The sequence below is a fragment of the Schistocerca piceifrons genome, chromosome 1 (assembly GCF_021461385.2).
Source record: "Schistocerca piceifrons isolate TAMUIC-IGC-003096 chromosome 1, iqSchPice1.1, whole genome shotgun sequence".
NCBI lineage: Eukaryota > Metazoa > Arthropoda > Insecta > Orthoptera > Acrididae > Schistocerca > Schistocerca piceifrons.
The window spans coordinates 117,415,193-117,559,371 of NC_060138.1; positions in this window are offsets into that span (position 1 = coordinate 117,415,193).

Genomic DNA, 144,179 nt, shown 5'->3' on the forward strand with positions numbered 1-144,179 from the left:
TGTGCTAGCAGACGGCGTTTCCCGATTAAAGAGAGAAATCCAGCGAAAATCACCACCAGTGATGATGTCGTACCTCAATAAAGCAAAACGCGCTGGTGAAAAAACACGCTTTCTTGTAGTTGCAACAACAGAACAAAAATACCCTCAAAAATCAAAGGAATAAGTTCCCCAGTTATTACAGTATAGCTGCTTTTACCGCTAAATTCTTCAGGTCCTCTTCTTCTTGTACCTTTGTCCCGCATCGGCGCAGGGTTTGCATGGTTATGAACGAATTTGGCATGGTCAGTTTAAGGAGTGGTCGGATGCTCATCACGTGGTCACGACTTCACCCTTCAGCACCCCCCCCCCCTATCACCACCCTACCCAGAACGCCATATGTGCAAAAAAATGGCTCTGAGCACTACGGGACTCAACTGCTGAGGTCATTAGTCCCCTAGAACTTAGAACTAGTTAAACCTAACTAACCTAAGGACATCACAAACATCCATGCCCGAGGCAGGATTCGAACCTGCGACCGTAGCGGTCTTGCGGTTCCAGACTGCAGCGCCTTTAACCATATGTGCACTCAAACCGTATACACGTGTAGTTATTCATGTGAAAGTGAGCTAAAGTTATTGAAGTGTTTACGAATCGTCTAACTTTTTGTGAGGTGGGAATTGTGTACCAGCTCAGTATTCACCTCTTGCTATAGGGAAACTGGGTAAAAACCATTTCCAGGCTGGCCGGCACACAAATCCTTGTCGTTAATCCGACGGGCGGATTCTGCCTTGTGCCGGCGCACATCCCCGCCCCGGATGTGGCCATATAACGCGCACGTAGATCAGGGCGGGTTTATGTGCAGTGGGTGCAATAAAAAAAATAAAATTTGCAAGTAATTCGATAGTTATCACATGGGCTCCAGTTGCTAATAAGCCATACACAATTGTAACTGTTGTTTATTTGCCCTAGGCAGCCCAAGGTTAGTATACACTGAAGGAAGAAAAATGGCAGTATCAAAGATTAATTAATATAGAGCAACGAAATTTTGGGAATAACCAGGGTAGCCGAGCGCGCTAACGCGCCGCTTCCTGGACTCGAGTAGGGGGGTCGGCTCCGGATCGAATCCGCCCGGTGGATTAACCACTAGGGCCGGTGTGCCAGCCAGCCTGGATGTGGTTTTTAGGCGGTTTTCCACATTCCGCTAGGTGAATACCGGGCTGGTCTCCACGTTCCGCCTCAGTTAGACGCGTCGCAGACATATAAAACACGTCCGCACTATTTCATGATTTACACTAGTCTCAGACAGTTGAGGTACGTTGATTCCGTCCTGGTGGGTATGGGGTGGCGACAGGAAGGGCATCCGTCAATCCCTAACACTAACACTGCGAAATCCGTTGTAACCACGCCGACCCTGCGATCGCTGCGGGACTATGGCGTAAGCGAAAGAAAGAAAGAAAGAATGAAATTTTGGGAATACATTTGTCTAGGTAACATATTTAAGTGAATAACAATTGCAAGATCACAGGTTAATGTAAGTGCGAGGTAAGCCATTGCAAATGTGTAATGCTGGTGTAACCACCAGAATGCTTAATACAAACACGCAAACGTGCTTGACTTGCGTTGTATAAGTGCCGGATGCCATCAGTGGGTGGATGAAGTTCGACGCTTGTAGCACTGGGTCAGTCAATACAGGGACTGTTAATGGCCGGCTGAAGTGGCCGGGTGTTTCTAGGCGCTGCAGTCTGGAACCGCGAGACCGCTACGGCCGCAGGTTCGAATCCTGCCTTGGGCATGGATGTGTGTGATGTCCTTAGGTTAGTTAGGTTCTCTAGTTCTAAGTTCTAGGGGACTAATGACTTCAGAAGTTGAGTCCCATAGCGGCCAGAGCCATTTGAACCATTTGACTGTTAATGCCTGTAATGGACGACGCTGTAGTTGTCGTCCATTGATGGCCCAAACGTGCTCGATTGGAGACAACATCTGAAGAATGATCAGGCCAAGGCAACATGTCGACACACTGTAGAGCATGTTGGGTTGCAACAGCACTATGTGGCCGAGCGTTAACCTGCTGCAAAACACCCCGGTAATGCTGTTCTCTAATGGCTGGTCGAGTTACCAGGTTGACGCACAAATTTTCAGTCAGGGGTGTGTGGTATAACCACGAGAATTCCCCTGCTGTCACACGAAATCTTACCCCGGACCATAACTCCAAGTGTAGATCCAGTGTGTCTAGCATGCAGCCAGGTTCGTCGCACGCACTCAACTGGCCTCCTTGTAACCAACCATCATTGCCGCCGAGACAGAACGGTCTTGCTTCAGAAAACACAACAGACCTCCATCAAAAATGGTTCAAAAGTCTCTGAGCACTATGGAACTTAACTTCTGACGTCATCAGTCCCCTAGAACTTAGAACTACTTAAACCTAACTAACCTAAGGACATCACACACAGCCATGCCCGAGGCAGAATTCGAACCTGCGACCGTAGCGGTCCAGACTGTAGCGCCTAGAACCGCTTGGCCACTTCGGCCGGCAGACCTCCATCCTGCCCTCCAATAAGTTCTCGCTTGATAGTCACTGAAGTCGCAGATGGCGGTGGTTTGGGGTCAGTGGAAAGCACGTGACAGGGCTTCTGGCTCGGAGCCACCCTTGGACTAACCGATTTGGAACATGTAAGCGTGGGCTTCCGCAGCGATAGAGGTCGATATGTCGGACAATTTTATATATTGACAATGCAGTCAATAGCCCAGAAGAATTTTACTGTCACGTTTTGTGACAGTTCGGTGTGCAGCTGCGGCGCCAACTGCTGCTCAAATTGCAGCTGCAGATGCATGTCGAACAGGCTGGTCATCCCCCTCAGTAGTACCAAGAGGCCGTCCGGAACCCAGTCTCCTTGCGATCATGCATTCCCGCGACCACCGCTACCAGGAATCATGTAGAGTGGCTAGATTCCTGTGGAATCTTTCTGCAACATCGCAGAAGGAATATTCATCTTCTAGTTGTCATGTTACACGACCTCGTTCAAATTCACAGAGATGTTGATCTTGGCAATCTTTGTCGCCATAAAGGCATTCTTGACTGACATCAACGTACCGAACCCAATTTCAGAGGTAACTAACACTCATGACCGTTCATCTACATCTAACATGGCTACTCTGCAAATCACATTTAAGTGCCTGGCAGAGGGTTCATCGGACCACCTTCACAATTCTCTATTATTCCAATCTCGTATACGGCGCGGAAAGAACGAACACCTCTATCTTTCCGTACGAGCTCTGATTTCCCTTATTTTATAGTGATGATCGTTTCTCCCTACATGAGTTGGTGTCAACAAAATATTTTCGCATTAGGAGGAGAAAGTTTGTGATTGGAATTTAGTGAGAAGATTCAAATGGGCTCTGAGCACTATGGGACATAACATCTGAGGTCATCAGTCCCCTAGAACTTAGAACTACTTAAACCTAACTAACCTAAGGACATCACACACATGCATGCCCGAGGCAGGATTCGAACCTGCGACCGTAGCGGTCGCGTGGTTCCAGACTGTAGCGCCTAGAACCGCTCGGCCACCCCGGCCGGCTTAAAGAAGATTCCGTCGCAACGAGAAACGCCTTTCTTTTGATGATGTCCAGCCCAAATCTGTACCATTTCTGTGATACTCTCTCCCATATTTCGCCATAATAAAAACGGTGCTGCCCTTCTTTGAACTTTTTCGATGTACTCCGTCAGTCCTATCTGGTAAGGATTCCACCCCGTGCACCAGTATTCTAAAAGAGGACGGACAAGCATAGTGTAGGCAGACTCCTTGGTACATCTGTTACATTTGCTAAGGACCCTGCCAATAAGACGCAGTCTTTGGTTAGCCTTCTCCACAACATTTTCTATGTGTTCCTTCCAATTTCAGTTGTTCGTAAGTGTAATAAGTTACATCGTGTATTTGAAAAAAAAATTGATTTGCATCCTTATAGTTACGGTACTAGCATCAGTCTCAAGCGACTGGCGCATCATTTGAATAGACATCATACTTTAAACTTAGAAACACGCTTACGAACTTTCGTTTATGGTACACAACTATTTTTTGTGTTACGATTCTTCCGTCAGTGTATATGATGCAGGATGATGGTAACCTAATTAGAGTGTAATTATACAAGATCAGTAAATTACAGCATATAGAATAAATACAGATCGATTATTCTCAATACGAAATCAGAAACGTTTTGTAGAAATGTAGTAAAAAGGAAGTGTTGACACTATGACAGAGGAGACAATATAAGAGTCATAAATTATGTGTCCATGAATATATGAATCCTGTAACAGGATCAATTTCCTCCAAATATACACACATAAAAAAATATTTTGCATCACCTCGGTCCCGAGAGTTTTGGAACCTGCACAAGAAATTGGAATCGAGAACAATATAAACACCATTTTCTCTTTTTATTGCTCATGAAAACCACACATTGCATGTTGTACCACCAGACAGCGAGATATTCAAAGGTGGTGGTGCAGATTGCTGTACACATCGGTACCTCTAATACCCAGTAGCACGTCCTCTTGCATTGATGCATGCCTGTATTCGTCGTCGCATACTATTCTCAAGTTCATCGAGACACTCTTGGTCCACATTGTCCCACACCTCAACGGCGATTCGGCGTAGATCCCTCAGAGTGGTTGGTGGGTCACGTCGTCCATAAACAGCCCTTTTCAATCTATCCCAGGCATGTTCGATAGGTTTCATGTCTGGAGAACATGCTGGCCACTCTATTCGAGCGATGTCATTATCCTGAAGGAAGTCATTCACAAGATGTGCACAATGGGGGAGCGAATTTTGTCCATGAAGACGAATGCCTCGTCAATATGCTACCGATATGGTTGTACTGTCGGTCGCAGGATGGCATTTACGTATCGTACAGCCGTTACGGCGCCTTTCATGACCACCAGCGGCACACGTCGGCCCCACATAATGCCACCCCAAAACAGCAGGGAACCTCCACCTTGCTGCACTCGCTGTACAGTGTGTCTAAGACGTTCAGCCTGACTGGGTTGCCTCCAAACACGTCTCTGGCGATTGTCTGTTGAAGGCATATGCGACACTCATCGGTGAAGTTAGAGTGATGCCAATTCTGAGCTGTCCATCACGCATCTTGTTCGACCCATCTGTACTGCGATGCATGGTGTCGTGGTTGCTGAGATAGACCTCGTCATGGACGTCGGGAGTGAAGTTGCGCATCATGCAGTTTATTGCGCACAGTTTGTGACCTTACCACGACGTCCTGAGGCTGCACGAAAAGCATCATTGAACATGGTGGCATTGCTGTCAGGGTTCCTGTGAGTCATAGCCCGTAGGCAGCGGCCATCTACTGCTGTAGTAACACTTGGGCCGCCTGAGCGGGACATGTCATAGACAGTTTCTGTCTCTCTGTATCTCCTTCATGTCCGAACGACATAGATTTGTTTCGATTCGAGGCGTCTGGACATTTCCCGTGTTGAGAGTCCTTCCTGGCACAAAGTAACAATGCGGATGCTATCGAACCGCGGTATTGACTGTCTAGGAGTGATTGACCCACAAACAACACGAGCTCTGTACCTCCATCCCGGTGTAATGACTGGAACTGATCAGGTCAGACTCCCTCCGTCTAATGCCGGCCTTGGTGGTCTAGCGGTTCTAGGCGCTCAGTCCGGAGCCGCGCGACTGCTACGGTCGCAGGTTCGAATCCTGCCTCGGGCATGGATGTGTGTGATATCCTTAGGTTAGTTAGGTTTAAGTAGTTCTAAGTTCTAGGGGACTGATGACCTTAGATGTTAAGTCCCATAGTGCTCAGAGCCATTTGAAGCAACCCTCCGTCTAATAGGCGCTGCTCATGCATGGTAGGTTACATCTTTGCGCGGGTTTAATGACATCCATGGACAGTCAAAGGGACTGTCAACGTCTTTCTTCAGGAGTTCTGGGAACTGGGGTGATGCAAAAAATTTTTTGATGTGTGAAGTTCACCTACACGGAATATATAGGTGGAAATTAAATTACTGCACGTTAACTGTGGTTAGGGAATAGAAGAAAGAGTAGAATAGGCTTAATGTGTACGACTAATGCGTGTATGGAAAATAATACAGAGCTTTAAACACACATACTTTATCTCGTCAAGAATACATTAATCGCATTACAAACGTAAGTAACCAGAAAGTGTAGTAGGGCTATTCGTATGAAAATAAAATTCTTGTGTAGGAAGTCGTGACATTCCGGTAGAAGGAAGAAATAAAGCAGGCCGAAGTGGCCGTGCGGTTCTAGGCGCCGCAGTCTGGAACCGCGAGACCGCTACGGTCGCCGGTTCGAATCCTGCCTCGGGCATGAATGTGTGTGATATCCTCAGGTTAGTTAGCTTTAACTAGTTCTAGGGGACTAATGACCCCAGAAGTTGAGTCCCATAGTGCTCAGAGCCATTTGAACCATTTTTGAAGAAATTAAATTAAAGCTCTGAAGTTTTACAGTGTGTAATTTCGCGGAATAATTACTATCTTCAGCTGTTTGTCGATTCAGTTTCTTTCTGTATTTCCTTGATGCTCACCCATGATTATATACTCGATGGTGTTACAATTCGGTACAAGTCCCACACATCAGTGCAAAAATGCTCGGATAAGACCCACAATCTTTCGTAGGCAAACTCCTTTGCCGACTGATAGCATTTGGCATTATCGTACGAATGAATTGAGATTTGTCTCATTTATTACCTATGGCTGATGCAACGAAGGGAAGAAAGCCTTTAAAAACTTTTAAGCTGAGTAAACATTTGGACGGAGCAAGGAGGACGTCAAAAGCAGACTAGCACCGGCAAAAATGAAATTACTGCCAAGATAAGTCTACCAGTATCAAACATAGGGCTTAATTTGAGGAAGATATTTCTGAGAATGTACGTTTGGAGCACAGCATTGTATGACAGTGAAACATGGGCTGTGGGAAAACCGGAGCAGAAGAGAATCGAAGCATTTGAGAGGTGGTGCTAGAGGCGAATTTTGAAAATTAGCTGGACTGATAGGTTAAGGACTGAGGAATGCGCAGAATCGGAGAGGAAAGGAATATGTGGAAAACACTGACAAGGAGAAGGGAGAGGATGATAGGACATCTGTTAAGAGATCAGGGAGTGACTTCCATGTGACTAGAGGGAGCTGTAGAGGGCGAAACCTGTAGAGAAAGACGTAGACTGGAATACATCCAGCACATAGTTGATGATGTAGGTTGCAAGTGCTACTCTGAGATGAAGAGATTGGCACAGCAGAATAATTCCTGGCGGGTCGCATCAAACCAGTCATAGGACGACTCAAAGAAGAAATAAAAAATGTGGAACAAAACCCGAAGATTGCTCTAAAAGATGAGTTAGAGCGCAGGACATCCTCACTCTTAAGCCTTATATGATGCAATCAGTGAGACACGTATACACACTCTGATCTCAGTTTTGATGGTACAGATTCATTTTCACATTCCGCAAAGCTTTAGTGCGAGGTAAGTGTTGTTTGATAAAGGTTCGGGAGAACTACCAGAATTCTGCAACTGTGTCCGCATCCAACACATTTCTAAATTTTGCTACTACACCTTTTCACCGCAACTCGAGTGCCTTGTCAGTTACATCATAGTGGGTTTTCGCCGTCTTCCAACAGACGCAGCAAAGGAAATTCGTCGAGATTCTTGGCGTGGTTTGACGAGAGCCGCATCATCGACGACCAGTATCTCGTCTAAGGAGACAGTAGACCTCCGTGACAGATGGATGTGGATGAGATACTACTCAAGTCCTCATGCCACGAGAAGACTATATTAATAAGGTCAATCTTTCATTGTATGACTCCATGTATTGCAAAGTCGACAAGAATCTTACTAACAGTGTCGCGAAAAACAACAGAGCTTCAGTGTAACAGTTCTCTTCCAAAGGCCATTAAGAGACTGAGACAAAATACTGCAGATCCATCTAGGCTGTATGGACTGCCCAAGATCCACAAAGAAAGCGTGCCTATGATTTTGCCAAATACTTGGTTTCTTTACTCAAATTTCTTGAGAGGACAGCCACAGCTCGGAGACGTTCTAATAATAAATAGCACTCATCATTCAGTAGCCATTCAGGACCATTGTAGGCTACTGTGCACATCATATAAGACATTCTAGAGATGTTATCAGCTGATTTCAGTCACTTAAGCAGGAAACAAACGATTTGATGGTTAGTTTTGACGTCGTTTCGATTTTTACAAATGTCCGTCTGATAGTCACTACATCTCACAGTCAATAAGTTTTTGGGCTGACGTTACAGATTTCTTCGAGCACATTCTCTCCCCGACATATGTAATAGTAAGTTCTTTGAACAATCTGATACCGCCCCTTATAGACGTCTTGGTGAGACGTAAGAGCGATAGCACAATTGTGCCTTCGGTGTTTCGAAAGCCCACTCGTTGAAAGGTGGCTACACTGAGCCACTGCGCCAGAGATTGCGCCAAAGAGTACTATTAAGCCGCCTCCACAGTGCTAGGAGAGAGCTCGTAGAAGTCAGTGCGTGGGCAGAGCTCGTAGAAGACAGTTCGTGTTGAAATGTGCGAGTGGGCAAGGCTTGTCGAGATGTTGTAGTAAGGAGTGCTTGTTCCATGTTTTATCCAGTTATTTGATGGGAGAGATAGCAGATGTTATTCTAATGGAAATACTGTAACGATCAGAGTGCTTTTCGTCAATATATATGAAGGTAAAATATTGCGTGTTTTTTTCATTAATTCCATGTTTTAAATAATGCGTCATGACAGGTTCAGTCAACAAAGCATCTGGCTTGTGTTCTTGTATTAGAGTGTAATTCTGGTTTTCTTGAGTAATTATGGTATTTTTATTTCCTTTAGTTACTTCAGTATAAATGGTATTTAAAATTCTTGTCTTGTTGAAGAAGAACCGTGCCAGATGTGTGTTGAGTCATACTACCACATACAGAACAGCTACACTTGTGCTTTGTTGGTTTAGTAGGTTTTATAGTTGCTGGGGACTTAATTAATTAACTGTGTTTATGAAAATTTTCATTTCATTCTTTGTTGTTTGTTTTTGCAGTCAGATAGCGTAATATTACTAGTCAGGGCCAACCGTTTACGAGACACAGCGTAAGCGGACATACAGCTACAAACAATTTAAAAGGTATTTTCAATATTATTTAATTAAGCCCCCATGCACGTGGCGACCGCTGCTTCGGATCGTCCCTTGAAATTCTTCTGATTGTGAAAATAGTAGACTGTAGTATTGTTGTAGTAATTTGAGTTTAGTGATTGTAGTCTGTATTGAGTGTGTAGATTTGTTAATTGGCATTCTTCTAATGGTATTTTTCAAAATTTATTTTTTGTTGTTGTCTTGTCTACGGGTTTGACAATTTAGTGCAATTATTTCGATTGTTCGATTGATCGTGTTTGAGGGAGACATTGCATGTAAATGGCATTGTTGGAGATAAGGAGGCATTGTGTGTAATCTTCGAACAGTGACGAATTTTTTATGTTTTGTAAATGATTACGCGGTCAATGAAAAAGGCGAAAATGATGAATAGTGAGAATGACGAAATTGTTGAGATGGCGAACTCGCCAACACAGGACAACAGTATGATGAATAAGGGAGTTGAAAACAATTTAATAAGTCGGGAAGACAGTCCGGAACCATTTCAAAATTTTTCTCAATCAGAAAATTCACAGAATCCGAGATTAACGACAGACGATTCTGGAATAGTATCGTACACAGATAGCCTTATGGCTACGCAGAAGGAAGTTAGTTTTGCGGGAAATGTTAGGGGCGAAAAGAATTCTGAACCATTTAATATGGAGCAGTTGATGAGTGCTATATTAAATTTGGGATCACAAATAGGAACAATGGAAACACGAATGGAAACTTTGGGATCTGAATTAAAAACACAAATAGGAAGAATTAACTCGAAGATGGAAACTTTGACAATACGGTTAGGCTCACAAATAGGAACAAGTAAAACCGAGATGGAAATAATGGAAACACAGTTAGGCTCACGAACAGGGACGTGTTTCAAAAACATGAAAGATGAATTAAAGAGGGAAGTTAGAGAGGAGGCGCAACCGATTTTGAATTCTCACAATAATAGTTTAATTTCATCAGAAATTAGACAAAAGGAACAGGACAGAGAACAGGAAGAAAAAGATCGCGTGATAGTACAAAAATTTTCAGAATTAAATTTACAAGTGCACACGATAAGGAAGAAATAATTGAAAGAATCGAGGAATCCGTACCAAATGACAGAATAAATAACTTAACGCAACAGTGTGAACAGTTAACTACTAAATGTGACAATACTGAAACCCGAGTCGCGACACTTACGGAAGACGTAAACAAACAGAAAGAAAAAATAGGTGACTTATCGGAAAGAGTTGAGGAGATCTCAGATAAATTGACAAGTGTTAGTTTAGCTGAAGGGTTTGAAGAAAATAATTTGTTTCATTTACGTGATGCAACAAGAGAGCGCCAGGCGCGTGAACTTGACAATAATCAACATTCGGACTGGGACAGACGCGGTAGGTCTTTGTCGCCACGCGGAGAAAATTTTGACTATAAACGCTTTTTGACTGTTCGGAAATTTAAGATCTTTCGTAATTCTAAGAATGAGATACATCCATGTTCATGGTTAGATCAATTTATGTACGCACTCCCACTAAATTGGCCACTAAGTCACAAACTGGAAATTATGTGCAGTTATTAATGTCCTCAGGGGATTCACTACTCTAAGTGAATATGTGCCGTAGCGAGCATAGGGCCCCGAGCTGTAGTGGTGCTATTTCTCTTTTAGTTTTCTGTACCGCTGCCTACTCTTTTACTATTCTTTGCATCTGTCAAAACAACTCTTCGACTATCAATCAATCTAGTGAGTAAGTAGACAATAACCGGATATGACTGTTTTACCCAAAAGTGACTTTGGAATTTACCATTTGGACTTACTATATTTTCTGCAGCATTCATTCGTAGTTTAAACGAAATGTTACCTGTTTATCTTCGTGACAATATTACTTCGTATGTTGACGACTTTCTTATTGCTAAACGTTCTTGGAGTTGAGCATAAAAAAATTTTTGGATTCATCATTACGTATTTTTGCAAGAGTTGGCATTACTGTGAACTTCGAAAAATCTGAATTTGGTCATTCTCAGGTGAAATTTCTCGGTATTCTTCCTGATCAAAAAAATTAGACGCTATTCGTAATTATGCTGTTCCTACCACAAAACGTGAGGTTCGTAGTTTCCAAAATTTTTGTGGAATGATATACTTTTGAAAAATTTTTGTAGAATGACATACTTGTGAGAAACTAACAGCTACATGTAAACATGCAGAGAATACAAGGATACCGCGCTGTGTTTTGGCGGCGGCACATACTCAAAGCAACAGTCAAGTCTGCGCGCCGCACAAGGCAGTCGTTGACCGCAAACAATTGCTTCTTACGTCACGCGCCTACAGCTGATCGAGGGCTCAGTGCGAATGCACTGACAGCCGTAAACAAATACACAGTTTAATTTCTCCGATTAAATTCAGTATAAAGCTATAGTGACTTGATGAATTCTGTTATTAACATTCAGTATTTTTCAGGATACGGTTCTATAAAATATTTAAGAACTTCAGGTAAATTCTGTGTGTCTCCGACGTTAAGACGACTTGCTATCGAGAAATTTTCAGGAAGAATGTAATTTCGAAGAAGAAACTAATAAACTAAAAAGGTAACTATTAATTGGGTTTATTTTTCAGGTAACATATTTCCACTTAGGTACGTACTTTAGACGTAGTTTGCTGCTCGCGATTACGTGATTCATACTTTGTGCTAATTTCATGTTCTATGAATTTACTTGTGAAGCGGCGTGCTTTCATACGTTAACTGATTTTGACAATGATTATTAATGAACTGGGTTGTAACTTGTGTATATTATGCATCGCTTGGCTGCACTGCTTCTTCACTGATGTCTTATTTTTTTAATTATGTGCCTGCTGTGCTTATTTATTTAAATTATAATTGTAACCTGATTAATTGTGCTGACTGTGTTTATGTATGTAGGTTATACTTTGTGATTTATCTGCTTGCGCCTTCATGTTTACTTATTAGGATGACATATGAACATTTATTTGCTTATGCTGATATGATGCTAATGACCTGTTTGCTGCTATGCGTATGGATTGCATATTTATACATTTCTGTTTTGTTGTCATAACTACTCTTTAATTTGGTATATAGAAATGCTGATATACTGTGTATGAACATAGAGTTTAGGTCACGCTATTAGATTAATTATAGATTGTTCGCTTGACAGAGCCTCGTTGTAGGATTTGAGCTGCATCCACTTGTTGACATTGTGTTCTCTACTGGTATACTTACTCGCTATTGCTTGTTTTGCTTACGCTCAATGCCTTATATTTTTAAGATAAGAAAATGAACTGCTATAATTCGACGAACGACATTGGTACAAGAACTTCGTTGAAGTCACATGAGCTGGAGGTTTTATGAAAGCTGTATAACTTTATGCTAATAGGAAGGAAGCTAACGACATGACATACCATTACTAGGTTTAGACCATTGACAGTTATTACACTGCATTTTTCGTGAGCAATTGAAATAGGAAGTGCCACTGATACAAGAAATACTCCACATGTTTGCTTCTGCCATAATTCTTGAAGTGGTGTACACACTGTGAAATATTGTGATCATTCACATTCCGTAATCGTACTTAATTACTGAGAGTTATTGAACTAAGTCTGTTAGAGGTCATGTATGCATTTCTTTTGTTTATAATTCATAATGAGTAGAAGATTTGGGTCAGACGGATTACACAGGGGTTGTGTGTTGACAATGTGTCTTCGGATTGTATGGGATGATGAGGTTTGCATTAGGATTTTATCTGTACTTGTTCGAGGAGACTGACTAGAGGAACGAGTTGTTATGGAAGTGAAATGATATTGGTAATAAGGTTCATATTTATCGACGTATTAAAGAGGTATTATTGAGGTATAGAGATTATATGAAGTTGATGATTATTGGAGTTTTTGTGGACAAGAGGTAAGGTAAATGATATTGATGATAAGAGTTATATGTATCGACGTAAGAAGTATTAGTGAAGTATTGAGATTATGTGATGCTGATGATTATTGGAGTTTTGGTGTATAAGAGGTAAAGTAAGTGAGGAGCATATTTTTTTTGTTGGTCTTAATGGAACAAGGAGGATGAAGATAGCAGACTAGAACACTAAAGTAGAAGGAAGATAGTCTATACACACACTTTGTTAAATCACTAAGCAGTATATACTTTTTTTTTGAAGAGAGGAAGTATTTGCATATCTTGGCTCACTGACAGTTGTTCAACAACAGTACATTTGATCTGGCTTCGCAAACATTGGTCTTGACATGATGACTATGATGTTGACTTAACTATTACTGACTGTGATACATTGCTGCCATTACTACTTGATACACATGATGCACATCAGATTTTGACAGAATTGCATTTACACAGTTAACACTATTCAATTACACAGTAGTACTTAATGTGGATGAAAGATGAGTGAGTGTGTTTTGTGTGTTTTCCTTTCCTAATCGTACCCACCTATCTCCTGAATATTATTGTATTTGTTTGTAGTGGCTTGCAATGACACCCATAAATATTATAGGTTTACTGATATTGGAGTATTTGTAATAGTTAATATGACAATTATCTGATATCATTTGTGTGTTTATTAGAATTTGTGTGTTTAGTGTAAGAGCATTGTAAAAGCATTTGTATGTGTATTCAAACTATTGTTCATGCCTGAACTGTCTGATTAGTGATGGTGAATATTATGGACTGTTACCTGCACTTTTCAACGTAATGTGTGACACTTAGGAATGTTTAATTTCTGCTGATGAACTGAGTGATCAGTGATAGTGAATATCATGGACTGCTCTCTGCACCTGCTCAACATTACTGGGTGCACAGATGGAGCTACTTCTATGGAAATGATGTCACTTGTTGCTGTCTGCACCTACTCAATATTGCTGGGTGCACAGATGAGGCTACTTCTATGGAAATGATGTCACTTGCCGGTGTCTGCACCTACTCAACATTGCTGGGTGCCACTGATGGACTGCTTCTACTGAACTAATGTGACTTGTTGCTGTGTGTACCTGCTCAACATTGCTGGGTGCAACTGATGGTCTACTTCTACTGAAATGATGTCACTTGTTGCTGTCTGCACCTGCTCAACATTGCTGGGTACAACTGATGAACTGTTTCTACTGAAATGATGTCACTTGTTGCTGTCTGCACCTGCTCAACATTACTGGGTGCACAGATGAAGCTACTTCTTTGGAAATGATGTCACTTGTTGGTGTCTGCACCTCTTAACATTGCTGGGTGCAACTAACGGAACTACTTCTACTGAAATGATGTCACTTGTTGGTGTCTGCACCTGCTCAACATTGCTGGGTGCAACTGATGGACTGCTTCTACTGAAATGATGTCACTTGTTGGTGTCTGCACCTCTCAACATTGCTGGGTGCAACTGATGGACTGCTTCTACTGAAATGATGTCACTTGTTGGTGTCTGTACCTGCTAAACTCTACTGGGTGCCACTGATGGACTGCTTTTACTGAAAAGATGTTACCTGTTGGTGTCCTTTTTTTGTATAAACTAATCATTGAAAGCATTTTATGTGAACATTTGTATAAACTGATTTTTTTATGTATTGTGTAAACTATTATGTAAAGCCACATGTATGAAAAGAATTTGTATTGCCTACTGCATTTTATATATTAGATTATTGAAAGGTCAGTGCAAAGCCAAAATTTTAACTAATTATGTGATATTTAGGTATTAATACTATCTTTTATTTTTGTCTGTATTTTTCTGGACGAATTTGGTGGTATTTTCACCACCAATGCTGGCAAAAATACCATCAAATTCTGGCCTGTGGAGGAGGGGCATATGAAAGGTGGCTACACTGAGCCACTGCGCCAGAGATTGCGCCAAAGAGTACTATTAAGCCGCCTCCACAGTGCTAGGAGAGAGCTCGTAGAAGTCAGTGCGTGGGCAGAGCTCGTAGAAGACAGTTCGTGTTGAAATGTGCGAGTGGGCAAGGCTTGTCGAGATGTTGTAGTAAGGAGTGCTTGTTCCATGTTTTATCCAGTTATTTGATGGGAGAGATAGCAGATGTTATTCTAATGGAAATACTGTAACGATCAGAGTGCTTTTCGTCAATATATATGAAGGTAAAATATTGCGTGTTTTTTTCATTAATTCCATGTTTTAAATAATGCGTCATGACAGGTTCAGTCAACAAAGCATCTGGCTCGTGTTCTTGTATTAGAGTGTAATTCTGGTTTTCTTGAGTAATTATGGTATTTTTATTTCCTTTAGTTACTTCAGTATAAATGGTATTTAAAATTCTTGTCTTGTTGAAGAAGAACCGTGCCAGATGTGCGTTGAGTCATACTACCACATACAGAACAGCTACACTTGTGCTTTGTTGGTTTAGTAGGTTTTATAGTTGCTGGGGACTTAATTAATTAACTGTGTTTATGAAAATTTTTCATTTCATTCTTTGTTGTTGTTCTAAGCAGTCAGATTGCCTTACAATAATAGTCAGGGCCAACCGTTTACGAGACTTGCGTAATCGGACAGACAGCTACTAAAAACAAAAAGTATTTTCAATCTTATATTTAATTAAGCCCCCATGCATCGTACAGACCGATAACCTGCAAACGAAACACGACTGTCTGCAATCTGTGTTCCTGAACAGTGAATATTCATTCCAGCAAGTACATACTGTGCCGGCGGGGTCTTAAATGAGTGAGTGCAGTGCATTTTCGTCAGTACACACATTAAGATGGCCAGAAGACTCCGCTCAGAAATATCGTGGCAGCAAAGTCTAGACATGGGCAGTTCGCTCTAAATTTTGTGGAAGAACGTTTACATTTGCACTATACCGCTTTGTGGTATGTGGAAATGAATAATTATCTCCAAAACTGAGGTCAGAATGTGTACGGTATGTCTGACTGATTACATCATGTAAGGCTTAACAATGAGAATGTGCTTTTCTCTTACATATCATTGAAGGTAACGTGCAGAGCTTATATCATATGCTTACTGACTTTCAAATGTTTATAATCGGACTTGTTCCCTTTTTTTGGATCACACATAGGTAATAAATGTGGGAGACCTCGATTCTTTGGTACGATACTGGCAAAATGCTTTCAATCGACAAAGGAAATTGCGTTCAAAAAGTATTTGCCTCCCATACTAGCATTCTGCGTAGGTATGACACTTATGCCAAATAGAAGTAACATCGAATATAAAAAACTGCAGCTGGTTTGTTTGACTCATTGGGAGCATCACGGTAATGCAGAGAAAAACGGGCAGACAGTTTGAGATAGAAGTTAATTATCCCGCGTATTTCAAGAACAAGTATAAAATGAGAAATCTAAGATTATTCAACATCCCCTTTCCCGTTTGCACCACAATATAGAGAAAAAAAAGAATGCGAGACTCATTACGGCTCTTACAGAGACATTTAAGCTGTCATTCTTCACTTGCTCCATACTCAAATGAAATGGGAAGGAATCATAGATACAGGTGCAGATACGCGAGCACTGGACACTAAAGAATTTAAATAACGATCTTGTAACATCCCAACAAATTTGTCACTTTTAAGTTAGTTTTTGACATTCAGTAAAATAACTATCCAAATCTACGAAGGGCGTTGAATAGGTAATGCAGAACATTTTTTTTCTCTACCGATTTCGGTTGAAGAAGCACGGAATTTGTTGTGGGACATCGTGGAATATTCTCACTTCCTTAAGGGAGAACGTTGATGAAATTGACCAAAAATGTCAACTTTCGATTTATTTTTTATTTGTTAGTACAACTTATGGACAATAAGTTCCCAAAGTTTCATGTTGAAATTGCATCCGTAGTGCCTGAAAATTAATTGAAAGTGTGACACGGCCGTATTAGCTGGTGTAAATATCTACAAGCTCAGAGAGATAACAACGTCCACATTAACAAGGAGAGGCTTCCAAAGTGTATCCTGGATCATGTCAAACCCACATACAGGTTTCTGGCCGATCCTGCACTTCCCAAAAAGTGTGTTCATCGCAAAACCTAAAATCCAAGTGAGTGTCTAAATTCACTCATATAGGAACGATGCCCTAAAAACTCATTTGCATGCGCTGCAGGTGTCAGAATATCAACATACGATGCAGTTATTGTATTTAATGATGGGAACGTCGGGAGGATGTGAAGGTATTAGAAAGTATGGGCTTCAAGATAGGAAATTTTACTCAAAACATCCTGAGCAAAATAGGTTTACAGCGCGTCTCTGCAGCTGAAAAGTCAGTTGAAGACCTGGTAAAGGAAAGAAGAGAGACAACAAGAAACCAGAAGAGAAGCCTTGAAGGGAAAGACGACCCAGAGTACAAATGTGGTGCCTTCTGAAGAAGTGACATAAGGGAGAAGTTAGGTTGAACTTTCAATTGTGTTTCCTGAAAAGTTTGTTTTTTAAAGTTTGTGTACCTTTTCTTCAGATTCTATGAATGCTAGAATTATGAAATTTTGTACACAAATTTCTGTAAACCTAATAAACGTTGTGTCAAAAGCAAATTTTGAAATTCTGATTGCAAGCTGAGATATGGGCAAAGTGCTTGGAATTTTGCATGAATTTAAAATTGTACTTGTGGAATTATAATTGAAACATTATGAAAATTCTCCTATTTGACCTATTCCAAAAACCTTATGAGAGAACTTTACAACATATAAAGAGATGAAACAGAGAAATTTTTGTAGAAGTCTCCTGAATACTTTCCGAGAAAAAGGAACATACATTATTTTTTGAAAATAAAACTTCAAATTTCATTCAAAAGAAGTTCAATATATATAATCAAAGGCTTTTATACATAAATGTGCTACTTTAATGTAAAGCGTGGTACAAAATTTCATTGTCATATCTCAAAAACTGTGGAATTGGTGCATTTTTGAAATAGTGTGTGTTTTTTATCAATGTCCCCCCTTAAGAAGAAATGGAATGTAACTTAGTTATGTTCCAAGCAGAGAGCTGTCTTTGAGTTTCTTGTGGCGGAAAAACAGAGCATCGTAGATGTTTTTAGGGGCTTGCAGAATGTCTACGGAGACGTGGCAGTGAACAAAATCACGAAGAGTTGTTGGGCGAGGCGTCAGTCATCATCGCAACAAGGTCACTCAACCGTGTCAGATCTCCTGCCTGTTAGCCCGCCGCACAGAGCTGTGACTCCTGCAATTTTGGAACGTGCGGACACTCTCATTCGAGGTGATCGACGAATCAAACACCTCGTTGGGCAGCTGAACGTCTCTGTTGGTATTGCTGACACACTCGTCCATCAGTTGGTGTACTCAAAGGTTTGTGCTGGCTGGGTTCTTCGCCAAGAGCAAAGAAGGACTGTCTGTATGGAACTGCTTGTGTGTTACAAGGATGATCGTCGCATGGATGAAACATGGATTCATCACTGTGAACCAGAAACAAATCTGCAATCCGTGGTCTGGCGCCACTTCATCTCTCCACCGGGGAACACGTTTAAAGCCGCACGCTCAGCGGGTAAAATCTTGGCGACGGTCTGCCTGGAATCTGAAGTGTCCTGCTTGATTTCCGCACTTACAGTGCTACGATCAACTCTTAAGTGTATTGTGCTACCCTGAGAAAACTCAAGAAACGACTTCAGCGTGTTCATCGCCACAAAAATGCAAAGGAACTTCTCCTTTTTCATGAGATCGCAAAGCCTCAACACAAGTCTGTGGACTCGGGATGAACTCACAAAACTTGATTGAACTGTTCTTCTTCATCCACCCTACAGCCCGGACCTCGCACCTTCAGATTTCCTTCTGTTTGTTCCAATGAAGAATGCACTCCACGGGAAACAGTACATGATTATTGGGGGAGGGGGGGGGGGGGGTTGTTGATGCAGCAAGACATAGGTTTTGACGTTCACAAGTAGAGTGGTACCTTGCGGCCATACGAGGTGCTATCAAAAATTTTGAGGACTGGTGCTGCCATCTGTTGAAAACCTTACCTTTGGACTAATGGTCACCATCACCCTCGAAGTAGTTCCCATCCGCACGTACACACCAGTCCCAGAGGTTCTGCCACTGCTCAAACGTTTTCTGGAAGTCCTGTTCTTTGAGGGTGTTCATCACCCCCAGCGACGCTTTTTGAATCCTTTCTAGACTGTCGAACAAACGGCCTTTCTACTTGAGTTTCAGTTTTGGGAATAGCGCGAAGTCGCAAGGTGCCAGATCTGGCGAGTATGGTGGGTGGGGTACAACCACCATTTTGTTTTTTGCCAAAAAGGTCCTGGTGAGCAAGGACGTGTGAGAGGGCGTGTTGTCGTGATGCAGCAGTCAGATCCCTTGACGCCAAAGTTCGGGCCGTCGTCGCCGCACGTTTCCACGGAGCCGTTGCAAAACATCACAGTAGTGCGCGGAATTCACTGTTTGGTTGAGTTGGACGTATTCTTTGTGCACAATTTCCTTGGTACCAAAGAAAACGATGATCATCCTCTTCATTTTGCTCTTCATCTGTCTCGCTTTATTGGGTCATGGAGAGCTCGGGTTCTTCCACTGGGATGACTGTTGCTTTGTCTCTGGGTCATAACCGTAAATCCAGCTCTCGTCACTGGTGATAACCCGTGAAAAGAAGATTGGATCGTCAGATGCGGCCTGACAAAGGTCCATGCACACTTCAACACGCTGTACCTTCTGATTGGCAGTCAAGATCCGTGACACGATGCTTGCCCAATTCATCAGTCAACATTCGTTGACATGTCCCACAGCCAACATCCACTTCAACCGCAAGGTCTTGAATGGTTCGACGTCGAACCGCGCGAATCAATTGTTGAAGTTTGTCAACAATGTCTGGCGTTGTGCGGCTAACGGGCCTTCAATTGTGAGCATCATCTTCGACGTCTGTACGGCCGGCCCTGAACCGGGCATGCCACTCAAATACATGTGTATGGCTCATGCTCTGTCCCCTAAATACTTGTTGAATCATTGCATAAGTCTCCATACCACTTTTCCTGAGATTCGCACAGAATTTGATACACACACACACACTGTTCTGTTCGCGGATCCATCGTAACATCGCCACACACCAAAAAGAGAGAATTACATAAATCACTGTGGACACGCAACACGTCCTGCCACCTGAATGACACTCCGCGCACTGACTCGTCAGAATGCAGGTCTCGCCACCTAGCGGTGCAAAGATCTACTACTCCCACTTTTCAGATAGCAGCACCAGTCCAGAAGACTTTGGATTCCACCTAGTACGGGCGCTCACCAGAAAGAAGTGTTACGCTGCTTATTGATTTCCCCTCGTGTTTCCTTACTATAAGACGGTGACACGTTTTCCAACCATGGAATGTGAGCAGTTAATTGTGCGGTTGGTGAAGAAAGCTATTCATCTCAATTATTCCGTTATTTGGTGCGTAGTGTTAATTACAAAATGCAGTTTACGGTTGAAATGTCTTTCATAATATATGCAACAAGGATATTCAAATTATTTGCAAAAGTATAAACGTTGTTGGGTTACGTATTTAAATTGTGAAAGGTCAGTCAAATATACACTGAAATACAAAAGGGAGCATTAATTGTTTACGTTATTGTTATTCTGATCGCCCGCATTTCGTGGTCGTGCGGTAGCGTTCTCACTTCCCACGCCCGGGTTCCCGGGTTCGATTCCCGGCGGGGTCAGGGATTTTCTCTGCCTCGTGATGGCTGGGTGTTGTGTGCTGTCCTTAGGTTAGTTAGGTTTAAGTAGTTCTAAGTTATAGGGGACTGATGACCATAGATGTTAAGTCCCATAGTGCTCAGAGCCATTTTTGTTATTCTGATCCATGCAATGGCTGCACAACTAAATCTTTTCAGAACCCAGCTAGGCGACTATGTATGACACAATGAGAAAATTATTCACCGTATCTCGTGCATCTATACTCAGCGAAAATGGGCACCCAGTCTTACAATCCTAGTTGCACGTTCCCTATGTAACCGGATTTTAAAACGCTTATTGCTTACTACGTTTTTTGAAGTTCATGCTATAAAACTACAGTATCGTCCATGATGTTTTAGTTTCTTCTTTGCTACCATGGCTATTTACAACATATTTCGTAGACATGATCCGCATGTAGCACTGAATGTTGTAACGTACCTAAACTAGGATACCTGGAAGACTGTATATTTCCTAATTGTTTGTCTCTCTCTTCCTCATTTTTTACAGGAAGATAAACCGTAACAATATTATATTACATGTGGTATAGAACCAATGTTATCTCATTAATTTCAATTTCTTAATGTTAATTTGTTAACAGTTTTCTCTTATCAATCACTTCTCTTGTTTCGAACACCTCCATGATAGAATGTTTTATGGAGACGCCTCGTCTTTTGTGTGAAACAAAAAAGTGTAAACTCGTATCGCAATACAGTGTTTATTACAAGTTTGGAGTGGAGTTTTATTTAATAGGAGGAAAAACCTACATCCATTAAGATTCCTCCAAAAAAAAATTTATGTCACGAAGACGATGCCTTATCAACGTGAAACAGTCAGAAGAAATTTATCTATCTAGTAAGAGGCAGGCCGCAGAAGAATATTCCGTAGCTGTTGCTATTAAGGAGAAACGAGGTAAAGCAATAACTTTCGCGGAGTGTTTCAGGTGAACGTAACAATAGCAGTTGCTCGACATGGCCGGCCGCGGTGGCCGAACTGTTCTAGGCGCTCCAGTCTGAATGTCCTCAGGTTAGTTAGGTTTAAGTAGTTCTAAGATCTAGGGCACTGATGACCTCAGCTGTCAAGCCCCATAGTGCTCAGAGCTATTTGAACCATTTGTTCGATCTGCCGTCCTCCCCAACTATCTTCAACGACCTGTCATTATTTATTAAAATCGTAAAAATAACTAAATCACGTTGCCCCATTTTCAATGTACCAGATAAATTGTATCATAGTACGAGGCCTGGTTCAGAAGATGTGGCGCCATAAACACTGTCATGCGTTAAAAACTACATTATCTTCAGGGCTGGTGGCAGTGGGAGGTCTATGGGGGCTACAGCCCCCCCCCCCCTCTCGCCAATGGAGTATCATATTACACTGGATAAAATAACTTCAGAAATCAGCGAATATATTACTTCAACAGATTCAGTCATTTTTTTTTTATAATTGTGTAGTAATATAGCTTGCAATGTATTACAAACACATTTTAACAAAAGAATAAGAGCGGCAAATAGCTTACTATCTAAACCAATAAATATCGTTTAGCTTAAAATTGGCGTCTTATTATTTATTAATATACATTGGATCTATATTAATGTACCAGTAACACGTACGATAATCAAGAAAGCTAAATATGCCGGGTATGCGTACCAACACTAAAATTGCAGACCCCAGACAAATACTTCGAAATCGCCGGACATCTGGGTCAAATCATATTATTTTCCCGGGCACACACATCTTGTAGACATGTATCTAACCTGAACACTCAAACAGTTACCAAAAACTAGTTTAAGCAAGACCAAATTTTACTAATTTGTCGGTGGAGGACCCCCAACTCTCCTTTTGTTAAGCGATATTCCATTCCCCCTCCCCCCCCCCAACCCCACCCACCATTAGCCCCTCCCCCCTCCTTGACCAACTTCTAGAATCGCCCATGATTATCTTCAACAATAAAGGTTTCATTCAACGCATTAACTCGCACGTAAAGTAGTTGGAAATTTGAAGCTGTTTTATATAATGAAGAGCCAATGAAACTGGTACATCTAGCTAATATCGTGCAGGGCTCCCGCTAACACGCAGAAGTGCCGCAACACGACGTGGCACGGACTCGACTAATGTCTGAAATAGTGCTAGAGGGAATTGACACCATGAATCCACTACGGCTGTCCATAAATTCGTAAGAGTACGAGGAGATAGAGGTCTCTTCTCGGCAGCACGTTGCAAGACATCCCAGATATTCTCAATAATGTTCGTGCCTGGGGAATTTGGAGGCTAACAGAAGTGTTTAAACTCAGAAGAGTTCGTACGTTGACACTTATTGATGGTCAAGCATTCAAGTCTGCAGCAATTCGCGAAAGGGTTGCACTTCTGTCACGTCGAACGATTCTCTTCAGTCATCGTTGGTGTCGTTCTTGCCAGGATCTTTTTCCGGCCGCAGCGATGTCGGAGATTTGATGTTTTAGCGGATTCTTGATATTCACAGTACACTCGTGAAATGATAGTACGGGAAAATCCCCACTTCATCGCTACCTCGGAATTGTTGTGTCCCATCGCCCGTGCGCCGACTATTACACCACGTTCAAATTCACTTAAATCTTCATAACCTGCCGTTGTAGCAGCAGTAACCGATCTAACAAGTGTGCCAGACACTAGTTGTCTTATAAAGGTGTTGCCACCTATAGCGTCCCCAGTGAAATAATACGAAAAGACTTTAAAAAACAGTATTTATAAAGAAGATACATTTAAAAATTGAATAATATACATTTTTCTAATGTACCCATAAAATAATAATTTCTCTGTGTAAGTTTCGAGGGCAAAGAAATATAGCAAAATGATCTAAAGAGAGGACATGATACGCTCTTTTGTTAATTTTTTAGTCGTCTTCACATCTTCTCTTGTCTTGGTTGCGTGTAGACGGACATCTTGCGAGTGCTGGCAAATGTAAGCATATTTGTACTAATTAAGCAGATAATATATTGATTTAATATTATTGTGCACTTTTAATTTGTAAGAGGTGACCCCGATTTCATGTCCGGCTTCCTTGAATTAACCTGCATTCGAGTAATTTACAGTTCAACAATCGCAGCGGCCGATGCAGCCAACGACGCCTTTACGTGACGATATTAACTTACAAAATTTAGCGGAAGTAAAAAACTCGCCCGCTATTCACATAATATATACATTTTTCTCCACAGCCACCCGACGCTGCAGAAAATACGTAGCTTTAAGATTCTTATTTTCAGTACAACAGCCGAGAGCCAGAGCCAGGACTCCGACTACAATGCAATGGTGAACGGAGGTAGGAAGAATTGTAATTAATAACTAAAGATTTTTTGCTTTAAAGTGAACTGACTAGCCGAGGAAATTAATAGAAAGGTTTACTACATTGTTCAACTTAGATGTTCATGCTTTAAGATTCAGTGAGTCTAATTCCCCTGAAGATTATTATTGTTAAAAAAGAGAACTTCACATAAGAATTTAATTGTAAATCAAAATAAAATGAAATATTTTGATTAAGGCCCACCACGTAAGTCGACAACAATCAATATTACCAATAAATAATACATTAAATTACGACGGCCAACGGACGCGAGACACCCCAGCGCCGTATTCTGCCAGTTTACATATCTCTGTGTTTGAGTACGCATTCCTACACTACTTTATTGGGCGTTTCAGTGCGTATGGGAGTTCAGTTCTTCAAAATCTCTATTCGCTATGGTCATCGACGTTTCCCCACTGCCATTTAACCAGCTAATCAGCTTTTCAGTAGTAACAAAGCAAAATGTAGTACTGTGCAAACTCGGCACTTTCGCTGTGAAGCTGTAAGGTGTCAGGCAAATCCAACACCTTCCATGAAAACCCTGACATGATAAGCAAATCCAGTAGTATGTCACATAGCTCCGAATAAATCGTGACATTAAATTAACCAAAGTAATACGAGTAACGAGTGAACAAATGGAATACCACAGACTAACACAAGAATGCCAAATGCATGTCATACCTTCCTACCGTGAGACAGACGCAGTTCCGAGGGGAGAAACGAGAACAGAAGCCGAGAGCAGAACCGTATTAAGTTAGAAGGCCCTACGATAAGGGACGGACACCCACTTCGCCAGCTGACCGTTAGGACCACCGCCCAGCCCATGTTAAAAGCTCGAGCCTTAGCATGAGACTTTTTCGCGTCTCTGTTACGACAGGACCATCCCCCAGCCAATGTTAAAAGTTAGAGCCCTCCAGAAGAACAGTATAGATCTTGCGATAACACGAAAAAGACCACACCAGCTGCAAGTTTTAGTGTGAGACTTTTTCGCGTCTCTGTTACATTGCAAACTTTAAAAACATTGCCCCACCACGAAAGGTATAACATTTCTCATTGGATAGACAGAATTTTTGTAGGCGGAGCTTAAGGTTAACATTGAGACCCTGACTGGTCAGATGAAAACACAGCTAGACAGTTTTTTTTAAAACCAACTTTGGTAAATTGTAGTAAGGAGAAGTTAGGGGAGAGTTCCTTCCGAAACGGCGAGGTGAGCGGAGCTGTGCTGCCCGCCACCCCCTGACGAACACCGTCAAGGTAATGAACGCACGCGATGCCACACAACAGCGCATAAAGCTTCACTCAGAACTGCAGAAGTCTCATCTGTTACACTCCCTTTTTGCGTAATACTAGTGTCGATCGTCAATTAAAGCATATGGTTTTCACATTTGCCAGTTGAAGTAAAAATCTGGAACGCGATGATTTTTCTGTTCTATAGTTATTGAGAATCCACATCAGCCACTGTAATTTACGACAAGTTAGATAAGTAATTAAAGATAATTGAGGGTCACTGTAGACCATTTTGATAGTTTTCTCTTTTGTGAAACTTAATTTAAACCTAGATTATATATGTGATATGGCATAGGTCATCCTTCGATCCATTGCAGAACTTGGAAACCCATTCAGGGTATATTCGTTCACATTTTTGTTGAACGCAGTTCGTTTTTACCATCCAGTATTAAAACATTTCCCTTTTATCAATAGTGCAATTTATAAACCATGTTTTGTGAGTAGAATAAAATTTCCAATGGTAAACATAACTGCTTTTTCGACGTTATTTTACCAGCTAACTAAAAATAGGAAACCCTTGAACCCCTTCCACTAAATTTAGTTAGTATTAAGATTCTTTTATAGGGAGCGCAGTGGAGCTGACGCTGAAATCATTAAGTATTTGGTTATATCATCTCTTGTGTCACTGAACTCTTCTGAATTCTACATGTCATGTGTGGTCTGGCGTCTCCTTACCAGCAACAGGTCCCAGGTTCAAACTAGTCAATTCCCTAAATAACATGCTAAGAGCATCGTTGCACGAAAGTGGTAGGGAGACACGATATAGAACAAACAGACACCTGGCGACCCTGCCAGGATGGTAAAATACCACGATTGACGGTCGACCACATGCCTGACTAGGTCAGAGAAATATCCTGTTGAAAAGTTATAAATAGTTGAAAACAGTAGCTGCAGCGATAGACAGTAAGAAAGTGTTCAATAGATAGTGAGACATTGACATTATGGCAGAGACAATAGCATAATTAAGTTATGAATTTTAATATTGTTAGAACTAAGTTTTCTATCCAATGCAAGCGCACAGGTGGCGGATACATCGTTGACAAGTTGGTTCTGACCAAACTAGTAAGTGAATGTTTTGTCAAGTCGTGTGAACAAAAAGTTTATGAAACGCATGAGATCGTATGAGCGCATGTTGACTCGAAGTAGGGCGCGTGAGTTGGTTTTAAAACAGAAAATAAGGGATTCGGAAAGATTAGCAATGGCAGATCGAGACCTTGACCGAATTGAGGTAGAGACCCAGCATGGTTCAAATGGCTCTGAGCACTATGGGACATAACAGCTATGGTTATCAGTCCCCTAGAACTTAGAACTACTTAAACCTAACCAACCTAAGGACATCACACAACACCCAGTCATCACGAGGCAGAGAAAATCCCTGACCCCGCCGGGAATCGAACCCGGGAACCCGGGCGCGGGAAGCGAGAACGCTACCGCACGACCACGAGCTGCGGACGACCCAGCATGAAGATGGTCAGAGAATAGAGGACAGTACAACAGACGATGCAGTATCGCGAGAAACAGGACATATAACGCACCACAGCGAGGATAATGTACGTCAAGGCATAGAAAACGTCAGTCAGCATACGACAGAGGAGCAGAAAAGTAGAGAGACAGACGATGAGGATTCTAACTTGCGTCTTGAATACGTAGAACCCATAGTACAAGTAATCAGAGCTCCCTCACCACAGAGTACAAGGAATGCGAGCAGAAACGTGTCACAGCACAGTTCAATGAAATCGGTTGCGAACCAACACTTGGGCGAAAACACAGAGCGTAGGACGTCGGAAGAAAACGCAATAGGACCCACCAATCTTGCAGAATTATTACAAAAAATTACGGAAACCATGACAAGGCAAAAGAAAGACATAACGAACCAAATTCAAATTCAGAATGCAGAAACCACGAGACAAATGCGTGAGATTAAAGAACAAAACAAAAAAATTCAGATACACCTAAGTCATATTGAAGACGAGGCAAAAGAATCTCGAGAAGTGATAGGAAACTTAATCACAGGTCACAATCAATTGAGAACAGACATTGACAAGGTACAAGCGTACGTACAAACATTGCATAATAACACTCAGGACGAGATCAAAACATTACGTAACAACACCCGGGGAGAATTCAAGAAACTAGAGAAACAGATAAACGTAATTACTAGACAAGCAGCAGGTACAGCGCGTGAAATTGTTGAAAACAGTGTGTTACACAAACGTATCACAAAATCACCGCTGAAGAGATATGATAACCGCATAGTCAAAATAGCAGCGCAAACGAAGCGACAATTTCAGAAATTGCGAACAGAGTTGTTGCAACCCATTGAAGAGCGTAGTGAACAGGATCGAACAAGCACTGAGTCTGGAACCACATCCGTATCTGTAACAGCACCCGAAAAACAAGCAAATAACGAAGATATCATGCATTTTCGATTCCAATCACAGGCGGAAAGTAACATACGTGACAATGGAAAGCCAGGTCGAGAAGAGTTCAGTGCAATGCATTCAGCTACACGTTCACAACCGATGGAAGAAAATTATTGCGTACCACTCCAACGATACTACGCAAGGCTAGGCGAAAGTTACAGTGGACAATATCCAATGGATCTACCACAACCGGAAAGAACGACGGGAGAAGTGATCAGAAACAAAAGTAGCGAAGAATATGGAACTATGACGAAGTACTACAACGATCATTTCCTCACAGTCAGAAAATTTCAACACTTTCCAGAAGGAAACTCATTACATCCACGAACTTTTATTGATCAATTCCGAGTAGGATTACCAGAACACTGGACGCTAGCACACAAATTAGACTTTATACGTGCACACATGTCAGGAACAGTCGCAGAAACCATGCAGAATGTTGCAGCGACATGCCGATCGTACGAAGATTTCAGAGAGAAGTTTCTCTCACGATATTGGTCCAGCGAAGCACAGAACAGAGTGAAGTACGAATTATTACAGAACCCGTATTTTGAAAATTCAGGAGAGAAGGGTCCCGTGAAATTTATCGAATTAATGGCAAAGAAAAATCAATGGTTAGATGTACCATACAGTGACGGAGAGTTGTTTAAATTATGCGCGATGAAGCTACCATTGAAATACCAGCAATCGTTAGTAGGTCGCGAAGGAAATGACGTCGAAGCATTTAAAGGTATTATAAGGGAACTCGAGTTCATATTTTCGGAAGATGACGCAAGAAAAAGACGAAGCGCAAGTGAAAACGATAGCAAAAAGCAGTGGAGTCCACAAGACACAGTACGAAGAAACAATAATTACGAACCATGTGATAACTTCGCACCAAGAAATGACAACAGATTCCAACAAAGAACCGGTTATGGATTTAGAAGAGAATATGGCAATAAGTATAATTCACCCGGGAACGGCAACAACAATTACAGAGGGAATAACGACAACCGGAACGGGTACTGGAGAACCAATAGACCGACAAATTATCAACAAAGAAACCACTATCAACAAGCTGAACAAGAAAAGAGAATACAGATAGAAGAGGTGGAGGTAAGACCACCAAACCCCGATAAACGTTCGAATTGACAGCTAAGCGCCCATGCCAAAGAGAATGACGCACCTACCCAGGACAATTGCAGCACCTTGAACAGAGAAGTAAAAATCTTATCACGAGAAGAGAAGAAGGAAGAAACAAATCCGCAGGGACCAGACGAAAACGAAGACAAGAAAATAACAATATCGTGTTGGGACGAAATTAATTGGGAGAATACTGACGAGGAAGATGAATTACCAGAGGCATGCACAACGAATGTAGGAGGAAAGGACGAAGTAATGAATATTGCAGAGCTATTTGAGATGGAAACTAGGGAAAGCGAATTCAATGAGGATAATGCGCAGTCGACAGAAGTTGAAAATAAGTTACGAGTGGGCACACAACCCAACGTATATAATGAAGGAAGTAATGAAGCGATAATTAGAGCATTTAGATGCGATTGTGTGGAAGAAGTGACGAAGAAGGAGAAGACAGACGGGGATGAGGAAAAAGTAGAGGATGTTAAAGAAAGCGTAAATGAAGGAAGAAATAGAGCAGAGGAAATAAAAGAGAGAGAAGTAGCAGTCGAAGCTTATCCTACAGAAAGTTCGAATTCACAAGGGAAATTCCTAAAAAGACTCATGTATGATTCAGTGGAGGATTCGTTGATGCAAGAAGAAGAAGAACAGAACCAACCCTTTCAAATTCAACCAACTGTGAAGGCCATGGTAAAGCATAGCCCAGTCAATATTGTAATTGATAGCGGAAGTGAAATGACTGCGATCTCAGAAAATTTATTCATGCAGTGTAATGCCAATGAGGAATTGCCAGTTCCGAAAACACGGAAGATGAAAGTAAGAGGTCCTATTAGAAACAATGCTGCGGAAGTTACGAGACAAACAAGGTTAACTCTTTCGTGCCAAGGTCAAAAGATCGAAGCCAACTTCCTGATTATACCTAAACTAACTGTAGATTTGATTATAGGTGCAGATTTTTTAAATGAGAGTCGAGCGATAATAGATATGGGGAAACGTAGCGTAACATTCGGGAATGTCACACTTCTCTTTGAGCAAAAGCTAAAATTAGAAGAAATACCAGTTATAAACAAACAATTAAGAATGACGCGAGGTAAAGAGGATGAAGAATTAGAATGGTATGCACAAAAGGGGGAATCGCCTCAACTCATGTTAGAAGTCCATAAAGAAATCGACGAAACATTGCAAGAAGTTCAAGGTATTTCGGAACACAGTAAAAGAGAATTAGAGGGTATTTTACGAGATAAAGCAGAGGTATTTTTACCTAAGACTGGCAGTATTAAACACTTTCAGTACAAGTTTGAAGTAAAACAGCACAAACCATTTAGAGTGCCACTCTATACAATCCCATTAAGCTACAAGAATAAAGTATTTCAGGAAATATCTAAAATGTTAGGTGACGATACTATTGAACCAGCTACCTCCACATATAACAGCCCGCTCCATATTGCACAAAAACGAGATGGGAGCATCAGGTTAGTGCTTGATTCCAGACAGATCAACACAATCATAATCACTGAGACAGATCGCCCAGAAAAATTAGAGGAATTGATACAAAACTTCCACGGTGCTAAGATATTTTTATCAATTGATTTACGGAGTAGTTTCTGGCAAATAGAATTGGCCCCAGAATGTAGAAAATTTACAGCATTTATCGTATTCGGTAGATGTTACCAGTTTAAATGATTGCCATTTGGTTTAAACATATCATCAGCAGCGTTTATTAGGGGATTTAATTCCATACTCAGTCCTGAAATTTAAAAAAACACACTTGTTATGTTGATGATGTGATTATAGCAGAAGCCTCTTGGGAACATCACAACGACACATTAAATCAGTTTTTACAGATCATGAAAGGGCATGGGGTCACAGTAAATATAACAAAATCCAAATTTGGAAGGCGAGAGGTCAAATTTCTAGGACACATAATTTCCGAGAAAGGGGTAATGCCCGACCGAGAAAACCTAACGGCAATAAAGAATTCTGTACTCCAATTAATAAGAAAACTCTCAGAGGATTTCTAGGTCTCACCGGATTCTATAAAAAATTTATTTGGATCGACTCTCTCGCAACACCACGCCTATGTGCATTGACTGGAAAAATACACGCCATGGTTATGGGATCAACAAGCCAATGAAGAATTTTCAAAAGTGAAAAACGCACTAACAACAACACCGATTTTAGCACATCCTGATCTAACACAAAATTTTTGTATGGCCACTGATAGCGCGAAAACAAATTGCATTTGCCAGTCGTGCACTCACAAAAAGCGAGAAAAACTATTCAGTCACGGAGCTGGAAGCATTGGCCATTGTATGGAGCTTCCAACGTTTTCGATACTTCCTATTCGGAAGAAAAACAAAAGTATACACTGACCACAAAGCATTAGAATATCTGTTATCCACCGAACTAACTCATGGGAGGTTAGCCAGATGGATGTTAATACTACAAGAATTTGACTTCACTATTACACACATTCCAGGACCAGCGATTGTATTAACAGATGCTTTATCACGTTGTTCACAGGGTGCATACAATAACATAGGTTTGGAAGCAGCAGAAGACCAGTTCACAATGTACTATATGAAACAAGTACCTTTCGAAAACTACATTACGACAGCATTGAAAAACATAGGCAAAGAACAGGACTAGGATCTCGAAATACTAGGAATCAAACACAAATGAAGAAGTAAGGATTTTCCAGACATTCGACAGCACTATCTCGTAAAAAACAATGTTTTATTTTTTAGACGAAATGTTGCAACGAATGAATGGTTAATTTATATCCCAGATGAACTAATTAATAAGTACATATGGTATACACATTTAAGTAATGGCCACTCTGGACCAAAGAAATGCTTTTTAAAAACAAAACAAACAAGCCATTTTCCTAGTATGGAAAGACGAATTAGAACAGTATTAGTCAAATGCAAAAAATGTATAAGGGCTAAACACGTCACTTTACAAACCAAACCACCTATGTTTCCAATAATCCCTAAGAGATTAAAACAAATAGCTGCAACAGATTTGATGGGGCCCCTCCCACGCACAAAAATGTATATATTTTCATATTTGTCGTTTTGGAACTTACTTCTAAATATGTTACATTGACACCATTAAAACGGGCAACAGGTCTTACTATAAGTAAAGCATTTAGACAAGATTTTCTCAGACAATTAGGTCGAGTGGAACGAATAATTTCGGATAATGGCCCACAATACAAATCAGTGCAATGGCAGAACACATTAAAACAACACAAAATAAAACCCATCTACATATCTAAGTACAAACCTAGTGTAAATCCAGCAGAACGATCTATGAAGGACATAGGCACTTTATGCCGATTATATGCAGGCAAAAGACACAACACTTGGGATATATACCTTAAAGATTTTGAAGAAGTAATAAATGAAATGCCACATAGCACTACACTACTACCTCCAGTTACTGTACTTAAAAATATTGAATCCCCAAACATAACCAGAGAAAATGTTAGATTTCCTATTGTACCAAGTAGACAGCACAAACAAGTCATAGCAAAAGCACTCTCCAACATCAGAAAAGCAGCCATTAAAAGAAAAGAAAGAGGAGATAGAACAGCAATTAAAAGAACATTCTCAGTAGGCCAGAAAGTATTTGTAAAAACACACCATCCCTCCAGCAAACAGAAACACAAAATACATAAGTTTTACGCTGCATACAAAGGACCTGTCATAATTAGCCGAATTGCTCATGATAATGCTGTGGAACTAATGAACCCAAAAACAGGCAAAACCTTAGGACTTCACCATGTGAGCCAGATCAAAAAGTTTGAAGATCAGTTTTACTACTGGTAAATAATCAGCACAATATTTCAAGATTATGTTGCAGATAAGATCGTCAGGAGAAAGAAGAATGAAGAGAGAGGAAGGTGGGAAAAAGAAAGTAGTTTCAATAAAAACAAAAACAAAAGTAACACCAATAGTACCATAGATTAAGGTGAAGGGATAAAGTGTAGATAGTCTAACAGCATGAAATACTAAAATACTACACACCATGACACTACACAAAAATAAAAAACGAATTTGAGGATTCTTTCAGAAGTTAAGACTCAAAATATCTTTGAATTGTAACATGGAAAGGCCACCGAAATTTGTAAAGCTTTTTAAGAAGGCATAAAACAATGAAAGTACTAGACATGTGTTAGATGATTATAAGCAAAACTTTTTGTAAGAACCATTGTAAAAACTCCAGCAAGGACGAGATGCAATGACCCACAAGTTGCAATGAAAGAAGTATCAAGATAGAAAAGGATGTTATTAGAAAGACACAATTCCTACAAGGCAGAAGCGTCGAGAGAAAGTAAAGGACAGCGAGACCAACAGAAGGCCCTTGTATCAAAAGTGGGCCGTAAAACTAGGCGGAACCCTGCTGGGATGGAACATGGAGCCGCATAGTGGCAGAGCCCTGCAGAGACGTGACGGGACGCCGAATGCAGGAAGGGTCTCCGAGCGCCCCGACTCGGCGGAGCGAGCAAAACACGGCCCAACGAGAAGATGGCTTCGGCAGGCCACCACTGGCAAAAACAAAAAAAAATGTGTAAAAGTCACACTACCGCTATTAAACAGCATGCTGATGCATGAAACTGAAGAAAACTTCCACAAAGTAAAAATGAGACGCCCTAACAATTTATCAAACTGTTACTAAGAGAAGAACTTCAAAGCGACTACTTATCAATAAATATTTCCATATCCTGCCCAGAGAAGAACCAAGAAGCAAGTAAGAAGCAGAGAAAAAGCAGGAAGAACAGAAGTTGAAGATTCGCAAGATTGAGACCAAGAAAGAAGATGGGTGAAGAATAGACGACATACCTTCCCAAATCCCTACCCTATTGTAAACTAGTCGTCTGCGAAGTATTACGACGAAAAACGACCGTTTTCAGCGACACATAACGATGACTTTCACGTGTACAAAGCCAGTAAACCACAAGATTCTGCACTCACAGCTCCATTCCATTATGGGACCTCCACAACAGCAACACACACTTGCAAAGCCAACAAGGAATGACGAACGAAGCTGTACATCAAATACTTGCCCACATCCATCTCGCTCAACTCCATCACCTTCATGCAAAAAACATTCGCCAACCTCATGCTTAAACATTCATAGGATTATGTGAATGTGTGAAATCAAATTATGTGATGTAGGAATTGTGCAAAAGAAATGTGTGAAAAACTAAATAAGTTAAGCACACCAGACGGCTAAAAACATACAAAATAACAGTCATTCACTATGAACTTAAGTAAAACATAGACTATCGATAAAAATAAGTCATTAGTTCTGAAATGGACAGTATATAAAGAACAAAAGTAAGGCATAATAAACACTAAAACTATATGCCACTTATTTTCTCCTCATAAAAATAAAAGAATAACTATATTTTACTTATTTTCTCCTCATAAAAACAAAGAATAAAAAATTATCTTGTTGGATGTTTTCCCTTTTTTTTAACATTTGTACCATTTGTTAGAATAATATCTCAATACTTGTGTATGTATATTTCTTTGTCAAACCAATTCTTGGAAATAATTCTTATTTGTTAGTGTACCAATGTTGAAATGAGTGTCTAGAAACAAAAACATTTTACTTGTACATGATATTTAGAAAATGTGTTAAGAATAGATTTTACTTAATTACCACATTTATAAAAAAGTATATTTCTAAGAAAATCGATGTGAAAGACTCCTCACTTTCGATAACAAACTTCTTAAAAATCAAACTTCACACTTAAATAAAGAAAGAATATAATTAAAAATTAATAATAGCATAAAAATATTCTTCTCTTGTCATTTTTGAGAATAATGTGGAAGAATATAAAAATATAAATTAGTAATACAAACTAGCATAGAGCCAGAATAACATGGCTGAACAGTAGGCAACAAAATTTAGATAAAGGAATAATTTTTGACAGACTTAGACAATGATTCAATCTTTGCCTAAATTCAGTGCAAAAAGTAAGTTCGAAGGGTGGTGATATGTAAGGTGTCAGGCAAATCCAACACCTTCCATGAAAACCCTGACATGATAAGCAAATCTAGTAATATGTCACATAGCTCCGAATAAATCGTGACATTAAATTAACCAAAGTAACACGAGTAACGAGTGAGCAAATGGAATACCACAGACTAACACAAGAATGCCTAAATGCATGTCATACCTTCCCACCATGAGACAGACGCAGTTCCGAGGGGAGAAACGAGAACAGAAGCCAAGAGCACAACCGTGATAAGTTAGAAGGCCCTACGATAAGGGACGGACACCCACGTCGCCAGCTAACCGTTAGGACCACCCCCCAGCCCATGTTAAAAGCTCGAGCCTTAGCATGAGACTTTTTCGCGTCTCTGTTACGCCAGGACCATCCCCCAGCCAATGTTAAAAGTTAGAGCCCTCCAGAAGAACAGTATAGGTCTTGTGATAACACGAAAAGGACCACACCAGCTGCAAGTTTTAGTGTGAGACTTTTCGCGTCTCTGTTACATTGCAAACTTTAAAAACATTGCCCCACCACGAAAGGTATAACATTTCTCATTGGATAGACAGAATTTTTGTAGGCGGAGCTTAAGGTTAACATTGAGACCCTGACTGGTCAGATGAAAACACAGCTAGACAGTTTTTTTTAAACCAACTTTGGTAAATTGTAGTAAGGAGAAGTTAGGGGAGAGTTGCTTCCGAAACGGCGAGGTGAGCGGAGCTGTGCTGTCCGCCGCCCCCTGACGAACACCGTCAAGGTAATGAATGCACGCGATGCCACACAACAGCGCATAAAGCTTCACTCAGAACTGCAGAAGTCTCATCTGTTACACCCCCTTTTTGCGTAATACTAGTGTCGATCGTCAATTAAAGCATATGGTTTTCACATTTGCCAGTTGAAGTAAAAATCTGAAACGCGATGATTTTTCTTTTCTATAGTTATTGAGAAGCCACATCAGCCACTGTAATTTACGACAAGTTAGATAAGTAATTAAAGATAATTGAGGGTCACTGTAGACCATTTTGATAGTTTTCTCTTTTGTGAAACTTAATTTAAACCTAGATTATACATGTGATATAGCATAGGTCATCCTTCGATCCATTATAGAACTTGGAAACCCATTCAGGGAATATTCGTTCACATTTTTGTTGCACGCAGTCCGTTTTTACCATCCTGTATTAAAACATTTCCCTTTTATCAAAAGTGCAATTTATAAACAATGTTTTGTGAGTAGAATAAAATTTCCAATGGTAAACTTAACTGCTTTTTCGACGTTATTTTACCAGCTAACTAAAAATAGGAAACCCTTGAACCCCTTCCACTAAATTTGGTTAGTACTAAGATTCTTTTACAGGGAGTGCAATGGAGCTGACGCTGAAATCATTAAGTATTTGGTTATATCATCTCTTGTGTCACTGAACTCTTCTGAATTCTACATGTCATGTGTGGTCTGGCGTCTCCGTACCAGCAACAGGTCCCAGGTTCAAACTAGTCAATTCCCTAAAAAACACGCTCAGAGCGTCGTTGCGCGAAAGTGGCAGGGAGACACGATATAGAACAAACAGACACCACGCAGAATGTTAGAAAGCACACCAGAGAAATTCTTCAGTTAAAACTCTACGGTGAGGTGAAACGTGATTTTTTCGTGTACCCACTCGAAACTGGAAGTACAGTTTCCGCAGTTTCATAAAACACGAAAGGTAACCGAGGTGACCTTCGGTGCACGGATATCGCTCACGGCCATTGTGGGGCGGTTCACAGCGTGGCCTTTGATACGCCCACCGCCACATCAGCCACACGTGAACGACCTCTAGAGTGTAGGCCCTCTCTCTGCGCCAATCAGTGGGAATGCTCAAAGCGGGGGCGGACGGAGCCACGAATTCCCCACGCGAGGCGGCTGCGATTGCGGAAAACGTGCTCGGGCAATTAGCGAACGCGCTGTAAACAATTGTTCAATCAAAGGAGAGAGAGTCAACGGTGAAAAGCGTCAACAGGTGAAGAACGGCGAGTTGGATTAGATTAGTCTTTATGAGTACCCGTTTCTACCACGGACTATCAAACTTACGTAAGCTTTTGTCTGTACGTGATACCAAACAATTTACAAAGCAGGAAAGTCCGTTGGCAGTTGTTAATGTACGAGGGTCTTTCAAAAAGTAATGACACAAAAAGAATGACATGGAAGGGTCGGTCCACAACTCTTGCATTATTTGTCGTTTGAATGATCACATTTGTTTACAGTGCACATAACAGCACAAAATAAAATACAATAATCATCTCCGAACGTAGGAGGTTGTTAACTGATAATAATCCTTTTTTAAATTTTTAACCACTGATTGACATGACTAAACTTTCAGTTCTTGCTACCCTAAGGAATCAGTGCCAGCAATAAAAAGAAATCTCGTGTACAATCTTCTTAAACAGTCACAGTTATTAAGTTAACAAATGCCAATTGAGAATATACACCCAAGTGTGACAAATATTGCAGATTTTCTTACATCCATGGAACGAATACAATGACTAATTAAGCTCAAGCATACAATAGTGAGTTATTATTAAAAATAGAAATCTAAGACGGTGTTCATTACACAGATATTCAAAATGTTCAGATGTGTGTGACATCTTATGTGACTTAACTGCTGAGGTCATCAGTCCCTAAGCTTACACACTACTTAACCTAAGATATCCTAAGGACAAACACAGACACCCATGCCCGAGGGAGGACTCGAACCTCCGCCGGGACCAGCCCCACAGTCCATGACTGCAGCGCCTTAGACCGCTCGACAACGGATATTACATTAAAATTTTCCTCAGCTTACCAAGCATACACGCAAATATTTGAGCGGCAAAGGAACTACCTGAAAATTTAATTACAACATCGCTCACATATAGACCTTTAGGCAGAATGTGAAAGCAAGTACCTGACCGCCTTAATTGTCTGTTGCATGAATATATTGTGGCTGAAATAGAACTTTTGATATTGTCTTGTATGATGCTGTGGACATATTTGCACCAATATAATATTGCTAAAAAGTTTTTCTATCAATCTGAAGATACGCTGAGAAAAAAGTTCCTCACAGTGGTGTAAGAGACATGTATATGACAGAACGCAAAAGGATGATTTCTTTATTTTTATTTGAATTTTGTTTTGGTAAAAACGTACCTGTCAATGTAGATTCAGTGGTTTCTCGTAGTTTGCATGTAGCAATATGCCTGGGGCTCAATGGACTTACGGCTTTGTATTAAACATCAAAACCACACTACCGTTAAAACAAAATTCTGGGGTGCACGTCTTGAATGAAGTATTATAGATCCATTTTCATAGTATTTTTTGGTTTATTTTTGACAGTGCATTGCTTGGTGATCTAGTGGAAGGTATCAGTACCCTAAACAATGATCGTCAGGGAATGAAGTGTATGGATTTTCAGATGGAGCTTATTAATACAAAATTGCATTGTACAGCAGCCAGAGTGAAGGGTTGATGCATCAACGTGGTACATGATATCTCTACTGGTTATCCAATAACCAAGGCAGTGAAGTATGTACAGAGTCTATTTTTTCCAGCATATGTGGTGAAAAGTAGTTACAATGAAGTGGTTTTTGTTAAACTGCAAGGAACCAGTTTCATTGGACAGAATGTTAAGTAAATAACCACTGTTTGCAATCACATTGTAAAGGTTTGAACAGTTCTTCATCTAACATGTCTGAAAACCTGCTTTTTAATTACAGATTTAAAGATAATTTTAATTCTATTTTATCACATTATATTTGGGAATTATCATTATTAAATTGACATAGTTTCTTTTGACATCTCTGCTGAAATTTAAATGTCTGATAACATGAAAAAGAGTCAAAGTCCAACTGATTTCGGTAGACGCAAATGTTTATTTCTTTAATAGGCTATAAGTGCTATTTTGGAATAATTGTAGACATTATGCACAGACAACTAGGTATTATTTTAAAATTCAGCATGCTGATGGAATAGTTTACCAAAAAACACTACAACAGAACTTAAGTTTATATACACATATTTAAACACATAGCAGTATGCCAAATTCCTACTACAAGTCAAGCACATAAGTGTTGCTACCCTCCGTAATGACGTTTAGACAGGTTGTGTATTTTTCCTCTACTATCTGAAATTTCCATGGAAAACTTCGAACTGATTCTCTTATAGAAAGAACCAATTAATTCCAAAATTATGTACTGGTTCAGATATGTGTATGATGCCCTGTGTTAATAGACTTGTACGTTGGACAGTTAGATACATCACTACAACATTTAAATTCTGAGCATAAGAAAATTCGATTCACAGCGAAGGTGTGAGTCTGCATTATAAATGTCTTGCACCTTAATGTTGATATTATCACAAGGAGGCACATATTTCGATTTACCAAATAGTCGTAACTACAGACCTGGTAATCCCTGAAAGCTCCCAGGACCTACACAGCCACAAAATATACAGCTTTCCATTCGATGGTGCATTGCTCGCAACATATCTGTTCCGTTATATAAATGTACCTTGCAAACAGAACTACAGACCTTCAAATATTTCGCTCCAGATCTGCTCTGATTAATGATATACTGCGAAAACAGGAAATGTGTCAAGTTACACCACTTCTGTACAATGTCCAAGAAGAATCAGTTATTAATTACGAAAACCGGTGTCTTTTCTCATATACTAGCAAAATAACTCCTCAAACGGCTTATTTCTCACAACCACAGACCTGCATTTTATAACGCACAACAGGATATCAAATTTTTTTTATCCTGTAGTAAAGACGAAATGCAACCGTTGGCATAAAGTCGTGTGCGAGCAATGTGGAGAAGTATACGTATGTTGATCAGTCAGGTGGAGCTCTGGCTGTAAGGTTATCTGAAAATGAGAAACTCTCGAGATTAAAAAGAAAATACTTTTCTGATCATGTTTTAACAGAAAACCACTCACATGATGTATAACGTAAAGATTTACATTCTGTTAAGAAAATCACGGATATGACCCGACTAGAAATACTAGTAATCAACGACCTCATAACATAAAACGACAGCTTAATATTAAATAAACAAACCCAGTTTCCTTTTTTCCCCTCTGTTAAATTGTGCAACAAACATTAGACCAAATTAACTGAACTCTTATTATCATCTGATTTTAAACGTATATCCATACGTTAGCAAAACATCTCGCAGAGAATTCGAGAAAATTCTGGTCCAATGTGAAATCGCTAAGTGGGTCTAAGGCTTCGATTCGGTCACTTGTTAGCCAATCTGGTATAGCAGTTGCAGATAGCAAAACGAAAATCGAAATTTTATGTTCCACGTTCAATAAATCTTTCGCGCAGGAGAATCGTACAAGCATACCGTCATTTGATCAGCGAGTATACTCCCGTATAGATGGCATAGTATTAAGCAATCCTGTCGAAGGGAAACAACTGAAGGAGTGGAAAAGAAATGTCACCAGGTCCAGATGAAATCCCAATTCTGTTTTTCAAATAGTGCTCTTTGGAGCTGGCCGCTTATTAAGTTTGCAGTTACTGCGAATCTCTCGCCCAGCGCAAAGTCCCTACCAAGCGACTGGAGAATAGCGCACATGACTGCTGTATAATTTTTTTTCTTTGTTTGAGTCAAAAGTCTTCCGACAGCTTTGATGCGGTCCACCACGGTTTTCTCTCCTGTGCCAACCTGTTCATCTCAGACTAGCACTTGCAACCTACAACTTCAATTATTCCAGTCTGTCTTCCTCCACCGTTTTTGCCCTCAAGATCTCCCTGTGTTGCCTAGGAAGTCATTTTCTGATGTCTTAACAGATCATCCTGTCCCTTCTCCTTCTCTGTGTTTTCCACATATTCCTTTCCTCTTCCATTCTGCGCAGAACCTCCTCATTCCTTACCTTATCACTCCACCTAATTTTCAACATTCATCTGTAGCACCACATCTCAAAAGTTTCGATTCTCTTCTGTTCCGGTTTTCCAAAGCGGATGTTTCACTACCGTACAATGCTGTATGTTCTCAAATTAAGGTCTATGTTTGATATTAAAATACTTTTCTTGACTAAGAATGCGCTTTTGCCATTGCTAGTTTGCTTTTCATACCCTCCTTGCTACGCTCGCCATTGGTTTGTTTGCTGCCTAGGTAGTAGAAGTCCTTAACTTCATCTACTTCGTAATCATCAATCCTGATGTTAAATTTCATTCCTGTTACTTCTCACTACGTACGTCTTTCTTCGATTTACTCTCAGTCCATATTTTGTACTCATTAGACCGTTCATTCCATTCAGCAGATCATCTAATTCTTCTTCACTTTCACTCAGGATACCAATGTCATCATCGAATCATATGACATATCCTTTCACTTTGAATTTTAGTTCTATTCCTAAACCTTTCTTACTCCTAAACCTTTCTTACTCCTAAACCTTTCTTACGGCTGAAAGCAAGGGGAAACTACAGCCGTAATTTATCCCGAGGGCATGCAGCTTTACTGTATGATCAAATGATGAGGGCGTCCTCTTGGGTAAAATATTCCGGAGGTAAAGTAGTCCCCTATTCGGAACACTGGGCGGGGACTACTCAAGAGGACGTCGTTATCAGGAGAAAGAAAACTGGCGTTCTACCGGATCGGAGCGTGGAATGTCAGATCCCTTAATAGGGTAGGTAGGTTAGAAAACTTAAAAAGGGAAATGGATAGGTTAAAGTTAGATATAATGTGAATTAGTGAAGTTCGGTGGCAGGAGGAACAAGACTTTTGGTCAGCTGAATACAGGGTTATCAATACATCAAATAGGGGTAATGCAAGAATAGGTTTAATAATGAATAAAAAAATAGGAGTGGGGGTAAGCTACTACAAACAGCATAGTGAACGCATTTTTATGGCCAAGATAGACATGAAACCCACGCCTACTACAGTAGTACAAGTTTATATGCCAACTAGCTCTGCACATGAAGAATAAATTGATGAAATGTATGATGAGATACAAGAAATTATTCACATAGTGAAGGGAGACGAAAATTTGATAGTCATAGGTGAAATTCGATAGTAGGAAAAGGGAGAGAAGGAAACGTAGTAGGTGATTATGGATTGGGGAAAAGAAATGAAAGAGGAAGCCGCCTGCTAGAATTCTGCACAGAGCATAACTTAATCATAGCTAACACTTGGTTCAAGAATCATGACAGAAGGTTGTATGCATGGAAGAACCCTGGAGATACTAGAAGCTATCAGACAGATTATATAATGGTAAGACAGAGATTTAGGAATCAGGTTTAAATTCTAAGACATTTCCAGGGGCAGATGTGGTTATGAATTGTAGATTAAAATTGAAAAAATTTCAAAAAGGTGAGAATTTAAGGAGATGGGACCTGGATAAACTGAAAGAACCAGAGGTTTTAGAGAGTTTCAGGGAGAGCATAAGGGAACAATTGACAGGAATGGGGGAAAAATACAGTAGAAGAAGAACGGGTAGCTTTGAGGGATGAAGTACTGAAGGCAGCAGAGGATGAAGTAGGTAAAAAGACGAGGGTAACAGAAGAAATATTGAATTTAATTGATGAAAGGAGAAACTGAAAGAATGCAGTAAATGAAGGAGGCAAAAAGGAATACAAACGTCTTAAAAATGAGATCGACTGGAAGTACAAAATGGCTAAGCAGGGATGATTAGAGGACAAATGTAGGTATGTAGAGGCTTATCTCACTAGGGGTAAGATAGATAGTCTAGACATACGACGAGCGTGAGCAATAGCGATTATGCCCTGATAGAGACTGAGGGCAGTATGGATGTTATTGGCACCTCCCAACGAAATTTGATCGGGGGAAATACCGAGTAGTCCGTTTAAGCCGCGCAGCCAATAACTAGGTAAAGATCTTTGTGTCGGTGTTGAGTCACGTTAAGGGGCAGTAATCGCATAACTGTGAGTTACCCCGATGCTTGTAGATGGCAATGAGGAAACCATCGATAAAGCCATCTGGAATCGGCGTTCCTTAGATCATGGATGTTTTGTGTATGTTGTTGTTGTTGTTTTTTTTTGTTGTTGCGGCCTTCAGTCCAGAGACTGGTTTGATGCAGCTCTCCATGCTACTCTATCCTGCGAAAGCTTCTTCATCTCCCAGTACCTACTGCAACCTACACACTTCTGAATCTGCTTAGTGTATTCCTCTCTTGGTCTCCCTCTACTATTTTTACCCTCCACGCTGCCCTCCAATACTAAATTGGTGACCCCTTGATGCCTCAGAACATGTCCTACCAACCGATCCCTTCTTCTAGTTAAGTTGTGCCACAAACTCCTCTTCTCCCCAATTCTATTCAATACCTCCTCACTAGTTATGTGATCTACCCATCTAATCTACAGCATTCTTCTGTAGCACCACATTTCGAAAGCTTCTATTCTCTTCTTGTCCAAACTATTTATTGTCCATGTTTCACTTTCATACATGGCTACACTCCATACAAATAGTTTCAGAAACGACTTCTTGACTCTTAAATCTATATTCGATGTTATCAAATTTCTCTTCTTCATAAAGGCTTTCCTTGCCATTGCCTGTCTACAATTTATATCCTCTCTACTTCTACCATCATCGGTTATTTTGCTCCCTAAGTAGCAAAACTCCTTAACTACTTTAAGTGTCTCATTTCCTAATCTAATTCACTCAGCATCACCCGACTTAATCCGACTAAATTCCTTTATCCTCGTTTTGATTTTGTTGATGTTCATATTATATCCTCCTGTCCATTCCGTTCAACTGCTCTCCCAAGTCCTTTGCAGTCTGTGACAGAATTACAATATCATCGGCAAATCTCAAAATTTGTATTTCTTCTCCATGGATTTTAATTCCTACTCCAATTTTTTTTCTTTCCTTAACAGATTCCTCACTGTACAAATAGAATAACATCGGTGATAGGCTGCAACAATGTCTCACTCCCTTCCCAACCACCGCTTCCCGTTCATGCCTTTCGCTTCCTGTAGTTTACCCCTGCCACCCTTACAATTTGGAAGAGAATATTCCAGCCAACGTTGTTAAAAGCTTTCTCTACAAATGCTAGAAACGTAGGTTTGCCTTTCCTTAATCTATCGTTTAAGATAAGTCGTAGGGTCAGTACTGCCTCACGTGTTCCAATATTTCTACGGAATCCAAACTGATCTTCCCAGAGGTCGGCTTCTACCAGTTTTTCCATTAATCTCTAAAGAATTCGCTTTAGTATTTTGCAGACGTAACTATTAAACTGATAGTTCGGTCTATATCTACATCCATACTCCGCAAGCCACCTGACGATGTGTGGCGGAGGGTACCTTGAGTACCTCTATCGGTTCTCCCTTCTATACCAGTCTCGTATTGTTCGTGGAAAGAAAGATTGTCGTTATGCCTCTGTGTGGATTCTAATCTCTCTGATTTTATCCTCATGGTCTCTTCGCGAGATATACGTAGAAGGAAGAAATATACTTCTTGACTCCTCGCTGAAGGTTCTCGAAACAAAAGCCCGTACCGAGCTACTGATCGTCTCTCCCGCAGAGTCAAAAAATGGTTCAAATGGCTCTGAGCACTATGGGACTTAACATCTACAGTCATCAGTTCCCTAGAACTTAGAACTACTTAAACCTAACTAACCTAAGGACCGCACACAACACCCGGTCATCAAGAGGCAAAGAAAATCCCTGACCCCGCCGGGAATCGAACCCGGGAACCCGGGCGTGGAAAGCGAGAACGCTACCGCACGACCACGGGCTTTGGACCCTGCAGAGTCTTCCACTGGAGTTTATCTATCATCTCCGTAACGCTTTCGCGATTACTATATGATCCTGTAACGAAGAGCGCTGCTCTCCGTTGGATCTTATCTATCTCTTCTATCAACCCTATCCGGTACGCATCCCACACTGCTGAGCAGTATTCCAACAGTGGACGAACAAGCGTACTGTAACTCACATCCTTTGTTTTCGGATTGCATTTCCTTAGGATTCTTCCAATGAATCTCAGTCTGGCATTTGCTTTACCGACGATCAACTTTTAATGATCATTCCATTTTAAATCACTCCTAATGCGTACTCCCAGACAATTGGTGGAATTAACAGCTTACAATTTCTGACCTGCTATATTGAAGCTAAATGATAAAGGATCTTTCTTTCTATGTATTCGCAGCACATTACCCTTGTCTACATTGAGATTCAGTTGCCATTCCCTGCAGCATGCGTCAATTCGCTGCAGATCCTCCTGCATTTCAGTACAATTTTCCATTGTTACAACCTCTCGATATACCACAGCATCATCCGCAAAATGCCTCAGTGAACTTCCGATGTCATCCGCAAGGTCATTTATGTATATTGTGAATAGCAATGGTCCTACGACACTCCCCTGCGGCACACCTGAAATCACTCTTACTTCGGAAGACTTCTCTCCATTGAGAATGACATGCTGCGTTCTGTTAGCTACGAACTCTTCAATCCAATCGCACGATTGGTCTGATAGTCCATATGCTCTTACTTTGTTCATTAAATGACTGTGGAAAACTGTATCGAACGCCTTGCGGAAGTCAAGGAACATGCTATCTACCTGGGAACCCGTGTCTATGGCCCTCTGAGTCTCGTGGACGAATAGCGCGAGCTGGGTTTCACACGATCGGCTTTTTCGAAACCCATGCTGAATCCTACAGAGTAGATTTCTAGTCTACAGAAAATTCATTATACTCGAACGTAATACGTGTTCCAAAATTCTACAACTGGTCGACGTTTCAGATATAGCTCTATAGTTCTGCACATCTGTTCGACGTCCCTTCTTGGAAACGGGGATGATCTGCGCCCTTTTCCAATCCTTTGGAACGCTACGCTCTTCTAGAGACCTACGGTACACCTGCTTTCTTTGGGATTGGAATTGTTATATTATTCTTGAAGTCTAAAGGTATTTTGCCTGTGTCATACAGCTTGTCAGAGTTTCGTTATGCCTGGCTCTCCCAAGGCTGGCAGTAGTTCTAATGGAATGCTGTCTACCCCCGGGGCCTTGTTTCGATTTAGGTCTTTCAGTGCTCTGTCAAACTCGTCAGGCAGCATAATATCTCCTATTTCATCTTCATCTACACTCTCTTCCATTTCTATAATATTGTCCTCAAAAACATCGCCATTCTATAGATCCTCTATATACTCCTACCACCTTTCTGCTTTCTCTTCTTTGTTTAGAGCTGGGTTTCCATCTGAGCTCTTGGTATGCATGCAAGTGGTTCCCTTTTCTCCAAAGGTCTCTTTAATTTTCCTTTGGCAGTATCTACCTAACCCCTAGTGATATATGCCTCTACATCCTTACATTTGTCCTCTAGCCATCCCTGCTTAGACATTTTGCACTTCCTGTCGATCTCATTTTTGAGACGTTAGTATGCCTTTTTGCCTTCTTCATTTACTGCATTTTTGTAGTTTCTCCTTTCATCGATTAAATTCAATACTTCTTCTGCTGCCCAAGGATTTCTACTAGCCCTCGTCTTTTTACCTGCTGCCTTCACTACTTCATCCCCCAAAGCTACCCATTCTTCTTCTACTGTATTTCTTCCCCTCATTCCTGTCAATTGTTCCGTTATGCTCTCCCTGAAATTCTGTACAACGTTTGGTTTAGTCAGTTTATCCAATCCAGGTCCCATCTCCTTAAATTCCCACCTTTTTGAAATTTCTTCAATTTTAATCTACAGTTCATAACCACGTCTGCCCCTGGAAATGTCTTAGAATTTAAAACCTGATTCCTAAATCTCTGTCATACCATTATATAATCTGTCTGATACCTTCTAGTATCTCCAGGGTTCTTCCATGTATACAAGCTTCTTTCATGATTCTTGAACCAAGTGTTAGCTGTGATTAAGTTATGCTCTGTGCAGAATTCTAGCAGGCGGCTTCCTCTTTCATTTCTTACCCCGAATCCATATTCACCTATTACGTTTGCTTCTCTCCATTTTCGTTGTATCGATTTCCACCTATGACTATTAAATTTTCGTCTCCCTTCTCTATCTGAATAATTTCGTTTATTTCATCACACATTTCTTCAATTTCCTCGTCATCTGCAGAGCTAGTTGGCATATAAACTTCTACTACTGTAGTAGGCGTGTGCTTTGTGTCTATCGTGGCCACAATAATGCGTTCACTATGCTGTTTGTAGTAGATTACCCGCATTCCTATTTTTTTATTCATTATTAAACCTACTCCTACATTACGCCTATTTAATTTTGTATTGATAACCCTGTATTCACCTGACCAAAAGTCTTATTGCTCTTGCCACCGAACATCACTAATCCCCACTATATCTAACTTTAACCTATCGATTTCCCTTTTTAAATTTTCTAACCTACTTGCCGGATTAAGGGATCTGACATCCCACTCTCCGATCCGTAGAATGCCAGTTTTCTTTCTCCTGATAATGACATCCTCTTGAGTAGTCCCCGCCCGGAGATCCGAATGGGGGACTATTTTACCTCCGTAATGTTTTACCTAAGAGGTCGCCATCATCATTTAACCATACAGTAAAGCTGCATGCCCTCGGGAAAAATTACGGCTGTAGTTTCCCCTTGCTTTCAGCCGTTCGCAGTACCAGCACAGCAAGGTCGTTTTGGTTAGTGTTACAAGGAGAGATCAGTCAATCATCCCGACTGTTGCCCCTGAATCTACTGGAAAGGCACATGTTTGTCTGGACTCTCAACGGATACCCCTCCGTTGCGGTTGCACCTACGGTACGGCCACCTCTGTCGCTGAGGCAGGCAGACCTCCCCACCAACGGCAAGTCCGTGGTTCATGGTGGGGGTGGGCTTGTGTACAAGATGCACAAAAGAACGGAGTCGCTAAATTACTGACCAATTTCCCTGACATCGTTTTGCCGCAGAATCCTTGAACATATTCTCAGTCTGAATACCATAAATTTTCTTGAAACCGAGAAGCTTGTGTCTACGAATCAGCATGGTTTTAAGAAATCATGGCTCCGAAAGTCAGCTTGATCTACTCTCACGTGATACACTGCGAACTATGGATGATGGGCAGCAGGTTGATTCCATATTTCTAGATTTCTGAAAAATGTTTTTGACATGATGCCTCAACACAGGCTGTTAAAGAAGGTATGAGCATATGGATTAGGTACCCATATACGTGAGTGGCTTGCTGATTTTTCCAGCTATAGAACCCAATGTGTTGTCCTCGACGACGACTGTTCGTCAGAGACAAAGGAATGCCCCAGGGAAGTGTGACAGGACTGCTGGTGTTCGTGCTGATGATGCTGCGGTGTACGTTATGGTGTCGAGTTTGTGTGGCTGTAGGTGGGTACCAGATGAATTATACAAAATTTCTGGTTGGTGTGATGAATGGCAGCTGGCTCTAAATTTAGAAAAATGTAAGTTAATGAGGATTAGCAGGAAAAATAAACCTGCAATGTTCGGATACAACTTTAGTAGTGTCTCACTTGACACAGTCACGTCATTTAAATATCTTGGCTATCGATACAAATCGATATGAAACTGAACGAGCAAGTGAGGACTGTGGCAGGAAAGGCGAATGGTCGGCTTCGGTTTACTGGGAGAATTTTTGGAAAGTGTGGTCCATCTGCAGAGGAGACCGGACGAAGGACGCTAGCGCGACCTATTCTTGAGTACTGCTTGAGTGTCTGGGATCAGTACCAGGTCGGATTGAAGGAAAGCATGGAAGCAATCAGGAGTCGGGGGTGCTAGATTTGTTACTGGTAGGTTCGAACAACACAAAAGTGTTGCAAAGATGCTTCAGGAACTCAAATGGGAATTGGGGAAGGCGACATTCCTTTCGAGGAACACTATTGAGAAAAATTAGAGACCCTTCATCTGAAGCTGACTGTAGAATGATTCTCTTGTCTTCAAAGTACAACGCACGTGAGCACCAAGAAGATTAGACAGAGAAATTAGGGCTCATACGGAGGCATATAAACAGTGGTTTTTCCTCGTTCTAACTGCGAGTGGAGTCCTACTCAATGGGACTCAAATGGGAATTGGGGAAGGCGACATTCCTTTCGAGGAACACTATTGAGAAAAATTAGAGACCCTTCATCTGAAGCTGACTGCAGAATGATTCTCTTGTCTTCAAAGTACAACGCACGTGAGCACCAAAAAGATTAGACAGAGAAATTAGGGCTCATACGGAGGCATATAAACAGTGGTTTTTCCTCGTTCTAACTGCGAGTGGAGTCCTACGCGTTGATGGATTGCGACGTTTCGATGTATATATCCTGGTAGCGTACTCAGGTATGGAATGCAAATTGATGTTTTGTAAGGAACATAATTATTTTGTCGGATAATACTTTAAATGCAACGAAGAAAGGTCTCAATCACTTCAAACTATTGGGTCTCACTTACTTCTATTACATACACACACATCTGTTGTACTTAAGTATTGTCGATAAATGTTTTTTTTCACTGACAACTCATCAAAGCCCTAATTGCAAAGTGAATTAAGTACATTTCATTAGCACTATATTTCTCCGTGTTATTTGAAACTTTGAATGAAAATATAATTTACGTCAGATCGTTAGTTTATTGCTAGATATTAAATCAACCGAAATCGTCTTTTCCGTAGATACCCTTCTGAACCCTACTACACAGTAAGACGTAACAGAAATAGTGCCAGGGTGGGGAATGGGTGGGGCGAAGGACTAAAGAGCGTTTCGTTTGTGGACGTTCCGTTCCATTTCCATGACATGAGCTGATATTAATGAAAAGTCGTAAACCAGCGTTACAACATGGAAGCAGGAGTCTTGCTTTATCCACAAAAATATTCCCTCTCGTGTCTTTAGAGTTTTAGACTATGTTCTCATTACACTCACATAGTGTACTAAGCGATGTCTTTCTAGACATCTTTCGTTTAGTTGAAGGCGTCACTTGATTCTTCGGAACGATTAAGAGGCGAAATTTTGTAGCATTATGTTTTTTATACTAAATTTCGTACTGCATTGTCAAAGACGAGGGCATTTTAGAAAATATGTGTGGTGTCACCGCCAGACACCACACTTTCTAGGTGGTAGCTTAAATCGGCCGCGGTCCATTTAGTACATGTCGGACCCGCGTGTCGCCACTGTGTGATCGCAGACCAAGCGCCACCACAAGGCAGGTCTCGAGATACGGACTAGCACTCGCCCCAGTTGTACGACGACATTGCTAGCGACTACACTCACGAAGCCTTTCTCTCATTTGCCGAGAGACAGTTAGAATAGCCTTCAGCTAAGTCCATGGCTACGACCTAGCAAGGCGCCATTAACCGTATCTGAAGAGAGTCTTATTTGTATTATCAAGAGCGATGTAGCACAAGGATAAATAAAAGTTAAGTAAACCGACGATACATTCTTTTCTTATGAGAATTCACTACTTATCCTGTTCCAGACTTGACGCCAGTCGGCGTGTGTGTACGCGTGCCTTTCGGCTCCCTTCTCAGTGTGGCGTAGCTAGCTTGTTACGCCACAACAATATGTGTAGAGTGTAATCTTTCAATGTCGGTTATTTTAAAAATAAAATAATTTTGCTTATGTACTTTCACTGGCAAATAATAGCTATATTTAGGTACGATCCTTGAAATATTTATTTAAACATTACAGCTAGTTGAGATTGTGAGGTAAATTCTTTGTACTCAAAAAATGGTTCAAATGGCTCTGAGCACTATGGGACTTAACTTCTAAGGTCATCAGTCCCCTAGAACTTCGAACTACTTAAAGCTAACTAACCTAAGGACATCACACACATCCATGCCCGAGGCAGGATTCGAACCTGCGACCGTAGCGGCCGCGCGGTTCCAGACTGTAGCGCCATTAACCGCTTGGCCACCACGGCCGGCCTTTGTACTCATAACGTAAATTTCGAGTCCTCCAGTGCAGAAAAAAATCTACTTAAGGTTAATGACTTGACTGGAAATTGTCTGACTTTTAAACCGCCGTGCAGCCTTTTTCTTCCGTGTACATTTATAGCTCCTGTGGACCTATCAAAATGTAAGCAATTGTAGTAACTTTTATGGCAGCTGTTTTTGCATGTAGAAAAAATATGTACAGTGATTTCTCTACCTTTTCTTGTGGTTTTCGAAGTAGTAACACTACCAGCACCACCGTTTCACTTCTTTTATCATTATTATTTTATGTTATATTATATAAACGACATAACTAAAAGTAATTTAGCTTTACCAGTGATTGCTATTTTAGAAATAATCTCTTTACCTGGAACTCTTGCTTTGAGAAAAGACAGTAAATTTTCTTGTTCTAGAGCACCAACTTTTTCTGATTTACTTGTATGTGCTGTTAGTTTACCAAGTTTCTACTTTAACGTTCTTGTTTGTAACATCGATGAAGTTACGAAGTTTGAAAATTCTGTGGAGACTAGCACAAAGTATAGTCTAGACAAGCAACAAAGGGGTTTATACGGGGTCTGTCTAGGACGGTGCTAATTATGAAGCAGCCGACAACGCGGAGGAATGCTTCCTGTCAGAAGCCAGTGTACTCACAGAACACCAGAGTTCGGGTTAAACTTAGGCTCTGCAACGTAGCTGTGACTTTAAACTTCTCGGAACAGACACAATAAATATTTTGAGAGCAGGTGACCGTGATTTATTCAAGTAAGAAATGACGCATCGTGCGAAGAGAGCTAGGAACTGCGTTAGTTATTGTTAGAAAAATTGGTATTCGGCCATCAAATTTTTGTGTAAGACGATCACCACATTGCCAGTGTACAAGGTATTTGCTAGCTAGTCTTCTCTGTACCAACTGAGGACCGTCTTAACAAAACTCAACAAACGCCATTTACAAAATTTTATAGGACAGGTGTTTTAGTGTTGTACTCAGTATAGTTGATTCAAAAAATTTCAGTAAAGTAATACTGGTCACCCAAGAAGGTAGCGACTGATGAGGGAACAATTGAAGTTCATCACCAGCAGCCGTTATTGAGAAAAAAGGTAATACAAATTTTTACAAAACTCAACACGTCTACTTCTTCTTGCAGGTTTTGTGAATATTTTAAGGTCATACTTTCATACAACCGCACCTGTCCGTAGTAAAGCACTTCTCCGATAGACAGTTTTGGTAAGGCTTGATTCTGCTGACAGTCAACACAGACAGAGTAATGTTTTATTTATATTAAAAATATTGAAAACTCTTTTTGTCCTTATTGTGTGCAACCTATAAATTGTTCTTACGTTAGTTGCAATTGCAAATCTTGAGCGGACTGTAACTCTACAGCGAAGTGTGCACAAGTCGGGCAACTGTCAGTATGGGGATTTCCAAAGTCCAGATAGAAACGTTTGTAGAATATATTTTTATACTTTAAAAGAGAACAGTCTATCGACCCTTGTTGAACTCTAGAAGCAATGACTCTATCATGGTTTTGAGGCTTTAACTCTGATGCAGTAGAATATATTTTTATACTTTAAAAGAGAACAGCCTATCGACCCTTGTTGAACTCTAGAAGCAATGACTCTATCATGGTTTTGAAGATTTAACTCTGATGCAATATATGACAGTTTAACATTTCTAGACTTATGAGAAGATCTGCTTTTATACTAAAGTATATACTCCCTCATGAACTGCGTCTGTCTCTTTTCTGCAGTTTGCGAGCTCGTCCACCTCGATTCTCCTTAGGTAGTACACATTCTAGCTTATATATTTTGGGCACTATTCCTGAGTCTGTCTCCGGACACTCCTGGAAAGACATGTATCAAATAATCATAACCTATTCAGACAATTATTTTCGTTCTGCAAACTTTTTATTTAAGCTATAAATAAAATCAGATTTACTTGTCACTTTTCTGAAAGGTGAGGCATATACAACAATCTCTCATCCTCCACCTTCTTCTTTTTCCTTTTATTCTTCTTCTTCTCTTCTTCCTCTTTTTCTTCTTCTCCTTCCTCTTCTTCTCTTGTATACTACGAAATTGTCACAGATCTTTATTTACTTTTGTCGTCTTCCTTCTCTCTGCGTCTTTCAAGCAAGTTCACTCTCGTAGTAAGAAGTTACTGTGTTCAACCTTTGACGTAGTCACATACAAGCTGTCTTTAAAATAAAGATACGTGAAATACAAACATCCGCTTTTGCATATTTCTTCCCTTGTTGTTTACTAAAGTTACAGTCTGTATTCAGGTCTTGATTTGAGGATGCTATCGTGGACTTCACACTCTTTTGACGTTAACACCTACTGCTTTCTGTTCCACTTTTCCCTCCTGAAATGTTTCAGGATATCCTAAATTGTCTATTATTTTAATCATGAAGTTCCAACAAGAACGTTCTGTAACAGCTACTAATTTATAGTGAAACAGTGTCTGGACACGAAATACGTGGTACAGTATGCATTGTTGTCTCACAATCGGTTAGCGGAGAGTTGGTTTATATTGTAGGATGTTGTGTGATTACCCTATAATAAACACATGAGATTGTAGAGGCCATTAAGTTTAACTTCTAAATTTATTGTTCCAAGCTTCAACCATGCAATATAAAAGAAAGGTTAGCAGAGTTTAGTGGAATCTTGAAAAGCGGAGATGTCGAGTTTTGTGAAAATTTGCAATATTCAGGCACCTTTTGCAAAGGCATTTATTCATTTTTGTCCGATTTTATCCATTGTTTAAGGCTCATATCAATGTATCACAATCAGTTAAAAAACGCGTTTTGAAAAAACAATGGCGTTTGTTAACTTTTCTTACGACACTCCTCAGTTACAGCCATACACATACAGCCATTTGAATATAGCCTGTGAATATAAGTCTACGTAAGGTCCCTTAAAAGTTTTCTGGGTTTTTAAAGTGAAAATAATGTTATACAGAGTGGTAAGAATAAACTCGGCCTAGAAAATATTCATGCCCCGTAACATAGGCAGTCCGACGTCCATACATGCCTTGGTCGGCATGATGTAAATTGGGTTACCTGTTTTATAGTGCAAGAATTTCTAGGTCGGTTTATTTTTCCCACCCTGTATAGCCTTAACAGCAGCAATCTTATTTCTCTTCATTATATATGAACTATGTACAGGAATGATCGACTTGTATATTGATTCATTACACAAATGACTGCAATTTATCCCATTTAGTGCCGGATGATGTGGCCGAGCGGTTGTAGGCGCTACAGTCTGGAAGCGTGCGACCGCTACGGTCGCAGGTTCGAATCCTGCCTCGGGCATGGATGTGTGTGATGTCCTTAGGTTGGTTAGGTTTAAGTATTTCTAAGTTCTAAGGGGTTGATGGCCTCAGATGTTAAATCCCATAGTGTTCAGAGCCATTTGAACCATTTTATTTATTCCATTTAGTAAACGCATTTGTTTCAGGCATCAGTACTTTCATTTATTTGAATCGTCCTTTATCACCCCCTAACACATGGCACTCTTTCGCTACCTACTGTAACCAACATGTTTCGCATTGAAAGAGATCTATCGGGAGTTTGTTACTTGCATTTCTGGGATCTGTACATACTTTGAACATCTCAAAAGCTAAGTGAACCTTTTGAATCGCTTATTACTGGCGCGCAGTCTGTGATCAGACTAGCTCTGTCCCTGGAAGATCTGTTTGTCATCACTGCTTCGCAGTGAGCAGCACGGAAGTTCTGTAGTTTAAGTTCGTGAAACAAACGCCGAGCAGAGGACTCGTGGAAATGTAGACATAAACTTAAGTGCCTTTATATTTAAGTAAAATTATTTGTGTTTGAATACTGTGAAACAGAGGAGAAGGATTTGATTAGTGACTTAGAATGAAAATGAGTGTGAAGAGGAATGAAGGTAATATTTTTATTTATTGGCACGGCAGGTATGCAGGACAACTTCTGTGAAGTTTAGAAAGGCATGGCGGGAGTGATTGGACAGCTCAGTCGGTAAGGTTCTGGGTTCTTCATGCGGTCCGGCATACAATTTTAAGCTGCTACGAAGATTCAAAGTAACGCACTCTCGGCCGCAGAGTGAAAAATTCACTTTGTTAAGTCATTAAGTCCGAACGTATTTCAGATTCTGACAAAATAAAAAAGTTCACCGTAAAAGTCCACAATATAAAAAAAATGTCGGAAGGGATTATAAACACAACTTATATTAAAATTCGCTCTTCGGGTGTACTACACAAAGATTTTAAAACGTGATATAACACGAGCTGAGTACAACGACCACTTTCGTACCAGAGTTACCAGAATTAGCTAAAACGAATGATACTTGTCACTTTTCTGAAAGGTGAGGCATATACAGCAATCTCTCATCCTCCACCTTCTTCTTTTTCCTTTTCTTCTTCTTCTTCTTCTTCTCTTTTTCTTCTTTTCCTTCTTCTTCTTCTCTTGTATACTACGAAAGTGAGTGGATGTTTATTGACACGCCGGCAGCTGTGGCCGAGCGGATCTAGGCGCTTCAGTCTGGATCCGCGCGACTGTTATGGCCGCAGGTTCGCATCCTGCCTCGGCTATGCGTGTGTGTGATGTCCTTAGGTTAGTTCTAGGGGACCGATGGCCTCAGATGTTAAGTCCCATAGTGGTCAGAGACATTTTTTTATTTATCGACACGACGAATGAGTCAACACGTCAGTTTACCCTTCTAGCTTAACTGACTCTCAAAAATTCTCCTAAAACTATAATGGTAATAATACAACATTTTAGCATGATCCGGAAGTATGCCAAGTGATAATAATTCAGTACTGCCGCTAGTCACGGAAAATTACATATCCTTAGCAACGACTGACCGTAATTATGTTGTCTCTTAAACGTCCATTGAAAAGAGCAAAATTTGAATTTACCACAAATAACGAGTAATTTGAAAGTTTTAAATAGTTTGATAAATAACAAACAATAAAATAAAGACTCTCAGTTCTCAGTCCAACTCAAAATATGTTCCTTTAAGTTCCAGTTTGTTCTTCTTTGATTATTAACTGTTATCTCAGAATACACCCCATTGTTACCATCTATAATTTTTTTTTTCGGGATCACTGACTCGAAGCTGTCTTCTTCCTCACCTGTTTCATACAGATGACTATCTGCATCTCGCAAGAATCTCACGAACTTCATGCTGATTAAATGTCGACATCGGTCAACAGCATACACATCGTCAAAAACATAATTGCAACACTAACAAGGTGTCGTGCTACATAAACGAAAGATGGCAGGCATATTTCTACGTCTGAAAGATGATTGAGCCGTGCTGCGGCTCGCGTTGGTGCCGTTGCTAGGTTGGCATCGTTTAGTTGGTATAATTACGGTTGTCATCTTCTTCTTGTGTACATTGGCGCCACTCCCTTTGCAAGTGTTGTCTGTCCACTAGTGGCAGCAGCGGCCGTAATCGATATCTGGTAACGGTGATACTATCTTTGGGGCGACTTTGTGGTGTTTCCGTGTCGTGTGAGTCGGCCGTTCGGTTGCGGAAGGTCGAAGGAGGAGGAGGGAGGAGAGTAGTGTTTAACGTCCCGTCGACAACGAGGTCATTAGAGACGGAGCGCAAGCTCGGGGTGAGGGAAGGATGGGGAAGGAAATCGGCCGTGCCCTTTCAAAGGAACCATCCCGGCATTTGCCTGCAGCGATTTAGGGAAATCACGGAAAACCTAAATCAGGATGGCCGGAGACGGGATTGAACCGTCGTCCTCCCGAATGCGGGGAAGGTCGAGCAGCCAGGTCCGCGCAGCGCGTGAACACGCCGTGACCACTGGCGGCACGCATGCACTGCCGGATGGAAGGGGTGTAGTCGCGAGGGGTACAGCCTCGTTGTCAACCGGACCCAGGAAGTTTGAGTGGACCTTAATTCAAGTAGTGAAACCTCCACCATTGTGAGATCTCGCCATTTGTTTGCATGTTGCTACTCGCAGTATTGCCGAGACGAAGAGCAGCGAGTGGTGCGTTTGGGGAAGGCGAACCTAATTAGCCTTCCTCCACTTTTGGTTATTAATTGTTGCATTCTGTATGTTATCATTTGTGAAGTTCAACCAGTGGTTTTTTTCCTGTCTAGTGACTGCTAACATCCCATTTACTTGCCCTGGAGCTTAGTGTATGTTACGGCAGTGTATTTTTCCTCACCTTGCCGCTGCTGCCTGGTAAGGCGTGTAGTTCGACAGCTTCCTTGATTTGTGGGCTGGGTGGTGGTTTTTTTTTTCCTACTCTGGTAGTAGTGGTTCCTTTCTGCTTCCACATGCTCTAAACACCAGAGTCTCAAGACGTAGTGCTGACCGCCGGTTCCAGCTTGGGTGTGTTATTCCATTGTTGCATTGGTCATCGGACCTTAGGTAGATTCGGCAAGTGATTACTGGTCATGGGTTTAAACTGCCGCTAGTCTGAGTTAACATCTCGTGAAGTGAGTACAACTCTCGGCTGCCTCTCTCATTGCTTGCGAAGTTTTGAGAGGGACTTTTCCCAGGTCGATCCTTGGAGCAATGTCTGCACACACCCTCTACCCCCCCCCCCTTTTCGGTTTGGTCAGATTTCATGATTCTTTTATTACAAAATTTAGTAACTGTAATTTCAAGTTTTAAAGGATTCTAAAAGGATTGCTAGTCAGGCCTTCAGCCGTGAAACAGTTTTTAAATTATTTCTATTGGGGCCTTCAGCCGAGAAATAGTTGAATTTGTTGCCATTAAGGCCTTCATCCACTAGTGTTACTTGTCTTAAAATTTTAACTAGACAATTGTATTCAAGCAGTGAGACTTTGATTATTGTTCTTTTAAAAATGTTTTAATAATTGTAATTTCAAGTTGAAGAAGTTAACACGTTCCTAAAAGATTGTTATTCTGGCCTTCAGCCGTGAAACAGTTTTTCAATTATTACTATTGGGGCCTTCAGCCGATAAATAGTTTTGAATTTGCTGTCATTAAGACCTTCAGCCATGGAACACTTCTTAATTTATTGTCACCTTTTATTTATTGTTGTTTCCAAATAAAGTGTACGTGATTGAAAAATAAACTAACCAACAGTAATTGATTACGGCCCCATCCACAATCGTAACCCAATCCTGCCTTCCTTGGTACCAGGTCTCAATGATGTCTATTCGGGTCACACGCCAGTCGCATAACAGTGGCGCTGGCAGCGACGCTAGCAGGATACGAATCAAAGCACTCCATCTTCAGGCCACGAGTGGCCTACCGGGACCATCCGACCGCCGTCTCATCCTCAGTGGAGAATGCAGATAGGAGGGGCGTGGGGTCAGCACACCGCTCTCCCAGTCGTGATGATGGTTTTCTTGACCGAAGCCGCTACTATTCGGTCGAGTAGCTTCTCAATTAGCATCAAGAGGCTGCGTGCACCCAGAAAAATGGCAACAGCGCATGGCGGCATGGATGGTCACCCATCCAAGTGCCGACCACGCCCGACAGCGCTTAACTTCGGTGATCTCAAGGGAACCGGTGTATCCACTGCGACAAGGCCGTTTCCAGGATAAAAATCAGGTTTACTTTAAATGCGCGCTGTGACGATCGTGAGCGTCAGTTACCTTCGCGATCAGGGTGTAATGAGTGATGTTAGTCAAGAATAGTTTTACGGCGAAAAAGACGCCATTATCGATACCTCATTGAGTGTGGACGAGGTCGTGTAATAGGGCTACGAAAAGCTGGATGTTCCTTTTGCGAAAGACTTGACATGAATGCAGCCACTGTAAATGACTGCTCGCAGCGGTGGTCACGAGAATGTACGGTCCCAAGAAAACCGCACTCTGGTAGGCGAAGTGGCACTACCGAGAGGGAAGACCATCACGTTCGACGTATGGATCTGGTGCATCGTATCCCATATGCAGCAGAAATTAGAGCGGCAGCTGGCACCACAGTGTCACAACGAACGGCTATAAATCAATTATTTCGAGGACAGCTCCGAGCCAGACGCCCTCAGGGTGAATTCCTATGACCCCAAATCACCACCATTTTTGAGACAATTGGAAATTTGTGATAAGGTCTTATGGGACGGAACTTCTGAGGTCATCGCCCCCTAAGCCTACACACTACTTACGCTACGGAGAACACATACACCCATGCCCGACGGAGGACTCGAACTTCCGACGGGAGAAGCCGCACGGACTGTGAGAAGGTCCCTAAGACCCCACGGCTCATTTATGAGTACAGTAGTGTCATGTAACAGCTCCTTGGTTCTACACTGATGACCCTGTGTTGATCCGAAGGATGCCAGCCGGGAGCCTGCAGCCAGTCTGTCTGCGTGCTAGATGCGTTGGACCTACACCTGGAGCTATGGTCTGGGGAGCGACCTCGTATGAGAGCTGGAGCACTCTCATGGTTACCTCACACACCACGACTGCAAATTTGTGCGTCAATCTGGCAATTCGACCTATTGTGCCCCCAAGCCTGGTGGTGTTTTCCAACAGGGTAACCCCGACCAAATACCGCTGTTGTAATCCAAAGTGTCGATACGTTGCCTTGGCCTGCTCGATCGCTAGATTTGTCTGCAATCGAGCAGGTATGTGACGTCATCGGACGACAACGCCTGTCTCATCCAGAAACAGCATTAAGCGTCGCACTATTGACTAACAAAGTGCAACAAGCGTGGAACTCATTCCCCAAAATGCCATTCTGGCAGTTACACCGGTTATTAATGTACCAGCATTTCTCATTTGCAATGTCTTTTCTTCACTTGAATTAACCAGCGATGTTGCAGTGTTTATCATTTAAATACACTACTGGCCATTAAAATTGCTACACCAAGAAGTAATGCAGATGATAAACGGTTATTCATTGGACAAATATATTATACTAGAACTGATATGTAATTACATCTTCATGCAATTTGGGTGGATAGATCCTGAGAAATCAGTACCCAGAACAACCACCTCTGGCTGTAATAACGGCCTTGATACGCCTGGGCATTGAGTCAGAGCTTGGATGGCGTGTACCGGTGCAGCTGCCCATGCAGCTTCAACATGATACCACAGTTTATCAACAGTAGTGACTGGCGTATTGTGACGAGCCAGTTGCTCGGCCACCATTCATCAGACGTTTTCAGTTGGTGAGAGATATGGAGGATGTGCTAGCCAGGGCAGCAGTCGAACATTTTCTGTATCTAGGAAAGCCCGTACAGGACTTGCAACATGCCGTCGTGCATTATCCTGCTGAAATGTAGGGTTTCGCAGGGATCGAATGAGGGGTAGAGCCACGGGTCGTAACACATCTGAAATGTAACGTCCACTGTTCAAAGTGCCGTCATTACGAACAAGAGGTGACCGAGACGTGTAACCAGTGGCACCCCATACCATCACTCCTACTGATACGCCAGTACGGTGATGGCGAAGACACGCTTCCAGTGTGCGTTCACCGCGATATCGCCAAACACGGATGCTGTAAACAGAACCTGGATACATCCGAAAAAATGACGTTTTGCCATTCGTCCACCCAGGTTCGTCGTTGATTACACCATCGCAGCCGCTCCTGTCCGTGATGCAGCGTCAATGGTAACCGCAGCCACAGTCTCCGAGCTGATAGTCCATGCGGCTGCAAACGTCGTCGAACTGTTCGTGCAGATGGTCGTTGTCTTGCAAACGTCCCCATCTGTTGACTCAGGAATCGAGACGTGGCTGCACGATCAGTTATAGCCATGCGGATAAGATGCCTGTCATCTCTACTGCTAGTGATACGAGGCCGTTAGGATCCAGCACGGCGTTCCGTATTACCCTCCTGAACCCACCGATTCCATATTCTGCTAACAGTCATTGGATCTCGACCAACGCGAGCAGCAATGTCACGATACGATACGATAAACCGCAATCGCGATAGGCTACAATCCGACTTTTGTCAAAGTCGGAAACGTGATGGTACGCATCTCTCCTCCTTACACGAGGCATCACAACAACGTTTCACCAGGCAACGCCGGTCAGCTGCTGTTTATGTATGAGAAATCGGTTGGAAACTTTCCTCATGTCAGCACGTTGTAGGTGTCGCCACCGGCGCCAACGTTGTGTGAATGCTCTGAAAATCTAATCATTTGCATATCACAGCATCTTCTTCCTGTCGGTTAAATTTCGCGTCTGTAGCACGTCATCTTCGTGTTGCAGCAATTTTAATGGCCAGTAGTGTATGTCACCTTGACAAATGTGTTCCCGTAATTTCATTACTCTACATTAGCTATTATTTGGTCTTGCTATTTTTTCTGTCAGTGTATTTTTAATTTTTTACCATGCCAGGCCACTATCATACCCCACGCTGATGTACAGTTGCACATTCTATTGTTATGTCACATGAACAGCCTTTAATACATGGCCGGCCGAGGTGGCCGAGCGGTTCTAGACGCTACAGTCTGAAACCGCGCAACCGCTACGGTCGCAGGTTCGAATCCTGCCTCGGGCATGGTTATGTGTGATGTCCTTAGGTTCGTTAGGTTTAAGTATTTCTTAGTTCTAGGGGACTGATGACCTCAGAAGTTAAGTCCCATAGTGCTCAGAGCCATTTGAACCATTTAATATATGTACTAACATGAGTCGCCTGTAAATCTCTCGTGTCACCAGAAAACGAACACTGGCCCACCTAATGAATTTCAGGAGAGTAGGTAGTACACAAGTTATCATTTGACTCCTCAGGAACAGATAAACACTGCACTCGTCTAAGGAGAAAATATGAGAGCGTTGATACAAGTTTGTACAGTGGACGCCTAGAGACCAAACAGATCATGTGCATGTGGTTGCGTATTTTCTATCTCATCACTGCTCTCCAAGATCTCTTCAGGAAGGCAACTCCGAGTGCAGTTGCATTCGCCTTGGCGTACGATGGATCCTTAATTTGCAGGTAACAGATGTGTTCTTGACTGCGGATGACCACTAAGAGGCTGAGCCGGCCGGTTCCGCGAGACTGATACGGTCGCAGGTTCGAATCCTGCCTCGGGCATGGAAGTGTGTGATGTCCTTAGGTTAGTTAGGTTTAAGTAGTTCTACGTTCTAGGGGACTGACGAACTCAGATGTTAAGTCCCACAGTGCTTAGAGCAATTTGAGCCATTTTAAGACGCTGATCCCCAATTCTAAAGACGTCGCTGCGACATGCGTCACTTCGGCTGCAAACCTTCTGATCCTAGAGTAAAGATGCACGCACATTCTTGCACATTCTATGCTTGAAACACATCTAGACTCGTGTCCAGTGCACACGAGCAACAAAATTACCACACACACACACACACACACACACACACACAGATTTTGGAAGTCATGACGGCGATGCTAAACTATTTTGAGCAATTCATGTGTGGGAAATAGTATGATATTTGAGTCGTTTTGAAACATGGGTCCTCGGAGTCGTTTTGAAACATGGGTCCTAGAAATTTTGCAAGACCCTCCGCAACGCACAACGACTGTCTTCTAACATTCCTCATCGCATTTAGTTTAGCATTTCTACGAAACTTTAATACTGACCAAATAAACCTATGACTAATCTTTTCTGTCACTTCTGTAAATACGCCTAGGTAATGGACCCTACTGGCGAACAGTACTGAAGAACCGGTCCAATACTGATTTTTTGCGTGACCTCTACCACGGTTGAACTGATATTCACTACGAATCTTCCAAACCAGTCAAGCCAAAACCGTCACGCCAGTAGAGCGCGTATGGCGTGAGGAAAGCGCACGTGGTCAAAATGATAATTTTGAAGCTCAGGATTCATTTCGCTATATAATTAAAAGGCAATCGTATGTTAAGAAAAAGGCTATGGTAATCTGACAGAAGCTCGTGACAGATGAATGACTGTACTAATTGTAGTGCGTGTGGGATCGGAGCAAGTAGCTGTCTGTGATCTTTGGTTGTAAGTAGCATTGCGTTGTATTCTAAGAGCAGCTAGTGAAAGAATCGGGTTTTGGCTATGCTGCTAAGCAGATGGAAGTGCCTTGCAGGAGCATAGAGATAAAGATACAGAGACGGATGAATTATGAATTATGATTTTGTAAACATTGATCGACCGAGTGAAGAGTTTTTGAGTGGAAATATTGGTGCACTGCTTGCTTGCATATAACTATAATGTGTATGAATAACGGACGCTTTTAGTGGACTCTCTCTTTGTTGGTATGGTTTTGTTGATTTCATTGTTCAGAGTAGGTTTACTAAAGTTTTCTGTCCACTGGGTTTGCACCCAAACATTATAGATTTTATCGCTGCACCATTTTTAGAAATTATTCTTGGCAGAGTAAAAATTGTTAGAATAGACATATTTTTGTAATGGTGATTGTTATAATCGGACAATGAGTTTCAGTTTTTCCAATATAGTCTTTTTGAAGCTTAGTTTCTCTTCAATCATTTAACAAGTTCAGACCCCAGCATCTTCTCCTCAAAAAGAAATGTATGCTCTGATTACGTGTGCCGCCGCACTGCACGGAGCGAAACACAGCTGATCTGCTTAGAACAGCTGCACGTCCTTGCGCTGAATTGCGCAGATTTTCTTTCATTTCAGCTTACCTGCTGCTGCGCTATTTTATGTCAGTCAGTTCGAGGAGTACCAGGTTTTCCGTTGCCAAAGGTAAGCCATTCGAAATTTTACAGCGCCTGTTTTGCAGTGCAGTTGGGCCACAGTAAGATCATTTACACGTAGATTTGCTTTTTCAAAATTTATTGTCGGGCCAGTTCAGGTAAGTTCAGCCCACTTTACATTTCAAGTGCAGACAGTTTTATTCTATGCTCTGTGTCTGAAATACTGTTTAGTCGGACTTAGTACGTAAGTTTACTGGGCAATTTTGTAGGAACATTTTTCTTCGTCATTCTTTCGTAATTCTATTGGTAATTTTATATAGCTTTTTCGTTCTCTAACTTCGTGTGTTGGAATTGTAAGTCACCTATTGCGATGTCACCATTATAGCACTTCACTGTACTGCACAACTAAATTTTACAGAACTGCTTATTTAATGTACAGTTAAGTCTTCCGATCACCTTGGCATAGTTAATTAGAAATGGAGTTACAAATTTAGTTTTGGTGTCTATTTTTTTTTACAGATGGCGTTAGTGTAATTACGCTACTTGTATAGTTGGGTATCACAACACGTAAATGCGACGATAATGAATAGTAGTCGGTTTACTATAGCTTTAGTTGTCGAAAAATAAACAAGTAGAAACTGCACTGGTGATGACAATTTGCTGGACCGGTATCTACCGTAAAATCTCTAGGGGTAACTATCAAGAGCGACCGTGAGTGGGATAATCACATGAAAAAAATGGTAGGAAAACTAAATACCATACTGAAAGTCATAGGAAGAATCTTAAGGAAATGTAACTCATCGACGAAAGAATTCGCTTACGAGGCACTTGTTCGACCGATTCTTGAGTACTGTTCATTGGTCTGGAACTATTAACAGATAGGACTGATGAAAGAGGTAGAAAAGGTCCTGTGAAGAGCGTCGTTTTTTGTCACGGGATCGTTTGGTCTGCTCGACAGCTTTACAGAGTTGCTCAACAATCTCCACTGGCAGACGCTACAAGAGGGGCGGTGTGAATCACAGAGAACACAGAGAAGATTACTATTGAAATTTCGAGAGAATATTTTTCGGAAAGGGTCAGACAACATATTACTCCGTTCCACATATATCTCGCGAAATGACGATGATGAGGAAATTCCAGAAATTTGAGTTAATGTAAAAGCTTGCTGACAATCATTCTTCCCACTCGCCATTCGCGAGTGGAACAGGGATGGAAGGGGGAACCGGGGTAACTTAAATAAGCTCCGCCACTTACAGTACGGTGGCTTGCGGAGTACTGGTGTAGATGTGGATACATACTAAGATGACAAAAGTCATGTGATAGCGACATGTAGATATACTAATGGCGTTGGTATCGCGTGCACAGGATACAAAAGGCAGTGCATTGGCGGTGCTGTCATTTCTATTCAGGTGATTCATGTGAAAAGATTTCCGACCTGATGATGGCCGTACGACGGGAATTAAAGGACTTCGAATGCGGGATGGTAGTTGGAGCTAGACGCATGGGACTTTCCATTTCCGATATACTCTCATGCTCATAAATTAAGGAGAATGCTGATACATGATGAAACAACGCTCTGGTGAGCGGATTGGGGGTTTAAATCACCTCGGCGTATGACCATGCGGTGCAATTGACCTGCGGTCGTCGCACGGTGGCGCTGGTAGCAGTCCACATACGTAGAAGTGTATTGGTGCATGACAGAGTACGGTGCAGCGAGTAAGTGTGCAGACGTTTTCAGACGTGCTAATGGTGACTGTGTGTTGAAAATGCCTCAAAGAACACACATTGATGATGTTGGGTAGAATACTAGGGTGACAGGAGGCTGGTCAAACACAGCAGGTCGTAGCACGGGCCATCCGTGTGCCAGAAAGTGTAATCTCAAGATTATGGATACGATTCCAGCAGACAGGACACGTGTCCAGGCGCTACAGTACGGGGCGTCCACAGTGTACAAGACCACAAGAAGACCGATATCTCACCATGAGTGACCGCAGACGGCCACGGAGTACTGCAGGTAGCCTTGCTCTGGACCTTAACGCAGCCACTGTAACAGTTGCCTCCAGACACACAGTCTACATACGACTGAACAGATATGGTTTATTCGCCTGGAGACCTGCAAGGTGCATTCCACTGTCCCTCGTCACAGGAGAGCCCGTAAAGCCTGGTGTGAAGAGCACATTAGATGGTAATTGGAACAGTGGTCCCAGGTTATGTTCACGGACGAGTCCAGGTATAGTCTGAACAGTGATTCTAGCCGGGTTTTCATTTGGCTGAACCAGGAACCAGATACCAACCTTAAATGTCCTTGAAAGGGACCTGTATGGAGGTCATGTTTTGATGGTGTGAGATGGGATTATGATTGGTGCACGTACACCCCTGTCTTTGACAGAGGAATTGTAACGGGTCAGGTGTATCGGGACGTCATTTTGCACCAGTATGTACGCTTTTTCAGGGGTACAGAGGGTCCCACCTTCCTCCTGAAGGATGATAACGCACGGTCCCACCGAGCTGCCATCGTGGAGGAGTACTTAGAAGAATGGAGTATCTTGCCTGTTCTCCAGACCTAAACCCCATCGAGCACCTCTGGGATGCTCTCGGTCGACGTATCGCTACACGTACTCTACCCCTACGACACTTCAGGAGCTCCGACAGGCACTGGTGCAACAATGGGAGGCTATTCCCCAGCAGCTGCTCGACCACCTGATCCAGAGTATGCGAACCCATTGTGCGGCCTGTGTACCTGTTCATGGTGATCATATCCCATATTGATGTCGGAGTACATGCGCAGGAAACAGTGGAGTTTTGTAGCAGATGTGTTTCGGGACGGTTTTCTCAACTTACCACCAATACCGTAGACGTATCTGTGTCGTGTGTGTTCCCTATGTGCCTATGCTATTAGCGCCAGTTTTGAATAGGACAACGTTGTGTGGCACCACATTCAGCAATTATCATCAATTTAAGAATATAAGTGTAGTTAGGGAACTGAATATCTCGAGATCCACAGTGTGAAGACAGTGCCGAGAATATAAAATTTTAGCCATTACCTCCCACCAAGAGGAACGCAGTGGCCGAAGGTCTTCACTTAACGACCGAGAGCTGCGGCGGTTGTGTATCACAGTTAAGAGAAAAGCAGTACTGAGTGAAATAACCGCAGAAATTACTGCGAGACTTAACGACCAACGTATCCGCTAGGAGAAATTAGGCGTTAGTGAGCTATGGCAGCAGACAACCGACACGAATGTCTTTTGCTAACGCTACAACATTGCCTGCAGCATGTCTCCTCCGCTTGTGACCATATCGGATGGACCCTAAACGACTGGAAAACTGTTGCATGGTCAGATGAGTCCCGATTTCAGTTGTTAAGAGCTAATAGCTGGTTTCAAATATGGCCCAGATTCCACAAGCAATGGATCAACACTGTGAACAATCACTGTGCAAATTGGTGGTGCTTCTCTGATGATGTGGGCTGTGTTTTGATGGAATGGACTGGGTCTTCTGGAAATTTTTATTTTTGGCTACCTGGAGACCATTTGCAGCCATTTACGGACTTCATGTTCCCAAAGGAAGATGTCATGTCATCGGTCAACAGTTGTCCGCGATTGGTTTGAGGAACTTTCTGGACAATTCGAATGCATGATATGGCCTACCAGATAGCCCGACATGAATCCCATCGAATATTTATGGGACATAATTAAGAGGTCGGTTCGTGCACAACATCCTGCACCGGTAACATCCTGCACTGGCAACACTTCCATATTTGTACGTAGCATGGCTCAATGTTTCTGCACAAAACATCCAGCGACTTGTTGAGTCCATTTCAAACCACGTTCGGCCATCCTGACTTAGGTTTTCCGTAATTTCCCTAAATCGCTTCAGGCAAATGCCGGTACTGTTCCTTCTCCATCCTTCCCTAATCCGATGAGACCGATGACCTAGCAGTTTGGTCTCTTCCCCCAAATCAAGCCCCGAACTCCTTTCCACATCTGCACTACGCCCAGCTAAAGAAGATCGGACACGGTATTACGAGGTATTCCACGACTATTTTCAGCTCATTATACACTATTGGCCATTAAAATTGCTACACCACGAAATTGACGTGCTACAGACGCGAAATTCAACAGACAGGAAGAAGAAGCTGTGATATGCAAATGATTAGCTTTTCAGAGCAATCACGCAAGGTTGGCGCCGGTGGCGGCACCTACACGTACTGACGTGAGGAAAGTTTCAAACCGATTTCTAATACACAAACAGCAGTTGACCGGCGTTGCCTGGTGAAACGTTGTTGTGATGCCTCGTGTAAGGCGACTCTGATAAAGGTCGGATTGTAGCCTTTCGCAATTGGTGTTTATCGTATCCCGACATTGCCGCTCGCGTTGGTCGAGATCCAATGACTGTTAGCTGCATACGGAATCGGTGGGTTTAGGAGAGTAATACGGAACGCCGTGCTGCATCCCAACGGCCTCGTATCACTAGCAGTCGAGATGACAGGCATCTTATCTGCATGGCTGTAACGGATTGTGCAGCCACGTGTCGATCACTGAGTCAACAGATGGGGACCTTTGCAAGACAACAACCACCTGCACGAACCGTTCGACGACGATGGCAGCAGCATGGACTATCAGCTCAGAGACCACGGCTGCGGTTATCTTTGACGCTGCATCACAGACAGGGGCGCCTGCGATGGTGTACTCAACGACGAACCTGGGTGCACGAATGGCAAAACATTTTTTCGGATGAATCCAGGTTCTGTTTACAGCAGCATGATGGCCGCATCCGTGTTTGGCGACATCGCGGTGAACGCATATTGGAAGCATGTATTCGTCATCGCCATGCTGTCGTATCACCCAGTGTGATGGTACGTCTCGGTCACCTCTTGTTCGCATTGACGGTACTCTGAACAGTGGACGTTACATTTCAGATGTGTTACGAGCCGTGGCTCTACCCTTCATTCGATCCCTGCGAAAACCTACATTTCAGCAGGATACTGCATGACCGCATGTTGCAGGTCCTGTATGGCCCTTTCTGGATACAGAAAATGTTCGACTGCTTCCCTGGCCAGCACATTCTCCTGATCTCTCACCAACTGAAAACGTCTGGTCAATGGTGGCCGAGCAACTGGCTCGTCACAATACGCCAGTCACTACTCTTGATAAACTGTGGTATCGTGTTGAAGCTGCATGGGCAGCTGTACCTGTACACGCCATCCAAGCTGTGTTTCACTCAATACCAAGATGTATCAAGGCCGTTATTACGGCCAGAGGTGTTTGTTCCGGGTACTGATTTCTCAGGCTCTATGCACCCAAACTGCGTGAAAATGCAATCACATGTCAGTTCTAGTATAATATATTTGTCCAATGAATATCCGCTTATCATCTGCATTTCTTCTTGGTGTAGCAATTTTAATGGCCAGTAATACTTGAATTTAAAGTTATATAAATTAATTGTAGTCCACCGCAGTACGTTGTACCTGTTAGCACAAAGCACAGCATCAGTCCTGTTGGAATTGGTAGTTGAAGGTAACAGAGAGAGGTAGAATAGTCTTTAGTAAATGCTTAGTAATACCAATATGTACTCACTAATGTGAAAGACGTGAAGAATTAACGGAAACAAAAATGATAAAAGGATCCATATACGCTCCTCATTATTAGGTGACGTTTAGGAGAAGAGACTGCACGACTTCATGAAAGGCTACGAGCTTCATAATCTCAAGCGTAGTTTACACACTACGTCTGCTTCTAAATTCGAAAACTCGCAAAAGCATTTTGATTGGTTAAAAGTTACGGACTGGGCGCTGCGTGTTATTTAATGACAACATAGAAGGCAGTATCTTTTGCTTAGAGGTTCCGTGTTAGAAATACGAGACGTTATCAGTTGAGATGGGGTATCACTTTGTCTAGTCGGGAAACAAAGACCTCCTCCACCGCTACTGCTGTCTCCGACTCGCAAGCTGTTCTCATGTCGAGAACCGCTGCAGTGGGAAACTTAGCGCAAGGACAGAAGTAATACCGCTCGGAAGCTTCAAGGCGACTGCGTCCGCCGCAGCAGTTGCTGAGTGTTGCCAGCAAGCTCTCCGAGATATCTAGGCGCGTGCCCGACCCCGGCACGTGTTGCGGTCACAATCTGTGCTTACGGAAACGGGGGCGCACTCTTCAGACAGCTCTCTGTAGGTAATGCCGAATTGTGTTCTAAGTGCTTCGTCCATGCTGTAACTGAAACGCAACTGCAACGCCACATAACCTTGTCTATACAGATGTAACACAATTAATAGCGGAAAGTGTCAACGCTGGAAGTGCACAATAAGAGAAGCAAATTTTTGTTTCGATAAACATGGTTCCGCGAACGAGCCGTTTGCGAGATAATTGTGAATGTGTTACCAGCCGCTTCTGATTTTCCTATTACGTTTATGACATAGATAAGAAAAATTCTGTCTTTTGCAACTCAATAGTTACTTTGTTTCTAACTAAACATGTTTCATCTATTCGCACTGGGCATCTTCAATGGTCTGTAATAAAAATAATTTCTTGCTGATTCTAAACACGCTGCTGCCATGGGATGATTTGTCTGCAACTGTTCAGCACTGAGGAAATTGGATAATTTAATATTTCGTCCGTCTCATTAGCATTAATGTAAAATGTTTGCGGCAGTGGTTGCCAGTTTCGGGCTGACATGCCCATTCTCTCACCACGTACCTTATTATTAACCGTAACTAGTCATAGAATAAGGTGCCAAAAGGCACGAATAGCTTCTGTACACAAAGTCAAACTGTAGGCAACAAGTACCGTCATTCACATCAGCCAGTGTTTCTATTGTCCATGACGTTGAGCCCTGTTCAGTTGTTCTTCCACTAAGATGACTTGTTGCTGGTTGTCGTGCTCTTAGAACCACACACGTGCACTGCGAGTTGTGTGACACGCTGCATTGTCCTGCTGGAAGAAATGCTCGTGTCGCGGAATAACAAACTACGTATTGGGATGGACATGGTTCACGAGAATAGATGCAGACATATGTTGATTCATTGTGCCTTCCAGAATGGCGATATCACTCAAGAAATGCCACTAAAAAATTCGAAAATATTCCCCAGATCTTAACGCTAACTCATTGTTTGTTTTCAGGTTTCTCACGCTGTGCACGCCTGATGAAGGACAAAATGCAGTTATTCTGTAACGGCCACCTGTCGCCACTCAGTGCACGTCCGGCCGCGGTAATGGCATTAAACTTTCGGTCTTCGTCGCCGATGTCGGCATGGGAGCATGAATCAGGCGTTTGTTGTGGAGGCAGTGTAAGTACATGATGAAAGGCCCCCAGGATGGCGTAAAATTAAGATTTATTAAAAAAAAACAAGAAATAGAGACACCGAGTAACCAGAGGGATGGCAAAGAGTTAATTATGAATACGCGGCAAGGCGAAAAAAACGAACGAAAAAACAGTAAACTATTGTACAGGTTTTTGTTTTATACATAGTCAGACTCTCTCGTATGTAAAAGGACGACGAGGATGTGCGATTTTAAAGATGAAAAATTGTGACCTCGATGTATTATATGTGTGAGTGAATAACATAATTTTAAAGTACCGTACCAAGTAACTTATTTATTGAAGTAAGTGTAGGGTAAAATTACCGGAAGAAGATTTTCGTGAATACGACATGCCCCGGTGTCCTCCCCCGCCTGCAGCTTCAACAAAAATGCAAGGAAGTCCGATGCCCAGAAGAGTACTGAAACGTCCTCTTAGAAAAATTTTGAAATGACAGAGCTGGAGAGCCTCTTACGTTATTTGATTTTCAAATAGCTGAGCAAAACTCAACGTACTGCGATATTTCTCCCTTTACTTATTCTGATCATCACTAAACTGACACACAATATTTTTTAGCGCAACGCAATCTGACTTTCAATAATCCCTACAAAAGAATGGCCCTGACTAGCAATAACCTATACCTTACATGAATCACTTACCTCACGAAAATCTTCGTTACTCGAACTATTGCAGCACAGTGAGTGGCAGTACTGCAAGATAAATAAAAGATTCTAACTACTGAAGATACTAACTACTGATAGGCATAGTTAGCAAATGAAAGATTTTGATAAAGAACAAACAATGTATTTACCTTAATAGTGATATCCAGTATTATAAATTTACTCTTTTTGATGGACACATGTCCAGATCATCCGCTCTCAAAACTCCGCCATCTCTCTCCCCACATCCACCACTGCTGGCGGCTCACCTCCAACTGCGCAACGCTACGCGCTCTTCACATTCAACTGCCCAACACTACACTAGCGAATATTCCAACAATGCCAACCAGCCACAGACTGCACACAGCAGTCATTGATTTTCATACAGAGTGCTACGTGGCGTTACCAACATAAAAACCTAAACAGCCTACTTACAGTACCAATAAGCACAAACATCTTAACAACGCAACAATATTCATATTTTTATTCATTATTCTAATTTTTTAAATATATATACACAGGTCAGTAGTTGTAATATATATATATATATATATATATATATATATATATATATATATTGCAACTATCGACCTGTGTGACAGGACATCTGGGCACTGCTTGTGAGTAGTGTTTGTTAACTTTTGTTACAGTAAGAAATTTCTAGAGACATTCTTCTTTAAAAAACTAATTGCCTGTATTTTCTGTTTGCATGAATCACAAAAAGTATTACAAAAAGGCAAAAATTGATGAGATAAATTTTGAAAGGGCTAAGAACTGTACGCAGGTTACGTAAAAATTTTCACATAGTAAGCTATTTTATTTGGTGCAGCGAAGGTAGGACGATTATGCAAGTTGCTTGCTTGGTTACGCTTCGTAGCGCCTCTTTTGATGTAGATGGTAACCTTCTCGTCGTTATTTCCCTACTTGGATTTTATTGGCAAAAAAATACACAGAATTTATTGCAGTGTGATGCACGTTGTCAGTAAAACATAAAGATTTGTGACACAATGGTTTGAGCATCATAATAGACGTAAAACAGGCTTTCACATTACGTAATTTACATTTATCCAGTGTAGTAATTTTCTGAAATTTCTATTTTTTTGCTAATTCGGCCGAAAAATATATTCCCATTGTTGGTAGCGATAGCGAAAACGGAATCATCCAAGATGGCGTAGAATTGCGAGATCGAACAATTGAAGTTCAGGCACCATGCATGCCTACTGCAGAAGATTTAAGTAGACCAGAGATGAGTGTCGCAGGAGTGACAAATGACAATGACGCTCCACAAAAAAATAACCTTGACGACACAATGTTTATAATTGACAAGACAAAGCCACGCGTCTCCCAGAACGACATACCACTCATGAATGAGAGCGATCTAAATATGAATCTTGACAACGCGTTACAAACACGACTTGGTCACAGCACAAACATTAACTTGGGAAGTACAGCTGACAGCAACCACAGTAGTGCAATTGGAGCACTGCTATGGCGGCTACTACCTAACATAAATGCGAAATTTGATAATATGAAACACAATATAAACACCAATTTCAGTAATTTGACACATGTGAACATGGTAAAACAGAAACAAAACACTGTTATACAAGATCTAATTACAATGAAGCAAGAACAAACACAAGAATTCAAGGGCTTGCAAGACACGGTCCCACAGAAATTCGATGACTTAGCCAAAAATTTTCTGACTGAAATCGACGAAAAAATTGAATGATACGAACACACAGGTAAAGCATGAAGTACTTTCTGCAGTTAACGGTAACATTAGGGAGTTAAAACAGAAGGTAGATTCTTTTAATGACCATCGCAATCTAGTAGAACAACAGATAAAGAAAATCACCGACGCAAACACACACATTGAAGCCACACTAAACCAGATGGTTTCGACAGTAAAAAAGGTAACCACTGTCGTTAAAAAACTAAATAAAGACTATGAAGGCGTACCTCTAGCTGTACAAGAGCTTACTTTAAGGATAGCAACATTAGAAGTTGACTCAGCATGTGCTAAGAAGGAGAGAGAGAAGAAGAATGAAAACCTGAGTGATATCATTTATCAAGCTGAAGCAGGTACGCTAGATATGGGTAACACCATTGCAGAGAAGTTAGTAACAGAATGAGATTTTCACTCTGCAGCGGAGTGTGCGCTGATATGAAACTTCCTGGCATATTGAAACTGTGTGCCGGACCGAGACTCGAATTCGGGACCTTTGCCTTTCGAGGGCAAGTGCTCTACCGGTAGAGCACTTGCCCGCGAAAGCCGAAGGTCCCGAGTTCGAGTCTCGGTCCGGCACACAGTTTTAATCTGCCAGGAAGTTTCAAGTTTGTAACAGATTGTAAGTTACACTCAGATGTAGAAAAAATAAAATGAAATCGCCAACAAGATAAACATTAACCTACAAGCCGCGGAAAATAGGATCCGGAATCTTTCAGAAGAAAATATTACCGGATCTCGAAATATGCATGTAAATAATACACAGGCTACAGTGAACAAACCACAAACTGTTGGTATCTATTCACAAATTGTCACGAGTCCCACAGCAGGTACCGGTGACAGTTGTAGATTGCAAAATGTAAACATACCCACAATTCCAATACCTGAACAATTACCAGCCGGAATTACAGGTAACTACAATAACAACGTAAATCCGATCGAAAATGCTACGAGTCTATCAACTATTTTTGCAGACGAAGGTTTGCTGAGACATCGGCAATTTCCTACATTTACTACCGAAGGTACAAGAATGAATCCCGTAGTATTTATTAGTGTTTTGCGTCATGTATTTCCACACAACTGGACAGAAGCACAGAAAATCAGATTTGTCGTGGGATATACTCAAGGCGGTGTGCCCCTATGGGCAACTGAAATGGCCGAACGTTGCTGCACTGGTTCTCAATTTGAACGAGATTTTCTCGACAAATACTGGTCTGTGGAAGTGCAAGAAAGGCTCAGACGCGAAGGGTTCAACCGTGCACCATTCAATGGCAAATACAGCTGTCTACGTGGTTACTTTGAAAAATACCTGAACAAGACACGCTACTGGACGAACCCTATATGACAGGTAGAAGTGTTAAAAATTTTGAAAGGCCGTTTACCATCGCACATTAGAGGAAAATTAGTCACAACGCCCGAGCACGACACTGAATACTTTCTATCAGTGCTCGATTCTATCGACTTAATCTATGAGGAAAGACCTGTACCCAATAGAATATCAGGCACAACAGCAACATAATTACGTAAATCAGTCAGTAAGACGTGATTTAAACACACAACAAGGTTGGTACACACAACTGCAAAGTTACATACCCAGAGGTAATGAGTACGGTAACGGGAACGGAAAAAATAGACGATTTAAAAGAAGTTTCCAAAACAGGGGCAATTTCAGCGCAAGAGCGATTTACAGTTCACCATCACAAGGCCCTATGCCGAATATGAATAGAAACAGTCAGCCGCAGCAGTGGCCAACGCGCGGCAACAATGCCATGCCTTATGCTGTATCGCAGCCGACCTTTGCGCAGCAAAATAACTGCACAGCACATAACACAAATTGGGGAAGTACACACACAGTGCAACTCACTGAAAATTCTCCAGATAATGATGTAAGTCACACTACGCCGTCGGAAAACACCAACCGGTCGTAGTTAAGTCCCAGGCTATTGACCTCTCACGGAGTGATGGCAAGGCGGAACGACAAACATGTTTCACAAGATTTGACAAACGAGGTGACATCAAGGGTGATCTGTGTCAGGATGAGTTGGATATAGTAGATAAAGTCAAGGAAAATATTTAACATTGACACACAGTTAATTCTAGATACAGGTTCAACTACCAACCTAATGTCAAATGCATCTTTTGTGAACTGAAGACGAGAGGCAAGTTCCCAACATTTCCTGTACAAAACTGGGAGGTACAAACTGCTACAGGCAGCAAGACTAAATTGGTTAAGCATCAGGCACTTATTCCAGTACAATTTGAACATTTTACAGCGAAGTGCAACTTTCTTATAATTGACAAACTTATTGTTGATTGTCTTATTGGCATGGACACGTTTACAACGTACAAAACACAGACTGACATAGGTAATGGTAAATGCCACTTTAATGTAAAGAATCAGCTCTTTTCTATTGATTTAGTCAAAACACCTGATAAAAGTAACAAAAACAAACCAGAGTCAAATGCAATAGTACAATATTCCTTTCCAGCTGTGTATTTCACAAACAAATTTGATACTGAACAAGAAGCAAACACTGAGGTTAGTTACGGAATGGTGGAGCAGAAATTAAGTGAATCATAGGTACTAAATGATATCCAACGACAAGAAATTTCTAACTTGTTATTTAAGTATGCCAATGTTTTCAGTAAGGAGCCAGGAGTAATCAAAGATTATGAATATAAATTTGAAGTCTATCACATGAGACATTTTGTGCAATGTCATATCCTATTCCAAGGGCAAAATGAGAGGCAGTAAGGGAAGAAATCAGTCTTATGATTACATGGGGAACTATGCAACCTTCATTTTCACCCCATTGTAGTCCAATATTACCATTAAGCAAACCAGATGGTTCTGCAAGATTAATTCTCGATGTTAGAGGTATCAGTAAGATTATAATACCAGTACGCAAAAGGCCAGACAATTTGAACGAGCAGCTAAAGTTTTACAATACAAAGTATTTCAGTATACTCGATCTAAAAATGTCGTACTGGCAAATAAAGCTCCACGAGAAAGTCGAAAATATACTACATTTGTTTGTCGTTGCAGAAGTTTCGAATTCTGTGTTCTACCTTTTTGTCTGAACATTAGTGCAGGAGTGTTTATATTGCACAAGGTTTTAGGACCATAATTGCTTAGTAAACTCACTGTCTACGTAGAGACCTGTTAATAGCCACACCTACTTGATTAGAACATATTAGGCTCATTGAACAGGTGCTTCAACGATTTCCAGATTACGGAGTATCAGCCAATTTAAAAAAAAGTATAATTTTGGTAAGGAGCAAGTCAAATTTTTAGGACATGTGTCAAAACAAGGTATACTACCTGGTCCGAAAAAAACTTGATGCCATACGCAGTTGTCTAGCTCCAAGGAATAAAAAATAACTGAAATCCTTTTTAGGACTAGCTTCGTTTTTTCGTAAATTCGTTCCACATAAACTGATGAACAGTGAAGCATTGCTCAACTTGTTTGGAAAAAATAGGCTTTGATTATGGGATGATATATGTCAAGAGGACTTTAATAACATTAAGCAGGCATTGGTAAATGCAAACATTCTTAGTCACCCTGACATGTCCAAGGATCTTTGTGTACGCACAGATACCTCATCTCAAGGGCTGGGGGAATGCTTATTCCAAACGCGAGAGAAGGAAGGTAATGAAGTACCCAAGGTCATCAGTTTTGCTAGTCGAACATTATCGGAAGCAGAAAGATCCTACTCTGTGTCATAATTGGAAAGTTTAGCGGTAATACGAGCATTAAACAAATTTGAATATTTTTTGTGGGGCACCAACACCAAAGTTTTAGGTGACAGCCAGTCACTGTCATTTCTTTTAACATGTAAACTATTGCACCGTAGATTACCTAGTTGGTGTCTATATTTACACGAACTCAAATTTGAGATCATTTATATTAAAGGAAGTCAGAACGTTATTGCAGACACCTTGTCTAGGCTAACACTAGATTCAGAGGAGCAAGATGCAGAAATCAAAACGTTATTAATGCAAGGTACAACACAACAGACTGATTATCATAAGTTTTGTAAGCAGATGAAAATTATACAACAGCAAGATCGCAGATGGAGTAAAGTCATGCAAAACCTTAATCAAGATGAAGGTGGAGAGGTAAGTAAATGTTATCAGGAATATAAGGGAGTTTTGTTTCATAGGAAACATGAAAAATCTGATCAGTGGTGTGTGAGTATCCTGGAAGATTATATCGACGAATTTATAAGACACACACATGAAGTATGGGGACATTATGGAATGAGCAAATGTACTGCAAAAATTGCAACACTTCGTTATATTCCAAATTTACGAAGACGAGTCCTACAGGTATTAAGATAGTATGCAATATGTCAAAAATCAAAACAGTCCAATGTGTCAAAACATACTGAGCTACACCCAGTACTGACCAAAAAAAAAAAAAAAAAAACCTTTAGATATTGTATCCCAGGACATAGCTGGTCCATATCCAAGAAGGAGGAGTAAGATACGTAGTGGCACTATAAGATATTTTCTCGAAAGATATCAGAATGTATGCCATTAAAAATGCAACTGCGACAAATATCAGAAAAAGAATTGAGGGAGACTATTTAAGAAGAGGAGGTATACCAAAGGTACTACTAACTGATCATGCTTCACATTTCGTTGTGAAAAAGTGTAAACAATTTATGACCTCACCGGGCATAAAGCACATATTAGTAAGCTTTTTTCTCTCAGAAGCAAGCCTGTTGAACGAGTCTTTAAAGAATTTAACTGGTTTATTAGGACATACACCCCCCACAAACATACCCAATGGGTAGAATACGTAACTCCTTTCATGCTAGTTGTCAGTAACCTTCCACATTCTTCAACAGGTTTCACACCTAGTGAATTGACGTTCCAGACAAAGCAAACGAATGAGTGGGAGTCGCCCATACCAAATGTACCCACTACGGAAATGACACTACAAGGCAAAGTCAAACAAGCCGTAGTTATTTTAGAAAACAGGGCCGAGTATGGAAGGAAAATTTATAACAAGAAATTGAAACGCGTTACACAATGTTATGAAGGGTAACGAGTCCGCTTACGGACACACCCTAAATCGACAAAATTTGGCAAAGAAGCGGCAATTACTCTATTCAGGATCATATGTAATTTCCAAAAAACTGTATCCTGGGGCGTACAGATTAGCCTATGAGAAAACAGGAAGAGACATGAGTCTCTACCCTCACAAAGATATTAAGTGCCTTTATAGAATGACGAAGCGTGGCAAGAGTTATTTTTTCACAAGATAATTGTACGTAGTGTACATAATTCTAAATGTAAGTTTTCTTCTGGAGTGAATGTTAAGATAAAGTAATGTGTATAGACATAAGTGATTCTTTTGATTTGTACATGTAGGCATAAAAATTAACAGCAATGAGAAGTAACACATCGCTTCCTGCGAAGCGAAAGTATACACGAAATTAGCTTATGGCTCAGCTGTCGCGCGCTCAACAATACCCGCTGACGTCAGTCGTAGGAGAGGAGACATTGACCTGTGCGCGTACGCGACAGACTGGCTGAAGGAGCATCCACATTAGAGCTATTGTCTCAAAATAGATTCAAAGCACAGTAAGAATTCTGGTACTAATAAGACATACAGAAAATATTTCTGTTGACACACATTCCAAACATGAATAAACACTTAAGCACAGCCGATCAGTGGAGGCAATGTCGAACAACAAAATAATCTCATTAAAACAGCACAACACTACATTAAGGAAAAGCAAATTTCCGCCAAGAGAGAGTGTAATAATTTACATAAGTTGTGATAATTCTGTCTAGTCCTCTAAAGGAACATATAAATAAAACTCGAACAACAACGCCCAAATGCCAACGGCTCACTAATCTTACTGTGCTCGTGAATTCTGTAGACAAAAATAGCAAACAGAGTTCCAAGGCCGGCTTGTAACAAATCCGCAGGACAGATTCTTAATAACGTTTGTGAAGTGAGCCAGATCCCTCGTTCAGCCCTTATATCCCATGGCATCCTCTATTCACATAGTGAAATGCTTTTCCCAAATCTGTAAAGCAAAATGAGTTACCATATTGAATTCTCGTCTTTTTGTTGTAACTTGTAGTGTAAAAATATTTTCAGTTTCTAAAACCGTATTGTTATTTAGATATTAGTATTTTCATGAAATTATTTTGTCTTGCATTCAGGATTTTGGCATCTAATTTTATAACCTGAATCGAGGATGCTTATACATCTATAGATATTACATTGATTTTTATCACCCTATTTAAAGGTAGATATTACTTTGACTTTTGGCCACTCTTTCGGAACCTTCTTATTCCTTCAACGTTTATTAAAAATGTGGAGAAGCCTTATATGTACGGATAATCCCCATATTTGTACAATTCTATATTAATTCCATCTAGCCCAAAGGATTTCCTATTCTTTGTAACTTTTAGACCTTTCGTCAGTTCTCTCGTATAAGGATCGTTCGGGGTTTCTGTGTCATTTAGTTCAGATGACCTACGAATCACCTCACCACAATTTTTTACCATTATCTGTCCCTCCTTCTCTCCTATATTACTAACACACACGAGATAATATTCGTTGTATCTATTTCTAGCATACAATTTGTTCTGGGTTACAGCATTCTGCCTCGGATAAATGTTATTCACATGAATTGTATAATGAACTATGAATTACTATTTTATTTTCCGTATGGTATAATTACATGTTATTTGCTTTGGTGTTCTAAGGTGTCAGGCAAATCCAACACCTTCCATGAAAACCGTGACATGATAAGCAAATCCAGTAGTATGTCACATAGCTCCGAATAAATTGTGACATTAAATTAACCAAAGTAATACGAGCAACGAGTGAGCAAATGGAATACCACAGACTAACACAAGAATGCCCAAATGCATGTCATACCTTCCCACCGTGAGACAGACGCAGTTCCGAGGGGAGAAACGAGAACAGAAGCCGAGAGCAGAACCGTGCTAAGCTGGAAGGCCCTACGATAAGGGACGGACGGACACCCACGTCTCCAGCTAACTGCTAGGACCACACCACCCGCAAGTTTTAGCGTGAGACCTTTTCGCGTCTCTGTTACGTTAGGACCACCCCCCAGCCCATGTTAAAAGCTAGAGCCCTCCAGAAGAACAGTATAGATCTTACGATAACACAAAAAGGGCTACACCACCCGCAAGTTTTAGCGTGAGACTTTTTCGCGTCTCTGTTACGTTAGGACCACCCCCCAGCCCATGTTAAAAGATAGAGCGCTCCAGAAGAACAGTATAGATCTTACGATAACGCTAAAAGGACCACACCTGCTGCAAGTTTTAGCGTGAGACTTTTTCGCGTCTCTGTTACGTTGCAAACTTTAAAAAACATTGCCCCACCGCGAAAAGTATAACGTTTCTCATTGGACAGACAGAATTTTTGTAGGCGGAGGTTAAGGTTAACATTGTGACCCTGATTGGTCAGATGAAAACACAGCCAGATAGTTTTTTTTTAAACCAACTTCGGTAAATTGTAGTAAGGAGAAGTTAGGACAAAGTTGTTTTCGAGACAGTGAGGTGAGTGGAGCTGTGCTGCCCGCCACCCCCTGACGAACACCGACAAGGTAATGAACGCACGCGATGCCGCATTTTTGAGCGCATAAGGCTTCACTCAGAACTGCAGAAGTCTCATCTGTTACATCCCCTTTTTTCGTAATACTAGTGTCGATCGTCAATTAAAGCTCATGGTGTTCACATTTGGCACTTGAAGTAAAAATCTGACACGCGATGATTTTTCTGTTATATAGTTATTGAGAAGCCACATCAGCCACTGTAATTTACGACAAGTTTGGTAAGTAATTAATGATAATTGAGGGTCACTGTAGACCATTTTGATAGTTTTCTCTTTCGTGAAACTTAATTTAAACCTAGATTATAGATGTGATATGGCATAGGTCATCCTTCAATCCATTGTAGAACTTGGAAACCCATTCAGGGAATATTCGTTCACATTTTTGTTGAACACAGTTGGTTTTTACCATCCCGTATTAAAACATTTCTTTTTATCAATAGTGCAATTCATAAACGATGTTTCGTGAGTAGAATAAAATTTCCAATGGTAAACTTAACTGCTTTTTCGAAGTTATTTTACCAGCTAACTAAAAATAGGAAAGCCTTGAACCCCTTCCACTAAATTTAGTTGGTATTAAGATTCCTTTACAGGGAGTACAGTGGAGCTGACGCTGAAATCATTAAGTATTTCGTTATATATTCGCCAGTCTCACTGAACTCTTCTGAATTCTACTTGTCATGTGTGGTCTGTCGTCTCCTTACCAGCAACAGGTCCCAGGTTCAAACTAGTCAATTCCCTAAAAAACACGCTCAGAGCGTCGTTGCGCGAAAGTGGTAGGGAGACACGATATAGAACAGACAGACACCACGCAGAATGTTTAGAGTGTGTTTAAAGTAAGTTGCGAATTTTGACAGTTTGTTGCCTTCCAGGGGTACGATGCCATTGCCAGCGTAACACCATCACCAAACACGCTGCCAGCAGGTCGGCACCTATAGCGCACCTAGTTGACGCAGTATTAAAAACAACAGCAGGTGGTGTCGAGCATGAGTTCCCCTTCCATATTCCTCAGCTCTTATTGAGGAGTTTTCGAAAGTTAGAGGGATCTGCATTCATTTTTTCTTTGCAGACGCTCTATCCATCCTTTTTTTTCAGCAATCCAATTTTTTTAACCACTTTTATTTTATTTTATTTTTTTAATTTTTTAATTTTTAGAATGGTCAGGGCGTGGTACACGCCGCACTAGCAGTGGGGTCTCTTCACGGCACTGCCAGTGCGTCGAGGCCCAAACCCCTCCCACCCCTTTTTTCATGTCTCCTGTTGTGTCATAGCACCATGTGTGCAGTAATCTTAACACAAAACTCCCATTCTCCGATGTAAGAAAGACAAAGAAACCTCTTCTCTGAGTAGAAACTGAACACTGATAAAAGCTTAACAATTCTTCTTGAATCACACAAATACTTTGGAAGTCGAACACGAGTAATGCTGAACAAAATGATTTGAAGAAAAAAAAAAGCTTTTCGTGTAACATAGAAGTTCCGGAAGCAAGGTAATAGTAAATAATAATAAGAAACCAAGTGACTTTTAATTTTCTTCTGTTCGTTCTCGTTCAAGGTGTTGTAGTGGTTCCACATATTTAACCAACACTCATTCTTTCAAAAATGATCTTCAGCATGTTGCCGTAGTGCTTCTTGTGACTGCGATACGTGCTGATTTTTGCATATTCACACTTCATGTAAACGCGGAATTCTATCTCGTTGTCCGACCCAAGTTTGTGGATGACATAACTAACATATTTTCCCAGTAACCAGCTAATGGCGTTGGTTTTTAATTTCGGAAAGTATGTCATGTATGGTCTCAGGAGGAGCGATGGCGTCATATATTCCGTAGAGGATCTGGTGAGAAAGGCGATTTGTTGCCTGATCCAATTCCAGTGATGCACATTGCCACCACAGATGAATCTGTGGATGTGTGTATCCACCAGATTGCATTTTCCACAAAGGTGTGTCTGGTTTAAACCGATCCCATATAGTCTCTCGTTGGTGCTGATGACATTGTTAACTGTTTTGTACTATGCGGAAATAGCGTCTGTAGATAGCCCGGCATAGTTGATGTTCCGCCATACAGCTCTCCGGTCACAATTTGGGAATTTCGTTTCAATTTTGTTTCTGCCTCATTTAACTTCCTTTCAAATATGATGTCGCGCGCTGTGATACATGTGTTGCTTCTTATTTCGTCACTACGATAACTTGCTTCGAGGAAAAAGTTCCTCACATACTGCAGACGGGCATTAATCCTTCGCACATCAATCGGTGCTTGCAGGCTATGGGGTGTCACAGCCTCAAAGAGCTTTGCGGTTATACATTGTGGAAGTTCTCTGAGTCTATGGAAAGTCCGTTTGAGGAACAGAGCAGACGTGTTATCGCGAATATCCATCAAACCGAGGCTCCCGTTTCTGACATCTAGTATAACGGTAGTCGCACCAACCCTGAATATGTCTCCTCGCCATCAATAATTGGTAACAGTGGTCATGGTCCCTTTCGCTACTAGTTTAGGGATTGGAAATACCTGCGCAGTGAAATACCCTTTGGACAAAACGCAGGAGTTGGTGAATCTGACTTTTTGCACCAAGTCCATAGTTCGATGGTTGTTCTCCATTACAGCCCCTTGAACTTTCCTCCTAGTTTCCGTCCAGTTAAAAGCAGCCATCCTCATCGGACATGCCATTAAGGTTATTCCCAAAGTTTTATGTTTGTTGTCTTGTTTTGCCCATGCCAGTCGGAGATGGTCTAGGCCCCGCAGATTCAAAATTTTACTTTTGTTTTCATTTGTTGTTGCTCCCGACGCAAGACCACACCTTTGGATTTCTCTTTCCAGTGTAACTGTCTCCTCCTTATTCCTTATTACAACGCCCACGTCATCAGCATAAGCTCGTATGACAGTTTTCTCACCACTCAATGTTATGCCTGTTAATCTTGCGTGGACAGTGCGGAGGAAGGGCTCTAAAGATACGGAAAATAAAAACATAGATAAGGGACTGCCCCGTGGAACCCCTCGCCTTATCTGTATGGGTTTAGATGTTTAACCATTGACTGCTATTTTCGCGTTTATACCTGTTGCAATATTTCTTAGCATGTTGACAATCTGGGGGTGGAAAGCCATTCTTGACAGCGTCGCAAAGAGGTATCTATGACTAACGCGGTCAAAAGCTTTGTTGAAATCTATAAAGATTAAAGCACATTTTATACTTGTCACTGAGGCAACTGCAATGACGTCTCTGTATGCAGATAGACTTTCGAATATCATTCTGGTCGGAGAACAAGATTGATAATGACTCAATATTTTTTTGGAAAAGGCGGAGGGTCTTACGTTGATAGTACGCGAAATTATTTTGTAATCAGAATTTAGTAGCGAAAGCGGCCGAAAATTGTTTAAGTTGGTTTTGCCTTTACTCTTAGGAATCAGTACTATTTTACTTTCCTTAAACTCTGCAGGGACCGGCTTTCCGTTCAGGACCTCATTTGCCATGGAAGTGATCTTGTCCCCAATTATAGACCAGTAGCGGGCATAAAACTCCACAGGGAGGCCATCAAGTCCCGGAGAATTTTTGAGAGGTGACTTACGCACTGCCTCATGCACTTCATCTTTAGTAATAGGTGACAGGATGTCAGCGTTGTCTGTTCCCGACAATTGTGGACCTAAAATAGTGAGAAACTCCTCGAGAGCTGCATCTTCCACTGTGGTAGGGGCATATAAGGTTTCATAATACCTGTGGACTTCGTCCAGTATTTCTTTCTGGCGTGTGAGCCTCGTAGCAGTATGTGTCTGGATTTCATCAATAAAAGTTTGACGTATGTTTTTAGCATGCCGCACCAAGTGATACAGAGAATCTGTTTCATCTGCCACGACTGATGTGGCTTTCGATTTAATTTTTAGTCCCTCCATCTGTTGCCGTTTAATGCTTAATAACTTGGCTTTTATTTTTTTGATATCATTCAGACGAATTACGTCATCATGAGCCTGTTGATATAAGTCTCTTAAAACTTTACAATAAAACTCCATTGTATTCCTCAACTCCCTGTGCCTCGCTGCACTAAACTGCACGACAACTTTCCGCAGCCTTGGTTTAGCCCTCCAAGTCCACCAGTCAATGACTGTTGGGTGCTTGTCTACTGTGCGGAGGGTTCCAGTTCTTCGTCAGTTAAAACAGAGATATTTAAATTCCATTGGCCTCTGAATCGTGAAACACGTATGTAACGTAGCAGCGATGGCGAGGCATTGCAGCGTCTCTGACCAGAGAGTCTGCGCTTGACCGCGCGAGTGTTGCGAGCTGTGCGCGACTTGCAGTAGTTGAGTACTCTGTTAGTAGTCGTCGCGAGTCTGTAGCTCTGTTCAGTTGCGTCAAGCAGTACGCTAGTAGTCGTCATGAAGGGCGGTCGGTCAGTGGTAGCAGCCCAGTGCGGTTGTGTGATGTAGGCTGTCGGCATTCTGGTCAAGAGGCTGAATGAGGTATATTATTAATTAAGGTAATGATCACATAATGTAAAGTTTATTTATTGTAATTAATCTCCAACAAGTGTCCCAATAATAATTTTTATTTCAAAAGCATTTTTCAAAAAATTTTATTTTTCATTGAACTAACGATTTCGTTGCACTTCCCATTTCATTCCACTTCTTTTAAAGAAAAATTTCAGTAAAATCACAGAAAAAGGAATATTATTATTTGCAATGCAGTTCCTCCAAGCCGTGCGCAAGAATAAGAGCAGAAATTTGACTAGCAGTTTCAATGAGGTAAGACTTTAATTCTGATTTTTGCACAGGGCCAAAGACCGATATTTCGGTTTAATTGAATTTTCTTATCACTGAATAGACTTTAATTTTTTGTGAAGAACTTATATTTGTGTCAGATTGCGATTCTCACTTTTATTGTCATTAAATTTATTTGCTAGGGAGGTTACACTCAGCTCCCATTTGTATTAAGTATTGTCTTTTTCTTTTAAAATTTTGTGGAGAGGTTACACTTAGCGCAATGTCCATTAGCATTCATAATTAAATATTGTCTTTTTTAAAATTTCATTGTGGGGAGGTTACACTTGGCGACCCTGCCAGGATCGTATTTCGTTGAGAGTCTTTTGAACAACAGTCAGATATCTGCTCTTATTTGCTTAGATATAATTAGGATTTGGCGCTACGCTTTTACTAATCTTGTGACTTTCCTTCTACAGGTCAACGGCAATTCGTTGCTCTGTTGTATTTGTGTGTTGTTTTTGCATTGTGCTTATTTCTTTTGTGAATAATTGTGACTTTTGCAAAAATGCCGCGAAAGACTGTGAATAGTGTATCGCGAGGTATTACGAACGAAATTACCGACTTAAACAACGTGACCGGTAGTAATTGTGACAATCCTGCGTTCACTAATAATCAGTGCATTCCAACCACTAATGATGACTTTTGTCTTCATAACGAACAAACGAACTCGGTCATGTCCTCTATTGATTTGACGACAATTAATGACGCAGAACGCTCTATTGTAATGAGCGCTGCCGAGCTTAACACACCCGATTTGGAAAATTCAAGTAACGTACAGACAAATTTGTCTAATGAAAATGAACAGGATGCACAAAGTAGGACGGATTTATTTAATTCCGAAATAGTGTCTGACAGTGTACATCCGACTGATAAACGTTTTTGTGAATTACAGAATGACCAAATGGTCACGCAAAACGCGACACTTGCAAATACACCGTCAAACGGTACAGAGAATGGAGTAGATAATGTTACATTGGGTCAAATTATGGCGATATTGATACAAAATAGCGAAGATAACAAACAATTTAAAGAGAATTTCAAACAACAGAACGAAAAACAAGACAAACTTAGTGAACAGGTCAAACAAGATAATGAAAAACTCAAACAATACTTAAATGAAAAATTAGACGACAATTCCAGACAGCTTAGTGAACAAATTAGAGCCGTTGCCGCGCAGTGCCATGACACTAAGGAACAGTTGCGCGTGGAAATTGAAGCTTGTTCACAAAAAAATAGCGAAGAAATTAAGTATGTTGCGCAAGAATTAAGAGAAATGCAAACAGCCGCAACAGAAACACTTAGAGTGGAAATTAGTACAGTCGCTAAACAATGCTCTGAAAAGGCTACACAATTACGGGACGAGTTTAAAGCAATGACAGCAGAACTTTCGCGCACAATGGATGAAAAGATCGACGCGAAATTCGACCAACAGAACACTCAGATTGACGAACGCTTTAATCTTCACATACAAAACAGTGATACGCGTTTCCGCAAATTTATTCAGGATCAAAACAAAGTGAAACGACAAGTAATGGAAACAATCACAGCACAGAGACAGGAAGACAAACGTAAAATGTTTGCAAAGGCAAAAACGTATGTAGACAATAATATTACTACAGTGTCCGACAAAATTAACACCATCGAACAGTTGAACGCGGAATTACGTCATGAAATTTCTGATCTTAAATCAAAAACAGATACACACACAGTAAATATTCAAACAGTGACAGACAGATTCGAACAATTAGAACTAGCACATGATTCAGATGTCATCAAAGCTGATGTTAAAAAACTGGGCGAAACTACGCGTAAGTTGCAAAAACAGATTAATGCGTCCGATTCTAAAACCGATGATCAGGTTAAAATACTGACTGAAAAATGTGATGAATTGGCCAGTCGTATTGATGTTATCGAAAATACTAATGACAATAAATCAGACGATACTGCACCGGTTTCATTTATCCAAACACCTGAATTTCAAAATTTACAGCAGACAATTAATGAGATCGATTCATGTAACAACACGTTACGTAGGAAGTTATCAAATTTACAACAAGAAGTAACAGAGATGAAAAACATTCCAGTTAATAACATGCCACAACAGACGCCACTTTATGAACATGTGTCAGACTCACGCAGCGCGTATAATTTGGGTAATCTACAGAGAGTACGGGACTTAGATTCCGATCAACCACAGTTCAATAGATTCTCTTACGATCCTGAACCTGTTCCATCACACAGAGATGATAATTTCGACCACAAACATTTTCTGTCAGTGAGAAAGTTTAAGGTTTTCAAAAACTATAGAACGCAGATTCACCCACTGGATTGGATTCAACAATTTAGCTTTGCTCTTCCACCGACTTGGCCTGTAACACATAAACTTGAATTTATTTGCAGTTTTTTGGAAGGCGAACCGGCAACTCGTATGAGACCGATCGCGAGGCAATGCTATTCAGTAGAAGAGTTTCAGAATGCTTTTCTGTCAGCGTACTGGTCGAAGACGACACAGCGCGGAATTAAAGATCAGTTAATTAGTTTGCCGAATTACGAGAACTCAAATTTTCCCAGTGTGACGCAATTTTTTGAGCATATGGTGCAACAAAACCAGTACCTAAGTGAGCCGTACAGTGAATCCGCACTTATACAATTATGCATTTCCAAATTACCACGGTCATTACGAGTGTCACTTCTAACAGGTCAGCAAAAGGAAAACATTTCAGCATTCAGAGATCTTTTACAGCTCTTGGAAGTACAACAATCTGATTATTCTTTTGTAAACAAAAATTTTTCTTATAATAACCAAGTTCAACAAAAGTACAGCAATTATGATCAGACACGTAATTTCAATAGGAAAGATAACAGACGCTTTAGGAACGACAACTACCAAAACTCTAATAACAGCCAAAATTCTAATTATCAATATCGTCAAAATTTTCAGCAACAGGAACCACACTTTAGTAACAATAGGGGCGTTTCACAACAACAACATCAAAATCAGCCGGTTAGCATACCTAACCAACAATGGAATACACAAGGTCAACCAGGCTTTAATGTTCCGCCGCGTGCACGTATAGTCCCTGATGCAAGAAATAGTAACGTACGGCAGCAAGGAAACAACTACGTACAAAGAAGGCAGTATTTCAATTCCTGTCGTAATGCACCGTATAGGAATGACTATTATGACAGACGTAAAAATGATGAGCGCGATTTTCATCGTACATATAATAACAGTCGGTCTCACCAACAGCAAAATTTTACGCAAGAACCTATTCTCATGAATGAACCGGACAGTAGGTATCATCCAGAGCGTAACACGTCTGGAAGAAGTAATAGGACAGTTCAAATAGTCGAAATGCCACAAAATCCTCCTAATAATAATAACACGTCAGATAGAATCTGACTAGATACTGTACAGATCGCATCTTCCAATAATACAAGCACTACTTCAGACACGCAAAATGTTGTTCACGAAAATGTAATTACTTTTGACGACATACGAGACACTCTTTTACAGGAAAGACCAGTTGTTCAGAAAACTATTTCACATCCTGTTATCGAAATCAAAATTGGTTCATCGAAATTTCCAGCAGTAATCGATTCCGGATCACCTATATCAGTAATAAATGAGGAGACTTTTAATGAGTGCAACAAGGAGAATACCTATCCGACATTACCTTTAGGCAAAACAAAAGTAAAAGGAGCAGTATCGAGTAAAGGAGTAGACGTTAAATTACAGACGCATTTATCATTTTATATTGGAGGTCATATTTTCCACTGTAATTTTTGGATTGTTCCTTTACTGACAACAGACGTAATTTTAGGTACTAATTTTCTCGTACAACACGACGCAGTTATTGATTTTCAAAATTCTTATTTAATGTTAAAGGATGAAAATGTACAATTGGCTTTAGAATTTCAGCACTCTTTATCTGCGGAAGAACAAACAATTAACCGCACAGAGGTCATTTCCGCAACACGTAACATAGACCGTAATCCCACATTGTTCACGGATACGTACGTACACAACTATAATACTCCAGACGAAGTTGACTACTACGTAATGCAAATGATTTCCGATAAAGTTAAACAAAGCAGTGCAACTACAGACGACGAACGAGCGCAATTACACAAAATTCTTTTACAGCAAGCTCCAGTTTTCGACAACATTCCTGGTACTATGTCCGGATTTATGTATGAATTTCAAGTCAAGCAGCACGATACATTTAAAGCTAAGCATTATCCTATTCCGTATATTCATAGAGAACAAGTTAAAAAAGAATTGCAGGATATGCTCGACCAAGGAATTATAGAACCAGCAGTTAGTCCGTACATAAACCCACTACATATTGTTAAGAAAAAAGATGGCTCACTTCGCCTCGTACTTGATTCACGTCACATTAATGACATTATTATTAATGAAACAGACCGACCACAGACATTAGAGGAACTTTTACAGAAATTTCACGGCACTGCTATTTATTCCACATTAGATTTGAAATCGGGATTTTGGCAAATTCAACTTCATCCGAATTGTAGAAAATATATAGCTTTTCTCTGTTTTGGCGACTGTTATCAATTTTGCAAATTACCATTCGGCTTAACTATTTCTTCTGCAGCTTTTATTCGCGGTTTGAACACAATACTTCCGACAGAACTTAAAGACAGAATCACGACGTATGTAGACGACATTCTTATCGCAGAAGCTAACTGGTCTGAACACAATCTGATTCTTGAACAACTGTTACAAACTTTTTATGCACAAGGACTTACAGTTAATCTTAGTAAATCGCACTTTGGCAAAACTTCTATAAAATTTCTTGGACACGTAATTTCAGCAGAAGGCATTGCACCTGACCCAGAGAAACTTCAAGCTCTACGTGACATTACTGTTCCTACGACAAAGAAGCAATTACGCAGTTTTTTGGGCTTAATTAACTTTTTTCGTAAATTTATTCATCACTCTGCTTTAGACACGCCTAGACTATGCCAATTAACAGGTAAAAACAGTATTTGGTCTTGGGATAAGCAAGCACACTCTGTATTCATGAACCTGAAACATGCTCTGTTGAATGCACCACTTTTATCGCACCCGGATCTTACCAGAAATTTTTCCATTGCCACTGACAGTTCCAACACCACTTTAGGCGTACATATTTTCCAGGAAATTGAAGAAGATGGTTCAATAGTAATTAAAAACATCGCATTTGCAAGTCGCATTCTGTCACCTGCTGAACGAAATTATTCTGTTACAGAACTTGAAACATTATGTGTTGTATGGGCTTTTACGAGATTTCGGCACTTTCTTTATGGCAGACATACTACCGTTTACACAGACCATAGAGCTATACAATTTTTGCTTTCGGCTAAATTTACTCACGACAGGTTAAGTAGATGGAAACTATATTTACAAGAATTTAATTTTACAATAGTTCACATTCCCGGCACACAAAATGTTATAGCAGACGCACTATCGCGTTCTCTCGGCAACAATCAGCAAGACGTAGCAACCAACTTCTGCAAAACAAATTTCAGTGTCATGTACATTCAGCAAGTTGCATTTGAAAACTTTATTTCATCGTCATTACAGGACATAGCAAAGGAGCAAAATAAAGACAATGTGTGGAAAGAAATTAAACACCTTTGGCAAGATAGGAAAAATGTTACGATTAGAAACCATTACACTGTACGCAATGACATTCTGTTTCGCCGCTCTCATCCTGACAGCAACAATTGGTTATTATGCATTCCTGACGAACTGGTTAACAAATTAATTTGGTACACTCATTTAAGTTACGCACATTACGGAGCACGAAAATGTTTTCTTATACTGAGACAGAACTGTTATTTTACTAACATGGAGAAACGTATACGACGAGTTTTAGCGTCTTGTAAAATTTGCCAGAAAGCTAAATCAGACACCACTTCACATATTCCTCCATTATATCCCATTATACCTGTTAAATTTAAGACACATGGCCGCTGTAGATATTTTTGGTCCGATTCCCAGTACTAACAGAGGTTTTTGCTACATCTTTGTCGCTGTTGAGCTCACTTCAAAATTTGTTACTTTCACTCCGTTACGCAAAGCTACTGCTAAAACTGTTTCGAAGGCATTTGTAAAACATTTTCTATTTCATGTAGGGCATGTGATGAGAGTAATTTCTGACAATGGATCTCAATTTCGTAGTAGCGTATGGACACGCATGTTACGAGCTAGAAACATTTCTCCGATTTATATATCCAAGTACCATGCTTCTTCGAACCCTTGTGAACGGTTAATGAAAGAAATTGGTAAGCTGTGCCGAATATACTGCCACAAAAGACATATTGATTGGGATACACACATACTCTCATTCCAAGACGTAATTAATTCCATTCCAAATGAATCCACTATGCTATCTCCGTCTGTTATACTGAAAAACGTTGAACCACCGAACAAAATTAAAGAATTAGTAAACTTCCCTAAATGTCGTCGACTAAGACACCACGAAATAATTGACATTGCGCTGAACAACATCAAACGTGCCGCAGAGCGCCGGAGAAGACAGCAAAAACAGGTTTGTAGACGCCGCGACTTTCACGTTGGACAGAAGATATTAGTACGTACACACTATTTATCCAGCAAGTTAAAAGGTAAGTGCAGTAAATTTGAACTTCTATACGCAGGTCCATATCGGATTCGCAGCATCCCTCACCCCAATGTTGTACACGTCGAAACTTTGAGAACCAGAAAATCGAAAGTCAATCACCATATCTCAAACATTAAACCGTTTATTGAATGAAACCACTTTATGATTCAACACACTATGATGCTATTCACTAATGCAATTATTTCACCTGACTAATTACTGATGATTATCGTATTTTTTCTTGGCAAGTGCCCGGCAAGGTAAGGTTAGCAGGTCGCTTTTCTTGTCGTTACACATCAGACCGTGCACATTTTCCACTTTTTTGTGTATGATTATACTCCAGTTTTATTTGTATGTATTGTGAAATAGTTAAGATATAACACACACCAGTTGACTTTGACTTTTTTTGCTTTATGACATCTCAACATCGTGACTGTTTTACATTTTTTGCTGCTGCATTGTGATATTCTGTGTACATTTTTGCATCTGAACACTGTCAATGTCTTTGACATATTACGTTTTCTGTCATGTTATGCTGAAGGGTTAATTATGTCACCATCAACTAGTCATTATTTAGTGGGTATATGATTTAAATGCAAGACATTAATCCTTGTTCATCAATTTCAGAAAGAAATGATGTATGTAAGAAATAAATTCAACAGAAACGGGAATTTCACCTACGGAATAAACGAAAGGAGATGCAATAACTTTATGAGGAAGAGTAAATGGATCAGGATTAACAAGCATTAACAAGAATATACTATACTCATCGTAGAATAGCAGTCTTAACTAATTTTTTCTTTCAGAATACAAGGTGATTGATGCAGGCTGTCAGACAGAACTACACATCTTAGTTTTAGTGATGAAATATGCTAGAGATAAGGAATAGTTGTATAATGAGTAATGAAGTGATTTTTGCAGATGATAATGAATGCTGATGAATAATGATGAAGAATATGCTGTTATGAATAATGAAGTTTTTCTTTACAGGTGATGATAATAAGGATAATGTTGAAGTTATGTATTTATTCTACGTAGTTATTTAAGTATTTGTTGCAGTTTGCTTTGACAGCAGGTGTTATATTGCATAGTAGGATGACGGAAAGTTTTGGAAAGGACAGCTATGGAACACATTTTATACACATTTCACTACCTGTTAATTCGAAGTTCACTACTTTTCAGCATAGTGTGCGTTTCTTCTTTCAGGTCAATAATCCATTTTGTATTTTTTCCAGGAGAAGCTTTTCATGATTCTTACTAAACCCGTTTCTTATTAAACCTGTTCTAGTACTTGCATTTTTTTTTTACCCATTTGTGTTTATCATTTATGAATGTGATCATATATACTGCCTTGTTACATAACCTTGCTACAGCTGACTCATGACGAATGACGTTACTATCCTCATTTGCAGCATTAGGTCAAAAGCAAATAGTGTTATGTCTCAGCAATTAATTATCGATCCCAACGCAATGCATTGCTAACAAAAAACAAAATGTGTATTACCAGTCCCAAATAGTGATACCAGTTTGAGAAAGTTCTGAGTAATGCTGATCAGCTCTGAATAGTATGTCACTTGAGTAATGACCTCTTAATGAGACAAAAAGAATATATAAAAATAATGCTTTGTAACTGGCTATTAACTGCCACTGTTTATTGTAATGAGACTACTTATAATGCACATGATTATTAATGCTATGACTGTAATTAACTGATTTTTAATAATGACTTCGTAATGATCTGAATAATACTGAATGATGAACTATGTTTTTATTCTATTCAATACTTGCTGGCCACTGAGTGCCAATAATTAATGTCACTCGATGAATTGTTATTAATTATGCCATTAATTAGCTCTTGTTTTCAATGTTCATACTTTGTAATTGGAAATGAATGTGACTGTTTAATAATGCTTTGTGATTAGAAGAAGGCTAATGATTCTTACTAGATTGGAATGACACATAATTAATTAACTATGCTATTGTTTCATAATGCTTTGTGATTAGGAAAAAGCTAATGATTATTACTGTTGGAATGACAAATAATTAATTAACTATGCCATACTTTGTAACTGGAAAAGAATGTGACTGTTTAATAATACTTTGTAATTAGGAGAAGGCTAATAATTCTTACTATGTTGGAATGACAAATAATTAATTAACTATGCCATACTTTGTAACTGGAAAAGAATGTGACTGTTTAATAATACTTTGTAATTAGGAGAAGGCTAATGATTCTTACTATATTAGAATGACAAATGATTAATTAACTGTAATGAGGAAAAAGCTAATCATTACTACTATTGAAATGACAAATGATTAATTAACTGACACATAATTAATTAACTGTGCTATACTTTGTAACTGGAAAAGAATATGATTCTTACTATATTGAAATGACAAATGATGCTATGCTTTGTAATTAGAAGGCTAATGAATCTTAATTACTGTTTAATAATGCTTTGTAATTAGGAGAAGGCTAATAATTTTTACTATATTGGAATGACAAATAATTAATTAACGATGCCATACTTTGTAACTGGAAAGGAATGTGACTGTTTAATAATGCTTTGTAATTAGGAAAAGGCTAATGATTAATACTATTGGAATGACAAATGATTAATTAACTATGCTATACTTTGTAACTAGGAAAAGAAGGTTACTGATTCTATGTAAAACAATTAATGAACATTTTTCTGTAATACTACATACTTGGTACAGAAATGTTCAATAACTGGGCTATGAATGCCACAAACTACTAATGAAGACTGTAATTGTCAATATTATGTGACTTAATGTCCTTCACCTCATAAGCTAACTACCCTGAATTACTGCAATGTCCATTTGTCCTGTTTATCCTAGTGATCATGGAGCACTATCTTTGGTTTTGCACTAATTCTACGTTGGTGTGCCTTGTAAGAGCGTGGTGTTGACACGACATGCTGTCCACCACCGTGAGCGATGAAGACGTTATTATGGTCCCACTGTTTGGTGTACCTAATGTACAGCCAAAATGAAAACATGGAATATTACTACGAGAATTCAGTGTCTTGGCTACACTGATAAATTCTGATGGGAAAGGAACCTCAAGTTGTGTCACTTGGTGTTGTACTTCTGTGGAAAGATATGGACTTTCAGAACAGCTGTGTGCAATCTAAAGTGCTACAACCATGATGCAATCCTTCCCTTTCCTATCCTAATTCTTGTCACATAATGAAAATCATTTTTTTGCTAACATCATTTATGTTCATGGGTTATACATTTTTTTAGATTTGCTGAACTCCAGTGCGAGTACACTTATGTCACTGGTCGACATGATGTTTTGCCATTATGTTTATTTGTTGTGAAAATGCTAAAGACATTTTTTCAGTGCATGTGCACTTTGGACATGATTTTTTTTTGCCATTATGTTTATTTATTGCGAAAATGCTAAAGACATTTTTTTTTGATTTGTTCTGAAGTACAGTATATGTACACTCTTGTCTTTTATATTGTATATACATTTTTTATTTTTTGATGATATGTTCTGAACTACAGTGCATGTGTACTTATGTTAGGCGTTAATATGTTTTCTACTGAACTTCAGTTCGTGTGCACTTTTCTCATTTTTCAATATGATTTGTACTCATTTCTGTATGTTCAATACTTCAGTGCGTATGCACTTATGTCATTTCTTACTCATTGTATGTCCTGAACTCCAGTGCATGTGCACTCATGTCACTTGTCATGATTTTCTTGCCAGTCTGTTTATTTGTTCTGAAAATGCTAAAGAATTTTTTCAGTGCCTGTGCACTATGTTATCTGTCAAATAATTTGTATATACATTTTTCTGATTTGCTACTATGTTTTGTACTTATATCTTGTCTTTGTCTGATATATTTTGTACTTAGTGCGTGTGCACAACATTTAATTCATGTACTACATCTAAATATTCTGTAAATTGTAGAAGTTTATTAATTAAAGAAAAATTTTGCCGCGCTTGGCAAGTCCAAATGACTCACCATCGCTGCCAAATTTTTGCCCCCCCAGTGGAGGGTTATGAAACACGTATGTAACGTAGCAGCGATGGCGAGGCATTGCAGCGTCTCTGACCAGAGAGTCTGCGCTTGACCGCGCGAGTGTTGCGAGCTGTGCGCGAGTTGCAGTAGTTGAGTACTCTGTTAGTAGTCGTCGCGAGTCTGTAGCTCTGTTCAGTTGCGTCAAGCAGTACGCTAGTAGTCGTCATGAAGGGCGGTCGGTCAGTGGTAGCAGCCCAGTGCGGTTGTGTGATGTAGGCTGTCAGCATTCTGGTCAAGAGGCTGAATGAGGTATATTATTAATTAAGGTAATGATCACATAATGTAAAGTTTATTTATTGTAATTAATCTCCAACAAGTGTCCCAATAATAATTTTTATTTCAAAAGCATTTTTCAAAAAATTTTATTTTTCATTGAACTAACGATTTCGTTGCACTTCCCATTTCATTCCACTTCTTTTAAAGAAAAATTTCAGTAAAATCACAGAAAAAGGAATATTATTATTTGCAATGCAGTTCCTCCAAGCCGTGCGCAAGAATAAGAGCAGAAATTTGACTAGCAGTTTCAATGAGGTAAGACTTTAATTCTGATTTTTGCACAGGGCCAAAGACCGATATTTCGGTTTAATTGAATTTTCTTATCACTGAATAGACTTTAATTTTTTGTGAAGAACTTATATTTGGGTCAGATTGCGATTCTCACTTTTATTGTCATTAAATTTATTTGCTAGGGAGGTTACACTCAGCTCCCATTTGTATTAAGTATTGTCTTTTTCTTTTAAAATTTTGTAGAGAGGTTACACTTAGCGCAATGTCCATTAGCATTCATAATTAAATATTGTCTTTTTTAAAATTTCATTGTGGGGAGGTTACAATCGACGGGTTGGCTGTACACTTAAATTAAAGCAAGTTAAAAGTGTACTGCGATCGCTAAAATACACGGGAATAGTTTCAACGTTTAATAAATAATTTTGCATATTTGGTGACACGTAAATTCTATCTAGTCTGCTGCGGGAGTGGCTGGTTATATACGTGAACCCGACTGACGTCGGGTGGTGAAGTTCCCTCACATCCTTAAGGTGTAGATCACTTACTAACTTTTTTAACTGTGGCGAGTAGTTGAAATTGGGTTGTTGATCATTCTGGTTTAAAGCACCGTTAAAATCTCCACCTAGTATAAGAGAACACGGATTTTTCCTCAATAAATAAATCAGTTCATCTTGAAAAAACTTCGCACGATCCAATTTGTGGGAATTTCCTGATGGAGCGTAAAGGTTAAGCACTGTCACATCGAAAATTTTTATGCCTATGGCTCTTCCTGATTCTAGTCGTTCGATTTCAGTCACCGGAATGCCTCCCCTTATAAGAATGGCTGTACCGATATTGGCTTCCGTAGAAACATTAACAATTTCAAAAAAGCCTGGGATCCGAATTTCCGTTATCGCAACTTCTTGTAGCAACGCGATATCTGTCCCAGACTGGTACAGGAATTCTTTTAGTGCTGCCAATTTCAAGGGTGACTGTATTTCATTAATGTTAATAGTAGTAATGCTATAAGCTTGCATCACAGACATACCAGAAGAAGCTGTTTGGGATGAGGATCGGTATGATTATAGCAGCAACGTGCTTCTCTACAAGTCACGATCTTTACAAGCTGTATGCCCATTACATGTACAAACTTCCTAGAAAAATTTTCACTGCTTTTAAACAACGAGCTTGAGAAGAAAAGTATCCTGAAATCCTGACAATGCATTGCTATAAGTCAATGTGACCCTTCTCTTTCTCCTCTTCAGTGTTTTACCTGATGACTTCATATTTAATATTCTTTTTCTTGATGTCTTTCTTCTCAGGTGTGGCTTTCGCTTGATGACGCGTGACAGCAAGACCCGGTTTCGGTAGCAGCCGCCGCGCTGGCCGTCTGGCGCAGGGCCGGCCAGAAATTCTGCACGCGTGCGGTGCTCCTGCACATGTGCAACTTCCAGGTCACAGCGTGCACGCCGCAGCCGTCAGCGTTCACGTAGTGCATGTTTCTACGCACAGATGTCGCTTTATCCACTTGCTGAGATACTCTGTACCGGCGCATTCTAGTGTTTTCCACAGCTTGCACGCCAACCATGGGAAGGTATTTTGCGTATCAAACATTTAAAATACTGTCACAGTCTACTCATTGAGACGTCTACTTTTATGTTAACAGTTTAACCCAGTAAGACAAGTAATACAGTTAACAACCGTGGGTTTTTATTAAGGCAGCTTGACTGACGGCACGTAAATACGCGTAGTGTTTTCGATCTAGTATGTAAGAAAGAAAGCACTTAGCGACTTCCAACGAACCTTAGTCATGATTTCAAATAACATTAAACTAATGCAGGGTTTCCTATAACTAATTCTCGGTGCCCTCAGTTACACCCACATAATTTCTGTCTCACTGACCTCTGAACAGAATGACAACCGCAGACCTCTCGATGATGACCTGTACCATTATTGCTATATCTTCCATCAGTTCCGTCTGAAATCTGCACAATAACCGACAATTAGATGAATGTTATATTTTATCGACTTCAGCTGAGCGTAGCCCTTCACACATTTCTTTTTTTAAAAAAAAGAACCTAAATGTAAGTATACAACAATCGGTTTAATGACCAATTTTCCTTATAATAATGTAACATGGAGCAGAATGAGGCAATAGTGCACAGTTAGTAAACAATAATTTTTAATTATGAAAGGAATAAATCCAAACACGTTTATCACTGGTCATGAGAAATGATATAGCTAATATCGGGCACAAAAGCACGGCTCATTGACAAACGCAAGCAGTTGCGGGAGATTTTCATCACTGATGCTTGATCAAAACGACTGACAACATAGATCTTCCGTTCTTTGCTTTTTCACAGTACCTGCCATTTCTCAGTACTTCTCTGTTAAAGTTACGGTCACCAGGGGCAAACGAGACTGGGTATGTTGCGCTCTTGCTTGTACCACATAAACAGGGAAGAGGAGCCGCCGCCGTTCATTTAGGACACATGCCTAATAACAGATGTCGCTGTCGCTCGCTGTCGCACACTTGCGCACATGTGCAGCACTTCCGCACGTCTGCACACTGTGCAGCGTTTGGCCGGCCCTGGTCTGGCGCAACGGTCGTGACTTGCGAGTCGTCAATATTTGGTTCCGGCGTGGTGTCTGTTGTGTTGTCTTGCTGGCGAGGTGGTGATGCGTGTTTATTTCCTCCTTCGGCGCGGCGTTGCGCTTCGGAGTCAGCAGGTTGTTTACTTGGTACTTCCTCGTACTGTTCACACTGTATGGGCTGTGCACTTGATGCGGTTATTGCAGCTGTGACCTCAGGCTCAGGGTCACATTTCCGTGAAAGGTCACTACCAGCTGCGTCACTATCTGTTCGTGGCGGTATAAGTCCTTGTGCGGAAGTGGGAGCCACATCGACCTGCATTTCATCTCCTTTTTCCACTTCCAACAGATCTTCAGGACTGGGCTTCGGCTTCCTGGCAACGGGTGTTTCACAGGAAGAGTCCTCATCAACATTTTTTTCAGTGTCCTCTAGAGGACGCTTTTTAGTGGGAATCTCGCTGTCACAGGACGGAATTTCAGCAGTTAATGCAGGTTTTAAAGACGGAAAGTCATTAACATTAAGTGCACCATTTTCAGAGGTAGTAACAGGATCCACGACAGCCGCCGGCTTGTTGTATTACTGGCTGGCAACAAATCGTTGAATTTCCAGCGTTGCGTAAGGTTATTTGTTAGCACAAAGACACGGCGAGGGCAGTCCCGACGGAGGTGACCAGATTCGTTACATACATGACATGTAGGGGTTTGCCCTGAGCACATAAAATGCGCCTTGTGCCCGTCAACAAAGATGTGGGAGGGAATGTTTGCCTTCACTTCCATCTCCACGGAGCGAATGCCGTTAAAGCACTGCAGCTTGAAATGCGAAGCCCACCTTTCGTTGACTATTTGCCTGACAACCCCATACTTTGAAAGGACATCTTTAATTTTCGAGTTGTCTACTTCAATGGGAATATTCAAAACCCTAACATTCCTAACTACAGACTCGGATTTCCGGAGTTTTACAGTACTTTTAGTACCATCACGGTGTATAAATTCCGCTTCATAACCAAATTCTGCCAGAAAGCGGTCTAGACTCACGGAATAGTAAAACTTTACAAAAATGCAGTATTCATCAGAGTCTAGCTACATAGTATGAACAGATTCAGAATGAAGACCAATTACCTCGCTAATCCAGTCGTGTATTTCAAGTGCAGAGGGCTGTACTCGACGGGTGTACTTGTCGAAGGTGAAAATCACGGTGTTTTTTCTCACGGAGTTTGCCATGGTGTTCTGCAGCGAAGAAATCTCGGACAACGCCGAAATCCCAACGGCACTACGTGGAAAGACGACACGAACGAAGACCAAATGCTCAATTGATAACGCTTAATTCACGTGCAAAACGCCAATAAACGATCACGAAAAGCGAAAACACTGGCGTAAACACTGAACGTTCACGGAGCAAACTTGAGGAGCGTGCGACCGCTGCGACAGCTAAAGCCAGACTGTATTCATGAGCTACAGTTGCAATCTTTGTATTAACACTGCTCGGTTAAGAGTGCGATATGAGTCAAGACGACGTTTCTTATAGAAGAGAGCGTTGTTCCAGGGTTTCTCGCATATGGAAGATTGGAAGGGGAATTATAAAACGCCTACACTGTCATGATTTTGTGTGTTCCGTGGGAAAGTATTTTGAACTGGAGTGGAGCAGTTAGGATCCGATTTTAGAAGATTTTGTGCGGTCGACAGAACAGCCGCTGCAGTTAATTTACACGAACTGATCGAAAGTGTGATTGCGGAGTTGACTACTAGATGTCACGAGGGGCGGATTCACTAGTATAAGACGTTTTCTATAGAGAAGCAGTAACAGCATTTTGGGTCGATAAAGAGAGCTAAGTGACATCGAATGTAGACTAGTCACTAGATGTCACTTCAGTAACGAACCATCAGTGGAACTGCAACCCTTCTAAAGCTGTTAAACTGTTGGTGACATGATTGTGACGTGGAAACACAAATAAACAACCATAGCTAATCCAAGACCAGGCAGACTTCATGTGGTGACAGACAGGGACCGCCGAGAAGTGCTCAATGTGGTAAAAAATCGCACAAAGTCAGCATAAAGAATAAATCGTGATTTCCGAGGGGCTATAAGCAGGCCAGGTAGCACAATTACCAAAGGCAGGAAGTTAAAAAGAAGGTGTGAAGGAGTATAATGGTCGACTAGCTCCTTGTAAGTAACAAATAACAGCAGTCACTGCAAAGCGACGCTTGAGTAAAGTTAAAGAACGGCGCCATTGGACTATGGGCGATGGGAAACGTGTGATTTGGAGTGAGGAATCATGCTATATCTCATGGCAGTCCAACGGAGGGATCTGGTCTTGGCGAATGCCATCGTGTATGGTGCCAACGAGATACGGAAGAGGTGATGGTATGGTACTGGGATGATTTTCGAGGTTGGGATGTGCTCTCCTTATGAAGCTTGAGAAAATGTGGAAGAATATGAACACATTTTACAGCGTTATGTACAGAGGAGGAACAGCTGGAAGATGACGAGTTTTTTTTTATCAGCAAGACAATGCACTCAGCTTTAAAGCAGAAGCTGTGAGGGAATGGTCTGTGGATAATAACATTCCGAAGATGCACAGAGTTGCCCAACGGTACACCGCTGGGGCGAGTTATAACGTCGGATTCCCACTAGACGCCACCGTCCAACATTCTCTGGGTTTCGGTTCTTGAGGAAGATTGGGCTGCCACTTTTCCATAGATATTCAGATACCACGCTGAAAGTGTCTCCGACAGATTTCAAAAGGTGATAAAGCCGAAAGGTAGACACACACCTCATTAATTTCCACTAATAGATGTCCGAATAGTTTTCACCAGATAGTGTAAACCTACAGGACTATGAACTAGAAAGGAGCAAAAAAGGAAGGCGACCACCTCAGCCGTTTCCGAGATGCTGCCCTGCATGAAAGCCGCCTAAGTCACTGTATTCTCTTGTTTGCGGCCTTCATCGTCGGCAGAATGATTCCCTACGACGACAGATCTTCACTAGTATTTGTTCTTCCCCGTTGTTTTATCTAGTTTATACCTTATGGTTGTTCTTCCTACTGTTGTTGAGTTTTGCCCGTCCTTTTTCATTTTAAGTCTGTGGATCCAGTTTCTTTTGTGTCTCGTGGCGCCAACCGGCGTTGCCAGGTAGCAGTGCCCCCCCCCGCCCCCCTTCTTCTCTGCCCTGCTTATATACTTCTGTTATTGCGTCACATTACCTTAACGGTATCAAACGACATTCAGTAGTGCTGTAACAACGATGTTGTGTCTCCAACCATTAACTAGTGGGTGGCTGGTCGTTGGAGATACGACATCGTTGTTACAGGTAGGCTGCGAAAACCATTTCATAGATGGTGGCAACTGCTGGAATCATGTTACCTCCTCATTGTCAGTTAAGGCCTAAAGATGGTGTACTGAAACACCGAATCTGGTGACCATATAATAAAAGACATCGTAAGAATGGCCCCTCAAGTTGGCTGCCAGAGGGATGAGGAAGATGCCAAGGACGTAACGTTATTGCTATGCCTATTTCTGTTAACAATAAATAATGAAGAAAATGCAATTTGTATTGTAAGACTTTCAGTCTGCCCTGAGATTTTGAAATGTCATTAATTGTAATGTAATCTCGTTATTAAAAGTTACCACGCGGCACGAAGTAGTACGCATTGTGTTCCGATAAAACTTCTGTGTAGTTGTTGGAATTAATTTGAAGATGTCATTGTTCTGATTTATCTGGAAAATTTTGTGAAAACATTTAAATAAATGGGACTGGGAAAAGCAGTACCATTTTACGAGAATACACAACCAAGGACGAGATGTAAATAGACGTTAATGAGCAAGTTAAAGTTATCTTTGGTTTATGAAAACAAGTGAGCAGTTGTCCTCTATTAATCTGAATTGTGATAGGGAATCAGTTGAAAATAATTACTAATATTGAAATATTCTTTAGTAAGAACGTTGTGAACAGTGAAGTGAATACTGATATTTAAAGTCAATGTACATTTAATTTGGAAGGTGTATTTTACGTCTCAGAGTCTACATCATTCAACCGCATGGAAGTAGTTATGATCTCTGGAGGAAAAAATTGTGCGGATTATACACCAAAAATGCCAATTTTTTAATTTTATAATAAAAGACCCACATCTCTTCTAGAAGGGATGAATATTTCGAAGTAAATGGAGAATGTTGATAGAGAAACTGATAATACGCCAACGCAGTGATTTAAAAAAAATGGTTTAAATGGCTCTGAGTACTACGGGTCTTAACATTTGAGGTCATCAGTCCTCTAGAATTAGAACTACTTCAATCTAACTAACCTAAGGACATCACACACAACCATGCCCGAGGCAGGATTCGAACCTGTGACCGTAGTGGTCGCGCGGTTCCAGAGCGCGTAGAACCGCTCGGCCACTGCGGCCGGCAGGGATTTTCAGATGACAAAGATGTGACTGGCCGAGTTGACGTATCGTAAAAGTACGGTAGTTAAGCGTGTTCTGTAGGTGGATATGGTGATGGTGATATCTCTACTACTACCGATAGAGAGATCTGGGAGGAACCAACGAATTCGATTGCGGCGGATTATGAAACTGGTTTTTGAAAATAACATCATTTATCTGGTACATTATGGAACTATTACCCACATTCAGACCGTGAAAGCGTACAAGACCCCGTAAACATCGAATTGTTTTAGGATGTATGTGAGCTGCGAACTTCGTGGGTGTAGCTTGCGATCTGATGAAGATTGGGTACGTCTCTTAGGTGCGAAACGCTTGCTAAATAGCTATGTTATTCCACAATAAGAAGGTCATACCACAGCATCAAATGAACAACACGTCGGTTACACACAAATTAATTACGGGTGGACAGCTTACACATTAGGCTTCAAATATTCTAAGGAGGAGACTTTGGGTTGTTATGGATGGTTAAGCTTTTTTGTATTCCTAAATTGATCTCAACGGCAGTGTCCCAACAAGGTGACATGTCGGATGATTTAACACATTCGACACATGTTTGGGAAGAGCAAGGCGTAAATCCCCGCCAACTTATTTGGATGTAGATTATCGGTATTTTCTCATGGTTCACTTCCATCATCGACCGTGTTTAGCTGAGCTAGTACGAGGTCTTCAGTTGTGAGGATTCCACTTGTACGTGCAGCCAGATTTTGTAATATACGAGGGCAGTTCAATAAGTAATGCAACACATATTTTTTCTCGGCCAATTTTGGTTGAAAAAACCGGAAATTTCTTGTGGAATATTTTCAAACATTCCCGCTTCGTCTCGTATAGTTTCATTGACTTCTGACAGGTGGCAGCGCTGTACGGAGCTGTTAAAATGGCGTCTGTAACGGATGTGCGTTGCAAACAACGGGCAGTGATCGAGTTTCTTTTAGCGGAAAACCAGGGCATCTCAGATATTCATAGGCGCTTGCAGAATGTCTACGGTGATCTGGCAGTGGACAAAAGCACGGTGAGTCATTGGGCAAAGCGTGTGTCATCATCGCCGCAAGGTCAAGCAAGACTGTCGGATCTCCCGCGTGCGGGCCGGCCGTGCACAGCTGTGACTCCTGCAATGGCGGAGCGTGCGAACACACTCGTTCGAGATGATCGACGGATCACCATCAAACAACTCAGTGCTCAACTTGACATCTCTGTTGGTAGTGCTGTCACAATTGTTCACCAGTTGGGATATTCAAAGGTTTGTTCCCGCTGGGTCCCTCGTTGTCTAACCGAACACCATAAACAGCAAAGGAGAACCATCTGTGCGGAATTGCTTGCTCGTCATGTGGCTTAGGGTGACAATTTCTTGTCAAAGATTGTTACAGGCGATGAAACATGGGTTCATCACTTCGAACCTGAAACAAAACGGCAATCAATGGAGTGGCGCCACACCCTCTCCCCGACCAAGAAAAAGTTTAAAGCCATACCCTCAGCCGGTAAAGTCATGGTTACAGTCTTCTGGGACGCTGAAGGGGTTATTCTGTTCGATGTCCTTCCCCATGGTCAAACTATCAACTCTGACGTGTATTGTGCAACTCTTCAGAAATTGAAGAAACGACTTCAGCGTGTTTGTAGGCACAAAAATCTGAACGAACTTCTCCTTCTTCATGGCAACGCAAGACCTCACACAAGTCTTCGCACCCGAGAGGAGCTCACAAAACTTCAATGGACTGTTCTTCCTCATGCACCCTACAGCCCCGATCTCGCACCGTCGGATTTCCATATGTTTGGCCCAATGGAGGACGCAATCCGTGGGAGGCACTACGCGGATGATGAAGAAGTTATTGATGCAGTACGACGTTGGCTCCGACATCGACCAGTGGAATGGTACGGTGCTGGCATACGGGCCCTCATTTCAAGGTGGCGTAAGGCCGTAGCACTGAATGGAGATTACGTTGAAAAATAGTGTTGTGTAGCTAAAAGATTGGGGATAACCTGGTGTATTTCAATGCTGAATAAAACAACCCCTGTTTCAGAAAAAATATGTGTTGCATTACTTATTGAACTGCCCTCGTAATTCATGAACAATGACCTGAAACTATCGTCGTATATACAAGAGATTGTATTTTTGACACCACTAATCCAAAGATGTTGCCTGAGTGGCAGAATCGATTGTAAGTAGGGGTGCGCTGAGCGTAGAAGGAGTTGCCGTTGCACTCTGTTACACAACGTGTGAACGAAAGTATCCGGACACCTGGCTGAAAATGACTTACAGGCTCGTGGCACCCTCCATCGATAATGCTGGAATTCAATATGGTGTTGGCTCACACTTAGCACTGATGCCAGCTTCCACTCTCGGAGGCTTACGTTCAATCAGGTGCTGGAAGGTTTCTTTGGGAATGGCAGCCCAATCTTCGCGGAGAGCTGCACTGAGGACAGGCATCGATGTCGGTCGGTGAGGCCTGGCACGAAGTCGGCATTCCACAACATCCCAAAGGTGTTATACAGGATTGAGGTCAGGACTCTGTGCAGGCCAGTCCATTACAGGGATGTTATTGTCGTGTAACCACTCCGCCACAGGCCGTGCATTATGAACAGGTGCTCGAGCGTGTTGAAAGATGCAATGGCCATCCCCAAATTGCTGTTCAACAGTGGGAAGCAAGAAGGTGCTTAAAACATCAATTTAGGCCTGCGCTGTGATAGTGGCACGCAAAACAACAAGCGGTGCGAGCCCCCTCCATGAAAAACACGACCACACCATAACACCGCAGCCTCCGAACTTTACTGTAGGCACTACACGCACTGGAGACGACGTTCACTGGGCATGCGCCATATCCACACGCTGCCATCGGATCGCCACATTGTGTACCGTGATTTGTGACACCACGAGACGTTTATTCACTGTTTATGCTCCTTACACCAAGTGAGGCGTCGTTTGGGGTTTACCGGCGTGATGTGTGACTTACGAGCCGCCGCTCGACCAGGAAATCCAAGTTTTCTCACCTCCCGCCAGTCATAGTGCTTGCAGTGGGTCCTGGTGCAGTTTGGAATTCCTGTGTGATGGCCTGGATGATGTCTGCCTATTACCCATTACTACCCTCTTCCACTGTAGGCAGTCTCTGTCAGTCAACAGACGAGATCGCCTGTACGCTTTTGTGCTGTACGTATCCCTTTACGTTTCCGCTTCACTATCACATCGGAAACAGTGGACGTAGGAATAGGAGTGTGGAAATCTCGCGTACAGACCTATGACACAAGTGACACCTAATCACCTGCCGACATTCGAAGTGCGTGAGTTCATCGGAGCGCCCCATTCTGTTGTGTAACGATGTATAATGACTACTGAGGGCGATGACATGGAGTACCTGGCAGTAGGTGGCAGCACAGTAAACCTACTGTGGAAAGCGTATTTTTTGTGGGTATCCGGATACTTTTGTTCACATAGTGTAAGTAGGATGTAAGATTTAATGCTAGTGTTTAGTTGGGAAAATTTAGTTGTTGGTCTATGGGTGAATGACATTGTTTATACTCATACAGAGCCAGTAAATGCTAAGTCGTAGTACATTTTCTATAAGAGTGTAAAGTGTGTTATTATTTTATGAGGCTTTAAGATTATCAGAAGTGCTACTGATCGTTAACAAATACTGAGCATTGCCCATGGCAATTAAAGAAGAGTAATGAATTAATACTATAACTCAAAGGTAAAGCGACTGAAACAAATTTGTAAGGTAATGAATTTTTTTATATTTAGTTTTAAGTATGCAGCAACGCAACTTTGCTTTCGCTAATTTTTACAGTTCTGACTCTTGAATGTAGGATCCAAGTTTCTTCCATCAGATTAAGTATAGGTTGAATAGGTATACCTGATTTGTAATATTTTGTGTATTTTTTAATCCTGATACAGAGAAGTTAAACTTTGCAATGTGTTTTGTCGAACGATCTCAGACTTCTTGTCACGTAACAATGGAAGTGTTTTTAATTACGACAATAAGTGAGAATTGTAAAACAGTTGAGAAGCTCACTGATTTTGAAGTTAATGTAAAATGTTTCATATCAGATTTTGTGAATTAGAAACTATATTTTGAATACAATTTTCAAACTGAAGCGTTTGGTCTTAGGATATCCCCTTATCAGTACCTCAACTTCTTGCGTGTCGTGTTTATTTGAACCCAATGAATATTTTTTTAAAGAAATCATCAGAGTCAGAAAAATATTAACGTGCCAGAATCAGAAAAGTATTAATGATTGTAACAGTTTGAATGCAGGCAGCATTGGATAGCGCTCAGCCAATATCGAGTATTTTCACTGAACATATGCAAGGTTATTCATTTATCAGCCAATCTACTGATATTGTTTGTATGAAGCTATTTTACGGCCGCCATTTCACTTCGCTGTGCCAAGATTGAATATTTGCTATGCCCACTATGGACAGAATATCAAGATTACATCCATTGCGACCCTAGAGCTAAGGAAAATTTATTTCATGGTTTATTTGCACAGGGAATTTTGTCAGTTTATTGTACAGGGCCATAGAACACGGTGCTCACGAGACTGGGTAAATTTCAGAGCGATTACGTGTTGGTTTTCCAGATTAAGTTGTTTAGTTTTTTTTTATTTGCTTTCAGTGAAACTAAGTGCACCATTTGCTCAACAACACATCACACAGTAAATTTGAATAACCCAAACATTACGCATTTCCTATTCATCGGCAAACAAAACCACCAAAATTTTATAAAGAACGTTACACAATTATCACAACCTTGATGGAACGTTAAAGGAAACGTCTTTTCCCTTCACAACGAGGTATAAGAAACCATTGTACGACAGCGTGCTGAAATTAAAGTTTACGAACTTGGTAGGTAATAACCTTTAATTTTTTCATGTTTACATGTTTACATACTTATAACCCTCAGCGGTTAGAGGCTCCCGAATTGTAGCGTATACCACGGCGGTGTGTAGCGTAATTACCGCCGAAGCATGAGAAATAGCGTGGTGTAATCGAGTTTCAGATACGAAGAGTTTGCCCACACATTGAACACTCCCTCCTTCAGTGTAACAATGCCAGACCACACACGAGCGCTCCGTTGTCTCTAGCAATGCGACGCGTTGGGTTCATTGTCATCGACCAACCTCCATACAGTCCCGACTTGTCCCCATCCGATTTTCATCTGCTTCCAAAACCTAAAGAACACCTTCGAGGACTTCACTTCGATAGTGATGAAGTATTGCAACCAGAGGCATGGCTCCATCAACAAAGTCAAACGTTGGCTCAACAAAGTGAAACATTGCACTGTGACGGTATCAACAAATTGATCTCTCGTTAGGAGAAATGTGTTCTTCGGCGGGGTGACTATATCGAGGAATATATACGTAGACATGAAGAATAAAGATGTAGAATATTAATGTTTGTTTTATTTAATAAGCTTGAAGAGTTTTCATGTAAAAAATTCGGAGGCAATACTTTTCAGCACGCCTTCGTAGAATCCATCCAATAACTATGTAAGCGAAAATGTAGAACAACGGTCTAAAATTTTACAAGTTCTAACATTTGTTGGTACTTATTCAACTAGCTGAAACTTGTCTGATACTACATGTGCGAATACGCTGCCAGAAGACGCACTCTTCCTCAAAGCTATGGAAACAGGTTGCAGTTATGTGCGTCCATTCACAGAACGCGTTAAATGAAGCAAGACAGAAAATTAAAACTGTGTGCCCGACCGAGACTCGAACTCGGGACCTTTGCCTTTCGCGTGCAAGTGCTCTACCATCTGAGCTACCGAAGCACGACTCACGCCCGTTACTCACAGCTTTACTTCTGCCAGTACCTCGCCTCCTACCTTCCAAACTTTACAGAAGCTCTCCTCTCTTTCAGGAGTGCTAGTTCTGCAAGGTTCGCGGGAGAGCTTCTGTAAAGTGTGGAAAGTAGGAGGCTAGGTACTGGGAGAAGTAAAGCTGTGAAGGCGGGGCGTGAGTCGTGCTTCGGTAGCTCAGATGGTAGAGCACTTGCCCGCGAAAGGCCAAGGTCCCGAGTTCGAGTCTCGGTCCGGCACACAGTTTTAATCTGCCAGGAAGTTTCATATCAGCGCACACTCCGCTGCAGAGTGAAAATCTCATTCTGGAAACATCCCCCAGGCTGTGTCTAAGCCATGTCTCCGCAATATCCTTTCTTTCAGGAGTGCTAGTTCTGCAAGTTTCGCAGGAGAGCTTCTGTAAAGTTTGGAAGGTAGGAGGCGAGGTACTGGCAGAAGTAAAGCTGTGAGTACCGGGCGTGAGTCGTGCTTCGCTAGCTCAGATGGTAGAGCACTTGCCCGCGAAAGGCAAAGGTCCCGAGTTCGAGCCTCGGTCGTGCACACAGTTTTAATCTGCCAGGAAGTTTCATATCAGCGCACACTCCGCTGCAGAGTGAAAATCTCATTCTGGAAGCAAGACACAGTTATATTTCTGATTGTACGCCACAAATTTAGCGTTAAAAAGAGTCTCGTTTGAATTTGCCTCGTACGCCATTTTATTTTCACTAATTGGATTGGACTGGATTGTTTGGGGGAAGAGACAAAACAGTGAGGTTATCGCTCTCAGCGGATTAGGGAAGGACGGGGAAGGAAGTCGGCCGTGCCCTTTCAAAGGAACCATCCCGGCATTTGCCCGCAGTGATTTAGGGAAATCACGGAAAATCTAAACCAGGATGGCTGGACGCTGGTTTGAACCGTCGTCTTGCCGAACGCGCGTCGAGTGTGCTAACCACTGCGCCACCACGCTCGGTTATTTTCACTAATCCAACATAGAATAGATCCTTCGAACGTGTTTGATGTTGAAAGCGTGGGCAGTCGATTACATCACAAACGGAGAGACCAGAACACGCAGTATATGATTTGGCAGGTTGTCACTTTCACAAGGCTTCCGAGCCTGAGGTCATACCGCCGTGAAGCCAAACAATAGCTGGCGCTTTGCCTGACACACATACGACGGATGTTTCGCTTTCAACGTCGACGTCAAATGCCATTCAACTAAATGATCCCCCGCCTAATATTTACTGAGAGAATGAAAAAGAGGAGAGGAGCCTTAAAACTGTTGATTAACAAATCGATACAAGCCAGTAGGGGACATCGCATTGAGTATCATATGACAGGCTGCGACGACAGAACTTGCTGCCAGTTTTCAAGTAGCGAAAGCACCGCTTTGATCAGGTGGCAGTCAGTATAATTGCCGTAAGCTTTTCGTTCAGTCGTCATAGCAAAACTTGTTTACTGTTAGCGCCAGAACAGGCACTACAGATTAATGAGATTCTTTATCTTTTACCTGAATGTGAAATTAGTCCATAGGTAACTGTGATTTACTCAACTGTTAACCACAAACGATCGCATTCCTTTTCTCTATGCTAATTCACGTAATAGAAGTTAGTGTTATAAAAATGTACTATTACCTCATGTCGTTTGTAAGATGAATTATACAACTGAAAAACCTAAGATAGACTCCCAAGGACTTGAAACTAGGAAACTGACATTCCACGCTGAAGAGCAACTCTGGGAGGGTGATTACAGGAGAACGATGTGTTGCAAAATTGCGCTGGGAAAATATTTCTTACACTGTAACCACACAAAGTTGAGAACATTATTAGTATGCGATCAATAAGTGTACCGAGCTCGCAATAAGTGAAACTGTTTACGAGTGATATGCACACGTCATATACAGAGCGAGTGTGTGAAAATAAATGAAGGGTTAACAATTGCATCTGAGGTGGATAATGAATTTGTCTTTTTTTAATTTTGTACGTTGTGAGACTGAGTTTCCAGATGCAGCCCCTGCATTCCACTAATTAAACTAGACTTAATTTCCCGTCCGCCACATGGAAAACAAACGGTGTAGACTAATTCTGTTGGAAATTCATTAGATCACTAAAGAGTTGCCATGTAGTGCTCATTCTCTTGTAAGAGATAAAACTTAGCGCAGCACTTACCTTCTGCCATACGTTTCTCAAGAACCTCAAACTTCCCACACTGTCTGCCTCGTTCCACTTAGCAGTTTTATTTCTAATTGATATCGTAATGTTTTTCTTGCGAGTTCTAATCCGCCAAATACGAAAAATGAGAAGGTCGTCTTCTATTACGTACCGGTATTATTATTTGTTCATAGAAATTCAAACTTTTATTTGCAACTTGCCATACTATATAACGACTCAGTAACATATTTGTTGTATCATTATTTCAATCTATAACCATATTAATATAAAATTCTATCTGTTCACAAGCGACGTCACACCTAAATGAAAACTTTTTAAAGTCTGCGTCGTCTTCACATCAGGATATGACTAGTTGCTTGAACAGAATAGTAGCATAATCATTGCCTCACTTACGGTAAATAATGCGATGACCTTCAGGATACGGAAGTTTGGAAGCCCCTCAACTGTTTACGCTGCTGGAATTCTTTAGAAACTTTTGGCCATGTAAATAGTAATGATGAGTGTCATGTGTGTGTGTGTGTGTGTGTGTGTTTTAAGGGGAACAGGGTGGCGTGCTGTACTACAATAATTACCGTTTTCCCACATTTCTTACGCTCAAGACTGCTGTTCCAACTCCCCAGGCTGACTTCACACTTTCCATACTGACTTCGAGTGTTACTTTATGAAAAGCACACATGGAAGTGCTCTCCTGATGATGAATAAAACATATAAGCTCTGAAATCTACCAATTTACAGTATTATTTGTAACACCTGGGCATGCTTCACTCTAAAACTTTCTTTTACATCCTCTTTCTATTAACCCTATGTTGTGTACATAGTTCCGCGTAGTCAGCGCGTACACAACTTTCCCACTAGAGCGCGCCCTGCTAAGCACAAGAGCGCAGGCGCAGTGCTCGTCTGTCTCCGCACTACGAGATGGCGCTGTCTTAGAGACAGACCAAATTCTGCTTCCGCCGATCCGCGTATTAATATGTAACGCAGCCAATGAGATTGATTGCTGCTAACGTAGAACCTTTTCTCCTCACGGGTCACACTCGCGCAGTGATACCTGAATGCACGAGGTATTATAACGAGTGTACAGACCCCCAATTAGTTAGTCTGCATTTGTCTGCATTAGCCTGTACCAGTCTGCATTAGTCTGCATTTGTCTGCACCAATCTGTACCAGTCTATAGTCAAGTTTCAGTCTGCGCCTAATAATATTATCATATTCCTGTACATAGCCATGAAGAGAAATGTATAGGCACTTTGTCAAGTATCAGAGATATGTGAGAATAAGATTAACGTACCAAGACCAAAGGAACTTCAGATTGTCAATTGTAAAGAGCATCCAGAATAACGTTACATAATATCTATGCTTGTTATTATTTTAATAAATGTGTGTGAAAATTAATCAAGTTCTGTTTAAAGTTGGTCACCGACAATCTGCTACTCTAAGCGTGCAAGTGGCATTGCTATCGTCTGACCTAACGGCAGAAGATAAACACGCCACGATAAGACCACGAGACATATTGCTGACACTTGCCTACTTCGTTAGAGCGACAAGTCAAATAATCTGATGGTGTGTGTACCGAAGGTCTTACAGTACGCACACCACACTCTATGTCGTATTTCAAAGAAGTTCACCGAATTTGACGACACTATATACTAATTCTGATCAAATCTGTCGATATTAGCCTCGAGGTCATCAGTGAGTAAGAGTTCTTCGGAGAAACGTACCTGTTTTAAAAATAAAAGTCGAGAGTTTCTAGTGACCAATCCATGCTGCAGGTTTATCAGATACTGTTAATATTATTACTATTATTGTTATGGAAACGTACTTATATGGAGGAAAGTTGTCTCAATGTGTTAAATGCAGTGCACAGTGCTGTGACTGACAAAAGTTCTTCCAGTGTTTTCAGACGCTGCTACAGACGTCTGTATAAGATTTTTGGATCTGGCTTTACCGTAATGGCACAGCTTTCCGCATCTGTACAGTTTTTGTGATTTTGATTACAGTAATGAATTTTATGATCTATTTCAGCAGCTCATCAAATATCTCCAAAACTGATTCTCTGCTCGTTGGACGAGCCGACACTTCGCTTCACTAACTAGTATGAAACGTATCTGTCGATGCCTGATTAACAGTCAGAAAAAGGTATGAAAGGAAATTTATGTCATCACCAGTTTTACATAAATTTGGTGCACAGTCACATTTGTTTCCCCAGAAAACAGACAATATGAATGTTAAGGCCGAATATGGCTCCGGGATTACACTTGAATTTTACACGACTTGAAATGAATTAAACTGTAAAGTCTTCTGGAATCCTGTATCCTACAACTAGTCAAGTACTAGAGGGAGACTGTGGAAATCTAACGTGTGGTGATACGGACAGTGTATCAGCATAGTCACTTGGGAACACTGCTCAATGATTCAGCCACGAATGACCTAGCTAAAGCGGTCTTTATAGACAGATATTAGGTCAACGCACGTTAAAATTGTAAATCGTTTTTGATCTTTACACCAACAGTATCACCATGAATTTCATTACGATAGTGTTTTACTATCTGGTATTCAGTTAGTAATATTTCCGGATCCAATCTGGAATGAATATGTAACTAGTTACATTTTAATGTGTCTAGTCTCTCTGATCATGTCGGAAATGGCAAACCACAAATTTAATTTCCGCCCACTTGAAAATGTTGTGGTTTAAATGTGCGATGTAGGAATTTCATTTTTATTCATCGTACAATGGGTAATACTCCAAGCAGGCAATATTGAGAGAGAAAGAATTTTCTGCATACTTTGTCATGTACAGCACATTATGAGTACAAATGTTCGAAGAATAATGTTTTACTGACATGTTGACAAGGTACCCAGTTGTATAGTGTTTGTACCCGAAATATTTGCTACAAGAGAAGCTGTTAATCGCACTTAGCGTGGCTCGCTCTATATCGTCTGTTATAACAGGTACATTTCTCAGACATCCGTGAAATAAACAGATGAAGGTAGATTGTGGCGTCGCGGGATTTGAAATTCCGTGTGCTGTGCAGGCTGCAAATTAGAAATTCACCTACCTCAGAACGGCGTCTGCTCGATGTCCCTTCACTTGGCAACGTAGATACAAGATGATGTGAAAGCAGCGTTGATAAAAAAAAAAACACCACCTGATATCTACAATTACTGTGGCCGCGCAACTCTAGTAATGAAATAAAGTTCTGTAGAAAAACGGTCAATAAAAAATTTATCGGGCGGTAAGATAATGGATTGGCTTCTGGAAAATAATGTCCGAAATTTCCACACAAAAATGTTTACTTGTTCTTATAGCCAAAGAAACGGTACCATTCAGTTCACATTTAAATTATTGGTTATTTTCGTCAAGTTCACAATTCATACACTCATTTCGCACGCACAGCAGCCAGAAATCTGTCCAAATCAGACCCGAGTTAAACGTTTCCACAGTCATTAATTCCGCCACTAAGATGAGTTATTACATTCTGTCCTTCTGGTGGATTTAAAAAAAGAAATAACTTGCCAAGAATGCTCAGTGGTTCAATACTGAAACATGCCACGCGGATACTACGAAGGCTTAATTTTCAGATGCGAATATCATTCCAACAATACAGTCGTAAAACTCCCAAACTTCACAAAACTGTCCGTAACTACATCAGTGTTAGTCATGCGAGGAAAATATTCCTTCATTTTACACATTATTTTGACTCGCACTACTAACGTGACAATCTGCATTAAAAGCTAATAAGAGACCCTCTTCTTGTGGCCTCACTCCCAGTATATCAGGTAACGAGCGGAAACTGTCTCAATTCTGCTTGGCTGACCGTATTTGCTGCCAATCAGAATGCTCGCTCATGATCATACTCGCGCCAACACTGACCTGCACCAATCCTTACATACAGACCCATCTACGTCATTCATCTATACAAATATTACAGTAGTGTTTAATAAACGAAAACGAAAAGGCAATAGCGAGGTGGCGCAATGGTTAGACACTGGACTCGCATTTGGGAGGACGACGGTTCAATCCCGCGTCCGGCCATCCTGATTTAGGTTTTCCGTGATTTCCCTAAATCGCTCCAGGCAAATGCCGGGATGGTTCCTTTCAAAAGGGCACGGCCGACTTCCTTCCCCGTCCTTCCCTAATCCGATGAGACCGATGACATAGCTGTCTGGTCTCCTTCCCCGAAACAACCAACCAACCAACCGAAAAGGCAATAAATCTCCAAATATCATTTAGACAGAGATAATACTCCAGCTGGCTTTCTGGCTGCCCTGTTACAATAGCAATCGCACCCAGACATACATCATCAGCAGAGTGAGTAAATTCCCTGTGAACATTTTCCCATAACAGGCTTGCATAACCCTTGCAGGTTACTTAAGACGGTATATAATGCAACATTTAAATTTGACAAATGTCCCACATATACACTCTCATTCACTCATGTATATTCTCACAACAATCTGAGACGCCAATAATAATTTTGTCTGATTTTTATATTACGAAAACGAAAAATAATTAAAGCTTTAATATGACAATCTCAACTGATTAATTCTGCACCCTGCGAGTTCTGTTTATGTTTCTAGATAATACCAAAGTATAAACTATTGCCTAAGTGCCGGTGTTTGATTTTTTTAGCAATTTTTTGTATCTCTGAAACTGTGATAGTTATAAAACTGAAATTTGGATACAATCTTCTCCTGAATGTCAAAAGGTAGTGTACCGATTTTGAAAATGATTGAATAATATTTAATATCATTTATTTAGGCTCTTACAGGTGGTGAATGTACGCGTCCAGTAAGAGACATTGGACAACTTTCCCACGGCAGGTAATGACAGATGGGTGTGTGTCTGCCGGCCGATGTGGCCGAGCGGTTCTACGCGCTTCAGTCTGGAACCGCGCGACCGCTCCGGTCGCAGGTTCAAATCCTGCTTCGGGCATGGATGTGTGTGATGTCCTTAGGTTAGTTAGGTTTAAGTAGTTCTAAGTTCTAGGGGACTGATAACCTCAGATGCTAAGCCCCATAGTGCTCAGAGCCATTTGAACCATTTTTTGTGTTTGTCTTACGGTTGAAATTTGTTTTAGATACCAGACAGAAAAGGTGTGCCTGAGTAGTTCAAATATCATTTGCTTTTGAAGTCTGGCTCTTAACCACTAAGGTAGCAAGCCATCCCTTTACCGTTCGGATATAAGGGCTTTGATTACATGTGGCTGTCGTAATTGAGTCCGCCAAGAAAAGTGGCTAGGAATCGATAGTCTGTTTGTAACCTAGACTGAACTACGTGACTTAATAGTGAAGAAACTTGATTACTGTTTGGGAGGTGGAGGATTCCACGTTGCAATACGAAGCTCGGATCCTTTGCTTTGGTTAACAGGCTCCCTGTGTTGTTAAGGTGGTAGGTAAAATGCAGTGCGTGTCATACATTGAAGGGCGAAGAGAATCTTTTGGAAACACATTTCATCTAAAAGTCTTCAGAAATGCTAGATTGGTTGCGCAAGCACCTTACCGCGTTTGCTGTCCGCTCACCTCAGAATATAAACTCAGTGAATGGAGATGGGGATGTGGATGTGTTTGTGATGAACGATGTAGTTTCGTATACATAATTATGCTCATGTAACCACTTTTTTCCTTTTGTCGTGTATAGTCAACTTACTTTTAGAAGCGTACTATACGAATACTTGTCTGTCAATACAGGGCAATATATGTAATTACTTGTGTTCTAGGACATGTAGTTCCGAAGTTGGCTGCATCCCAATTAATTGGTCAAAAGTCGCAGGAAGGGGTGTCGCATTTAAATAGGTGACACGTATTGCGCCTGACTGTTGCAGCTTGATACGTCGAATGCCGCCGCGTGTATAGAAGCGATATCTGAGCATTCTGTTGTAGGCAGGTATGTAACGAACATGACAGTATGTCACGTATTAACTGATTTTTAACGTGGGAGGCTGCCAATATGCAATGTGATTTTTAGTGTTGGCGTTATTTTCATGTTCCTGAAGTACTTTTCTGCGCTCATTCCAGGTCGGTTCTTACTTTCTTTCTACCGCGGACAGTTTTTTCACATACCAAGTAAACTCATTTTTCATTTAAAAATTCACAAAGAGAAATTTTATTGCAAGTAGGCGAAATTTTATTTTAGTAAGATGATGTAGTTGGCAATACTTTTAGGCGGGAAACTTTTCAGTTCATTGTTGACAATATATAGCGTTGAGAGGTTATACTTGTGCTTTTAAATGTGGTTATGGAGCTCCTTAAAATGAGTTCCCGCAAGTGTTTGAATAAGCCAAACTTATTTTGTTATGTTGGCAGTGGCTACGTAATTGCTGAGCAAGGACAGGAAATTCATAGTGCTGTCAAAAATGTTTACTAAACATATTTTGGTATATAGCTTTGTGATACAGACAAAAGGTTGGCACCAGGCAAGGTGAGCCATACATTCGGTACACCGTAAGGAGATGTATGAAAACCTCAGCACTGTGTTGAAATACCATGAAAAACGTCCTTGGACAATATGTGGAGATTTGGAAGAAGGTAACGTGTTACTTTGTTAATACTCCCACTACACAAAAATGCCGATGGTTTATTCTGATGGAACAGCCGAGCCAAAGACAGGCGTTTGAAGGTAACTAACTCGACAGACAAAACAAAGACAATTTTTTTTGAAAGTACAGCGAATCAAGAGGGAACAAACGGCTCGAGTTTCGTTTAAAGAAGTAGTGGCCAACGTTTTGGGCAACAACAAACATTCAAATTAAAAAGCAATGGTTAAAACAATGTTGCAGGGTTTCATGGAATTAGGACGAAGCATGGGAGTGAAGCTTCATTTTCTACATTCACATATTGATTGCTTCACTGCGAACCTTGACAATGTCCGTGGAGAACTAAGAGAACGATTCCACCAAGACATCAAGGAATGGGAAAGGGGCACCAGGAAAGTTGGAATGCAAACTTATTGGCTGACTACTGTTTTATGCTAAAGGAAGGTGGCCCTGGTGAAGGTACGCAATCAAGGAAGCGAAGTTTTGACCTATGTGTGGAAGAACTTGATGCAATGAAACCAGGGAAGGGGGATTAAATTGTGATAGATATCTTGCGTTCTTGCTATAATTATTAGAATTTTCACGTGGACATTTACTATTGTCTACTCTAGTGAGTCTTTGCAACGTTAAAAAACAAATAATTTATTTTTAATTCCCTATTATAAGAAAAAAGTGATTTCAGCTAAAACGTATGACGTGATTAGTACAAAAATATAACGTTATGCAGAAAAACCAAAATCAGATTAGAAACCAGAATGAGAAATATTTTAAGTATCACTTTACATTCATAAGACATCTTTCTAAAAGTTTTAAAACCCAGTGTAGTGTAATCAGTGCAACACTCAATGTTTATGCCATATTGTGTATTACACAAGAAGATGTTGAGGTCAACATTTTATCTTGTGCTTCCTTATTATTTCAGAGACAATATGTCAATAGGTGTAAGCTGCCACACAAGATGACCATAAGAGTATGACGAACTGACGTCGGGTTTACGCCATGGACTCAGTCATATCACACGAATTTTGGCCGTCAGTAAGTTGTATCTACATCTATATTTACAAGTTATATCTATATCTATATAAGAGAAATGTGTTAACATCGAGTATAGATTTAAATGTCAGGAAGGCGTTTCTGAAAGTATTTGTACGGAGTGTAGCCATGTACGGAAGTGAAACGTGGACGATAAATAGTTTGGACAAGAAGAGAATATAATTTCGAAATGTGGTGCTACTGAAGAATGCTGCAGATTAGATGGGTAGATCACATAACTAATGAGGAGGTATTGGCTAGAATTGGGGAGAAGAGAAATTTGTGGCACAACTTGAGTAGAAGAAGGGATCGGTCGCTAGGACATGTTATGAGGCATCAAGGGGTCACCAATTTAGTATTGGAGGGCAGCGTGGAGGGTAAAAACCGTAGAGGGAGATCAAGAGATGAACACACTAAGCAGATTCAGAAGGATGTAGGTTGCAGTAGTTACTGGGAGATGAAGAAGCTTGCACAGGATAGAGTTGCATGTAGGATGGAGAGCTGCATCAAACCAGATTCTGGACTGAAAACAACCACAACAACAACAACATCTATATCGAAACAAGAGGTGCGAATGGGCTTCATCAGACAATAGCAGTAGTGTAGCAGTAACAGTAGTACCCATCCCTCAGTCCTGGGATCATCTATAAATCCTGGCTTCAGGACCTGAAGAGTGTATTTTGGACTATATTAGCTGGTTGGCTAGATGCAGGCGCAAGACGTTACACTCCAAAATGGTGCTGGCGAGAAACTAAACTTCCAATCGCAGTGTAATACTGTAAGACTCATTAAAACGAAACGATCAATTAGCATGATCCATCATGTTTAAAAGAATCCAAAGGATAAGAATTTTGCGCCGTATCGAAGACTGAGCGACCTGTACCATTTTATAAAAAATACGTAAGTGGACAGAAACACAGAGACACAGACACAGACTGAACAAATCTGACAAAGATGTTACATGCACATGTCCAGACTTTGGTGCAGCAGATGACTGGATGAGCAAGACACAGAAGAAGATCTTGGCTAGCGTAGCATTGGATACCGTACATTTCTATAAAAGCCTCATTATGTCAGCGACAGCTAGAATAAGACGATGCGCATTACGAACCAACCGTCGTCGGCAGCTTACTGTACTGAAATTACACTCTGCAATTTCTGATAACGGATCCGGATGCGTGAATATCCCTCTCAGAGTAAAACGTTTTATTATTTTTCTTGCCCTAATTTTTATTCTCGTAGTTGATACTGTAATGACGTGTAAAAAAGGAAAACTATACTATAGTTGTAAAGGGAGCTATGATTCTGATATATGTTCAAAGACTGCTTTTACCGTACCGGAACTTCTAGAAGTTGTAAAAGTGCCGAATGCAAGGCCACTGGAGCACATGAAAGAGCACTGTTCTTTTGTCTTCTTCTTTTAGTACCACCTTTCGTCGTTAGGAGCTCCAGCTGAGCGGATGTAAGTGACATAATTGTAACTATATCTGTTCGATAAAGGTTATTTAAATCTACCTGTTCTGTGGGCTTTGTCATTAATTGAAGTAATTTCTTAGTCTTTTAATAATTTATACTGATGTCTCTACATTTTACAGGCAAAAATGTGCGAGGTTGGCAGCGGATTGTTCGGACACGAACGATCGGACATAATTAGTGTCCCTTCGTTAATTGCTTTTCAATCAAGTGCCTGAACCTGATATATTTATTCCGATTTCTTCTCAGATTATGGAATATTTTGCAGTTAAAATTGCGCGGGTCTGACCGATAGCCTAATACCACACAGATCTGCAAATAAAAATACAGAGGATGGAATTCAGTTAGGTAAACTACTGCATAAAAGCAGGGAACATTGCTGTGACGCACCATACTGTGCACTTTTAAATAAAATTATCCGTCACCAATGAAGGTCCCCTCTATATCACGGCTATTCTATTGTTCACCTCTTTGGCTAACGCCTCATCTGGCGCTCGTCTAGAGACTGTGGGGCCGGGGACTCTTCAAGAACCAAAGTTTTGTACGCTGCTGTAACCCTCAGTTCTGGGTATCATTAGCATTTTATCAGCAACTGAGACGATAAAGATAAAACCTATCAGTATTATAGCAACTGCAAAATTCTGTACAGTAGCTTTGATTTCAAGCTATCCACATTCAACTACTTTTCAGAATTGGTCAGACGTTATAGTGACCCCATGCTAGGGTAAAAAAATTATCTTATAGTGCAAAAAGTTTGTCATCATCTGCTGATAGTAATGACATATGCGGTTGCATACATGGAGGCTATAGGACGCTTCAGTGAAATAACAGACTGAACAGTAGATAGTAACGGTCATTACCCTCATTATATATCATATTAACAAATCTCATATAAATTGATCTATGTTTTCTGTAATTGTACTGATTTATTTGATCTTGGACCATGTTAAGCCAATCGGACGGTTCTTGTTCAGCGAAGCGCTGAATTTTATACTTCACAATTCTACTGAATCACTCGGCAAATGAGGCTTTCGATGTAGAAAAACTATGAATAGTGATTCTGCATAACTTCTTCAAATCATCGTTACCTGAGTCTGTTTGCAAATGATTCAGAATCCCAATGCCACCTCTTCTGTACAAACAGATTTGGTTTCAGCCCAAGTTAGGATAAGCAGTTGAACCAGAGGGAGCCATTATTGGCAAATTATTGATGCTGAGCCATCCTATCTGTCATTTAACACTTTCTTCCGACACAGGCGCGACTTTCCAAAAAAGAAAATCGAAAGATACTTGATCATGAAGTAATTCAGAGTGGAAACCATAAAAAAAAATCGTAGTTACCGTAGTGGCTGAAAGACTGTCAGACAGCAGTTGGGAGAATAAGATGCACATTCTCGACTGTTTATATAAACATTAACCTTGTAATATATGTAGCTAAACAAAATATCACTGAACCTTTACAGTGAAGTGTCAAGTTTAATAATTCCTTTGATACATTTTGCATGTTGTTTGCAATAATAGGCGAACCGTCTCTAATTCACGTGAAATTAAATCCAACGAGTAATCTGAAATAGGTTTCTGCTCAGTGTGCATTTTAAAGTCGAATATGTACATGAGGTGTGGTAGCTAATGCGGCCGGCCGGAGTGGCCGAGCGGTTAAAGGCGCTACAGTCTGGAACCGCACGACCGCTACGGTCGCAGGTTCGAATCCTGCCTCGGGGATGGATGTGTGCGATGTCCTTAGGTTAGTTAGGTTTAAGTAGTTCTAAGTTCTAGGGGACTTATGACAACAGCAGTTTAGTCCCATAGTGCTCAGAGCCATTTTGGAGCTAATCCGGTTGGGTTTAAGGGCCTTAGACAGTTCCTGAATGCCTGTTCTTATGCCTAAGAGAACAGAGTGTGTAAAATTAATAAGCCTCTTAAAATTTCTTTTTTAGTAGTATTCAACCATGTCTTGAGCAAGTCAGATGATGGCAAAATAGTACCTAAATACAAAGAAGGTACGTTTAATGCCATCTGCAGTTAGTGGTACTCACCTACTGCTATTGAGGAGCTATTAAAGAAACTGGAGACTTTTCAGTAGAGGTATTCTAGTTGTGAATTAAAGAAAATAATTGAACCCCGTTTTAATACTAAAAGAAATGAAAGATTTTATGCACGACTGTATAGAAAAATGCCGCAGATGATAGCAAGTAGAAATGGAATATTTGCTCAAAGGGCAATGCTTGTTTCAAATCGCCAGTTCTAATCAGTTCATATTCTGTAAATAAGCATGCACATATGTCTAAATATTCGCCATATGGAAGTAAATTAAACTTTGCCAAAATGCCATTTGTTACTGAACTTAAGTATGTTCACAATTTGAAAATCCGAATGGGTGCATTTTTGTTGAACTTTGTAGTATCCAATATTCTGATTATGGATGTCAATGGGGATGGAAAAAATTTCGAGTTGTACTGCAATATGTCAGAAAGCACCATCGCGAGACACAAATCTACTAATGATGCAAACCGTTAATACAGGTAAGTGTTGTTTGTAGCAACTTAAAACTTTAAGTTAGCACGTAGTATCATTACTCCTTCTCACCATTATATTACCGTATGTCAGTGTTGTCTATGTGATTCTGTATCTAAAAGAAAGTTAAGTGCATACCTGGTTGACTGTGCACCGTCTAAAAAAGTCAAAAGTATGATGCCTAGTGGTAGCAATGAGTACATCACATTTACCAACTTTAGTAAGAAGCTGCCTTTTGTAACTCACGCTGATACCGAAAGCATGCTGGAACCAGTTCCTACTGGCATTCATAATAGTAACTCTGCTTCATGTTCCTATCAAATACTTTAGCATACACCGTTCTGTATACCCTATCACATCCACTGTGACTGTGACAAGTGATATACAGAGTTTAAATCGCACAGAGTTTGCGAATGCATTGAGTGTTTCAGCTGTGTGTGTTGCTAACACTCTGAATGAATTTCTGTTACAAAATAAAAAGATGGACCTAAGTTCCAAAGAAGAATTAGCGTAGTAGATATGTCACATTTGCTGAGAACCATTCAACGAAACCGATGTTAAAGAGACAAATGTCAGTTAACTGATACATACGGAGCTGCTGTACACGTCAGTTGCAAACTTGAACTGTAACTCTTGCTGTCGTACTTCACAATCTTAGCGACTACTGTGATCTTTTCTGGCTCATAAATCTTGATGGTGAAGTAGTTAAACTAAATCCAGGACACGTTTCTCTACTACTATCGAATATGGAGGAGTGTAAATCAGTCATAAATACTAATGCAAGAACGCACCGAGAGAGAATGCACAATATAAAAATTCTGATTTACACGCTACCTTAATTTGGTGACTTGAAATCAGTCGACCTCAAGGAAATGGGAACATATTCCTGACTATCACGAATCTAATTCAGTCAGTCAGAAACGATTTTTTTGTATTAGTATGTTTGTAATGAATATGTTTTGCTAGAGGATAATTTACCTCCAAATGAGAAGTTTGAAAGATTATTAATAGTTGAAAACAACGAAAGGAGAATACCAAAGAGCTTGCAGCAAATCTACTAGGATAATATTCCGATTTATGTTTTGAAATTGACGTGTTGCTGCTTGCTCATGTGTTCGAAAATTTTCCTCATGTATATCTTGAAACATATGAATTTGTTCCTGCTAATTACATAACTTCACCTGGTAAGGGAAGGGATGGTCTACTGAAAAATTTTATAGGAGAATACCAGCTTGTTGGAGTCGCTGAACAACTTGCTTCATTAAAAGAATCATTAGATGTGTTCTTTTTCATGCAGACAAGCTGCTACAAACAATTGTTTCATGAATAATTATCATGTTAAAACTGACGAATCTTAAATGTCTTGATGTGAATAGCCTTTACAGTTGGGAAATGCTTGACTAACTTCCATTACCCAGTTCCGTATGGTTTTCTTCAGAAAGGGTTGAAACATTTGATGTGTAAAATGTATCAGACGATTCTGGCATAGGATACATTTTTTTGTATTCAAGTCTGCTTTTATGTCATGAAAAAACTGCACCTACATATGTTAGCATCAAACCAAAGAAATTAGTTTCTGCCTGATATGATAAGGTAAAATATATTATTCGCTACAGAAATCTACAATAATAATTTTTCAAATACTTGCTCCATAAATTGATATTGAAAAAGAGTCACAGAAGTTTATCATTTACACAAGCTCCCTGGATGAAGCCGTAAGTTCCCATTAAAGCACAGAAACATATGAGTGCAAGCAGTGCTTCAGAGGGAAAAAATCAAGCTCATAAATAATAGTAAGTTTGATAAAACCATGAAACATTTACAGAAGATGAGAGACAGAAAGCTAGTGATATTCTGAGAAGGTAGATACAAAGCTGCTGCAATTATTGCAAAAGTAACCATCAAAGGAGAGTTTCTTTAACGGAAGTTTAATTGGTACTGAATTAAACAAATTTACTGGAGTGTGTAACAAGCCAATACCATCTGAAAAAGCTATTTTGGATACCGCGAAAACCCTGCTTATAATCTTTGAGTATGAATATATACTTAAGAAGTTTGCAGCAAAGTATGTGAAACTTAGTTACTCAGATACTGATAGTTTGGTTTATCATATTAAAACTTTTAATATTAACAAAAGTATCAGGAGTGACGTATACATATGGTTTGATACTTCGTGTTTCCCTGTAAATAACGGATGTCACATTCCCTTGTAAATAGAAGGGAATATGGATTGCTGAAAGACAAGTTGAATGGTGAAGCTATTAATGAATTTGCCGTTCAGCAAGCGAAAATGTGCGCACTCGATGTTGCGCCAGCACACATAATATGTGGAGCAGAGGGTGTGAAACAGTTCTGCTGTTAAGGAGATAATCATCGATTATCACCTGCATTGTGTATTAAAACAGCTGTATTTGAAGAAATTGAATCCAAATGTCACGTATTTTGCACTGTTAAACAGTGCAAGTTAGGTTCATCAGCACAAGATCATAAAAGTTTGATAATTTCGGAACAAATGAATAATTAGCTTGAGGTCATTACTACCTCTAAATGGATAAGAAGACTGCTTTTATTGTACTTATATGAAAATGTAAAATGCGATTTATAGCTGATTTTAGTGAAAATGTGAAACACGTACAAAATTTGAATGTGATTTGTAATTGACGTGAATACCACAGCTTGGGGTTACTACAACCTGAAAAGTGCAAAAATCTAACTGGGATTTGTAACTCTTTTACTATGTGAAAATCAACACAAATAATACGTCGCTTTTATTTATTTCACCTGAAAGTTCCTCCGGTTTAATAGGTTGTGGGCCATTAATCTAACACCTTATAATGTATTTAACGCTTGAACTATTCTGTTTGAAATGATACTAAATGCATTTGGGATCAGCCTGTCAATGTCCGTATCTCATGCATGGAACGAAGTAAAAGTTACAGGGAGTGGGAAAAAGAGAAATGCATGTTGTAGCATAACTACTTTTTGTAGTGGAGTGTGGAATGGGAAGAGTGAGAGGTGAAATTTATTGGCCGGGCAAATGTGGAAATGATGTATGTAATTTTTGATGCTGTTCGCGCACATTCAAGATGAAAATTACTGATGCTGCAGTACAGTATTTGACATAAACGCTTCTAGTCAAGTACGAAATTCAGAGGTGTAACATTACGCAGTGTGTGTGTGTGTGTGTGTGTGTGTGTGAAGTACGTAATTTTTTGAAGTGGGTATACTGTAATGTGAATATCTTACTGTATTTTTATAAATAATTCAAGTCTACTACATCCTTTTCAACACGTTGAAAAATTCATATTCTGCGGATACTTTTGAACATAGCGGTTGTGATCCGAGTGCTTGTTTCATTTTAAGTATCGGCAAAATTTTATGTTGCGATTGGTAGTTCTTTCTTTTTTTTTTTTAATGACTAGTAATATGCTGGGCTGTGATTGGCTTTTCACAGAAATTTGTAAATTTTCCATTATTTTAAAATTCTTGCCCATGCCGTTATTGACTGTGACGGCATTGCCGTCGCATCTAGGCAACCTAAAAATATTAGCGAACATGCCATCGCCAGGCTCTGAAACCAGAACCTCTAGGACGGAACACAGGGCAGAGGAGCGGGCCAGTGAATTCCTTGCTATACTACTGACGACCGTCGTCACATCCAAGGGAGGAGGGAGAGGAGATTAGCGTTTAACGTCCCGTCGACAACGGGGTCATTAGAGACGGAGCACAAGCTCGCGTCATGAAAGGATGGAGAAGGAAAGCAGCTGTGCCCTTTAGGAAGAACCATCCCGCCCCTGGTCTTCAGCGATAAATCAGGCTGGAGGGATGCGGTTTTGAACCGTCATCTTTCCGAATGCGAGTCCAGTGTGTTAACCACTGCACCACCCCGCTCGGTGCCACATCCAGTACATTCCCCTGAGGCTTAACCGCGCAACGTATACTTAATAATGGTTTTGATCACAGCAAAAATTGAAAATTGATAATGTTTTCTAAATCTGCGGTGTATGTGAATGATGAAACAGTGATGCAACCCTAATATAAATGAAATTGTCATTTTAAAATTATCAATTACCGCCAAGGCATGACATCTTTCATACGTTCGAAAATACCCTCCAGTATCCCAAAAGGCCAAATTCCTATCTCCATAAACAAGGGCTCTGTGTTTAGATTAAGAACATTATTCTTTCTACTATAAGTGTAATGCGATAGCAACAATCCCAGGTGAATATTAAACGGCAATGATGTATTTGATCATAATGAACCTTAGAGAATAAATAAATGCAAAATTGTTCTTACAGTAGTGAGGTGTCAGACTGAGAGCGAACTTCAATAATTATTTAAAAAAGAAAAGAAAAAATATAGTATTTTCGGAGTAGGAGATCAAGGTTTTATTTTATCTTAATTCATTCATTTATTTATTTATTTTTGAGCACTAAAATATATTGTGTAACAGCTTGCAGAGAAGCTGTAAAAAGAAGGTGCAATTCGTCGTCGGATAATTATTCCAGCATCGACTGGAAACATATATGCATGCATCAAATTGTGGTTGCTCCCAGTACACCATGTTTTTTTAAAAAAATTTGTTGTGGCAGAATCATTTATTTAGTAAATGCTTTAGCTTCCTAGAAATTAAAATTATCTCCTGGTAAACAGTGTTGTGTTTTGGAATTACGTATTTTTTTCGGCTAACCTAAACAGTTTTCAGTCTGGCTTGATTTCCATCAGAAATAATTATGTTGTAAATATTCATCACTCATTCCACAGCAAATCATTTGCCATTAATTTTGAAATACTTCGTTAATTTAAATGAAGCAACGATAAAGGAAGGCAATGCAATGAATTTTAAATGTGCTGGAGTGTTCGGAGAGCTATGTAATTCTGGAAGAAACTTAATTAATACGCTGTGATGCTCTGCTATCAGCTATTTTCGAAAATTACCGAAAGAATTTCTTAAGTTATTATTTAAAAACAAATACTGCAACGTAATAATCCATGATAACGCTTCTTTGATTGCGTGGTTATCTACAAGCAGAAAGAGTGTCACAGCATTTTTCCAGACAGCACTAGTTTTACTAGTGATACATTGTTATGTAGCTTAAGTTACGTAATTGTCTATAGAGGACGAACGTTTCGATAGATTAATGAGCTATAGTAATCAATAGTGTTTGCCAATAACATTTCTCCTGCTCTTACAGCAGTTTTCTTTGTTATATCAAATGTCTCATGTTGTGTATGGATGTTAGTGTAGACATGCACATAATAGTGATACTTGGCTATTGTAACAGTATGCATTGTCAGAAATACGTTACGACTCGCATATCCCTTCCTTTGTTAATTACGCCAGGTGTACTACAGATTTTACAAATATGGTCTTAAAATTAATTCCATCAGTTGTTATTTCGTTACGAGGTCCTATAAACAGCGCTGTCATATTTAATCATCACAATCCCGATAATCGTCCGTCTGACATATCCCACTGTTCTGTTCTTTCGAAAACTAACGTATAGGTCAGATATTACCTGTACCCAAAGAAACAGAGAAGTTTATCATGAGCACAATCTGTAAATATGTCTGACAGGTTGATATTTTTAATGCAGTAATGAGCATAACTGCCTCGAAACTGAGTAGGGAGGCCTAGGACTAAAAAAAAGTATGGCTGTCTTCATCAAAAGAACGTTACAACTCCTTGAAAGTTTTATTTGAACTTCTCAAACCTGAATGCGTGCAGCCAGCTGTAAATGTCAGCAGGATAAATTACAAGTTGAAATACGTAGAAACAGCTCTGATGTAAATACTATAGATCATTACAAAATATACTGCCAAATATTGAAGATAGTAAAACGGACATCAAAGCAAATGCATAATGAGAATAGGATAGTCGCATCAGATAACAAAAAACAAGACAATATGTGATACAGTGAAGGAAGAGACTGGTAGAATCGAAGATGAAGAGAAGCACACAGCACTAAGAATAAATGATGCATGGATGACTTATGTGCAGTGTTGCTGAACTTTTCAGTAAGTACTTCTGAACTGTTACTGAAAGGAGGAGATTCTCACATTCAGTAGATACTGCTGTGGACTATCTCAGATCAGTCACCACAAATGAGTACAATAATGTAGGATGAACCTCATAAGACAGTAGAAGTAATGTCCACCATGAACTCCTTTAAATTAAAAAGAAAAATTCTTGTGGCTTTGATAATATATGAACAAAGTTGATTAAAAAGTGTGCCTCTGAGTTTAGTAACATTTTAAGTCATTTGTGTAACCAGTCTTTTATCAATGGAACATTTCCTGAATGGCCGTAATATGTTAAAGTTATGGATTTTTATAAGAAAGGAGATAAAGAAATTACTTCTAACTTCCGCTCAGTTTCACTTTTGCCCGCATTCTCAAAAAAATTATAAAAGGTAATATACTGGCGTCTTCTTAGCCATCTCTCCACAAATAAAATATTATCGAAGTCACAATTCGGATTTCTGAAGGTCTCCGATGTTGAGAAGATTACCTACAAATACAGTGAGAATGTACTTAATTCATCACACGATACATTCCAGTCTACTCTTATATTTTGTCACCTGTCAAGGGCATTTGATTGTGTAAATTACAATAACAGTTTAATTAAATTAAAATATTACGGTGTAACAGGAAATGCTGCAAAATGTTTCAAATACTATATCTCTGACAGAATACAAAGGGTGTCCATACGAGAGACGTGTACTAAGTTATCAGGCATCATGCAACTGGGAACCACAACATGTGGTGTCCCCCAAGGTTAAATAAACATAGCAATAAATAGTAAATGAAGTACAGCCTTGGAACCTTCGGTTAATGAAATTTTCATGGATGTTAATAAATGGTTCCTACGCAGTTCTGTCACGAAACTTTGAGAAAAAAATACTATTCGCAGTTCAGAACTTGTGAAAGGTTTCCTGCCAGGATACACATAAAATATGATGAGAGGCAGATAGAAGAAACAGACACTGTTAAATTCTCGGGATTACAGTCTGGTGATAAATTTAAATGGGCGGAGCAGACCACAAAACTGATGAAACGTCTACACAAATACCTATTTGCTATGAGAATGTCGTCAGACATAGGTGACATAAAAATAAAAAAGTATTTTAGAGGGTTGCCCAGAAAGTAATGCACCGCATTCTTTTCTTTCAACAGTTCTTTACTGAAGTAATGAGAATTACAAACACTAAAGAATGATGTTTTATCTAAGACCCTATTTTTCCACGTAATCTCCCTCCCGTTCTAAGGCCTTCCCCCAGCGCGAAACAAGGGCGTGTATGCCCTATCGGTACAAATCCTTGTCTTGCTGGCGGAGCCAGTGCTTTACTGTGTGAACCACCTCCTCATCGTCCTCTGAATGTCTACCACCAATGGCATCCTTTAATCCGTCATCGTGAATGACAACATCAGCTCGCTGCAACATGTCAGGCGTGATAGCCGTCGATTGTCTCCTTCACCGCTGTATATGGTGGAGCTCCGCCGAACCGCCTTTTGATGACCACACCCTCATTGTCCAGCGACTTTTTGTACTTCGGTCGACAGCAGATGCTCCACAGACTTTGGGAAAGCGTTTGTGAATATTCCCCACTCTTTCTTTCTCGGCCGTGAGAAAGTCGATGACGGCACGTTGCTTGTAACGCACATCACCTGCATATGTCATTCTGAAACTGTCCTCCAGCTATATTATCGCAAGTGACGGAAACCTGGTGCGCTCATCAGGAGACTTCAAATAAACATACGTACCGTTTCTCATTCGTAGCATTGATTTAGACTGAGGAAAACATGTGATGCTTTACTTTCTGGGGAACCCTCGGAAGAGGCAGTAAATTCCCGACGCCTCTATCTCAGCCAGTTATCATGATGCCACCCCACAGGAGGTTAAGGGAGTTAAGGTCTCCCAGAAGTAGAAAAGGTTTGGCGAGTTCATTAACCAGTGCAGCCATTATGGGTCAAATGGGTCAAATGGCTCTGAGCACTATGGGACTTAACATCTTAGGTCATCAGTCCCCTAGAACTTAGAACTACTTAAACCTAACTAACCTACGGATATCACACAACACCCAGCCATCACGAGGCAGAGAAAATCCCTGACCCCGCCGGGAATCGAACCCGGGAACCCGGGCGTGGGAAGCGAGAACGCTACCGCACGACCACGAGGCAGCCATTATGTTCAGGGGTACTTCCCCATCTGGAGAAAAAAATGGTTCAAATGGCTCTGAGTGCTATGGGACTTAACTTCTGAGGTCATCAGTACCCTAGAACTTAGAACTACTTAAACCTAACTAACCTAAGGGCATCACACACATCCATGCGCGAGACAGGATTCGCGCCTGCGACCGTAGCGGTCTCGCGGTTTCTGACTGTAGCGCCTAGAACCGCTCGGCCACCCCGGCCGGCATCTGGAGAAAGATATACACTGCAGACAGTTATTTCCAGCGAGGTCCTTATCCTGACAGCCTCAGGTTCGAGAGAAGTTTGAAAGGCCACAGGTTCGCTAAGTATCGAATATAGACGCATACTCCACCTGACACTATTATATTCGCTACGGTTTTTGCAATATCACCTGCAGACGCGAAGGGCTAGAGTCCGCATTGTCAGGAACCAAGTTTCATGAAGGGCAGTGAAGAAAGCAGGTGTAAAGCTTAATAGATGTCATGGCTCAGTAAGGTGGTGGAGAAAACTGCAGCAATTCCACTGGAGGATGACGTTTTCTGGAGGCTGGGAAGGCATGAAGGGACCAAGGAGGCAGTTTACGCCTCAGAGTCACCTGCTGCCACCGATAGAATACCTGTGCAATCTTTAACTGTCAGGTCTCAGAGTCCGGCGACATCTAGGTCCTCGAGGGACTTCAGAATCTCCACCTCGTTCTCAGACGTGGAGCTTGTGGGTACAGGTGACGTGGGGTCCACCGTAATTGTTTTGTTCTTCGGAGTCTTTCTTTTTGGATGTCTCTCGTTGCTCCTTGTGGTTCTCTGGTTGGGTGGGATTCACTGATTCCGTCTCTAACACTAAGGAGGATCGCGAAGGCCTGGGTCCAGCTGCCTGTGGGTTCTTCAGGCACTAGCAGGCGTGGTAGGGAGTGATCCGAGGGACACCTTCCCAGCGACAGGGCTGATGCTTCTGAGAAGCGGGGACTGATATCCTCGATGGTTGCGGGCCCATTGCTCCCGAAGCAGATGCTCTGGGGACAACAGGGATAGGAATGACGTCCACTGTGAAGGGGGCAGATGTAGTCTTGCAGCCCTGAGGGCCAACTATAAAAGGCGGAACTGGTGGGGCTGTAGCCATTGTTGCGGCATGAGACTATGTCTTGTCCGCAGGGTTAGCCTTCCAAATTTCCTCTTAGCCTCTGTGTAGGTCAGTCAGCACAGGATCTTGTCTTTCTGGAGAATCCTGCAGTCTGGCGAGAAAGGGGAATGGTGCTCACTGCAGCTGACACAGATGAAAGTCGGGGCATATGAAGTACTGGCATGTGATGAACGTCCACAATCTCGACATGTGACACTGAAAGTACAGTGGGAAGACATATGTCCAAACTTCCAGCACTTGAATCACTGCATCAGAGGAGCGATATATGACTTTGCATCACAACATTATACCTTCACCTTGACCTTCTCGGATAATGTGTCACTCTCAAAGGCCAAGATGATGCATTGGTGGCGACCTGATTATCCTTCAGATCCCTATCGATGCTCCACATGAAATGAACACCTCGTCGCTCTATGTTGGCGTGCAACTCGTCATCAGACTGAAGAAGAAGGTCCCTGTGGGACAAACTGACCTGTAACATATTTAAGCTCCTATGAGGCATGATAGAAACAGCCCCAGGCGAGTAATGCCCATGACTGGCCAGGGAGGGGAATAATCTGGGGTAATATTTCCTTGTATTGAATTGAGACTTTGAATGCTTAGAGACTGCTAGTGTTTGACCACCAGCAAGAGATGAGATAGTCTGGTTGATTACAGGTCATCCGCCCCTATGGCATGTACTTGGACCAGGTGCCGTTTCCAACGGGTGCCATTCAGCCTAAGCGAAGGCAGAATGGCATTGCCAGGAGTCACAATGTCCCAGGTAGACGAGCATCTACTTCTTGGCATACGTGGGGAGCTAACGACGCAGGCATCAGCAGCGTGATCCCTATGTAGTCAGTCGGCTACAACCAAGAGGCTACATGGTGACCCCACCACAATGGACCGGCTACCATTCTGGATACTAGGTGCAAACAAGCCCATTATCATCATCCTCGCAGAAAACGACACCGCACAGCAGATGGAGAGGACGCATTGAGGATGGTGTCCTCACCCATGGCTGGAAAATAAGCGAAATTGTGATCCAAGACGATAAAGAATGCTAAATGTCTCAGTGCACGATGGACACGATGCACCACGTAAGGCGTCCTTCCCCAATTGCCTTGTTCTTCGGAAAAATTTTGGAGATTGGAGGTCAAACCCTATAAGGGATCGTCATAGAAATGTCGAAACGTTTGAGACTCCTTTTAGTCCTCTTACGATGGGCAGGAATACCTCGGACCTATTCTAACACAATGAACCAGCAGGGGGAATTGAACGTAAACTGGAGGAAAGACAGAAAAATTCAAATTGAAGTGAAGGAGTAGGACATTACGATCGATAAGGGGTTGTTGAGGCAAGAATCGGTCTCATTGCCTCCAGCAAAGATAGCGAATGAGACAGGCACGGCTATAGCGAGAGAGGAAGATCACAACTTGATGACTTACCTGTACCGTCATTTCTGGCTGTCGTCAATTTTTCACTCTGAAGCAACAACAAAATTAAGGGTTCAGTTATTATCCCCAGTTTACAGCATGTCAATAAAATTGTAGGTATGCCGCGCGGGGTAGCCGAGCGGTCTCGGGCGTCTTGTCACGGTCCGCGTGGCTTCCCCGTGGGAGGTTCGAATCCTCTCTCGGGCATGGGTGTGTGTGTCGTCCTTTAAGTTAGTTTAAGTTCGATTAAGTAGTGTGTGAGCTTAGGGACCGATGACCTCAGCAGTTTGGTCCCATAAGACCTTACCACAACTTTCCAACTATCCAAAATTGTAGGTATGTCAGTCAAATTTTTTTCAGTCCCAAGGAACATTGTGGTAATTTTCTGTTTGTACCGTGCCGCATATTTGTTGTGCCTTCTCCTGTTTCCACTCATTCAAAGCAATCGCAGAACTGTAATTCATTCCTACCGCACTTCGTAAAATGCTTACAAACTAGGAAAGACATCACTCTGTGATGCGACTGATATCTGAGGACGACAGCGTGAAATGACGGCACAGACCAGGTGTGGGAAAGTCTCGCTCACTGCACGTGTACCGTCTAATAGGCCACACCACATAGCAACAGGTACAATGTTGTCTCTGCAGTGCCGTAGAGATTCTTGTGTACGTGTTTATTGTCAGTTTCTAATTGTAGGCATTCTTATTAAAATAGTGCTGATCAGTTTTTCCTATTTCTATAACAATCCAGTTTTACAAAACTTTGAACATTTTACGAATACAAAAAAAATGCTTCTGAGCACTATGGGACTTAACAGCTATGGTCATCAGTCCCCTAGAACTTAGAACTACTTAAACCTAACTAACCTAAGAACAACACACAACACCCAGTCATCACGACGCAGAGAAAATCCCTGACCCCGCCGGGAATCGAACCCGGGACCCCGTGCTCGGAAATTTACGAATACCATTACCGCCTTAAAAAAAGATTATTTGAAAACCAAAATTTTAGTACTGCTGCTATGGCAAATAGATTAGCCGGTTCTTACCCGATTGTTAGTGAAAACTATATCAATGCGTGGCGTCTGTACTTTCGGACATGTCTTTGCGACTGTTATAAACACTGTGTCCGAATAATGCAGTGGTTAATGCAACTACATAGTAACCGGGAGATCCCGTGTTCAAATTCCAGTCCGGTACACATTTTCATTTGTAGCCGCCGATTCCGCGTACAGTCCCGATGCAGCTGACCTTAAAAGTTCCACCTACAACTTAAGTTATGTGTATCACAGCTGCAGATAACGCATGGAGTCTTCTTTGGATGTGTCCGAAAGGACAGACACCACTCATTCATACGATTGATTCACCTCAATAGCAATGCACCTCCTTCACTGAACGTACACAATTGCGTTCGAACTGTGGGAATCTCAAAGTAGCGATCATGGAGGACATGGACACGGACTGCAGATAGGTGGCGTTAGGAGGGAGTGTGGGTCAGCCGAAGGGCGTGACGATATCGCGATAAACACTGTGCCCGATGATGCAGTGGTTAATGCAACTGTCTAGTAAGCAGGAGGTCCCTAGTACGACTACCAGATCGCGCCGGACGCTCTATTCTTCCCGGACGCCGCCTTTTTTCCCTCCCAGAAAACGCCGACAATTCGCTAGATGGCAGGTCACGTATCGCACTACGTGCTATTAAGGACCGTGATATGGGGGATGGCTTACTGGCTCTATCTACTAGAACAACTTTGCGAACTTTTTAGGCAGCATGTCTCATGGTCCCCGCAGAGCGTTGTGGCGTCCCAGGTTTGCATAGTTCCACTGGCCAGGATATTCCTCCCAGTGGAGTGACGAGATTGTCGCTTCGGGCCTTCATTTATTTCTTTTCAGATGCGATTTGTTTTTTACCCCTGTTCCTTTCTTTTTTTCCGCCCCCCTCCATCTTCAATTTACATAATATTAGTGATTTTTTTAAAAAAAACTGTTATAATCGAGTCCAAGCATGTTCCGAAAACTGCCCGTTATTCAGAAGTAAAATATCGGTATTGGTTTTAACCAGTCGGTTTTTCCCATCCCTAGCTGCCTAGATGGAGGTTGTGTGGTATAAAAGTGAGGAACTTGGCTAGGCTTCAGTGATGATAACAAACTTTATTTCTTTTGTGCTAAGTTCAATGTGATGTTTTTATGTAAAATTTTCGCTGTTGAGTTGGAAATGTACAGGGTTGGTTCAAATGGTTCAAATGGCTCTGAGCACTATGGGACTTAACATCTGAGATCATCAGTCCCCTAGAACTTAGAACTACTTAAACCTAACTAACCTAAGGACATCACCCACATCCCTGCCCGAGGCAGGATTCGAACCTGCGACCATAGTGGTTGCGCGGTTCCAGCGCGGTTCCAGACTGTAGCACCTAGAACCGCTCGGCCACTTCGGCCAGCAATGTACAGGGTGTTTATAAATGAATATCGGGGTTTCAACGCTTTATAATATTCGTTATATTTAACTCACAGTCGTAAATGATATGTCCAATGAAGGAGCAACTCAGAGTTTTACCAAGGACTTTGTAAATGTTCAATGTGAGCACCATTTGTCACCCGGCACATATCAAGTCTACAGCGGAGTTCTTCCCAAGCGTTGATAGGCTGCAAGGGGCCCAATGACAGGGCTTGCTTTGCACGGCCTCCACGTTCATCCGACATAGCGCCATGCGACTTTTTCCTTCGGGGCTTTATCAAGGATCGTGTGTACGTGCCTCCGCTACCAGCAGACCGATTTGAAGCAGCTGTTGCTACAATCACTGAAGACACACTTATCAACGTTTGGGAAGAACTCGGCTATAGACTTGACGTGTGCCGTGTGACAAATAGTGCTCACATTGAGCGTTTATAAGGTTCTTGGTAAAACTGTTTCAGTTGCTCTTTCATTTGACATATCATCTATAACTGTAAGTTTAATGTAATAAATATTATAAAACGTTACAACCCCGATATTCATTTATAAACACCCTGTATTTCGGTTTGTTGCTGTGTCAAATATGCATGGCAGTGGCTACTAGCCAGCTGGAGGCGATGTACTGCAGTGTTAGCGGCGAACGTACTCCAGTCCAGTTGTCGTGTCTTTGAAGCTTTCCTGCTAAGTTAGATAGCTACATTGCTTTTAATTATTGACTTTGCAGTTGTGAAAAATTTAAACTGGTCTCGAGTATCAGAGCGAGGCTGCTCAGCCTTATTTATATTGACGTGGCAGTACAGCAGTGCAGAAAATTAATTCGCGCGAAAAAGCGTTTCCAATTACATCCGCGCAGCAGTATTTCGCGTAAACTGTCTCGCGCGTCACACATCACCATGAGTGTGTAGATTTAGTCCGCGCGCTGTGTGAGCAACTTGGCACGACGCCACGGAAGCTGCGAGGGGCGGCCAGGAGGAACGGTTCAGAGTGCCGCAGGGAACTGTAAGAGGGCCGCTCCTCTTCTCAGTGTACATGAACGACTTCTCAGAAAGTTTACGCAGCAGTACGGAGCTATTTGGTGTCGTCCTTTAGAGGGTAAAGGGGGGATTCATACTGGATTGATAGAAGTGCATCAATGGCAGCTAGCTTCATGTGACGATTAATGTAAGGTAATTGGGGATGAAATAGGAGAAACATTCACCTAGTGTTTGAAAACAGCTTTAATGCTTGGTAAGCTGACCGGCTTATTCACATCGATGAAATATCTAGGCGTAACGTTTCTAAACGGCGTAAAATAGAATGTGCACGTAAGGTAGGCAGTAGAGAAAGGTCGATGGCCGATTACAGAATACTGGGAAACATGTGGGGAAACTGTAACTCACCTATAAATGAGACTGTTAATGGAATGTTTGAGAACTGCTCCAGGCTCCAGGATCCTTACCATGTCGGATCAAAGGAAAACATCGAGGCAATTCAGAGAGGTACGCGTTTGTTTGTTACCACTCCGTTAAATCGGTATGAAAGTGTTAGATAAACGTTTCGTAAGCGTAAATGCAAATCCTCAGACGGAAGAAGATTTCCTCGATAAGCTACTAAGCGGGAGAAAAATGTGAAGCACACAGGAAACAATGTCTGATGTCGATGTAACTTGATAATATGCCACATCAGTGCTGTATACTCTATCACTTGTCCTCAGACGGAACGTTTGTCATTCTTTTAAAGTCAGCCGCATCAAAGGACACATGTACGAATAGAAATATTAAGTTTTAGCTAGCTGACAACCTTGATGTTGGCTTCGTTGTCTATTTTAGAGGCACGATCACGTCCGCAGGTCCTGATCTGGTACAGAGAAAATGGTAATTTCCAAGAATGATTGCCTCTCGAAGTCCTGGGGTCCAAACGATACGTATCGAACGTGCGATCCTAAATCGACCACGCGACTCTGGTGGTGGGCGTTATGAGTACGTTTTCCTTGGTCACTACAGCAACGACAAAAGAAGAGCGTTACAAAAATACTTGTAATTGCAAAGGAGACGACTTAACTTATTCGTTGCCGGTGTTGTCGTAATGTGAAAATCCACGTGATGTGTAAACTACGGGAACAATTTCCTTTTTGCCATTAATTTGCGGAAGTGTGTAACTTAGAGCAACTAAGGGAACGACAGAAAACAGATAAAAATGACGACCACAAATAATTGATCATAACGCCCGCCACCAGAGTAGCATGATCGATTTAGGATCGCACGTTCGATATGTATCGTTTGGACCCCGCAACTTGGAGAGACGATCATTCTTGGAAATTACTGAGAAAACTAACTGATAAAAAGATTGAGAAAATCGAGTAATTATCGAAATACTAAATGAAGTAAGGTATCCGCACTTCTAAATGTTAGCATTCTGCCACCTTTCACATATTATGATGTCGCAATTTCGGAAAACGCAACAAATATTGCATCTGTTTTCTGCAGCGTCTCAAGCGACTCGACTTCCATTTAGAATCACTGCCCGCCATGTTGTACATAATAAAGAAGAACAGAGATGATATACAAAGCAAAGAGTTTACCTATTGGTCAGAGACAATCGCTGGTACGTATTTAGGAAAAATGATATAACTGATTCAAGAGTTTATGTCAGACTGTCAACATTGTTTTGAATCGGTGTAATGTAAACATTTAAGAGTGAAATAATTAATTGTTATGAACATGGAGTCTTTAAATTTTTTTTCTGTGAACGAAGGTACTGATATCTGCAGGTATCACAGGAATCCTAATGTATTATTGGCTTGACTACCTTACAACTTCGTACACGTAGATCCCATCGTCGGTTATGTATGGCGTGTTGCAAAAATCCGGGAACTCTTTAAAAATTTCGTTTTAGTCGAACTAGTAGCATTACTAATGAACAATATACACAAAGTGTAAACTAGTAAGTTTTTTCCCACAACATTCACTTCAAATACTGTCCACATGGGAACCATACTTGATCCTAGAAACGTCGGCGCGATAGTCGAACTCTTGCCATACACGATCCATCATGTCTTCATAGACTGCAGCTGTTGCCTGCTCAGTTCTCCTTTTCAGTTCCACAGCATCACCTGGAAGAGGAGGGACACAAACAAAGTTCTTTGCATAACCCCACAAAACAAAATCACAAGAGGTAATATCTGGGGACTTACGAGACGACTTTAGCGCATATTGATCTGTTGCTCCACCATAACCAACCCAACATTCAGATATGACCTAACTAATGGTGTACAGGTGCTCCATCTAACAGGTGCCCCATCTAACTCTGTTTTGTCAAATTCTAGCATACAGAAAGCCTTCTCAACTCCAGAAAGCGCCATCTTAATTATATTGGCTTGTGGAGTGTACCCTCAAAAAACTACGGGAGCTGGTGGAAGTATTTTAATCTATTAATCTCCAGTAATGTCTGAAAAATGTTACCACATGTTTCTCAATATAAGCGTCCAGTCTGACTTGAAAATTCTGACTGCAGCGTTGAAAAGCTGTTGTGTATAAATAAATTGTGCCACTTTTCAGCTTATCCGTCAATAATAATTTTCCTATGATCTCAGAAAGGCCTCACCATATTTTGCTCATGCTGCACTTGTTAAAATAAATGAGAGCTATGGAGTATTTTTTCAATGTGGAAAATTTTAATATCTTGAACGGTACATCGTTTTACTCTTCTTACATTCTTTTCATTGTGCATTTCCAGTATTTTCAAAGTATATATATATATATATATATATATATATATATATATATCTAATTTTAGTGTTTCAAAGTAGAGTTAAAATTTAAAATATTATATTTTTCCCTGACTCTTAATTATGGCGAAAGTGGAACTAAAGATTTGTCAGTGATGTAGTTTCATCGGTGACAACGCCCCTGGAAGTATTGTTAGCTGAATTCATCGCTAAATTTGTAAATACTTTTATCAACCGCAGCGAGGCAGTACTGTAGTTGGTCAAGTACTGCGAAGGGTGAAAAGGTGATAGTAAATTTTTGCACTGAACGGCTCTCACAGTGTGTAAATGTGGTAAATCGTAATACATTTCCACTGAATTACCGGGTCTCGAAAATAACATGAACAATGGAGTGAGAAGGTTATCTAGAGAATCCAGAGTGCCGTTATAAGAGTCGAAGGACAATAAAACGAGGTAGTGGTTTAATCTGTAAATTGAGCAAGTAGAGATGGAAACCAGAGAGAAATTTGTAAAGGTTATTAAAGATCACAGACAAGTAATAAAAATTAAGATTTTGTCACTGACTCCCTAGTTCTACCAGTGACGACAAATGATTTGGAAGATCGATTTAACGGAGTGGATAACGCCTTGTTAAGGTGACAAAAGACAAAAGTAAAGCAAGGGTTATGAACTACAGTCGAAAAAAATTAAGTGATGCTGAGCGGATCAGATTAGAAAATGAATCACAAAAAGAGTATCCGAATTTTGCTATTCGAGAAGCAAAACAACAGACGATTGTAGATGTAGAGTGGAAATAAAAAGTCGATTTGCAATAGCAAACTAGACTTTCCTGAAAAAAAGAACATCTAATTTATATTTGGGTTAGGGAGTTGAAACGGAATATGAGGTTCGTGAGGCTGAGACGGCTCACGCATTTCCTGGTCACAGGAGGGCAGCACTGGACGATGAACTAAAACGGTTGGCTGCCGACGATGGAGAATCCAATAGGGGCAGTCCGCCTTGGTAGCTACGCTGTCAGCGCGGCGGTTTGCTAAGCGAAGGTTGCCGAGGTTTTTTTTAAAAAAAAAAAAAAAAAAAAAAAAAAAAAAAATCTCAACAGGGAGACTTGATGATCCAGAGTAATGGGAAGAAATGGGAGTTTGTGACAGGAATTTAGAGTGTGTGTGTGTGTGTGTGTGTGTGTGTGTGTGTGTGTGTGTGTGTAATGTGATATGTTAATTTGGATTTTCATGTGTAGTTATTTTGTTATTCTATTTGTGAAGCAAGTGAACCTGAAGTAAATTTTTTAAACATTAAATGTTGTCAGCATGTTTCTCACTGCAAAATAACGAAAAATGATACATAAGCGCAAATTTGTTGTTGACTACCGTCAGGCAGTACTGTAGGCGCCCGGTGGTCCCATTTGCCTACGGTGGACTGGAAGTCGAGCGGTGACCTCTCCAGTTGTCAGGATGCTAGGAAATGACTGTGGACGCGTCAGAAACGCCAAAGAAACATTATTAATTCATGACACCTTTATTTCTGCCGAGTAAAATGTGCCCTGCGTAACACAGGCTGGCTGAGTGATATCAACGACCTTCCCCGAGTCATCACTGACTCGGGGCGATGACACCAGCTCCGGGCCGCCCCAGTCTTGCTATCGCAGCGCCGCGTGCTGTGACGTAGCGGTGGAATGCCTGAACTTCGATCGCGTGTGGCTGAAGGCCCCCAGCTGGCCGGCCAGCTTGGCGGTGGACAGCAGGCCGCTGCATGTAGGAGGCTCCGGGTTGGAGTCCTGGCGCTGTCGGTATGAGAAGCGTTCTCGTAGTGCGGAGTGTACTCTCTCCCACCCCATCTTCTTCCCTGCTCCTCCTGATGGCTCGTCCGCGGTGGACGGGCGGAACGGGCTGCAATCCCATGCATCGTCGGCTCACCTGGTTGTGACGGCATATGCACAGGACCTAGGCCCCGCACGATCTCGACGATGGCTCACTGATGTGGTCAGCATTGGCGGCGAGCGAGTCTGCCGCGATGTTTGCTAATCCTGGGTTGATGACTGACAGCGGCAGCAGAGAGGACCAGAGCTGGTACTGTCCCCTCATGTCTGCTGCTGGATGGGCTGCCCTTACTGCAACATTTACTTAATAAAGATTGACATGTCGATCACCGAGCTGAGCGTTACGCAGCGTCCCAGTACACATCTAACAGCAAGTCTAACTGCGAGTGTCCTGTTGCTATCAAAGCTGGCGTATTTAAAGGAAGCAAGGACGATGTCCTGATGTCATGCTCGTTTGTAATGAACGCATTCGTTCCTCTTATACTGCTGATTTATCTGTCGTACTCGCCCCTTAGGTGCTCTTGTGACGGAGTTACGTGTTGTTATGGCAGACTTACGCGAAGTTGTGAAATGCAGTACACCTGACGCTATACCTCTGTCTTACACTCGACGAAAGTCTCCGTCTAACACAGACCCGCGTTCTAAGCAATTCTCTCTCGCCTGTTGTGTGTAACCAGGCCACTGCCCCTGCGTGACGACACATTCTGATACATGTGCAATCCTCTTACCTCTTGGCTAACCTACTGCCTCTGACTCTCAGCATAGGCAACAAAACTTTAATAATATTCCACATTTCCAACTCTTTACTATTCCGTGACACTACAGTACTCCCTTATTTTTTGTGCCTATTGTTGTTTTCGGCGATGATATAGAAATGTACAATAATTACAATGTTGACTAAAGAAAGAGAGACAGTATTCTGATATTAAATTTTGGAGAAACCTATTCATTGCCAAATGCACTTGCTGAAGAGTGTAGATAACACGAAATGTGGAACTTCTTAACCAGGAGTTTACTGTAGGTAAAAGTGCCTTGTACTGATTAAATTTCGAAGCAGCTGACGAAAACGGAGTACTTTATAAATTTTCATAGCAACTTCTGAAAGGTTTTAATTATTGTTGTAAAGTGACAGAAGATGGTTTTTTGGGTTTCAGTATCGCATAGTTAAACTGAATTCTATTATCACCAGCCCCAAGTATTCCGTTACAAAGTCTCTTCAGACGCTGTTTGAAGTGTTGCCTTATATGTAAGTGAAACGAGGACGCTAAACTATACAGACATAAAGATGACATAAGCTTTTCACCAGTGAAGCTACAGAACGATACTTGTGTTCGTATGGGTATACCAGATAAAACATAATCGAATTAGAGAGAAAAAAGTAATTTATGCGACAGGCTGAAGTATTTTTGCGGAGTAGGAAGAACTTGCACAAGACTGACTGGTGTGAAGAGCTGCATTGAATCAGTTTTCGGATTCAGCACCATAGGAACAATAATAATACTCGTAGAAATTTGGAAATAATTGCAATGTTCATGGATGTATCTGTCAGTTTTGCCATCGATTTTGTATGTGGCTACTGACTCAAACACACATGAATCTCTTAAATATCATTTCAAATCATTCACTGCAATGTACCTTTGCTTTCGCGTTTAGCATTCTTTGTAAATTACGTCTTCCCTTGAGCCACCAATCACTGGCCTCAGTAAACTAGTGAATTGTACTACGTCTGTTGGGTACTTTCTGCATCTCATGTACGGTATACCAGCTTCGGCAGCGTCATGTTTCCTTCAGAACCTCTGTAATATCCACCGGTAGTTCATCTGAACAGAGAAATCCACAGAGTTCATCAAAAAACAATCTAGGTCTCAATAAAACCCATAAACCACGTAAGAGAATCAAAATCGTACACTAACTACAGCTGACAACTAATGCCGTCGTTGGTGTCCAATTATCAAATTATTTACTTCGATTATAAACGCCACCCAACCTTTCGGGAACGTATTTAAGTTGGAACATATTTAAGCTGCAGCAAGTCTCCAGCTCGAAACCGAAACCTCTGCTGTTCAATCATCTATTATTATGTTCCTTCAAACGCCAGAATATCTCAGTATTTTCCACCCAACCACATTCCTCTGGAGTCGGTTAAATCGACCAGTGTTTTAACTGGCTGCTCGCACCCCAAACTTGCTCTCGTTCTTCACATGTGCAGAGCGGTCGTTATCTTATCAGGCGCGCCCACACTTGGCAATTTGCGTTTCTCACCTCTTGGCTATAGCCTCTTTCTCCTCTCCACACAATTTTCCCACCTCCATGAGTAATCACCCGATTCCACTCAACGAGCGAGGTGCAGCAGCGGTGGCCTCGTTTTCTGGAGAAGACGATCCAAATCACCATCCATACTTCGAACTGACATTTTCCACATAGTCCATAAATCGCTTAAGGAAAATGCTAGCTAGCCTCACTCCTTTGAAAGGGGACAGCAAATTATGTCCCCTATCCTTCTCCAATCGGGGCTTGTGGTGCTTTTCTAATGACCTCGTCATCGATGGCACTT